Raw genomic sequence first — 122,351 nt, forward strand, 5'->3', positions numbered from 1 at the left:
TTCTAAAGAACAAATTTCAGCGTTAGATTTTCTAATGACAAACCTTCAGCACGGGCCGAACCCCCCTTGAAATTATTTTTTAATGACAAAATTTCATTAAATTCTTTTTAAAGACAAAATTTTAATATAAATTTTTCTAAAGCCAAAATTAAAAAAAAAAATCAATAAAATTTTTCTAAAAACTAAATTATCATGATTTATTAAGGACTAAATTACAGCGTAAAACTTTCTAAAGACAACCTAACCTCGAAATTAATTTTTAAAGCCAAGATTTCAATGAAAATGTTATGCCATCTCAATGCTTTTTGCGACACCACATATTGCCTAAACATTTTTAATGTCTTTTCATTATGTTTATGTCCCAAGCAATATTTTCACAAACTGTTGTCTTGAGATCAATTTGAATAAATATTTTTAAAGCGATTTTTTTTTATATTTTCGTGATTTCCGAACATCTTCCAGCCCGAGATCATGAACAAAGATTTCTATTCAAAGAATAGCATAGAAAAGAACTTATAAAAGTTTGAGCAAGTGTGTGTAATAATTCAAAACACTTTGGTTGGTTAATGGATCGCTGGATTTCTGTTACACCATGTAACTCATCAGCACCTTTGCCAAATTGATTAAGGTGCTCTGCATACCCAACGACTATTGAGTACGGTGTAGAGCACGCTTTTGGTTTGAAACAGGGCTCAATAAGTCCTCTAACTCTTCTTAGCGCAGCAAGAGAGAAGAAAGTCTTTCTTTCCACTATTCCGATATAAACTAATCATCAATGCTAAGAACAACAAACACATCAACATTGGCAAACTCAAAAGCGTGCTCTACATTGTACTACCTTAAGTATTATGAACGAAAAACTTTAATGAAATTCGACTGATAACACAACACTTTTATTAAAATTTTATCATAAATAAAGGGAATGTCCTAATGAAAAAAATCAGAAAGTCTTTAATCTGCAAAAATAATTGTAATAAGTATTAATTTTCTCTGTGAAACACCAACTCACCTTAAGGGAGGATATGTGTTAAAATAATATTAGTCATCAGACTTTTATCTATGAGAGCAAGTTTATATTACACTTACGTTTGCCGCTAGGGGGTCATTTGACATCAATTTGTAGGCAAAGAAAGAAAAACGTTTACAACTGCAATAACATAGAAATCTCTCTCGAGTTTCTGATTTTTTGGTTCTTATTTTTTCTCCAATAAATTGGGAAAACTTCAGGACTTATGAAGACATAATGGAAATTATAGTCATATACGAAAATTGTTGGGTGCAATTTTTACCGGACATCTTTTCCATCAAACCCGGATTTCAATCGATTTTAATAAAGTTCAAGAAGAAATTAGTGACATCATTTCATTATATTTTCACAGTAAGAGAAGAATTTTGGCAATTTTGAAAAAATGTGCACAGTCCCGCCCCTCCCTCAAAATAAAATCCTGGCTATGTCCCTGGCTCTGATGTATATCCTTCATCCTTTATGGCCCTTTAAGCCTGTAGTAGCCACAATTTGGGTCCAATCATTGAAAAAATTAGAATATTTTGTTTGTTTCTCTTTCGAGACGAGCTGAATGATCGAAGATGCAAATGGAAAAGGAAAGCCAAAGGTAGCAACACACACCTACCACTATGAGACGCCTTTCGCCTTTGGTTAAAAGACTTTTCAACCATATTAGGTGTGATGGCTTCAAGGACCGTGCGTTGGTATGTAGTATTTAAATCGTATTAATTGCGAAAACGCATCTATGATACAATTACCACATTAACCAAGCTCGACAATCCTGCTTATTAGATGTACTTTTTCCAATGCATTTATTTTTGTGTAATGGCAGACATTCTGTCTGTGGTAAATTACACTTTCTTCCGTACAACACATAATTTAGTTCATCTGTTGGAAGTTGTATTGATGACTTCGAACGCTAAGACAACGGCAATTGCTCTCGCCGTTGCTCCGTGGTCCCAGGTTCGAATCCTGGCCGGGCTCTGACCAATTTTTAATTTTTCAAGTTTTTTGCCTGTTAGGGTGTAATCACCAAATTTCACAATTTTTGTTTGTTTCTCTTTCGAGACGAGCTGAATGATCGAAGATGCAAATGGAAAAGGAAAGCCAAATGTAGCAACACACACATCAACCACTATGTGACGCGTTTCGTCTTTCGTTAGAAGACTTTTCAACCATATTAGGTGTGATGGCTTCAAGGGTATGTTGTATTTAAATCGTATTAATTGCGAAAACGCATCTATGATACAATTACCACATTATCCAATATGGCTCTTTAAGGCTGAAGTAGCCATAATTGAGGTCCTAACGTAAGAAAATCTTACAAGATTCTATTCAATATTTCAATAGGTATGCAAATTTAAGGGCTGACTAGATTTCAATATAGGTTCCATGTATTAGAAGTAGTACGGTGGTGAAGGACATTACATAGGCGACTGCGCCCGACTTTTGTCTTTCTTTACTTTTTTTATATAAATAAAAAATTCCTTCTACATCATTTGAACCTTTGACAAATTTTTCACGTCAAATTTTAAATTATTTCTATCTATACTCTATTATTTTCCACTTTTAATGTTCAAATACCAATACATCAAAGATAAGCTAAATAGTCATGTTATAATTTCATTGTCAAATCTTTATATCTTTCATATTAATAAAAAAAAATGTTTACAAGGAACTGAAGATAATAACATTTACCGTCATACCTTCATTCATGCATCCCCTCCCCAAACACGTTTTTTACGACTTTGGATTAACCTTTTTTATGTATAGAAATGTTTATAACGTTTAAATAGCTGTTGTTTTATTTTTCATCATCGTTTAAGCTCTGTTTGTTACAATTAAAAAAATTGCAATCTTTTCGTAATACCATTTAATAAACTGTAAAAACAATGTTACTTAAACCACCATCAAAGTAGACACAGCTAGCTCGTCAGCCAATTCACTTCCATCCAAAAAAAAAAAAAAACTTAACGCTCCAATCGAAGAAATAAAGCAACTTATACGACCATTTTGGATTTGATGGAAACATGGAAAATCTTTTCCTTTGCAAAATGTTGTGACTAATGATGGCAAAAACGCTACACCACCCCCTCCTCAACTTCTTTAGTGCTTTTAGACTAAAACGCAAACGGTTACTTTGTGTTAACCTGCGCACATGCTCTGTTATTAATCATCACTCATTCTCATCTACGAACCATGTGGCTGGCTGCATGTTAGCGATCTGATAGCCAGAGCCAACTTAGTAACAGGTACCATCTGTTTCCATGGCACATGGTCACCACTTCCGAAACTGGCATAATAGTTGTTGCCCTGTCTAGTGTGTCCATAGCCGGCTTTGGCTATGCCGCAATGCGGCAAGAAGTCTAAAATCGAAGCGAAACGAAACGAATCATACAAATCGTATAATTTCCTTTCTCTTTTAACACAAGCTTCAAATCACTTTTCAAAGTAATCATCATGGTACGCTTCACTTCAAAGAGCGTTTAAGGTTTTCAATATTTTTCCATCCGATGGAAAAACATGCAAAATTGAAAATACAAAAATTAGTTTAAAATAAAAATAGTTTAAAAGTAAGAAAAAATCTTATATATAAAAATCAATTTGTGTTTGTTTGTTTGTGTGTTCCTTATGGACTCAAAAACAGCTTAACCGATTTTCTTGAAGTTTTCACAGATGGTGCATAATGATCCCGTGGTGAAAATAGGGTACTACATTTTTTGATATCTTCCGGGGGGGTGCTGACCCTCCCCCTTACCCCAATTTTCAGAAACGCCAGATCTCTCAGATGGGTGGTGCGATTTAAGCGAAATTGTGTGTGCTCTCTTATACTTAATTTACATTAATTGGCTATGACAGAATATTTGTTCCACTAGTCGAACGTAGAATAGCGTTCCAAGCGCCACGATCTGCTGCGCTCATTCTAAAATCTCTGACACCAAGTTTTGAGCGCAGCCGTTGTATTTTGATGCGTGTAACTATGTTATTGTCGTCATACAGCTCACACAGCTCGTGGTTCATACGTCGCCTATATTCTCCATTAACGCAAACTGGTCCATATATTTTACGAAGAATCTTTCTCTCAAATACTCCAAGCACTGCCTCATCTGCTTTCACAAGTACCCATGCTTCAGAACCATATAACAACACGGGTAGTATCAGTATAGTGTAATCTTCGTCTGTCGAGAGGTGGCCTTGTTTATAAACTGCTTACTTAGTCCAAAGTAGCAGCTGTTTGCCAGTATTATCCTTCGCTTTATCTCAAAACTGGTGTCATTCGTTTCGGTTACGGCGGTGCCGAGGTAGATAAAGTTACTGATTGTCTCAAAGTTGTGATTCCCAACTTTCTCCATCTTCTTTATTTGCTCGGTTGTGCAAGGCTTTTTGGGAGTTGAAACCATCCATTTCGTCTTATCTCCATTTACTGCCAGACCCATCTTCTCTGACTCTCTTTCGATTCTTTCAAAGGCTGCAGTTACTACTTCCGGTGACCGACCTATGATATCGATGTCGTCGGCATAGGCGAGTAGCATGTGTTCTCTTGTGATTAGTGTGCCATATCTATTCACATCTGCATCTCGTATAATCTTCTCCAGCAGGATATTAAAGAGATCACACGATAGCCTGTCTCCTTGTCTGAAACCTCGTTTGGCATTAAATGGTTGGGAGAGATTCCTTGCTATTCTTACTGAGGAACTCGTCTCAGCAAGTGTCATCCTGCAGAGTCTTATTAATTTTGCAGGGATACCAAACTCAGGCATGGCTTGAAATACCTATGAACGTAAAGGAGTATCGAAAGCGTCTTTGTAGTCAACAAAAAGATGGTAGGTGTTGATTTGTCCTCAGGTCTTTTCTAGGATTTGGCGCAGTGTGAATTTACAGTGGATTTACAAGATCTAAAGCCGCATTGATAGAGCCCAATTATCTCAATGACTTTGGGTTTTAATCTTGGCACATTTCGCCTTGTCTCCTTTCTTGTGTACGGGTACATAGTATGTTGAGGTTCCAATAATCGGGTGTGCGTTCTTCTAGCCAGATTGCGCAGAAAAGCTGTTGCATACGCCTTATCAGCTTGTCGCCGCCGATCTTAAATAGTTTAGCGGGTAACCCGTCGACTCTTGCTGCCTTGTTGTTTTTTTGTCGAGTCACTGCTACCTGGACCTCATTCTGAATAGGAGGTAAACATTCTATACCATCATCATTGATTGGTTTTACGGTATCCTCTTGTCCGCCAACGTCGGACACTAGCATATGAGTAAAATGTTCTTTCCATATCCTCAGCATGTTATCTGTGTCCGTTACCTGATTTCCTTCTTTGTCTCTGCAGGAGGATGTGCCTACACCAAAGCCATCGGTTTGATGTTTAATTCTTTGGCAAAATTTCCGGACTTCATTCTGACTCCTGTACATCTCAATTCGCTCACACTCACGCCTTTCCATTGAATTTTTCTTTCTGCAATATAGACTTTTTCCTCTCTCCTTTTCTCTCGATACCCCTGCTTTATCTGGCGCGTTGCTACTGATTGCAGGGTTGCACTATATGCCGCATTCTTGGCTTCAGTCGCATCTCGACACTCTTGGTCGTGCCATGGGTTTCTTGGAGGAGGCTTCCGGTACCCAAGTACGGATTTTGAGGTATTTTCCATGGAGTGATCTGCCAAATTGACTTCTTGAGCTCTTGGAAGCCGCAATTTTTGTCCGATTTGGCTGAAATTTTGCAGATAGCATTCTGTTATGACTTCCTCCTATGGTGGAGGGTATAAAAATGAACATCGAACCACAAATGTCTTCGTAAATTGCAAAATACAAAGCCAATCTCGGCCAAAATTCAAACAAATAAAAATAAAAACTCGTGTATCCCCAAAACCAGGGGAGATATTGTACACCTCAAGTGGACATTTTTGTAGGGATTTGTGAGCACTATCCAGCAAAAAAAAAATTGGCAGCCAGAACAAGAGGCGCCCAAACCACCAAGGGCGTTGAAATTTTTCACACTATCTCGTTAACAACCTAGTTTTCTAACCACTTCAAATTTCAAAGAGATGTCTCTACCCGTTCTCACACGGTATATCTTATACTAATTTTTTTCGATTTTCTCCCACTGTAGGAAGGCATACTAATATCTGGGCTTCAGTGGCCTCCTTCAGAGGTGACATCATAACAAATTTGTCTTAAAAAAAATTTCATTATAATATGGTCTTAAAAGATTTTTTTTAATGTGTTTTTCTTGAATATTTCACTTTTATCAGGCTTCGATGAAATTTATTAGATTTCTCCTTTGGGGAAAAGGGTTAAACTAAACATTTTTTGACTTTTGTTTGCACTGAGAATTTATTTTTTAAAAATCATAAAAATCAATCTGTGCGCAATTTGTATCTATCGTAAAATGTTCTCAACTATGGCATAAAAAATCATTGACCACTCAACATCGCCGAAGGCATTAAAGGCGATCTTGTAGTAACCATCCTGTATATGGTGGGGAAATCCCTCTTGGGTAAAAACACAATTGTCCAATGTGTAATTTCTCTTCTCTAAAGGTGGCACAAAATCCCCCTTGAATACCGGCAAATTCGAACAATCCTTTAGTGTTTCCATCAATGCATTCTTATAGAAATTGTTCATAAACTCAAAAATATGCTGCCTCTGTATAGAGAAGGGTATGGGCTTATAATCCCCGTTTATGCTGTCACTTCGGTACGTTTTTACTTCTATCTATTATAATATGAGAGATAAAAAATTAAAAAAAAAATCAACAGAACGAGATCCTATTTACCTCATTGGAGTCACCTTCTACTACGTCATAATTGAGAAACATCGTTCCTGCGCAAGCGTAAACTCCACGACTGGCTCTAGTCGCATTCAGTTCATAGAACAGCACTAAGTCGGTATCAGAGGAATAACTATCCATTGAGATCAGCTCGTATTCCCAAGTATGCTAAAATTATTAAGAAAATGATTCGAATCCTTTCCAATATAGTGATGTAACCATTTAGTTACCTGGCCATAACGGGATAATCCCATGCCAATACAAAAATTAAGTATCAAAACTTCAATTTGAACATTTCTGGGTAGATTCATTTCAACAATTGAATTTTTAAATTTCAATATTCTTTGAAATGAGTTTGAGTTGTGAAAGTACTGAACATTGAAAATTTTGAATTTATACCAGTTGGCAATTTCTAATTTGTTAAAATCATGATATCCATACATCGAGGCAATTAATAACACGTTGTATTGAATTAAATTCCATTACAAGCATGTACATGAATTTTTCTAATATTTGATTACAATCAAACTATCAACAATTGGATTAGAAAACAAAGCAAATGATGATTTAAACAAGTAACCAATGTATTTAATTTCGTCGGTAAAAACTTTGTATATGACAGCCATGTTCATCAAAATTAGTTCCGATCTGGATATTAACATATACAGGCGAGCTAAGTTCAGCCACTCCGTATCTTATGTGCCCTACACCATGCATCGCATTTGTCAAGTTTTTTGCACGATTTATCTTAATAGGCAGATGGGCAAAAAATATATAAGAACTAGCCTACTAGACCATATTCTAAACTACTTCCTAATATCTTTCATTGGAGTCCAATATTATCCCGATCGGTCCACATTTATTTTTGTTTGATGCTTTTGGGGTAAGGGGGAGAGTCCGCCCCCTTTCGATATCAACAAATTCCTATAGCATATCGCTCCTTCCAGACCATATTCGTAATCTACTCCCTAAATCCTTTCATTAGAGTCCCATATTGCCGTCCCATATGCCTATTTGAGGGGTTTTGGTTCGGGGCGGCCCCCTAGGTACCTGGACCTAATATGTTATAATCAAATAAATACCCTACTCTTGAACACCCTTTATTTGAGTCCCATATTGTCCCGATCGATTCACTTTTATTTTTGCGTTATGTATTGTATTTGGGTTAAGGGGAAGAGTCCGCCCCCTTACGATATCAACGTTTTTGCTTTTTGGGTAAAGGGGAGACTCCGCCCTCTTACGATATCAACAAATTCCTATAGCCTTTTGCTCCTTCCCGACCATATTCGTAATTTATTGCCTAATACCTTTCATTTGAGTCCCATATTATCCCGATCGGTCCACTTTTATTTTTGCGTGATGCTTTAGGTTAAGGAGGGAGTCCGCCCTCTTTCGATATCAACAAATTTCTATAGCCTATTGCTTCTTTCAGACCATATTCGTAATCTGCTCCCTAAATCCTTTCATAAGAGTCCAATATTGTCAATATCGTCCCATATGCCCATTTGAGGGTGTTTTGGTTCGGGGCGGCCCCCTAGGTACCTGTGCCTAATATGTTATTATCAAATTAATACCCTACTCTTGAATACCCTTTATATGAGCCCCATATTGTCCCGATCGATTCACTTTTATATTTGGGTTAAGGGGAAGAGTCCGCCCCCTTACGATATCAACTTTTTTGCTTTTTGGGTAAAGGGGAGACTCCGCCCTCTTACGATATCAACAAATTCCTATAGCCTTTTGCTCCTTCCAGACCATATTCGTAATTTATTGCCGAATACCTTTCATTTGATTCCCACATTGTCCGCGATCGGCACACTTTCATTTTTGCGTGATGTATTTGGGGTAAGGGGAAGAGTCCGCCCCCTTACGATATCAACAAACTCCTATAGCCTATTGCTCCTTTCAAACCATATTCGTAATCTACTCCCTAAATCCTTTCATTAGTGTCCTATATTGTCAATCTCGTCCCATATGCCCATTTGAGGGGGTTTGGGTTCGGGGCGGACCCCTAGGTACCTGGACCCAATATATTATTATCAAATTAATACCCTACTCTCGAATACCCTTTATTTGAGTCCTATATTGTCCCGATCGATTCACTTTTATTTTTGCGCGGTGCTTTTGGGGTAAAGGGGAGAGTCCGCCCCCTTGCGATATCAACAAATTCCTATAGCCTATTGCTCCTTCCAGACCATATTCGTAATTTATTGCCTAATACCTTTCATTTGATTCCCATATTGTCCGCGATCGGTCCACTTTCATTTTTGCGTGATGTATTTGGGGTAAGGGGAAGAGTCCGCCCCCTTACGATATCAACAAACTCCTATAGCATATTGCTCCATATTCGTAATCTACTCCTTAATACCTTTCATTTGAGTCCTATATTGTCGTTATCGTTCAATATGCCTATTTGAGGAGGTTTTGTGGTCGGGCGGCTCCCTACGTATCTGAACCCAGTTTTTAATATCATACTGTCCCGATCCGTAAGGGGGAGGGTCCGCCCCATTCTGATATCAAAAAATTGTATAGCCTATAATTACCTCCAGACCATACTGCACAATCTGCGAAAGATCTCAAGAAAATTGCTTCAGCCATTTTTGAGTCTATTAGGAACAAACAAACAGACAGACAAACACACTTTGGGTTTAGCTAGACAGGGATTGCTCCGCTACGCTGCGCCTTTTTTCACACACTTATTTTATCTGAGCCCCATAGTGGCACGGTCAGGAAATAAGTTCTGTTTGGGGGTGCTGGTACGGCCTATCAAATATTTAGTCCCAATATTGATATCATATTGGTGCACTACTCCAACCTTTTATTTGAGCCTTATACTGCTATGGTCGGTAAATATGTCCGATATGGAGGTATTTTTGGGAGTGAAGCGGAAGCGGTTTATGGAGAGTTTGTGAGATGAGTCGTCCCTGAAACACTTGGTCATAAAACAAATATCAAATTTGAGTCACTTTTTGCCATAATCCACAAATATGTGCAGTTTGGGGGTATGTAGGGTGGGGCGGCCACCCACGCATTAAAAAATATCAGCATCATGCTCTACTCTTAAATATCTTTTATTTTCGCCCCAATTGCCATTAGTTTAGGGGTGTTTATGGGGTGAGACGACCCCCAAACACTTGGCCTCAAAATTTAATATAAAATTTTTTTTCCGCTCTCAAATACCTTTCATTTTAGCCCCCTATTGCAATAGTCAACAAATGTGTCCGGTTTGGGTGTGGGTCCTAAAAACTATCAACATTGTGATCCACTCTCTTTGAGTTCAAAATTGTCACGGTAAGCAAATACGTCCTATTTGGGTGCTGCTATGGGGGTGGGGCGTCCCCAGACAGTTGTTCCTGAATGTTGGTGTCAGATTCGTGTTCTTTTCTAAAATAGCTTTTATTTGAGCCCCATATTGAATTCGTCCTATGTGGGTGGTGTTATGGGGGTGGGGTGGCCCCATAGACACTTTTCCCGAATGTTGATGTCAGATTCGCGCTCTACTCTCAAAGACCTCTCATTTAAGTTCTATATTGCCACGGTCTGTAAATTTGTCCTCTTTTGGGGGTTTTGTTGGAGGGGCGACACTTGGTCCCGCATTTGGATATCAGATTCGTATTCTACTCTCAAGTATCTTTTATTTGAGCCCCATATTGCCAAGGTAGATAAAAATGTCAGATTTAGGGGTGTTTTGGTGGCTGGGGTGGTCCCCCAAATAATTAGTCCCATAATTGGATATTGGATACGTTTTCCACTCTTAGCTATCTTTGCCACCAAACACTTGGTCCCGCATTTGGATATCAGATTAGTACTCTACTCACGAATTTCTTTTATTTGAGCCCCATATTGCCATGGTCGATAAATATGTCCGATTTAGCGGTGTTTTGGGGGCTGGGGTTGTCTCCCAAATACTTGACCCCATAATTGAATATCGGATACCACCCTTAACATGTTCGTCTATGACGCTGAACGCCAGGGTTCGAATCCTGGCGAGACCATCAAAAAAAAATTTTTTCTGCGGTGGTTATTCCCTCCTAATGCTGCGAACATTTTTGAGGTACTATGGCGTGTAAAACTTCTCTCCAAAGAGGTGTCGCACTGCGGCACGCCGTTCGGACTCGGCTATAAAAAGGAGGCCCCGTACCATTGAGCTTAAAATTGAATCGCGCTGCACTCATTGGTATGTGAGAAGTTTGCCCCTGTTCCTTACTGGAATGTTCATGGGCAAAATTTGTTTGTAATTTGTATAAGAGGGCCTCCAAAATTTCGCTTAAATCGGGGAGATTTTGTCAAAATTTTTTATCTAAAAATTTTATTTTGTTTCATTCATTTCATTTCTGTCATTTGATGAGCAAATTTCCTTACCATTTGCTTAACCAAATTCTATTTGAAATTGGCAAAACTTTAAGTAACCACTTTTTGATTTCTATTTTCATACAGGTGTCAACCAATAAAGCGAAAACAAAGCAATTGGTCAATGCCTTTGCAAACATGTGGATTTAAGCCCAAACAAACAAAAAATTGAAAATTAATACAAAGTCTATGGTCTATAATCTAGAAAAATGATGTTACGCATGAGAATGATAAGCAAAATAGAGCAGATACAGCACTGAACTCAAACTCAACATAGTCACATCTTTAATCTCATATTACAAAAGGATTTCGAATATAAAGGTTTAACATAATCCATGTACTATCCATGGAATCACTTGCTTAAGAAATTTTCCAACGATAGGCCACATCAACCCTTTCCCCAGACCCTTTATAAACTATTTAGCTGCCAATAAGAACAGTGGCCAAACATATGCCACAAGTCATAGACGAAGGAAGCACTAAGTTAAGGCATGCAAAGACCAGTCAATCGATACAAAACGATGCCAAAGAAGAGGAAAGAAAGAAATCGACAAGCAAAGAAGAAATACAAATCAAATCATTTGGCGTAAATATTTAAAAATAAAGAATGGGGCGACATTGATTGACACAATCGAGCGTAAAATTGCCGCAAATAATGCATCACACAAAAATAGTTTCGATCGTAAATCAAATCACTTAAAAAAGTGACCAAAGCAACTGATGGGACGGACAAACACACGTACAGAGACCATCCAGCCCACGACTAAATCAACTAAGCGCACCATCACAACCGATCATCGGGCCACCAGTATTTTTTCGATGAGAGGTCGAATGACAAAAATCGAATGTCTGGCATCGACTATGTCCAATCGCATCGTAGTGAAGACAATCAAATGAAATTGGATTTTTAGTTTGTTTTTTTTATTCTACAATTGACAAAATGGCAACAGATTTGCTTCAGTTTTATTGTACTTTTTAAATGATTGTCCGCATTCTGTTTAACTTTTGAGGGTGCCGTTTTTTTGTTAGTCAAATTTTTATTATTTGCAAATGATTAGTGGAATTCCGATGAAATTAATTAAACGTTTTTTTTTTATTTTTATCTCTTTGGATTATTGATAGACGATTGATTTTATGCTGAATTTCTATGTTATATGCTTGTTTAGAGTAAAGTTTTTGTTGGCCACACAAATTCAAATTCAATAAAATCATTCCCTAAAACTTAATGTCCAAGAAATTTTCTCTAAATTCTAAATAATTGTCATTTTTCAAAATATTAATTTTCCAAGAAATTTTCCCTAAATTCATATTTCGGGGGCTTGGAAACCACGTAACCGTTCTGATTGGTTTTAACTTGGCAAAATCTAGGCTTATCTCGGTCTTTCTTCATCCCAAAGGTGGATACAAACTTCCCCGCGGTGTCAAATGGGTAGCTACCTTTAACATTCATTAAAGAAAGTGAGCTAAAAGGTGCCACGAGTTCACCTATAAAACGATAAAAAGTTGGGTTGGGGCGTCGGTTAGTAGCTCATTCTTTGAAAAGAAAGAAAAAGATTAAAAATGGATCCCACTATATTGACGACTGCCGGACACGTGATTTGCATATCTACTTCTGGAATGTCCGCACTCTTCATAGAGAGGGCGCAGTATAAGCACTAGCGGATGTATTGAAGATGGCTTTGGTGCAGGCACATCCTCCTGCAGAGACAAAGAAGGAAATCTGGTAACAGACACAGTTAGCATACTGAGGATATGCAAAGAACATTTTACCCAACTGCTAGAGTCCGTCAAAGGCCACCGTAGCCCAGAGGTTAGCATGTCCGCCTATGACGCTGAAAGCCTGGGTTCGAATCCTGGCAAGCCCATCAGAAAACATTTTCAGCAGTGGTTTTCCCCTCCTAATGCTGGCAACATTTGTGAGGTACTATGCCATGCAAAACTTCTCTCCAAAGAGGTGTCGCACTGCGGCACGCCGTTCGGACTCGGCTATAAAAAGGAGGTCCCTTATTATTGAGCTTAAACTTGAATCGGACTGCACTGATTGATATGTGAGAAGTTTGCCCCTGTTCCTTAGTGGAATGTTCATGGGCAAAATTTGCAATTTTTTTTATTTGCTAGAGTCCGTCCTTGGCGGCGAAGAGGATACCGCAGAACAAATCAATGATGATGGTATAGAATGTTTACCTCCTAGTCAGAATGAGGTCCAAGTAGCAGTGACCCGACTAAAAAACAACAAGGCAGCAGGAGCCGACGGGTTACCCGCTAAAGTATCTAAGACCGGAGGCGACACGCTGCTAAGGCGTATGCATCAGCTTATATGGCTAGAAAAACGCATACTCGATGATTGGAACCTCAGCATACTATGTCCCGTACACAAGAAAGGAGACAAAACGGAATGTGTCAACTACAGAGGAATAAGTCTCCTCCCCATCGCATACAAGATACTCTCGAGCGTACTGTGTGAAAGATTTAAACCTAAAGTCGATGAGATAATTGGGCCCTATCAACGCAGCTTTAGACCTGGTAAATCCACCCAAGACCAGATATTCACACTGCGCCAAATCCTGGAAAAGACCCGAGAAAGACAAATCAACACTTACCATCTCTTTGTTGACTACAAAGACGCTTTCGATAGTCCTATACGTTCAAAGGTATTTCAAGCCATGAGTTTGGTATCCCTGCAAAATTAATAAGACTCTGCAGAATGGCACTTGCTGATACGAGTTCCTCAGTAAGAATAGAAAATAATCTCTCGCAATCATTTAATACCAAACGAGGTTCTAGACAAGGAGACAGCCTATCGTGTGATCTCTTTGAAATCCTGCTGGAGAAGATTATACGAGATGTAAATAGATGTGAATAGATATGGCACACTAATCGCAACAGAACACATGCTACTCGCCTATGCCGACGACATCGACATCGTAGGGCGGTCAACGGAAGTAGTTACTGCAGCCTTTGAAAGAATCGAAAGAGAGTCAGTGAAAATGGGTCTGGCAGTAAATAGAGATAAGACGAGACGGATTCAACTCCCAAAGCGCCTTGTACAACCGAGCAAATAAAGAAAGATTCTTCGTAAAACATATGGATCAGTTTGCGTTAATGGAGAATATAGGCGACGTATGAACCACGAGCTGTATGAGTTGTAGGACGACGATAGCATAGTTACACGCATTAAAATACAACGGCTGCGTTGGCTAGGTCATGTTGTCAGAATGGATGAAGAAGCTCCAGCAAAGAAGTCTTTTGAAGGCAAACACGTCCGCACACGCAAACCGGGAAAACCAAAAGCCTGATGGAAAGATCAAGTGGTGGGAGACTTTGTGTCAGAGATTTTAGAATAAACGCAGAAGATCGAGGCGCTTGGAACTCTATTATACGTTCGGCTAGTGGAACAATGTTCTGCCATAGCCAATTAAAGTAAAGTAAGGATATATTGGAGAAATACTTTCGCAACAGAACACATGCTACAAAATTTCCTAGATATTATTTTTTTTTTTGAAATTTAAGAAAATTTCTTAAAATTTAGAGAAAATATCTTTGAAATTACATAACTTTTTAAGAATTTTTTTTTTGGAAATTTCTAAGCGAGTTTCTCTAATTTCCGAATTTTTATTCCCATATGATGGGGATATTCTAATTTAGTCATTCCGTTTGTAACAACTCGAAATATTCGTCTCAGACCCCATAAAGTATATATATTATTGATCGTCTCGACACTCTGAGTCGATCTAGGCATGTCTATCCTTCCGTCCGTCTATCGAAATCACGACAGCGGTCGAACGCGTAAAGCTAGCTGCTTGAAATTTTGCACAGATACTTAATATCAATGTAGGTCGTTAGGGATTGCAAATGGGCCTTATCGGTTCAGATTTAGATATAGCTCCCATATAAACCGATCTCCATATTTGACTTTTTGAGCCTTTAAAAGCCGCAATATTTGTCCGATTTGGCTGCAATTTTGGACGTAGTGTTCCGTTATGACTTCCAACAACTGTGCTAAGTACGGTCCGAATCGGTCTATAACCTGATATAGCTCTCTTAAAACCCGATCTCCTTATTTGAGCCCTTGAAAGCCACAATTTTTGTCGAATTTGGCTGAAATTTTGTATGTGGTGTTCTGTTATGACTTCCAACAACTGTGCTAAGTACGGTCCAAATCGGTCTATAACGTGATATAGCTCCCATGTAAAACGGTCTCTCCGTCATCCGTGTTCGGTTCCTAGAAGATTCAATATTTATTTGCTGGTTTGACAGAAATTTTGTATGTAGAATAAGATTATGTCCTGCAACTAAATTTATTTTGTATAAATTTTTAGCAGAATCCATGGTGGTGGGTTCCCAAAATTCGGACCGACCGAACTTAGCACGCTTTCACTTGTTGTTTATAAATTCTTAGAAAATGTTTCTAATTTTTGGAATTTTTTTCCTAATTTCTAAAAAATATTCTATAATTTCTTAGAAGTTTTCTCTAAGACAAAGACAAGACTATGATGCAAAAAGTACTCGAACGCTGTCCTGATGTTGCAGTGACCATTCAGATCACATATCAGCAAAGGTCGTAGTTCTTTTGCCCCATGACAAGAGACTTCTTGTTTTGAGAAATAGTCGGTTATAATCCTTAGTCTTCCTGCAACCCTCAGCGTCAACACACTTCTTAACAAGAAGTTAGCACAGGAAAGGGTTAACTGATTCAATAACACGGTTGGTACCCATCAGCGACTTATTCCTGGCTAACTCATCGACCACCTGGTTCTTCGCCTGAAAGACTTCTCCATGATTCAATGAAAGTCTTTGCATGCCCTTTTCACTCTTTGCATGACTTGCTGACTTTAGAAAAAAGAGAGAGCTGCGATCTAGGTGACCTCCAGATCACAGCTGGCACACTCCACTGACTGTGTCGAATACATGACTCATCGGCATGACTACTAGGCAAATTCCCAATGTGTGGGTATTTCTTAGGTATTCACCAAATAAATACCCACCCATTATGGACTCAAAAATCCGAATCGGTAGAGATGGGCGATGGGTAAATACCCAAAAAGATTTTACCCGGTATATTGGGTAAATACCCGGATATTTACCCATTTATACTCAAAAGCTGGGTATTTATAATTCTGCAGATATCTTGGGTATAAAAACATTTTGCAAAAAAAGTTTGATGATTTCGTATTCTTTGTATATAAACCTGATCTTCTAATCTCATTAAATCGGATTTTAGTTCTATACAGCCGCTATATAGACCGATCTCCAGACTTAAAGTCTTGAGGCAATAAATTGGTCATTTTACATCCGATTTCGATGACATTTAGCACAGTGAATTCTGGTAGACCCCTACGCATTCCTTTGAAGTGTGATTCAGATCGAACTATATTTGGATATAGCTGCCCTACAGGCCCGATCTCCCGATATAGGGTATTGAGATCCATTTATTACCCGAATTCAATGAAATTTGGCACAATGTGTTCTGGTAGACCCTTACATATTCCTGTCAAATGTGATCCAGATCAGACCATAGTTGGATATAGTTGTCATTTAGACCGATCTCCCGATATAGAGTTTTAAGCCCATAAAAGGAGCATTTTTCATCCTTTTTCGATGAAATTTGCCACAGTGAGTTTTGGTACCTCTCTAAACCCTTTTGTTGAATATCGTCCCGATCGGATCATATTTGAATATAGCTGCCATATAAACCGATCTCCCGATATAGAGTATTGGGCCCATAAAAGGAGCCTTTTTCATCCGATTTTGATGAAATTTTAAACAGTGCGTTTTGATAGACCTCTACACCTTTGTGCTGAACATCGCCCACATCGAACCTTATTTGGATGTAGCTGCCATGTAGACCGATATCCCGATAAGAGTATTGAGCCCATAAAAGGAGCATTTTTCATCCGATTTTGATTAAATTTGAAACAGTGCATTTTGATAGAACTTTACATCTTGTGACGAACGGACCATATTTGGATATACCTGCCATAAAGACCATTTCCCCAATATAGAGTATTAAGTCCATGAAAGGAGCATTTTTTTATCCGTATTGAGAAGGATCACAGATGTTTGGCACTATGTAGGTTCGAAATGGGGCTCGAATCCGGGAATAGTTCACTGGCTATACAGGAGCGTGATTAGACCAATACTTACTTACGCCTCAGATGTTTGGTGGACTGCTTTGGAGAACAAGTGCAACATAAGGACCATACAACAGGTTCAAAGAACATGCTGTCTTGGCGTAGGCTAAGCGATGAGAACCACGCCCTCTAGGACACTGGAGACTATTCTAGATATCCGACCCATTGACATACAGATTAAGTGCGAGGCAGCCACTCCAGCTATGAGACTTAAGGCGATGGGAGAATGGATTGAGGATGGGAGCAACTCATACCTTAGAGGTATACATAACTTATTATCGCCGCTTGTAAGGGCTCAAGAAGTCAAATCGAGAGATTGGTTTATATGGCAGCTATAACGGGTTATAGACCGATTTGTACCGTACTTGGCACAACTGTTGGAAGTCATAACGGAAGACTTTGTGAAAATTTTCAACCAAATCGGACAAAAATTGCGGCTACTAGGGGTTCAAGAAGTCAAATCGGGAGATCGGTTCATATGGGAGCTATATCAAAATCTGAACCGATATGGCCCATTTGCAATCTCCAACGACGTACATCAAAACTAAGTATCTGTGCAAATTTTCAAGTAGCTAGCTTTACGCGTTCGACCGCTATCATGATTTCGACAGACGGACGGACGGACATGGCTAGATCGAGTCTGAACGTCGAGACGATCAAGAATATATATACTTTATGGGGTCTTAGACGAATATTTCGAGGTGTTATACCAACCATGGTGGTGGGTATAAAAAAATTTATTTGTTTGCAGAGCTGCATTTTTAATGCGTTTTTGATGAACACACATAGTTAAAATTTGTTTAACTTTTGCACGTTGATTTTGTGGGATTTGTTACCACAGTTGCATTTTTAATGCGCGCGCGCATGATTGTAACTCCTCCTTTAATGCTAAATTGGAAGGTCGAGAAACATTTTAAACTTAGTAATGATGGAGCCATCGGTGATATGTACATGAAGGGGTCAACTTTAAAAATTTCTGATAATTTTTATGTTGTAAATTAGTATAAAATATTATTTATATATATTTATTTATAAACATTGTTTTTATGAAATATATTAAATATATAAGTATATTATTTTATGCCATTCGTTCGTTCGTTCGACGAACAGAACAGTTTATTAAAAACTCTAGCACACTTTTAGGCATTTTTAAAAATCACAATAACATCTGTAATATCGAAGACACAAACCAATCACAATGGGTTAATACAAAGTGATGTATTTAAAAAACAAAATAATAAGTTACTGATTTCATTGGAATTCATTATTTTTGCTGTATAGCTGGTACTATGTTCGTTTTTTTACAATTGAAAACACACTTTTTTCGCGTTTACTTTTTTGGAAACACTGCAAAAACCTGAACATAGTACTTTATTAAAATTGCAACGATCTCCGCTTGAGATCCTAACAATTAAGAAAATGGTGGAATGGCTAAGATATAATGTCATTTCGACGATCCGCATAAATATCTTCTCAGACAGCCAGGCAGCCATTAAATCCCTGGAGAACGTATTTCTGAACACAAAAACCGCCCTCGACTGTCGCAGATCTCTCAAAGAGATGGCTCAAAATTCACCTGTTATGGGTGCCGGGACAAGGAGATATCCCAGGGAACTGTAAAACGGACGAGCTTGCGAGAGTAGGGACTATCCTACATATTCCAGGAATACTGGAATCTGTGGGTTTGCCTCTAGCGACATTTAAGCTAATTTTTCAGGACAAGGACCGAAGGTCAACGGATGATAGATGGTCTCAAAGAGGGTGCTGTGAGCATTCCCAAACTATGTGGCCTAATCTAGACTTGAATAGGTCTACCGCTTCGCTGTCATTGGCTAGAACAGACGTCTTAGTCATTGTGTCCGTCATGGCAGGTCACTGTCTTATCGAAAAACATGCTGACACACTGAAGGTTGACAGCAACGACTTTTGCAGAAACTGTGAGCACATCGAAGAAGAGAATATAGAACACCTTCTGTGGGTGTGTTCCGTACCCCGTTTACACTGCTCTTTAAATCCGGATTTAATAGCTCGATCATTTGTTTTTCCTTTATAAAATCAGCTGACGAGAGCCTTAAATACGGATTTAATGAGCAGTGTAAACGGGGTGAAAGTTTTTGCTTTCAAATCTCTTAAAGTACGTTTATATTAGCCACTGAATCCGGTTTTATGGTTTTCCGTGTTTAATGTGCTGAATCCTGTGTTTATTGGCAGGTTTTACCACACAAAAATAAACCCCATTTTTGCAGGATTTATTTTTAAATCCCAAATAAACCCGATTTCATGGCTTAATTATTGATGTAAGTACCAAAATATGAAACTATTTTCAATAATTGTGTATGGATGTGTGTGTTATACACATTCATCTATACGCATGTACGCTTGTGTATGTCACTTACCCAAACTCACCAAAAACGAAGTGTAAACGGACAGGATTTGTTTTTTGATTTAGTTAAATCCAGTTCATAAAAATGTCAATGTAAACGTACTAATATATAAAAAAGTGGCATAAACCTTGTTTAGAGTGCTCATTAAATCCGGATTTAAGGTTGTCGTCAGCTGATTTTATAAAGGGAAAAAAGGTGATCGAGCCATTAAATCCGGATTTAAAGAACAGTGTAAACGGGGTTTTAGAATATAAAAAAAATTATAAAATATTAGTGTACTCACCATCTTTCTGTTTAAAATTAATGATTGGTTTAACCCTGGAAAAGAAAAAAAAGATTTTAATTTTATGGCTGGTACTGTGTTCGCTTTTCGCAAAATTGCTTTCGTGATTATTGTTATTTTTTTTATATAAAAGTACGTGTAAACGGTGTAGCAGTGTAAAAGAGGTTTAACATTGGCCACTAAATCCGAATTTATGGCCTTTTCGAGATTTAAGTGCTAAATTCTATGCTTTTTTGCAGGTTTTACCATACAAAAATAATTCCAATTTTTGCAGGATTTATTTTTAAATCCGATTTAAACCGATTTCAGGGTTGAATAGTTGATAAAAGTACCAAAATATGCAACTGTTTTCAAGAATTGTATACGGTAGAGTGTGATATGGATTCATGTATTCGCATGTACTCTTGTGTATGTCACTCGAATCCCAAGGCAAGGCTAGGAGGAGAGCTTCTTTGTCTCCTGATGGAGATCCTACCAGTGCGAAAACATAACTACAGGCTCTCTAAGCAATAGCTTTTGGGCTGTTATCGCTGAGACCATCCAAATCATTATCTTGTGTATAGATATCCACTGACAAGAAGCCTTAAAGTATATAAGATATAGAGCGAGAAGTTCAGCGCTGCAAGAGAGAATCTCTAGATCAAGCAGGTCTAGACAACATTCATGCAGCCACGGTAGCAGATGCGGTAAATGACTACCGGGTGAATATAGTCCTTGGAGAACGACCGCCTCCCATTGCACCCGAAGAAATTGACCTCCTCCGGCAAACCAGAGTAGTTCTGGCTCAATTACGTTCCGGCAGGATGCAGCCGCCTCAACTCCTACAGAGCAAGGATTGATGCCGACGTGCAAGATGTATGCCCCGATTGTTTAACTGCCCTGCCAGAACCACTCGACTCAGAACCTGATCCCAGTGGACGCACCCCATCTTAGTCGCAGAGTTCCTGGGTCTTGACACTCAACAGAATCAAGCAGACGAAAGATAAAACACAATAAACTGCTACAACAACAACTTAAATCCCCAAAACGCAATGTAAACGGACAGGATTTGTTTCAGGATTTAGTTAAATCCAGATTAAAAAAATTTCAATGTAAACGTGGTATAATATATTTTAAAGCAAAAAATTCTAATTTCATTCACAATGAGTACGTTTTTCTACTACCAAAAAAAACAACTATGAACCATTTGCAAAGAAACAGCTGTTGAATGTTTTCACATGTCATTACTCCCTAAACACAACAAATATTCAATAATTTTTGATGAAATAAAACACATTTCTAAATAATTGCTGAAACGGTACCTGGCCATTGTGTGTAACTTTCTAAATGGCCATAAATGTGCAACAATCCTTGCCACCGAGTCAAGAGCACATTAAGTGGTGGTTGGAGGAACAACAAGAATGTGGCCAGCGGCTCTAACCCGCCTGCTCAAAAGAAGATTACCCCACATAATATTGGTTGTATTATTTTTTGTTTATGTTATAACAAAACTTCTAGAAAGGGTAGGTATACGCGAAATTTTATAAAAATTACCTAATAAATAAAACACCTACTTTTTCACAGAATTCCCATGGACATATCTTGGAATCAGATGATTTTACTGCGGAACGTACCAAGCCTTTAATATGGCGTACCAATGAAGAACATTTGCTCTCCTTAAATGAAGAAACTCTTACCAACCGTCCCGATATTGAATGTCGCAATTCTGTACAAGGCCCCTACCTTATAGTTGATGAGCGAGGATTTGTTTGTGATGAGTTTTATATGCTTGAAAATGGTTGCTGTGATGTCAAACATTATGCTACCAAATATTACACTTGCGAATCCTGTGATCCTGCCACTCACTGTTGCGGTATCTATGAATACTGTGTATCCTGCTGCCTGCATCCTGAAAAACGTACCATACTTGAGCTAGCACTGGAGGTAATCAAGGGACGTCAAGCAATGGTTTATGCCCAGGTGGAAGATCAATATGAATTATGTATGATGAAGTGTCGCACAAATTCACATTCAGTGGAACATGAGAATCGTTATCGTGACCCACAGCATCGTTTTTGTTATGGGCCCACATATGCCCATGAATCGCAAATCGAAGTCTCGGCCATGGGTTCATGATGCAATTAGTGAATAGTACATGCATACACACACATAGTGTTCCTTTTGCTAGTTCAAATAGGGAAAAATTGACTGTGCATTAAAATGCATTTAGAATTAAGATAACCTAGATTTTAAGGTCATAGGTACAATAGAATATTTTCGTAATAAGCTTTCTACATTGCCTAGCCGGCATAGATATAGAAATTAAGGCAATAATAAATGATAGATTTTATACATGATTTTGAACGTTCTACTCAGATATAATACTGACAACATTTCACAAAGCCGGCAGATCTGGGTTACGCAGCTTTAGTTATTAAAATGGCTGACTACCTCAAATATCGTCAGCAAGGGGTCATTGATCTGATCTTCACGCCAGGATTAACATCTTCACTGGCAAGCTGAAGAAGTTCCCCGTTAGGTTCTCATTTCTTTGAGAACTTGACTGTATGCATTAAAGGATGTAAACATGGCCTCCGTAGTTACGAATGCCATCCGCGTCGCCAAATCATCCAAGGCGTTGGGCCACGATGAAATCCTGAAGAATCTGAATCTACCTGGAGTCGAGTACCTTACAACTGTCCTTAACCCATCTTTGAACACTCTTATAGCTCCCGATGTCTGGAAAATGGGCGGAGTGATCCCGCTACTGAAGCTTTAAAAGGACCCGAGTAAGGGGGAGTCGTACAGACCAATTTCCCTTCAATCACCAGTAGCCAAGACGATTGAGGGTATTCTCCTCTCAAGCCTTGTTGGAAAATTTTCTTTTCGCCGAGCATCAGCATGGATTTCGACTGCATAGCACAACAACTGCTTTGCATGCCATCACCGTGGCTTCAATCAGTCCAGGCCATGTGATAGGACGGTCCTCTTAGCACTGGGCCTATCGAAGGCATTCGACACGGTCACCCATGCCAAGCTATTTGAGGACACCGCCAATACGTCTCTCTAGCCCGGCCTGAAACGCTGGGTCGTGAATTATCTGTGTCATTTGTGGAATTTAGGGAAGTCGAAGCACCGTAGAGTTAAACATGAAGTTCCCCAAGGCGGGGAGATATCTCCGGTACTGTTTAACCTCTACCTATCTTCCATTCTACCCCCTCCAGACGGAATAGAGATCATATGCTGACAATTGTACGATCATGGGATCAGGCGCCCACCCATCTGTGATAGGTTGTACCGAACATGCCTCTTATTTCGCTGCAAGAGATCTGAAGATGTTTGCCACCAAATCTTTAGCCACATTATTCACTACAAATACGCGTGAAGTCAATAATAGGCTGAATGAGAAATGATTCCGATCATCATGTGTCGCAAAATACTTGGCGTCACATTTAGAAACTCCAACATATTCTCTCCTCATGCCACAGCAATTTGCGATAACGTCAAAAGTAGAAACAAGGTCCTCACCTCACTTGCCGGAAGCACTTTAGGTGCTAACAAAGAAACATTGTTGACCACGTACAAAGCAATTAGCCGATCTGTGGTAAGTTATGCAGCGTTAGTGTGGTGTCGTCAGCTCTGCCACGCAGTGGAATATTATTAAGATCTGTCAGAATGCCGCTCTCCAAGCTACGACGGGCTGTCTCCTCAGTTCTTATGTGGACCACCACCATCAGGAGGCACAGATCCTACCCATGCTGTCTAAGCATTACCTTCTGGGCTGCTATCGCAGAGACCATCCAGATCATCATCTTGTGGATAGGTATCCACCGCCCAGAAGCTGCAAGAGAGAACCTAGTCTATAAAACATTCATGCAAACGGTAGCAGATGCGTTGAATAGCTACCGGGTGAAAGTGGTCCATGTAGAGCGACCGCCTCACATTTCACCTGAAGTAATTGACCTCCTCCGGCAAACCAGAGTAGTTCTAGCTCAATTACGATTCGGTAGATGCTGCCGACGTGCAAATTTCCATCCTCGTCGCAGAGTTCCTGGACCTGAATACTCAATCGAGCCAAGCAGACAGACGATAGAACACAACACACTGATACAACAACAACTATTCATAAATAGATTAACTTCCGCGCTTTCAAAAAATATATCAAACTAAAGCCGCGATTACACTAGAGCCCTTGATACAATTAGAAGGTAAAGTCATAAGCCCAGCTGATCAAATTTTAAAATTGCAGAGTTGTATCCAAATTCCACTAGAACGTTAAATACTTTGTTTGGATTTTAAAGGTTTTTTTAAATTTTTTACCTTTTCTACATTTTTATCGTTATTTACACGTTTATAATCATAACCCTTTTGATCTTGTGGCTGCTACACATTATAATGCAAATAAAAACTAGAATAGCAATTTGACAGTGTACAGAAGTTTGACAGCCTAGTGGGAATTTGCGCCACCATCACCAAGATATACTCATTTACAGACAATGGCAGTTGCCCAACAACAAAATATTGAGTGCACTATATATCAAAATCAGTGATTAGTGCAATTCTGATTTTGAGTATGTTACTAGTTCGCGCCATTTTTCGTTGTTTGTGCGTATGGTTCGTAACTATAATACACACACACACACACAAGCAAAACTTATTGACAGATAGTGTACTCGCAAGAAAAAATTGTACTCAGCTGTTTTCGGTACTCTACCTGGTAATTATGTCATGGTTGTATCGTTGATTTCGTTGTTATTAGGCTTATGACTTTACCTTCTAATTGTACCAAGTTCCCACTCTTCTGTTAAACTTATGTACACTGTCAAACTGATATTCTAGTTTTTATTTGCATTACCACGTGCAGCAGTCAAAAATTAAGAGATATGTGATTGCTAACGTATAAATTATAAATTAAAACATTAAAAGTGTGAAAAATAATCAAAATTTTGAAAAAACTTTAAAATCTATACAAACTATTTGAGATAGGAGGGTATTTGGATACAACTCTGAAATTGGAAAATTTTATCAGCTGGGTTTATGATGTAGCTTTTTAAATCTTTCTAGTCCTCTTGATTTCGAATAATCTCCAAAACACGTTTACACTACGATTAAAGTGTTTGTCCTTGTCAACAGGAACGCTCTTGCTTCAAATCGAATCAAATAAGTAGATTTGCTCAAACCCCGTTTACACTGCTAATTAAATTCTGATTTTATGGAGGGGTTTTCCCTTCATAAAACCGGATGATTGAGCCATTAAATCCGGATTTATAGAGCAGTGTAAACGGGGTTTAACCCTGAAAATGTATGGGAAACCTCGTTGCAAAACACGAAATTTCCGAAATCTAATCGTAAATCTAGATTTACTCCAAGTGTAATATCTTGTTTTCATAATTTTTTTCTCCAATCAATTTTTTTCCGATCATAGATTTTTAAACTTGCTGATATCATTGATATTTGTGTAGTGTATCAAAAATAATCCCACATAATACTATTTCCATCACTGACATGAGTATGAAATTCGGGATTTGGGCGGCATCTAATTTTCCATCTCTGGCATGAAAACAAAACAATAACAAATTAAACATGCAGTCCCACAAAGGCCCCAACGCAATAAACCCCTAAGCTGAAAATTAAATAAAGACCCAAAATGGGGGCTTTATTTCATAATGAAAAAAAGCCCCAAAAGCGGGGCTTTATTTCATTATGAAATAAGGCTGCAACGAAATTAAAAGAAATACCCAATTTAGAATGAAATAAGCCCCCAAAATTTGGGGCATTATTTCATGTGAAATGAGTACAATTTTTTCTCACGAAGTGCACTGTGTGTACATTCTAATGTCCGTTAAATCTTTCGAAATTTACAGCTTTTTCTTTTTAATTTTAAATTTAGGTTTGGGGCTTTGTTTCATCTCAAGTTAGCAGCCGGCCAGCTTTGACGGTATTAAGATGACAGTTTTTTGTTTGAATTCTCTTTGTTGTTATCTTCTTTCTTGCATATTCTCTGCTCATGTACACACACGCACACAAATTTCTTTATGTGTGGCAAAACGTCGATCAGCTTGATGGCGGATTACACCTTATGATTTGTGGTTGTTGTATAAATGATACCAACTTTAATTGTTTCGCCATGGTTTAGACTGCTTTTTAAATCCGGATTTAATGGCTCGATCATCTGTTTTCCCTCTATAAAATCAGCTGACGAAAGCCTTAAATCCGGATTTAAAGAGCAGTGTAAACGGAGTTTACTTTTAAAAATGAAACAAACCCCCAAAAAACGAAATAAAGCCGCAATTATCATTGTTTTTGTTTTTTTTTGTATAAAAGTTTGGGGCCTAATTTAATTTTCTGTTTGGGGCTTTATTTCATTGGGGCCTTATTTCATACCGCCGCCCCACAGAGATATGAATTAAAACCAAAATAAATACAAGGAAAAAAACAGGCACAAAGTTACCAACAAGCAAACAGCAATAGTGGATGGAGATAGAGCGATAAATGCTTAAGAACTTTAGAACTCGCTTATATCAGAAAGAAGAAACAAAGAATCAAAGTTAGCAGAGGAGATCCAATTCAAAGGTGTCATCTCTAAATACTTTCCTGCAATGTCTATACAACCCATACTATTGATACATGGAGGAGCCGGCTTTATTACCGATGCCCGAGTCCCTGGAAAATTGGAAGGTATGAAGAAAGCCCTACGCTCAGCCATAGACCATTTAGTGCCACCTAATGCTAAAGAAAATGGAAATGCTTTGGATGCCGTTGAGGCCGCTGTACGAGCGATGGAATGTGATGAGAACTTTAATGCTGGCTATGGTTCTTGTTTGAATTTGGATGGCAAAGCAGAAGTTGAGGCCAGCATCATGGAGGGTGAGAAGTTAAGAGCTGGCTGTGTTACCTTACTCCGTGATATACTGCATCCTATATCGGTGGCCCGTTATGTGATGCAAAAAACTCCCCATACCTTTTTGGGTGGACCAGCGGCACAAAAATTTGCTTTGGTACATGGATTTGAGCAAATGGCAGGTGAGGTTGAGTGAAAAACAAGTAAAAACTCGCTTCGTTCGGCCGAGCCGAATTTGGGAACCCGACAACAAATATTCTAATAAAAAATTTACGCAAATGAACATAGTTGGTGGTCACCCCATGTGTACTTTACGTACAAAATTCTGCAAATATCGGGAGATCGGTTTATATCAGATTATAATCCTGTTGGACCAAACTTGGCACTGATGTTGAAAGACAAAAGAATAGATGAATTGGATGCCAATTTCGGCTTGCAAAATGTAAATTGCAAATGCAAATTTTGCCCACGAACATTCCACTAAGGAACGGGTGCAAACGGCTTGCAGGATGTCAAATTGGCAGATCAGGTTATGTAGAAGTTATGTTAGGTAATAGATCGATTTGGACCATTACTTAATAACAGGACAATGGAAAAATTTCAGCAAAATCAGGCAAAAGTTGAAGATTATTGTGAACGTAGAAGGCTAATCGGGGTATATGCTTAAGCGTAGGAAGGTCTCTGAGGGATTTTTAGTTTTAGAATTTCAAAAATTCCAATGTTTTCAATAAAATATGCTAATTTTATTGATAGTTGAAGGGCTAATGTATATATGGCATTTGGATGTTAAAAGACATAACAGAACATGGTTTTAGACCGATTTGCACAATAATTACAACGGATGTTTAAAAAACACTACTTACAAAATTTTAGACAAGTTTGATAACATTTGCGGATTTCAAGGAGTTCATAATACTAAATTTGAAGATCGGTTTATTTGGAAGCTATGTTAGGTTATAGGCCGATTTGCACTATACTTACCACAGATATTGGAAGTCATTATATAGGAAGGTTAGGTAAGAGGGCAGTTCGTTACAGACTCACTTAGACAATTTTAAGTCCATGCCACAGTAGCGACAGACCAAGGCCTCTGCTAAGAATCGAATTTTTAATCAATAGAAAATTTGTTAAAAATTTTTTATTTATAGAAATTTTGTAAAATGTTGCTAGTTAGAGACAATTTTGTCAAATTTGTTTAAAATTTCCCATTTTTTGGATATTCATTTCTTTACATTCCCCTGCTTAACTCCATTTCAGATGGCTCTCTGGTCACAGATGATGCTCGACGTGCTTTGCAAGAATTTAAAGATCGCCAGGCCAAAGGTTTGGATACCCTATTTGCCCGTACCGAGTTAGATGCCCAGCAAAACAAAGACAGTGTGGGAGAATCTGGCAGCACAGTAGGTGCTGTAGCCATCGATGCAAAAGGAAATATAGCAGTAGCCACCTCAACGGGTGGTATTACGGGAAAACTAACGGGGCGTATTGGTGACACTCCCCTACTGGGTTGTGGTACCTATGCCGATAATCATGTTGGTGGTGTATCTACCACTGGCCATGGGGAGACCATAATGCGTTTTAATTTGGCTCAAAAAATATTGGCAAAAATTCAATATGAAAATAAGAGTGCTCAACAGGCCACTATGGAGGCCTGCAAGGAGATGACGGAACGTTTAACGGGTACTGGTGGTGCTATTACCATTGATGCCAAAGGCAATATTGGTATCTATTGGACATCGTTGCGAATGGCTTATGCCTACATAAAGGGCAGTAAATTGGTCTATGGAATAAATCATGGTGAAGAATTTGATGAGAAGTTGTAGATACGAGTGAAATTAAATTTATATATACAGTTGTGTTCAACATAATAGGAGTACATCCTCTATAAAACAAAATTTACTTTTTTTGTAAAAATACATATTATTATAATTTCTTTTATGTAAGATTAATTACTAATCGATTTTCTAAATTGTATACCAAAAAATTATTTAATTAAAGCTGCAATAAATTAAAATGTTTCATTAATTTATTTTCATTATTCCCCAAAATTCGCTGTCCAAAAAAGCAAATGGAATGAAAAAGTCGAAGTTTTCTGTGCCTAGAGTAATAACCTATTTTTGATGTCTTTGGTATATCTATCAATAAGATCCTGGCAACTCTTTACAGGATGATTCTGGGATAGCTTTAAACAGATTTTGTGCCCGGCGTTACGTACTGCGATCCATAGTTCTTCCCAACTTGGCATTGGAACTATACCGTTTCAGAAAAAGCTCTCCCGGCACGGGATGGCTGGAACATTGAGGTCCGATCTGTATGGTGCTCATTGCTGCGACGAGATGCTTAACTGGGTGCTACCGGGCGCGTCCACAGGTTGCGGATAGTGGAATAGTCCATACGGAGTAGCTGCAACGGCAGTCGCAGACAATCAGCGGTATCGACAGGAGAGTCTCAGTGAGAGGCCGGACGGCACCGGCTCTTGCACAATGTCATGGCCGGTACGCAGTTTTGTTGGTGACAAACAATGAACCAACGCTGATATTTTTAAAAATCGCATTGTTGTTTTTTTTATTAGAACGGCGCTTTATTCCTTTTGACAAAAAAATTAAGAAATCAGTACCACTTGTACGGAATGTCTATCTTAATAATCAAAAATCTAACATCTTAATGCCGTAAAACCTTGCCGGCTGTTAACAGTTGTTCGCGTGAGACCACCTTGCGTTTTTAGTCGTCGAAGCTAAATATTGTTTAACTTTGCGCAGAGCTGCATTTGTAATGCAAATTAAAAGTTGTTTAACTTTTTCGTGTTGCTCGCGCATTCTGTTTTGGCCTAAAGTTTTGTGAACGTGTGCTTGAAATTTATTTTTTGACAGTCTTTGTTTGCTGCGCGCCCTCATTGAGGTAAAACCCTTAGTGCGCATTTCCGTTACCAACATTTTGTTTCATTCAGCTTTGGTCCAAATTATCAATTTACTCTGCATCACCCTGCAACATTAGCAAACATTCAGTTTTGTTAGAAAATTGCCGGGAAATGTCAAACATTAGTGCAAATATCAGAATAAATGAAAGAAAATTGAAAAATTAAACAATAGTTCGAAGTTTAATGTTATGATAATTGTATCAGAAAAAGCATAAGCATGAACAATGTTTGTGAGTGACAGTGCACTAGTGAGTATGGCCATGCAACATTGCAGCATGCAATGGTAGAGCCAAGTGTTTGTAAGCATGTGCAGACGTATACAATGCATCGGGAACTTCACAGGTTAGTGTGATTTTTCAGTTTTAATCTTTAAAGACAAATGCCAGGACTTTGAGAAACCACGTGTTACATAGCCAGTCCTTATTGCAAGTCAAGATTATTAATTCTGGGCAATTGAATAAAATATACTTACCTGGCCAGACCAGAAAAAGATTTTTTCGGCGGTAGTTTCCTCCTCCTAATACTGGCAATATTTGTGAGCTTCTATGCCATGTAAAACTTCTCTCCAAAGAGGTGTCGCACTGCGGCACGGCGTTCGAGCTCGACAATCGAAAGGAGGCCCCTTATCATCATTGATATGTGCGAACTTTGCCCCTCTTCCTTAGTGGAGTGTTCATGGGCAAAATTTCCAATATGTACCTATGTATGTTCTATATGCTCTTTTGATGAAACTTCTACGCACTATAAGAAATATATCTAATGAATGTAATAAAGTCTCAAAAGTTTCACAATATTTGAAAAAAAAGGGTATGTGGTCCGACGTCATTAAAATATGAACTTGGTCATTAACAGTTTTGCGCACTGCTATGAAGTACGGTGGTTTTAACCGGCAGGGGATGGCTATAAGCATCACAAGCTGGAACTTTGAGTTCGCTGTGTGCTGTTATTGTAAGCATAGGTTGGTAGTCCTGGCGTGGTCCATCGTATATAGTAAAGACCTCTGGTAATATTTGTTCTGCTGACGTAACAATAATTTTCTTGCTACTTGCACTTGAAAATTTTGCAACAAGGCTTGGGGAGACGTATTACCTGTGGTGTCATAAGCTACAGGCAAGAAAAGGATCATTCGTCTGTAGTTTTCCCCCACTCGGTCTTAATAGCGGGATCACTTTGACCATATTCCATAAACAGGTTACAAACTCAGGTACTTGACTGCCAGTTTAACCATGTTCTTCAACATCAGCATAGAGATTTTGTCAGTGCCCAGCGCGTTGGCTGAGTTGGCGATGGGGATAAAGTTCTCTCATCTCCTGGGAGACAACAAATGCTTTGAATGCTCACAAAGTAACGCAATTGAGATATCTGGTTAATAGATGCAATTCAGGTTCATATTTCAAAATGTGAAGCCATCACTGTGTCCTGCTAAAGGCATGCCTTTCTGGTCGTTATATGGAAAATGGCGCAATAACTCCTAAAGATCAAAGGCTCCTTGTACCGGACCTATTTCAGCTGCACACCAGGTAATAAATGTCAGGATTATAACTCAGGAACCGTAGTTGCCAGCAGTTTCCCTTGTAGACTCTTGGAGATTGAGATCTTTGACATATGGACAAAGCACGATGTGAAATGAGAGAGAGAGAGATGAAAGAAAGAGAGAGGGAGAGAGTAAAACAAAATGCACACGCACTCATTATACAATAGAAAAACGGATTGTCTCATCGATTTAGTTCCGGCTCATCAGTCACTTTAGGTCCTTACAATCCAATCCATGAAAAGAGGGTTAAATGTCTGTAGACAGCTTAGAGAAGAAACGAGGTGTTCGCTCATAATGCTACGCTTTCTCCACACCAACGCGAACATTGGCACAGCAGATTCCTGACCGTTTTCAACTACTGCTCATCTCTAGGAAAATCGGCGTACTCGTCCCCAAGAACCTCGGGACTTTACCACTCTGCAGCACGCAAAGCCAGCCCATGCCTGGTCGGCGCTTTCGCAGTAGTAGGCATCCATCATCACAGAGAGCACAGGAAGGGTTGCTCACCATCGCTGTAGCTCTCGTAGAAAAAATCCTTGATCCAAACCTGGAGAGTGCGTCAACCCATAACCCCTTGGTGGCCCGGGACACAGCAAAATCTGACAGCATGTACTAAACGACAAGACGCTCTTTGCAGCGTCGGACAAGCATCGAATTCCGAATTCCGGGTCATGTAAGGTCGCCCGACTGCCGCCTGACTGTCCATGTTTTTTGTGACTGTCTGACCGTGACCTTAGGGCCCACTAGGTCGCCGTCGTCCATCGTTCTCTTGTAGCGCAGAACCTCACGCTCTAGACCGTGAAGATCTGACCTTAAAGTTTCTGGGCGGTGGTTACCTGTGTACAAGAATATGATTTGGATGGTCCCTACGATAACAGCCGCATGTCATCAATGTGTGGCCTGCTGCCATAATTGTACAATCGTCCGCATATGATATGATCTCTATGCCGTCTGGAAGTGGTGGAATATAGGATAGGTAGAGCTAAAACAGTTCCGGAGATATCACCACGCCTTGGGGAACTCCCTGTTTCACTCGACTACTGTTTCGAATTCTCATCCCTTAATTCCACAAATAACTGGCGAACACACAGATAATTTGCGAGCCAGCGTTTCAGGCCTGGCTGGATGGACGTGTCGGCGACATCCTCAAATGGGCTGATTGAAGCCATCGCAAATTTGGACGGTGATAGCCTGCAAAGCAGTCATCGAAATCCATGCTGATGCACGGCGAATGGAAATTCTCCAACGAGGTGCGGGAGGAGTAGTCCCTCAAGCGCTTTGGGTACAGGTGATTGAAGGGAGATCGGACTGTACGGACTCACCGCACTTCCCCATTCTCGGGTCCTTTCCAGCGAAATATCTCTGCCCATCTTCCAGACATCGAGTACTATAAGACTGTTCAAAGACAGGTTGAGAACTGTTGTAAGGTACTATACTCCAGGTAGATTAAGACTCTTCAGCATCAGTGTAGTGATTCCGTCAGTACCCAACGCCTATGATGACTTGGCGCCACGGATGATATTTGTAACTTCGTTCACTGTAAATTGTGATGGCTGTCCATCGACTCGGAGACGACGAATTGCACACCTCCTGCTAACGCATATCTTCGGCTCAGTCACAATAACGTCACCAAAAGTGCCTGAGGTCGTGGCATTCCTTCATTTCATTTCATTTCATTTATTAACCAAATATGTAATATAAAGCCAATAAGGCCCATAAAATAATTACATACAAACATTTCAGTAACCTGAGTATAACAGATAATTAAATTCATTTCTTAACATAATGAGGTACTTTATTATATTTACCTAATATTTGGCTCCCCAGCCATTAAAAATAAAGAATATAAAAGAAATCCAAATGGAAGAGAGCGATAAATAGAAAGTGGTCCAACAAAGTGCACAAGAATTAAAAATAGCGCAGCTATTTTTAAAAATAGTGCAGCTTTGAAAATCCGATGTAAGAATAGAACAAGGAGAAAAAATTAACCATCAGCAAAAGAGTTATAAAAATCAAAAAGTTTTAAACGGAAAACGTTGTTGGAATGGGAAAAGATGCGTAATTCATGAGGCAGTCGGTTCCAGCATCTTGCTACTCTAACAGCATATGATCTCGCATATATGTTTCTTCTAATTCTAGGAATAAATAATTGCGGGTTTCTAGTAGACCGAGAGAATACAAAAATCCTCCTTAGAGGAACAGGTCTTCCGGGGTTCGAGAGTTACTTAACCGTAGACCACAGCTTGTCTAAATCGGTACCTAAGTTACATTGCTCCAAGTGTTCCAGTCCCAAATTTCACCTATGTTCGTCGATTACCCTGATACCAGATTGATTTCTCTAATTCTGGGGTTAGTGGGGTCCTTTCAACGAATCCCATCACGCTCGTCTGCTAATACCACTGCCTGTGCCAGGAAAATTCGAACTTGGTGTATTCGACGGGCTGGTATAAAACGAGAGGCTGCTTTAATGATGTCTCGGAATTTCCTCTCGGCAACTAGCACATTCGAAGCGAATCAATCGGCCTTCTTCTGATTGATAAACGTCCGGCGCTCAGAGGTTATGGAATCGAGTGGTCGGTTGATAGTGAAATGAAGACTTGCCTGGATACGCCACTCAGGAGATCCATTGTATACAATGGAAATGTCTGGCGAGCTGCTGTAATTTCTCGTAATTCTAATGGGGGCAACCTCATTCATCGTGCAAAACGTGGAGCCTTCAATCTGCTCTTACCTAGGGGAGAATGCTTTTTCGACATTTTCATGATTATTTTCACCAGGATAGTAAACATTTCCTGCTATTCGACAAAATTTAATGAGAGGATCCAGGTTTTGCACTTTGCATTTTTCTTAAAAATTTATTGTTACAAAAATTCCTCCATAAACGCCTTTCTTTTCCCACTTTAGAGACCGAAAATTTTGCATGGGCCTACGTCTTTAATGGAGTCAGATTTCATTCCTGTAATGTGCAATTTTAAATTCTTTTGAAAGTTTAACTTTTAAATGTTTGCACCTATTTTTTTGTGAAACTTTATAGGATGGTATAAAATCACTAAAAAGTGTTTCCAGGACAGAATCCTTTTTTCATCGGCTTTCCTTTCGATTTAGCAAGATCTTGCAATGACCCCTTTCGAATATATTTCGCATCAATGCATCAAGTGTCTTAAGTACCTCAAGTATCTTAGATCCTCATTAAAACTTTCGAGAGATCCATTGAGCTTTTCCCGTTTCTCGATTAAGTTTTAATTTTCCAAATTTATTTTAGTCAGTATTTTTTATCAGTTTGTCATAGTCCGTCCAGCTCGCCTAATCAACGAAAATATCTTTTATACAGCAAATATAGAAAAAAATTTTGAGGTTATTTATGTTTTACGAAATTTTTTTAATATTGTTCTTTTTATAATTTTACAAAAAACTATAAGTAAAACTATTACAGTAATAAAATCGTATGGGGTAGAGTAAAAAACAAATCACAAATACAGTATTTCAAGTCCTTAAAATTAAACGTCCCTGAATAGTTACTACACTGACAAAAAACGGGCATAACACATCAAATTAGTGTACCAATAACTTAAAATACATTGTACAGCATAATTTTACATCATATTTACAGAGCATTTACATATGTATGCTTTGGAACATGCACACATAGAAATAAGTAGTTAACTAACGAATTTAATACCGATTATTTTTCTTTACTTTTTTACAAAAATGGCAAGTGGGCGTTTTTCATCAATGTTGCATTTTATTGACTGCAAATATAGTTATGGTACTACCAACCCTTCGGCGATCATAAAAAGGTTCGGGTACTCCAGTGCGAACACCAATGGCTGTTAAGGCAGCAAAGCCACTGCCTTCTGGTGAAACGTTGAGAACATGACCAGCTTTAGATAGATAATCACGAATATCGATAGGTACTTCGGCTTCAGCATCAACTCTCATAGGTACGAGTTGGTGATGTAAACGCCAATCATTGACAGACTCTTCTAGGCGTTCGTTGAATATTAGATATTTGATTATAGTCTAAAGCAACAACAAAAGTAAAAATAAATAAGAAGAAAAAAATTGCCAACCGTCAATAGATACTACCTGGGCTACCGAAGTAGTGATTTTAGTGCCTCCTGCAGCGCCAACCAACATACGCACATTACCATCATTATCCAAAATAATTGCTGGACACATTGAAGACATGGGACGTTTGCCAGGTCTTATGTAATTAGCTGGAGATGCGGGAACTCCAAAAGAGTTTACTAAACCGGGTGTTGAAAAATCATCCATTTCATCATTCAATATAATGCCAGTACGTCTAGAGCGTACTTTTGAGCCAAAGTAGTTGTTTACAGTGCTGGTGACTGTAATGGCATCGCCATTGGCAGCCAGTACTGCCATGTTAGCCGTACCATGGTCTTCTTCAATTGTGAAATTGGCGCCATAATAGGATAAATCTTCAAAAGTTTTATTATCGAAAATAAGATGGCGGGTTTCTGCGGCGAATTCATCGCTAGTTAGTTTCTCAAAAGTTTCCTTAATGATATCATACATCTCCGGGTCATTTTCCATATCACCCAAGTTTGTACGACGACCATAGGCATGTTTATAAGTTTCCATAACACGTTGCCAGTACACAGGACGATCTGTGGTATACAATTCACTCATTACATTTAAAATGTAAGCCAGCAATACACCGCTGGAGGGCAGAGGTGTGGTATACAAAGTATAGCCTCCGGTGACGTTAGCTACCACGTGGTTGGTATCCTCCCATTTAACCCTGTTGAGGAAAACATTTTATAAAAAGACTATATAATGCTTTAAGATTATTTTAATTACTTGTAATTCTTTAAATCCTGTTCCGTTATTAGGCCTCCCATTGCCTGTATATCCTCAGCAAACATTTTGCCTGTCTCACCACCATCGTACATTTCTCCAACTCCATTTTGAGCAATTCTTTCCAAAGTATCACCCAAGGCCAAACGTTTCATGTATTCACCTTCTTGGTAGAGGCTGCCATCTTCCTTGACAAATATTTCTGCCATAGATGGTTCATTTCTTATTTGCTCCTCTTTAGAACGTAATGCTGATGCCAAGTACTTGGATACCCAGTGACCTTCACGGCAAAGTTTAATAGTAGGCTCAAAAAGTACGGCCCATGGCAAACGGCCATAGCGTTGATGCATTTCCCAATAACCAAGAATTTCTCCTGGGACCGCTCCGGCTTTCGCACCTTCAAGTAAAAAAGGTAAAAAAAATCAATAATTTTTTTGGCTTATATAAAATAGTTCGCAATTTTTGATGATATTATAAAAATATTGATAAAATTGTAATCCTTTGGACCTAACACCAATTAAATATGCTTTTTTTTATATATGGACTGAAGTCTCCGATTTTTATAGCCATCATCGTTTGTAAGAACTTGTTATTCCTAACATCTTCTTGATTTTCCGAACACAAAGTCGAAGAGTCTAGTTACCTCGTACTGAGACATACTTGAGTTAGGATTTGCAGGTTACATCGAGAAAGTCCAGATTTATAGCGGCGCTTTGGAAACCTCTGAATAGACATTAGACTCATGGATACGAAATACTCGGTCGTTAGAGGAACTACTTGTTTTTGACATGAAGACACTAGGTACATTGACAGCGGTCCGAGCAATGTGCTAAAAGCTATATGAGGGCACGCATGCGGATCCCACATAGTTTTTACTGTAGGTTAGGTTAGGTTTATGTGCTAGTCTGCTATCACATAGACGTTTTCGTCCATTTTGATAACACAGAAACAGAAGAAGGAAGGTGCCTTCTAGTTCCTACAGTTGAACCATCCAGGTCGCTTTAAAAAGCACAAATGTTCACATCGACTAAATCAGACAAGTTCTCAAAGAACTTGTTTGATTCAGAAGAACAAATGGAACTCCTTCTGACTACCAGTGCGGTACATATTCAGCAAATGTTCTACATTCTCAACTTCTTCGCCGACCTCACAGCTCATGCAGAAGTCGTTACCTGAAACCTTCAGTCTGTCAACATTTTTGCCGATCAGACAGTGATCTGTCAAGACGGACAAAAGTATTGAGACGTCTGTTGCGGCCAGCGACAGCAAAGCGGTAGATCTCTTCAAGTCTAGATTGGACCGCATAATTTTGGAGTGCTCACAACCCGCACTTTGTGACCATTTTTAACCAGTTTTTGAATTCAGAAATATGTTTCCCAGAGATTTAATAGCTGCCAGCTGTCGGAGAAGATATTAACGCCAATATATCTTAGCCATTCTGCCATATTTATAATAGGAAGGATCTCTGCTTAATACACACTGCAGTGGTCGGGTAACCTTCTCGATATGTATTGGGTTGCCCAAAAAGTAATTGCGGATTTTTCATATAGTCGGCGTTGACAAATTTTTTCACATCTTGTGACTTTGTAATTGCATTCTTTCTTCTGTCAGTTATCAGCTGTTACTTTTAGCTTGCTTTAGAAAAAAAGTGTAAAAAAGTATATTTGATTAAAGTTCATTCTAAATTTTATTAAAAATGCATTTACTTTCTTTTAAAAAATCCGCAATTACTTTTTGGGCAACCCAATATATACCAAATCCCAATTGGTCGTCTAGTTTAGAACCATCCGTCTGTGTTACTTCTATTCCCAGGGGTATCGTAGTTCCAATTGGTTCTACCAGAAATTATGATACAGTACTTTTTATCAAAAAGCGGTTCATGCAATGTGTTATCCACACTGCCTGAAACATCGGGATAACAGTGTTCGTAGCCGCCACATGACCAAAGAGAAAGCTCTTTTAGCCACAGCAGTGTTCGCAGCAATTTGTCTAGCTACAATTTAGGTGCCTGATGGTGTCGTTCTCAGTGCGGCCGGTATTTGAGAACATAGTATAGAGATGGTCAGTCCGGAGGTAAAGTGGCAAACTGTATTTGGTTGCCGGATTATCTATACATTGTGGACTGCATGGTAATAATTGATAATTTCGATGATAAATCGGGATCTTTCTCCATATCGTGAAAGAGGTATTGGCATAGCATGTGCTCCAAAATCTCATCGCCCTAACCACATACCGCGCATACACCCACCTTGGGGACTCCCTGTTTCACCCTACGGTGTTTCGATGTTTCTTATCCCTAAATTTCACTAATGAGTGGCGATCACACAGATAATTCCCTACCTAGCGCTTCAGGCCTGGTTGGAAGAACGTATTGGCGAAGTCTTCAAATAGTTTGGCATGGTGACCGTATAGAATGCTTTCGATAGGTCCAGTGTCACCAGGACATGGCCTGGGCTGATTGAAGCCACGGCAAATGTGTACGTTGATGAAAGACAAAGCTCTTGTTGTACTGTGCAGTCTTCGAAATCCATGCTGATGTTCGACGAATGGAAATTCTCCAACGAGACTCGGGGGAGTAGCTCCTTAAGAGTCACGGTTTCGGTAAGAGAAGGGAGATCCTCTGTACGACTCCCCCTTGCTCGGGTCCATTCCAGGCTTCAGCAGCGGGATCACTGCCCATCTTCCATCGAGTACTATAAGTGTGTTCAGAGACAGGTTGAGGACAGTAGTATGGTATTCAACTCCAGGTATATCCAGGTTCTGAGATTCCGTCGGGGCCCAACGTCTTGAACGATTTGGCGCCACCGATGACATTAGTAACTTCGTCCATGGCAAATGGCGATGGCTGTCCATCGGCTTAGAGACGACTGGAGACGAATGGCTCTCTTCCTTGCCTTGTCACTCTCTGGATGCTAAATAAATTGACGGTTGAATAACCTGGTACATAACTTCGGGTCAGTCACAGTCACGTTGCCAAAAGTGACTGAGGTTCTGTCACCCCTTCTTCCGGGGTTCGAGAGTGACTTTACAGTAGATTACAGCTTATCTAAACCGGTACCTGGGTCACATTGCTCCAAGTGTTCGGGGTTATTGACCAACCGCAAGCGAGCGGTTGGTGCGTTAATGATATCTAGGCAAAGAGGGGGTGTCAGTTCACCGAAGCGACGTTTAGTGTACTCACCAATCGGCCTTCTGATTGATAAACGTCCGGAGTTCAGACGTTATGAGGTCGGTTCCCGGCAATATTGAGGCTGTGGTGTTGCTGCTGCGTATATTGTCGCACAGCAGAAGGCGGAGGAGTCACATAGTCCGACGACCAGGATGCCGAAGACGACAACGACTACTGGTATCTATGTTCGCACAACACCTTGCAGCATTTTCTGTTGGACTATATTCCCGTAATGACGTAAGGCCAGGGCAAAATCGGAAATGCACCCACTCCATGCACTGATTAAATCTCACCGACCGTTGATGGAGTCGGTTCTGGCAAACCGAACAGAACCAGGCTTGCGGAAAAGGCATTCCGGGATGTGCCTCTTTCATTATGAACTACTGGTGTCTATGTTCGCACAACACCTTGCAGCATTTTCTGTTGGACTATATTCCCGTAATGACGTAAGGCCAGGGCAAAATCGGAAATGCACCCACTCCATGCACGGATTACATCTCATCGACCGTTGATGGAGGCGGTTCTGGCAAACCGAACAGAACTAGGCTTGCGGAAAAGGCATTCCGGGATGTGCCTCTTTCATTATGAAAAAATTATACAAAAAAAAAATCGGATTTCAATGTCAACAAGTAAAAGCGTGCTAAGTTAGGCGGTGGCTTCGAGAATTTTTTATGTTGAAATCTGGTATGTTTTTGCCACGGCGAAATCTAGTAGCCTCAATCCATTATCGAACGTTATTTCGTGGAGGTTAAATGTTCCGACTGTTGGATCTAAGACATCTCCGTATTAACGATTTTAATATCATGCGCGGGGCAGCGGTCGCTCGCTCGCTCGTAGAAAATATCCTTGGCCTGCTCGTCTTTGTCTTCCGTCGGGGCACAGGCACAATTAAGGCTGATGTTGAAAAATTTGGCTTTTATACGGATTGTGGCTAGCCTCTCATCCACCGGAGTAAAGCTGGAGACAAGGTGTTTCAGACTCCGACCAACCACAAATCCATCATCGTTCTTTTTTCGTTTGCGTGAATTGTGAACTTTAGCGAAGTCCGATAACAAAAATTGAATTAGCACTGTATCAATTTTATGGACAAATTGTTTGTTCCTTTCGATTAAGTGTATACTTCAACAGCAGCTATATCGATTGCCTTTAAAAAACTGCAATATATTGTATCAAGAGCTTAAACTTTTTTAATCTCTTTATAAAGTGCATCGATTGAAGTGCAACTTATAATTAAAAATAAATTAATTTCCTGTATGATATATAACTGTGCCTCATTTATCAAAATCAACACTTATTGTATGAATTGTGAAGGCATGTTCTTTTTATACCCTGCACCATAGAAAGGGGGAAATATCGGTTGTAACATCGCGACATATTGATCGGCGTCCCTATGAAGTATATATAAATTTTTGATCGTATTTTCATCCTATGTCGATCTAGCCATGTTCGTCCGTCCGTCGTTGGAAATCACGATAACGGTCGAACGGGTGAAACTAGCTACTTGAAATTTTGCGCACAAACTTTTTATTGATGTAGGTCGCTGGAGATTGTAAATGGGCCATATACAGCCCCCATATAAACCGATCTCCTGATTGTAGTTTTTGAACGCCTTGAGAGTTTAATACATAACGGGCTTGACTGATATTTCGCACAATGGCTTCTACCGTGATCTACAACATTTGTGCTAAGTGTGGGCTGAATCGTTCTATAACCTGGAGCCGCTAGAGAACCCAAAACTTAACCGATTTAGCTGAAATTTCGTACAATGGCTTCTACTATGATCTCCAACATTTTTGCTAAGTATGGTCTGAATGAGTTCATAACTTGACATAGTTCCCATATATCCTATTTCTCGTATTTCGACAAATGCGGAACTAATTCTTATCTTAAGGCTCGCTAGAGAAACTCACTTATTTGAAAAAACTCCCCAGCGGTGAGTTGTACGGGGTGGGGATCGAGAGAGTGGTAAGTCCTCAAGTTTGTTTTTCTCTCCAGACAGTTGCCATTATGCTTTGGTCTAGGGAGCAGCGGGCCTTCGCCGTCGAGAGCTTCTATTCTAACGGTCGCTTGTTGCTACGCAACTTGCTGTTTTTATTGACCTTTCGAATAACTAAGTTTCTCTTGACAAATGCAATCCATGGCGGAGATTAAATAAGATTCGGCCCGGCCGAACTTGGCACGCCTTAACTAGTTTTTGGTAAACTGTTTATAAAATTATAAAAAAATTGTTCTTCGCACACTTACCCGTAACTGAAGTTTGATTCACAAACATATCCTTAAAGGCAGCAGCAGGTGCCGATTCACGAGCGATAAGTGTTTCGATTTTACGTTTCGATTTGGTATAAATAGTAGCCACAAAACCTCCACCAATACCCATGCTATGGGTTAAGATGACACCCTCACAAAGCAGAGTGGCAATGGCAGCATCCACAGCGGTACCACCATCGGTAAGCATTTTTCTAAAAAAAAGAGGAAGAAATCGAATGGTTTTAACATTTTTGGAATTTTTCTTTTGTCCTGATTCACAATAAGCGATTTTTCTCTGTTTATAGGAAAAAGAGAGTGGGAAAGAGAAAGAGAGAGAGAGGGAGAAAGGAGAGAGAGAGGGAGGGGAAAGAGAGAGAGAGAGAAGGGGAAAAGAGAGTGTGATAGAGGGAGAAAGAGGGGCAGTATTGCCGTTTTGGGCTTTTTCTATCAATGTTGGTAGGATTTAGTTTAAATTTTAAGGGTTTGGTCGAATGGATGGCCCATTTCGATTTGATAGAGTGTATGCATGTATGGGAGGCCACCGTAGCGCAGAGGTTAGCATGACCGCCTATGGCGCTGAACGCCCGGGTTAGAATCCAGGCAAGACGATCAGAGAAAAATTTCATCTGTGGTAATCAGGCTACGGTCTTCAAAAATTTCGATATTGAGCTCAAATTTGGCACAGGTACATATTTTTTTCCATTCCCAGGTAAAGTTCTTGAATGGACCAAATCTGAATATATTTGGAAGTAGCTGCCATAAAGATCGATCTACCGATTTAGGGTCTTAACCCTATAACAGTCGCTTTAATCGTCCTATTTCGCTTATATATGGAACAATGAGTTGCAATAGGCTCTCCAGATATTCGGACCGAATATGGTCAATATCAAACTATATTTAAATATAGCGGTCATATAAACCGATCTGCTGATTTGAGGTTTTTAACCTATTGAAAGAGCATATTTTACCGGATTTTTTAATTTTGGTACAGTGAATTGCCTTATGCCCCTTGATACATGAGTTGAGTATGGGCGAGATCGGGTCATTTTTGTATATAAAGGGTGATTTTTTTGAGGTTAGGATTTTCATGCATTAGTATTTGACAGATCACGTGGGATTTCAGACATGGTGTCAAAGAGAAAGATGCTCAGTATGCTTTGACATTTCATCATGAATAGACTTACTAACGAGCAACGCTTGCAAATCATTGAATTTTATTACCAAAATCAGTGTTCGGTTCGAAATGTGTTCATTCACCGTTCAGCGATGAGGCTCATTTCTGGTTGAATGGCTACGTAAATAAGCAAAATTGCCGCATTTGGAGTGAAGAGCAACCAGAAGCCGTTCAAGAACTGCCCATGCATCCCGAAAAATGCACTGTTTGGTGTGGTTTGTACGCTGGTGGAATCATTGGACCGTATTTTTTCAAAGATGCTGTTGGACGCAACGTTACGGTGAATGAACACATTTCGAACCGAACACTGATTTTGGTAATAAAATTCAATGATTTGCAAGCGTTGCTCGTTAGTAAGTCTATTCATGATGAAATGTCAAAGCATACTGAGCATCTTTCTCTTTGACACCATGTCTGAAATCCCACGTGATCTGTCAAATACTAATGCATGAAAATCCTAACCTCAAAAAAATCACCCTTTATATGATATTAACACCAATCTCTCAATTCTTCTTGAGCCTATAGAATATGCATTTTTAACCGATTTAATTGGAATGTGGAAGAGTGAATTTTATTGGACCTATCGATAACCGTGCCGAGTATGATCGGATCGTACTGGGGTATAGATGATTTAGGGTCTTGAGCCCATAGAAGGCGCATTTTTACCCGTTTTCGCCCACAAAAGTATGTTGTATTAGACCCTATTAGGGCCATGGGCTCATAAAAACCTCTGTTATTACCCGAAATTGAATAAAAAAAAATAGATTAGTGGTGCCCTCAACATCCTTGCCTGATAGAGATCATTATCCCGGAATAAATCTTATGGTATTCTTAAACGTTAACAACATTTGGATAAAATGTGTTTATAAAACGGTTTTACTTGTTATACCCACCACCATAGGATGGGGTTATACTAACCTACTCATTCCTTTTGTAACCCCTCGAGAAATAGATCTGCGACCCCATAAAGTATATATATACTTGATCGACTGGACATTTTGAGTCGATTTAGCAGTGTTTGTCCTTCAGGCCGTCCAAATCACGATAACGGTCGAACGCATAAAGCTAGCCACTTGAAATTTTGCACAGACATATCGTATTGATGTAGGTCGTTGGGGATTGCAAATGGGCCATATCGGTTCAGATTTGAATAAAGCTCCCATATAACCTAATCTCCTTTGACATATTTATCCCCTAGAAGTCGTATTTGTTATTCGATTGGAACGATGAAATTTTGCACGTAGTGTTCTGTTACTACTTCCAATAACCGTGCCAAGTACGTTTGAAATCGGTCTATAACCTGATAAAGCTCCCATATAACCCGATCTCCCGATTTGAGAACTTGAGCCCCTGGAAGTCGAAATTTTTTTCCGATTTGGCTAATATTTTGCATGTAATGTTCTGTTACGACCTCCAACAACTGTGTCAGTTACGGTTGAAATCGGTCTATAACCTGATATAGCTCCCATTTACACCGATCTCTCCATTTCAGGCTTGGATCCCCTGGAAGCACCGATTTTTGTCCGATTGGTCTAAAATTTTGCTCGTAGTGTTCTGTTACAACTTTCAACAACTGTTCCAAATCGGTCTTTAACTTCATGTAGCTCCCATATTAACCTATCTCTCGATTAAACTTGAACGGTTCCTAGAAGCTTTCATTTTTGTCTGGTTTGGCAGAAAGTTCTGCCTTTCAACTAATTTTAGAGAAAGGTAGAGAGTAGAAAAGAGAGAGAGAGAGGGGGGGGGGGGGGGGCAGAGATGGGAAAGAAGGGAGAGAGAGAGAGGGAAAAGATAGAGTGAGAGGGGGAAAAAAGAGAAAGGAGGAAAGAAGAGCTTGAGAGGTAAACCCGTGTGAGAGAGAGAGGAAGGAAGAAATAGGGGGAGAGAGATGGCAAAGGGACAGACAGACAGACGGACATAGCTAAATCGAATCAGAAAGTGATTCTGAGTCGATCGGTATACTTATCAATGGGTCTATCTCTCTTCCTTTTGGGTGTTACAAAGAAATGCACTACCCTGTACCACAGCAGTGGTGTAGGGCATAAAAATTAAACAGCTTTTCCTCTCTTGTCTAGCGTAAAATAAGAATAAAGCCAAGTTTTTAAACTGAAAATTGAAAAATGTTGCGTACACTCATGCGTTTGTTGATTCACTGCTTTCTCAACAACGACTGAATCCTGGAGCAGTGGTGCCCGAAATGAAAATGGGATAGTGACAGAGCAACTAAAAATGCACAACAAGAAATTCTGTGACAGCATTCATTCACACGTAGGGGTGTGTGTTTTTTTCTCATGCTTTGTAAAAAGATTTGATTGAAAAGTAAATAATAATAAAAATGTTTTGGAACGCCTTTTTTAACAATATAAAAATTTAAAGCTCTTGCTACTTCCTTCTTTAATTTTGTTTTTTTTTCCTTTATTTCCTTATTTTCTATTTTGTTTATCCATTCTTAAAATTTTCTTAAATGAGTTACTTCCTTTTCATCGAAAAGGTTTTCTTTTTCCTTAGAAAATAAGTTATTAATTTCGCAATGAAATATAAAACGTTTTTTAACAAAAAAAAGCCAATGCACGTCTCTCAAAGCATTCTCAATCCAAAATATGAACACTTCATATTAACGATAAGAACTAACCTGAAATAATTATTTGAAAGCAACAGGTTATTTCGCTGAGTGTTTTTGCAAAAATTATGCGTACACCCAAGCGCATATTCATTCGTTGCTGTCTGAACAACGACTGAAATAAAGAGCATAAGCGTACGTATGAATTAAGCATGAACTGTATCGCAAAGAAAATATTCATAGTGGGCACCACTGTGCTAGAGAATAAGGTTACGTATGAACTGAGCATCAATGCTGCGCAAAGCAGAGGTGCACAAAATGAATGTAAGATTGTATGCGTGTGTTACTCTCTTAATATGGTTGAGAATTAAATAATTTTACAGAACCAATGACCCTTTTTATAAATCAACATACTATTAGAAAACTAAATAACTTTTCCTTTCTTGACTAGCGTTAAATCAGAATAAAACATAGTTGCTGCCTCAACAACGACTGAAGCCAAGAGAATAAGAATACGTGTGAATTGAGCATCAACGCTAGCGTAAAGAAAATGTTAGTTTTGTGCACACCTGCCGTGAAAAAATTTTATTATTTGCACCCCTGAAACGGAGAGAAATTGAGAAAATAGAGAGCAAGTGAGAAAAGAGAGTGGGGGAGAAACGTAACTGCAATAAAAAGGGAAACCATTCCCTAGCCCTTACTCTCCTCCTTCTTTTCTTTTAACTAAGATTTATCGCGGGAAAAATTGCCTAGGACTTGAGAATCAGGAAGTTATAAAAACTTCCAATAAATTTAAAAATTATTTTTTTTATTGCGATTTATACTTACCCGCCAATTTCGGCACATCCTCTACCATTGGACACTACGGCACCTGTGATAGTTGGTTCGTTATCTGATTTCAGGCCAAATACCAGACCCAGTGTTAAGGCCAAAATTGCAAGGGCAATAATTGATGCCCATATGACAACTGTTTTATTTATAACGATTCTGTAAAGAAAAGATAAGGAAATGTTCAATCAAACAAAACGAATCTAAATATTTATAAAGGCGTTGCGTTCGATTATATTGACTGTTATAACCTTCACAGTAAATCTTTGCAATAATATGTATAACAATTGTATTCCCTAACGTCATTGCAGTGAAATCGAAGACAACTTTTTATGAAAATCTAATCTTCGAAAATTTTTGGCAGAAACTTAACGACAAATGTTTTGAAAATTTTCCCAAGAGGTCTAATATCAAAATCGAGTTTTCGTTTTTTAATGACAAGTCTGTCCATAAATAATTTATATTCTCCGCCCAGAAAAAAGGCTGAAGGATCCTCGAAAATGTCCGTATTTTCTTTCCGCATTGTTTGTTTTTATACACTACACCACTACTGTGGTACAGGGTATTATAACTTAGTGCATTTGTTTGTTACACCCAGAAGGAAGAAAGATAGACCCATTGATAAGTATACCGATCGACTCAGAATCACTTTCTAATTCGATTCGTCTGTCCATGTTAATTTGTGTACAAACTACAGGTCGCAATTTTCATCCAATCGTCTTCAAATTTGGTGTGGTGTGTGTTTGGTGTGTGTATTGAAATTGGAAAAAATCGGTTCAGATTTGGATATAGCTTCCATATATATGTTCGTCCGATTTGCAGTAATAACCCAATAAAATGGTCATTTGTTAACCGATTCTCGCGAAATTTGGGAGGAAGGATTTTCTTATGACTCCCGACATTACTGGTCAATTTAATAGAAATCGGTTCAGATTTAGATATAGCTCTTATATATATATATACATCGCCCGATTTTTACTTCTATGGTCACTGCAAGAGCAAACCTCTCGAAAGTTTGTACAACGCTTTCCCCGGCGACTACCACAATATCTAAGAAGTTTGCTCCAAATCGGTTCAAATGTAGCTCCCATATATATGTTCGTCAAATTTGGACTTATATTGAACATAAAGTGCTCATTTGTTAACCGATTTTCTCCAAATTTGAATTTAATCGAAATCAGTTCAGTGTTTTATATAGCTGCCATATATGTATTTCGACCGATTTTCACTTCTGGGTTCACTGCAAGCGCATTATTGACCAATATTGCCAAAATTGGCTATCGAATGTTGAAAATTTTTATAGCTACAAAAATCGAACAAAAAATTTTCTCAAAATTCTTAGTGAGTGCTTCAGACTTGGGGATACCGTTTCAGTATCTTGTTGCATAATGGTTTCTATATTAAAATAAAAGCATTGCAAATTCGGCCGGGCCGAATCCTATATACCCTCCACCATGCATCGTCGAGTTCTTTGCCCGCTATCTTCTCATAGGCAAACAAAGGATAATGGATACAAATTGCCATGCTATTGGAGCTAATTCAGTTATTGACCGACTTTGACCATACTTGGATGTTGGAGGCCATAGTAGAAGTCATTGTGCAAAATTTGAGCCAATTCGGAAAAGAATTACCACTATAGGGCTCAAGAAGTATAATAGGGAGATCGGTTTATATGGGAGCTATATCAGGTTATTGACCGATTGGGACCGTACTTAACACTGTTGTTGGAAGTCATAACAAAACACCCCATGCAAAATTTCAGCCAAATCGGACAAAAAATATGGCTTGTAAGGACTCAAGAAGACAAATCAGGAGATCGGTTTATATGGGAGCTATATATCAGGTTATTGACCGATTTGAACCTTACTTAACACAGTTGATGAAAGTCATAACAGAACACCAGATCCAAAATTTCATCCAAATCGAACAAAAATTGCGGCTTTCAGGGACTCAAGAAGTCAAAGCGGGAAATCGGTTTATATGGGAGTTTTAAGAGGTTATAGACCGATTTAGACCGTGTTTGTCGCAGTAGTTGGAATTCATAACAAAACAATGCATGCAAAATTTTAGCCAAATTGGACAAAAATTTGCGGCTTCCATGGGCTCAAGAAGTCAAATCGGGAGATCGGTTTATATGGGAGCTATATCTAAATCTGAACCGATATGGTCCATTTGTAATCTCCAACGACCTATTTTGATATTAAGTTGCTATATTAAGCTCTACGCGTCCGACCTCTATTATGATTTCGACAGACGGACGGACGGACATGGTTATATCGACTCAGAACGTCGAGACGATCAAGAATATATAAACTTTATGGGGTCTTAGAAGAATATTTCGAGGTGTTACAAACGGAATGACTAGATTAACATACCCCCATCCTATGGCGGTATATAAAGAAATTTTGTTATAAATTCTTTCCAAAATAAAAATATTTTTTTTAAATCGTTATGACCACCACCATAGGATGGGGGTATACTAATCTAGTCATTCCGTTTGTAACACCTTAAATTATTGATTTGCGACCCCATAAATTATTTATATTCTGGATCGTCTCGACATTTGATCTAGTTATGTCTGCCGGTCCGTTCGTCTGTCGAAATCACGACACGAGGTGTTACAAACGGAATGACTAGATTAACATACCCCCATCCTATGGCGGTGGGTATATAATGAAAATTTTTTATAATTTGTTTTTTTCAAAAGTTAATTTTTTTTATATTTTCTTAATTTTTTTCAATTGTCATGTCCACCGCCATAGGATGGGGTATACTAATCTATTCATTCCATTTGTAACACATTAAATTATTGATCTGCGACCCCATAAATTATTTATATTTTTGATCGTCTCGACATTCGATCTAGTTATGTCCGCCGGTCCGTCCGTCTGTCGAAATCACTATAGCGGTCGAACGCGTAAAGCTAGCCGCTTGACATTTTGCACAGATACTTCTGATTGATGCAGGTCGTTGGAGATTGAAAATTGGCCATATCGGTTCAGATTTAGATATAGCCATTATATAAACCAATCCCGATCTGGCTTCTTGAGTCGCTAGAAGCCTCAATTTTCATCCGATTTGGCTGAAATTTGGAACAAAGAAATACGACTTTCAACATCCATGCCAAGCATGATCAAAATCAGTCTATTAACAGATGTAGCCCCCGTATAAACCCATCCCCGGATTTGACTTCATGAGTCCTTAGAGGCGTAAATTTTCATCAGATTTGGCTGAAATTTGGAAAAAAAAGACTTGTCTTACGATTTACAACATCCATGCGAAGCATGATCCGAATAAACCCATCCCCGGATTTGGCTGAAATCTGGAACGAGGGCTTGAGTTATGACTTCCAACATCCATGCTATTTATGATCCGAATTGGTCTGTAAACAGATAAAGGCATCATTTTAACCGATTTGACTTCTTCAGCCCTTAGAAGCCTACATTTTTTTACTTATTTAGCTGAAATTTGGCCCAAAACTCTATCATGTGACTTACAACATTAGTGCTAAGTTTTTTCCGATTCGATTATATGAATTATATGACTCCTTGAGACCAAAATAATTCAAATACAAACTCAGTTAATAACGGAACATTTTTAGCGGAATCCATGGTGGTCGGTACCCAAGATTCCACCCGGCCAAACTTAGCACGCTTTTGATTGTTTTTTTTAGTGTTTCGTTAACGAGATTAGAAAAATTTATAATGGCAATAGAAATGCTCTTTATAATGAGTGTATGAAATTTCATCAAAATCGGACAAGGGAAGCGAGGTTAAGGCGTTAATGGGTTGTTTCAAGTCTGGTATCGTATCGCCACATAAGTATCGGAATCTGTTAGCCCCCATTTCCCTCCTTGCAAAAAACGAAATTATACCTCTTTAAATGTTTATTTCCCTATAATTATGGCAAACATTGCCTATTGTAGACTTCCATATTGATAAGCTTTGCGTGATGATCGTTATCCGCGACAAAAATACTCGACATCATAAATACCTGATACAAGACTACAACAAAAGCAACCAGAAAATAAGAATAAACCTGCTGTTGACAATATGAAACAGCAAAAATGTATGAATATATGATGAATTCATAAATATGTATGATAATCTTTTCTTTTCGTTTTGTTTCGATTTTCGCAGGGGATTTCTCTAATGTACATTCTAAAAGGTTCAACGATCCATTATCCATTTCGTCAGTTAGTATATTTGGAAATTATATAAACAAAAAATTTGTGTCATGAGAGTGGGAAAATATATACCACTATACAGAAATGATAGGAATTTTAATTTTGTCCATGCGTGAACTGATTAGAGCAAACTGCCGTTGACTGGGTTTTGCCCATTGCAATGAGATCTTTGAAGTTAAATTTAAGCAAAAACTTTTGGTATGGTTTAAGCATCGCGTGTATGGTATGACAAGAGATGCCAATTCTTTTTCTATTTTTATTTCATTCAAAACATTCTCATTCAAACAAAGTTTCGGAATATAATCATAGTCTTCAACAGGGCGAAAGCCACAAGAGCTAAGGGCTGACCTAAGACAACATAAGGTCGGGCTCAGGAGAAAAGAATACCGGATAGAATTCCGCAGCTCCGTGGAGGATACATCCAGGAAGATTCTGTCCTCGAGACCTATTACGGTGGGGTGTATTCAGAAGTCAGAAAATGTAAGGACAATGTCTAGTGAGGAAACACTAGAACTACTCGTTGATACGCATTTCCCGGGATACCACTGGCATGCATTCGTTATTGTCTGCGCCGAAAATCCTTTGGGCGATAAGAAGTTTCGACTCCATTTACATTGTCAGATAGACTGGTTCCTTCGCTTAGGGGGATTAACTCTGCTTGTATCAGCATGTCATATATTCTTGTGGAATAGAGGGGCACAAAGGTAATTTTCATTCCGAAGGCAGGAAAACTTTACCACACGCAGGCGAAAGATCTTCATTCTATTAGTCTGTCATCCTTTATGCTAAAGAGGTTGATAGAAACATATCTTAGGGTAAAGATGCTTGGAGATTGGCTTGTCTCGGCAGCAGTATGCATAACAGCCCTTCACGACCTAGTCGGCTACATAGAGGGTTCTCTCGCTGTCAGTAATATGCAATGGTAGCATTTCTGGACAATGAAGTTGCTTTCAATAATGTAAAACCGACGTCAATCATGAAGGAGCTGGAGTTTCTAGGCATCAACATTATCGTAAGTAGGCAAGGGCAAAAACGGCAAGAGAGCCAGTTGGGGGATAAGAGCGCGCGTCATGCACTGCTTATATACTGCAGTTCTTAGACCCATAATGCTATATGGTTTTGTGGTCTGGTGGACGGCGCTTCAAAAGTCCACTTAGTGTTCAATACTCACCCGGATCCAAAGGATGGCTTGTTTGTGCATTACAGCCGAACTGAGGACGACAGCATATAATGAATTTAATGCTACATCTATGGTCTCTGGACATTGTAGCTAGACAAATTGCTTTCTCTTTGGTCATGTGGTGGCTACGGCCAATGTGATATGTGATACAATGTCCGATGATCCAGGCACTGTGGATTACACCCTGTCTGAGCTGGATTACACCCTGGACCCGGTACGGGATAACTGCGAGTACCACACAGTCTGGAACTTTGAGCTCCGATTTGTGTGGTGTTCATTGTTATCACGAGTACTTTGGTGCGAGCTTCCGGGCGAGTCCACAGGTTGGGGATAGTGGAATGCTCCATACGGAGTATCTGCAATGCAATGGTGTTATCCTTGATACAATGTCCGATGTTCCAGGCACTGTGGATTATACCCTGTCTGAGCTGGATTACACCCTGGACCCGGCACAGGATAACTATGAACACCACACAGGAGACAACATTCTTATAAAATTTTAAAATATCCATTTATGCTCACATTGTTACATCTTGTATTGTTTTTTTTTTGCTTTATAATATTTACAATTATTTACATGAATTACAAGGTTTTTATTGTTATTACCCAATCCATTCGCCTTTTTTATCACCCGTCATCACCTCTAACCAGTTTTCATTGCACACCTGAACCAAAAGCCAACAATTAGAAAAAATCTCCTCTTACCTTGTTCCCCTAAATCTCATAGGAAACAGTCGCATCTTTACACTCATGGTAAAAATTGTATTTTATGAACTCTCTTTTGTATTATCAGTTACGATCTCTTTTAACTGTAAATAAATGAAGATCCATGTCGATGTGATAGAACAATATTTGCCTTTCGATAAGATTGTGTTGTGACGGTGGGAGTACGGCCAGTGTCAATAAATCAAAATTAGTTTATTGATGTTTGTTTACTCATAAAGTTATATGACAACTGTCGACTCCTAAAGTTGTTTGATAGCCTTAATAAAGGGCCATAATTAATTGAAACCTATGATATGTTATCTGCAATCTTTACATAGGTTTTTACAAATTAGAAATTATGTATGGTATGTTTTATTTATTATGTGTGTGTAGCATCATTGAATTGTTTTATGAGACTAAACTGTGAAATTTTGATGGTACACAAGTCTCAAATATTTCTCAAATTGACGTTGTGTACTTGAGCGAAGGTCTTTTGTTATCAGTACAATAATTTTTGCTGCTTTCTAATTTGGAGAATATTGAAGAGGGTATTATTTTTTGTTAGTAAGAAATAAAATTGACGGCTGGGTTGGTTATTCCCCATTATTCGTTAATCGAAAAAACTAATCACAAAATGAGAAAATATTTTACACACATCTCTTAAGCCTTTGTTGCTGTTAATAATAGAAATAACTAATTCTAAGGGGAAACCCCACATGTATGAAAAGAAAGAGATGAAGAATTTGCAAATTTGCTGATGAACCTTCCATTAAGGAACAACAACTAAAATGTTGTGATTCTTCCAATAATTGTTGTTTTGACAAGCACTAAAATATTTTGCACACTCGAGGTGATATATTTTCATTGCCCATGGGTCATACCCTGAACCTTACAGGAACCCCAAATCTGCATATTAATAGAAAACACTTCAGTATTTACCCAAAAAAAAAGAAATATTTGCAGTAATTTTTGATTTAGAAACGCTATGCATCATTCAATGCATTTGTAGGTCAATTTGTGTTAGTGTTTCAAAAATCGCATTTTTATATTCAATTCGTCTGTCCTTTAATAAACACCAGCGAATGGGTTTACCCTTGGTTCCTGAGAGAGTCAAATATAAACAACACCAAACTGTCATGTAGCACGGCTGGGAACATATTGCACACAAACGAAAGTACTTATCAGAGGGCAATCCCCCTCTCCCCATCCTACCAAAAACAAATTAAAATCCTACCAAAAACAAATTAAAAGCAACAAAAAGGTCTTTGGTTGTTGTTGTTATAGCAATGTGTTATACACTGAGGCCTCAGATTGGGATAGACACAGGAAGGACCTGCGGATATTTAATTATGTGCTATCCCAAGTGGTACCTTTGAAAAATGAATTTAAAAGTAGATATTTAACGCAAAAAAATAAATAGTGTGGATCTGAACGGGACCCGTAGCCCTGAATGTCTTGATCACCAGCTTAAAAATACTTAAAAAACAATCAATTTTACGATGTAGCTAAGCGCACCAGCTAGAATTACATAAAATCGGATAGATTAGAGATCCTTATATTCATGATTATTTTTGTGTTTTAAAGAAGAAGTGATACCAAATAAAATTCGCCACATATATGTATGTGCAATAAACTTAAACGTAATACTAGTTTTTTTTACGGTGAATATAGCACTACTTAAAAATCGTTTTTATACTCTCCACCATACTAATTTCGTCATTCTGTTTGTAACACCTCGAAATATGCGTCTAAGACCCCATAAAGTATATATATATTCTTGATCGTTATGACATTTTAAGTCGATCTAGCCCTGTCCGTCGAAAGCACGCTAACTTTTGAAGAAGTAAAGCTAGGCGCTTGAAATTTTGTACTAATACTTTTTATTAGTGTAGGTCGGTTGGTATTGTAAATGGACCAAATTGGTCCATGTTTTCATATAGCTGTCATATAAACCGATCTTGGGTCTTGACTTCTTGAGTCTCTATAGGGCGCAATTCTCATTCGATTTGACTAAATATTTTGCACGTATCACTTCAAATAATTGTGCTAAGTAAAGTCTAAATCAGTCCATAACCTGATATAGCTGCCATATAAACCGATCTTGGGTCTTGACTTCCTGACCTTTTAGAGGTCGCAATTCTCTCCGATTTGGCTGAGATTTTGCATGAGGTCTTTTGTTATGACTTCCAACAACTGACGCAAATTGGTACATATCAGCCGATCTGGGATCTTTTTGAGTCTCTAGAGAACGCAATTCTCATCCGATTTGGCAGAAATTTTGTACAACGGCTTCTCCCATGACCTTCAACATCATGTCCAATATGGTCTGAATCGATCTATAGTTTATTTTTAGTATTTTGGCTGCCATGACTTCATTTGTGGCTAAGATATAGCTAGACATACCTTAAATTATTGGAAACATTTTAAACCTTAATTCAAGTTCAAAAAAGTGAAAAAATCCCCGAGAAAAATTTTTTTTTAGTGTGAAACTCTTGAAATGTTTTAAAAAAATGGCCATAATGATCTTACGATAACGGGGTGGTTTGAAACAAATTGGTATTTAAAACTTTTCTTAATACCTCCGCTTTATGAAGATGAAAATAAATGATAATGCGTTGATGGCCAAAGTTTGCGAAACGTTTTTTCTAAAAATTTTGAAAATTTTTGACAAAAAAAAATTTTTTTCTTATTGAAAACCAATGACATTTTTAAACCGCTGAATATATAGACATGATTCTGTTTTTATTCTGTGCATACATATACGAGCCCAATTAAAAATTGATGGAGTTATTATAAAAATTTTAAAAAAGGAGTAAAAATTTGATATATTAAAATTAAATAATACATATCTCATTAGCGGTACACGATGGCATAAAACATTGTTCATGTTTTTTTAGAGCTTGTCAAGCTCTTTTTCCAGAGTCCTAAATCATTTAAATCGATTAAGTAGATCATAAGTTATTGCTTCCAGAAAGTTTGAGAAGTTAAAATTGGTCAATTTTGACACCATGTATTAGAGATATGGACCTACAACAGCACTTTCCTGAAAGCCTACGCCCTCCTCTACAATGTCTAGAACGTTATGAACCGCTTTAATCAACAGATAAAGAGTTGTAGACCTATTTCCAATTTTTTTTGGCGTTTGGCCCACTGTTTGGCGCTGTTTGTTCTTAGACAATTTTATTTGTTTACCTTTAACCGCGCAAATTATAAGCAAGTAGTTGGCTAATATTGAAAAATTGTAAAAATAAGAGTTTTATTAAAAACAACAACATTTAAATGCATCATAAACAATACAAAAAAAATCGAGATATAATTGGATCTCACCATATCAACTTTGTTTACTCAGGGACCTTTAATAAACACACACAATGGAGTTTACGCAGAGGGGCTTCCTTAATGAGAGAGAGAGACCAAAATTGTCGGTCGTCTACCTCTGGCTAGCAATTACTAGCAAAATAACATACCATGACAATGTATTGGTGCCACATAAATCACACCTTCATATTCAATTCAGCGGCCCTTTAATAAACACCCACGGTGGGTTCATACAGACAGAGAGGCCTTCGTTGTTGAGAGAGTCAAATTAAAGAGAAGAGAATATTTATATTTGGTGTTGGAAATAGGAGTAAAATCTCAAGAGACCGACGCATTAGGAGGCATTTTCGAAGCACTGGCTTGGATATAAGAATTTTTTGAAGCCCACCCAAGTAATTAAGAGATTAATGTATGGGTATAAAGAGGCTGGCTGTTATTTGCATAATTCATATCATATTTATTCATGAAAATTAGAATAATATGTTATTATTCTATGCAAATATAATAAATTACTTAATCTTTTTTTTTGAACTGTGTAAATTGTGTGAGGGTATGTTATTGAAGCGACTAGCAAACATTACTCATATGATAACAGCTTATTAGGAAACATGTTGCACTATGACGCTGTTGTGACAACTAAGATTAGAGAGAAGAGAGTTTACCTCTAATAATTAAGCTTAATAGCTGCGAATGTCATTGTATTAAGTTGAATTCACTCCCTAAAGTCATCTTCCCATTTATAAGCAGTTAATGAATTCAACTTTAAATTAATAACTCACAATCAATCATTTTAATATTTAATAGCCTTAAGTCAACCCAAAAATAATATAAAAAAATTAAATTATAATTTCTTTTGGCATTTTCATAAATTTAATTTCTTTCCAATTAATAATAATGACAGTATTGACAACCCATAAACAGAAATTAAATTGAATTCATGTATGCATGTAAAATGTAATTTGTAAAAATAAATACATATTTGAGTGTTTTTGGCCAAAAAACAAACATTATGATTAATCGAGGCATTGGAAACTAATGTCGGCCTTTGAAAGTAAGTTAAGAATGTATTTTTTTTTGTTTGGCGACACCTTCAGCTTTTTTTTATTTGCCACCGCTTGTAACAGGTATTTCTGCTTAGTCGTTTGCAATAAATTTCAAATTAAACGGCATTGTTGCGATCGTCAACGAGCTTAGTTTTAAAACGTGACCGAAATAACGAAAAAATATCCATATACTTGTATACGGAAAGCAAGTGTCGTAATTCTGCCGTTAATTGAACTTTAAATATGGATGTGTTTACTCTCAACATATGGCCCCTCCATATAACAAACAAAATGTTGATGATGACATTGATGTTCTTTTATATACGAAGTAACGCAGGAGAAAAGAATTATAAGTACATGACAATAAGGGTATTATCTTAAAAAAATTTAAAACTACAGTAAATGTAAAAAAAAAAAAATAAAAAATGACAAAATTTGCATGAAACTTTCTTCAAAGACAAAATGTGAATGAAATTTTCTCTAAAGAGTTAAATTTCATGTAATTTTCTTTAAAGAGGATATCGTAAAAAACTTTTATTTTGTGAGCGCAAAATTTTTATAAAATTTTCTATATTGACAAAATTTAAAAAAAAAATGTTTATTACGAAATTTTCATGAAAGTTTCTGTGGGCCATATTTCTCGGAAATTTCCATGAATTTTCAAGTATTTTTCTCTTAAGACAACATATTTATGAAAATTCTTCCAAGACAAAATTTTTAGGAAATACTTTCAAAACAAAATATTTTTAAGAAAAAAAAAAAATAAAAATCGGTTTCAATCACAAAATTAATGGATACAATTAACTTTTCAATCAAAACAGCTTCAACCACGAAAATAATAATATCCATCACAGTTTTTGGAAAAGACGATTAAAAAAATTGCAAATTCAATTAGAAAATTATTGAAATTTCCAATTAATTCTTTAATCGATCCAATTAAAATATGATTGAATTAAAATTTTCAATTAATTTTTTAATTGGTCCAGTTAAAAAAATTATTGAAATTTTCGAAATATCCAATTAATTTGGATCAATTAAAAATTTTGTTGAAAATATTCAAATATTAAAATTTTTGGGAAAGCGACCTGTATAGGACGAGCCTCGATGCAACATGGTTCACATATGTAAAACACGAATTCAATCCCAATGCAGCCGGTTGTACGTACCGGATGGACCCGATGAAGTCCTTCATCGGCAAGGGCTGCCGCCTCAGTGTACAACACATTGCTACAAGAACAACAACAACAACGAATTTGAGATTTACGTTTGGGTCCATGATCACTCCTTAGAAACAATTACCTCCAGGGGTTTTTTCCAAAAATGAAGCGGAAAATATTTTTTTTCGAATTATAAAAGAAAGAGTGGTGAGGCAGTAACTTTATGGATTAAATGCCTTGGGGAAGTAACCCCAATAGAAAAACCATTTATCTAAAATATGTTATAATTAGAACGATACTTAAGAAGCCGTTATGCCATTTTTTATGCATATTTTGATCAATTATAAGTTTAGAATTGCGTTTAGAAATTTATCTATAACCTGATATATCAAAAAGTCAAATCGGACCTCCCGATTTGACTTTTTGAGCCTTTACAAGCCGCAATTTTTGGCCGATTTGGTTGAAATTGTTCATTTGGTGTTCCGTTATGACTTCCAACAACTGTGCCAAGCACGGTTCGAATCGGCATATAACCTGAAATAGATCCCATATAAACCGCTCTCCCGATTTGACTTCTTGAGTTCTTGCAGGCCGCAATTTTTGTCCGATTTGGCTGAAATTTTGCATGTGGTATTCCGTTATGACTTCCAACAACTGTGCCAAGTACGGTCCGAATCACTATATAACCTAATATAGCTCCCATATAAACCGATCTCCCGATTTGATTTATTGAGCCCTTTAAAGCAGCAATTTTCATCTGATTTGGCTAAAATTTTGCTCATAGTGTTCTGTTATGACTTCCAACAACTGTACTTAATTTTTGTCCGATTTTGCTGAAATTGAGCATGTAGTGTTTTGTTCCAACAACTGTGCCAAGTACGGTCCAAGTCTGTCTATAACCTGACATAGCTTCCATATTTTAGCAGAATCCATAGTGTTGGGTTTCCAAGATTCGGCTGAACTTAGCACGCTTTTACTTCTTTATTCTATGTTTGTAATCGACTGCCGAATATTTTTCATTTGAGTCCCATATTGACATAAATGTCGAATATATCTGTTTAGAGGAGCGGCCTGCTGGGCCTCAAAAACGCCTTCCAAATATTTTTGTTAAAATTGGATGTCGATTCACAGTTGTGCAAATAAAACTATAGAAGTGAGACCAACTTTAACGTATTCTTCTGGGTTTTAGCTTCCTCTGGATACCAACTTTTCCAAAATCCGTCCTAAATTCCCTGAGGTTGATTAACTTAAAATTTTTGTTTCAATTTTACCCAATCCTGGTTCATGTCTCGGCTAAAATAACTTTAACTAACCACTTTAACTTCATACCCTTAATTCTAACTACTATATTTAAAAGTACACAAAACTAAAATATGGAATTAGGATAATTTAGAAATTAAATTTAAAAATGTATATATTAGAAATTAAAAATTAAGAAAAAAAAAACTAAAAAGTTTTAAAATTAAAAGTTAAAAATATAATAACTATTAACGGTTGTCAAACTATAGAAAGTGCTAGCCCTGTCCATTCGTCTGTCCTTAGGTAATTTGAGATTTTAATGCAGAAATATTTATCAGCCAGACACAATGTTTAGGTAGAGATTCTTGAGACATGTTTTCTTTTATCTATAACCACCCTAATACACATTTATGAATGCATTTTGAATGTCAGCAATAAATCGTGCATTCTTATAATTTAAAAAATGAAATTTTTTCATTACATCCGAACTTTTGTAAATTTCATTGAATGGGGCTTTTATTCAGTGTCTAAGATAACTTTGGTGCACTTGAGTATTTTTCAACAATGAAAGAAAATTGGCTACAATTTAGGGAAGATCAAATACAGTGGCTCATATAGAACGAATTTAAGGGTGTCAATTCTTTTAAGTAATATTTTTGAACAAATGCAGGAAGAGGGTCAAACTTTTACATATCACTGGATGCTGTTCAATTCAAGTTTTAAGCTCAATGCTTTGGCTTCCTTTTTATAGCCGCGTGGCGCAGAGCGACACCTTACTGAAGAGAAGATTTTACATGGTATGGTACCTAACATGGTACCAGCATTTGAAGGGGATAACAATCGTTGAAAATATTTTCTTATTTTCTCGCCAGGATTATTTTTTTTTTTTTTTTTGTCATATATAAAAATCTTTTAATAATTGTTTTTTTTTCTTTTTGATCATTAATAACTAGGAAAAATTATATCAAAAACGGAAACGCACTACAAATACTGGCATAAAGTTTGCACCAATGGCGTACGGGCAATTCGTTTTCAAATAACCTTGTTTTTTATTTGTGCCAAAATGACGTTCGTTTGATATACCATTCAAATCAGAAGGTAATTTGCTTTGTTTTCCTTTTATGATAAGCTTTTATTTTAGTCTAAAGCAATTATCGAAATAATAGAGGTAGCAATTAAACAGGAAATTTTTGGATCGAATACTAAACATTTATTTTTTATTTTCGTTATCTGTTACGAGTGCAGTGATACTGCAAAACATATCAATTAGGGCATTGTTGTTGGCAAGACCAATGTAAAATGCCTACGGAAAGAATCAATGTTAAACTGCAAATCTCAAATATAAATCATTTGATAAGACATTTCTAACTGGATTTAATTATTTGGGTTGGAAGAATTCAAATATTGGCCAAATTTCGATGCGAGTGTGTTTTGTTTAATTTGTATACCTTCCATCATGAGATGGTGTATACAAACTTCGTCATTCCGTTAAAAAAACCCAAAATATAGGTCCAATACCCCATAAGGAACTCTAACCACTTGATCATCATGACATTGTAGGTCGATCCAGCAATGTCCGTCTGTCTGTCCGTTGATCTTTCGAAGGAATAGAGCCAGGCTCTTGAAATTTTGCACAAGCATTTCGCAGCTTTCATCCCGATTCTCCCCCTTTACTTAAACACCATATATAGCTCCCATATAAACCTATCTGACGAGAGATCTTAATTTGATCTCTCAAATATCAGTTGAAAATATGACCCAATTTGCTCCATAACCTGATGTAGATTCAAATCAGGTTTTCCAATAGGTGCGGTTATTACTCCGCCCCATGCCACAACTAATATACACCTAAGCCAGTAATCGGCTTGTTGTGCGCTCTAAACACTAAAAAGTAACCTCGAAAAAAAATTCTTTGTTAGAAATTCCGTGCTAATTACAAAATTTTAAATTGTTATCCAAACCACGGCTCTAAGTTGGTAAATGTCTGGTATTGTGTCCCCACCTATGCGTCGGTACCTGGTACCGTACTAGCAGCGAAAGCCGGGTAATGACAAAGAAAATGCTCCAACAACTCACCATCTTCTCCGCATCCACTATACATGCTATCACTTAACGCACCGATTTTGCATAAGTGAGCTCGTAGTCCTTTGTGTCCCTTTATGATATTTTAAAAAAGTGAATAAAAAACTTGGCAAACGCTATTCACGGTGGGGGGTACATAAGATTTGGCCCGGCCGAACTTATTACGCTTTTACTTGTTAGTGCTATATTCGTAATCTACTCCCGGAGTTCTATAAAGTCGTGTCCACTTTTATTTTTGAGAGTTTCGTTTGGGGTAAAGGGGAGGGTCCGCCCCCCTTCCGATATCAACGATATCAACAAATGATATAGCCTATTCTTCCTTCCAGATTATATTCGTAATCTTCTCCCGAATATCGTTCATTTAAGTTCCATATTTTCATCATCAGCCTATTGAGTCGGGTCTAGTGGGGTCGAGGCGGCCCCCTAGGTACCTGAACCCATATTTGTAATACCAAATTCGTACTTTACTCCGGAATACCTTTCATTTGAATTCCATATTGTCCCAATCGGTCTACTTTTATTTTTTGGTGGTGCTTTTGTGCTAAGGGGAGGTTCCGCCCCTTCCCCCCTTCCAGCCCATATTCGTTATCTACTCCCGAATACCTTTCATTTGAATCGTTTTAATGTAATGATTATGCAATATGCCCATATGGGCGGCCCCATAGGTACTTGAATTCAAGTATTATTATAAATACTTTTCATTTTAATCCCATAATGTTCCGATCGGTCTAGTTTTATTTTTGAGCGATGGTTGATTGTTAAATGCTAAGACCTGTCGATATTCCTTTTGTAAATATACCTACACTGAAAAAAAGTTTTTCCAAAATTTTAGTTTTTTCCCTATTTGTAGGATTTTAGCAATGAAAACGAGCCAAAGAACAAAAACTTGCAAATGCAATTTTTATACCAATGGGATTATATTAATTTTTTCCGTTCCGTTTGCAACACATCGATATATATATATATATCGGACTATATATTGATATAGCCCCCATATAGACCGATCCTCCGATTTAAGGCCCAGGCCCATAAAAGCAACATTTATTATCCAATTTCGCTGAAATTTGGGACAGTAAGTTATGTAAGGCCCTTCGAAATCCTTCTTCAAGATCGGTCTATATTTGGATATAGCTGTCATATAGACCGCTATATATACTAATACTAATTTCGTCATTCCGTTTGTAACACCTCGAAATATTCGTCTAAGACCCCATAAAGTATTTATATATATTCTTGATCGTCATAACATTTTAACTCGATCTAGCCATGTCTGTCTGCTTGTCTGTCGAAAGCACGCTAACTTTTGAAGGAGTAGAGCTAGGCTCTTGAAATTTTGCACAAATACGCTTTATTAGAGTAGGTCTGTAGGGATTGTAAATGGCCCAAATCGGTCAATGTTTTGATATAGCTGCCCTATAAACAGAACTTGGGTCTTGACTTACTGGGTCTCTAGAGGGCGCAATTCTCATCCCATTTGACTGACATTTTGCACGTGGTGTTTTGATATCACTTCCAATGACTGTGGTAAGTATGGTTCAAATCGGGCATTACCTGATATCGCTGCCATAAGATCTGGGATCTTGACTTCTTAAACCTTTGCAAATGCAAATTTGCCCATAAACAATCCATTACGGAACATGGAACATCACATATCAATGAGTGCTGTCCGATTACAGATTTTTTAAGCTCAATGATAAGGGGCCTCCTTTTTATAGGCCGAGTCCAAAGGGCGTGCCATAGTGCGACACCTCTTTGGAGAGAAGTTTTACATTGCGTAGTACCTCACAAATGTTGCCAGCATTGGGAAGGGAAAACCACCGCTGAACATTTTTTCTGATGGTCTCGCCAGGATTCGAACCCAGGCGTTCAGCGTCATAGGTGGACATGCTAACCTCTACGCTACGGTAGCCTCCTTGAGCCTTTACAGAGCGCAATTCTCATCCGATTTGGCTGAATTTTTGTACAACGGCTTATCCCATGACCTTCAACCAATGTGTCCAATATGCTCTGAATCGATCTATAGCTTAATACAGCTTCCATATAAACCGATCTCCAGATTTTGCTTCTTGGGCCCCTATAAAGCGCAATTCTATCCGAATGGACTGAAATATTGCACAATGACTTATACAATGTTCAGCATTGAATTCATTTGTGGTCCGAATCGGACTATAACTTTATATAAGTCCAATAGAATAACAGCTCCTATTCATTATTCTTTGTTTGCCTAAAAAGACATACCGCGCAAAGAAATCGACAAATGTGACCCATGGTGAAGAGTTTATAAATTCGGCCAGGTCGAACTTAGCACGTTCTTACTTATTTTAACCGTAGCATCAAAAATTTAAATTGTAAGGCTACTTGGCCTCTCTAACTATGGTTCACTGTGCCTTGTACCAAGGTCAATTTCCTAAATTTCAACGATATTTTGATCTTAATTTTAGATTTTTGTCTTTAATAACAAGACGCAAAGTTACCGATTTATTAACCTGCCATTTAAAATAAAAAAAAAATCCTAATATAAAGGAAAACCATTTTCACCAAAGGGAATGTTTTCTTAAAAAGTTGGAAAATTAATGATTTTTCAAAAAAGTTTGCTAATCTATAACAATAAAGTTTGCAAAACCAGGTCAAAAATTTTTTCATTGTACCATACTATAGAAAACTTAGTTATGCTTAGATATCATATATGTCGAAATTAGCTTATAAAGATATAATAAACGCGTCTTCCCAAATAATAAGTAAGTTGGCTTAGAAATAGACCTCTATTATTATCTATTACTCTGTCCTTTTACTTAAAATCCCATTAAAGGGTGTTCCCCTTATTCTTATTTTTTCAACACATTTTTAGCTAAAGGGTTAACGTATAATTAATTTTTCCGTCAACCAATAACTCATAAAAAGGAAATACCGATAAAAGTAACATATTATTAATTAATTTCAAACTTGTGTCATTGTAGTATTAACAAAAAAAGGAGGGGGAAATTATACGATAATTTGAGCGAAAAGAAAAAAAATCAAATTGACTCTCTGGCAGATTTTACGTTGGCACATTTGAACAATGCACTTGTCAATACAGCTACCTATGAGAAGTTTTTTTTTTTTTAATAGACAAACAGACAGTTGACGCACGGTGAGTTGGTCAGTTACCCAGAAACTTTAAACACCACAACAATAAAGAGAAATCAACAATACATAAAAAAACAAATACCACGAGGTTTTTTCCACTTAAACATTTCAAATATAAAGGCAAAAAAAAAAATATTAAGAATTGTTAATTATGAATAATGCAATAAAAATATTACATTGAGTATCTGTAGGTCGATGTCAAACAAAAACCAAAGACCGGGCCGAATGTTATATATCCTATACCATAGATCGCTTTTGCCAAATTCTTTGCGCGATATCTCTTTACGAAATAAGATAAGAACTCAGCCAAATAAGATAATAACTGCGCCCTCTAGGTGCTCAAGGCTCAAGAAGTAAAATCGGGAGATCTCTTTGTATGGAAGCTTATCAGGTTTTGTACCGATTCAGGCCATACTCAGTATGTATATTAGAGTTCATAAGAGGTCGTTGAGCAAAATTTCAGCCAAATCGAATAAGAATTGCTCTCTCTCTAGAGGCTCAAGAAGTGTAATCTGGAGATCGGTTTATATATATATATCAGGTTAAAGACCGATTTGAACCATACTCGGCACAGTTGTTGGAAGTCAAAGTTATTTGTTGGAAGTTATTTGTCTAATAGAAAATGGTTTGTTCTAATAAGAGAGGAAAAAAGCCGTATAGACCGCTCTCCCTACTCTCACCAGTAGTCAAAACGTCTCGTTGGCGAATTTCCATTCGCCGGGTATCAGCATGGATTTCGAAGACTCTATAACACAACAAATGCTCTGCATGCCATCACCGCACACATTTGCCGTGTCTTCAATCTGCCCAGGCCATTTGATAGGACGGTCCTCGTGGCACTGGACCTATCGAAGGCATTCGACACGGTTGGAAGTTATTTGTCTAATAGAAAATGGTTGCAAATAGGATAGGAGTGATGCAGAGCTTTGCCAGTGAATTGTGGGGGTGTAAGAGGGAATCGTACAGACCGCTCTCCCTACTCTCACCTGTAGCCAAGACGCCTCGTTGACGAATTTCCATTCGCCGAGCTTTAGCCAAGACTCCTTAGCACAAAAACTGCTTTGAATGGCATCACCTTTGCCGTAGCTTCAATCAGCCCAGGCCATGTGATAGTACGGTCCTCTGGACCTATAGTACAGTGACAGTGGACCTATCGAAGACATTCGACAAGGTCAGCTATGCCAAACTATTTGAGGACATCGCCAATGCGTCCCACCAGTCAGGCCTGAAACTCTTCGTCGCGAATTATCTGTGTGGTCGCCAGTCATTGGTGGAATTTGAGGATAAGATATCGAAACACAGTAGAGTGAAACAGGGAGTTCCCCAAGGCGGGGTGTTACCTCCGGCACATATTTAGCCTCTACCTATCCTCCATTACAACGCCTTCAGACGGCATAGAGATCGTATCATATGCGGACGAATGATAGGTTAAACGTGTACCTCAACGAGCTTGCCCCTTATTACGCTGCAAGAAAAGATATCTGCCACCAAATCTTCAGCCACATTGTTCACTACAAATAAGCGTGAAGTCAATAATAAGCTGAATGTGATGATCGATGGAGAAATGATTCCGACCATCAAGTGTCCCAAAATATTTGGCGTCACATTTGAAAGCTCTTACACATTCTCACCACAGGCCAAAGCAATTTGCGATAAAGTCAAAAGTAGAAACATGGTTCTCAACTCACTTGCCGACAGCACTTGGGGTGCCGACATAGAAACCTTGCTGACTACGTACAAAGCAATTGGCCGGTCTGTGGTAAGTTATACAGCGCCAGTGTGGTCTCGTCAGCTTTGTGAAATTAAACTCCCCCGGCAAGCCAGAGTAGTTTCGGCTCAATTACGATTCGGCAGACGCAGCCGCCTCAGTTCCTAGAGAGCAAGGATTGATGCCAACGTGCAGGATGTTTGTCCCTATAGTGACCAGGGACCACACGTCACCTGTTTAACTGCCCAGCCAGACCCACTCGTCTCAGACCCAGATCCCTCTGGACGCACCCTATCATAGTTGCAGAGTTCCTGGATCTGGAAACTCAACAGAATCAAGCAGACGAAAGATAGAACACAACACACTGCTATATCAACAATAACAACAAGTAAATTTTGGAGTTCCTCACGGTAGTACTTTAGGTCCACTTTTGTTCATAATCTACAAATGAAAATTTGCCCATGAACATTCCATTAAGAAACTGGGGCTAACTTCTCACAAATCAATAAGTGCTGTCCGATTCAAAAGCTCAAAGATAAGACACCTCCTTTTTATGACTGAGTCCAAACGGCGTACCGCAGAGCGACACCCCTTTGGGGAGAAGTTTTTACATGTTACAATGTACAATACCTCACAAACGTCGCCAGCATTGGGAGGGGATAACTACCGCTGAAAAATTTTCTGATGGTTCTGCCAGGATTCGAACCCTTAATGATATAAATAATCTCGGCCTAGATGGATCTATTGTAATGTTTGCGGATGACATATCGGTTTTCTATCCTTAGAAATCGGATGATGCTCTTAGGATAAAGATGGAGAAAGATTCATTGTTAATATGTAAAGTAGCAAGGCTCAACGGTTTAGTATTAAATCAAAATAAGACGAAGTTAATACGGTTTCGTCCTTTTTCTCTATCTATGAATACAGACTTTGGGAAATTTTTATATGCGAATGTCATCGGCTAAAATTAGAATAAAATAATTTTTACAAATAAAAAGGCATTAAGTTCGGCCGGGCCGAACATTGGATACCCACCACCTCGGGTATATATTTAAACCACCTCTCGTCATAATCCAGTGAAAAATGCAGAATTTATACACCCATAGCAGCTTTCTTTCAAATATGGTCCGATTCGGCCCAAATTCGGCACGAACATTGTTCAATTTTGTGGAACAAAATATTGGTATTTTTGGCTGCTATATCCAAATATAGACCGATCTAAGCCATAAAGGACACGGATGTCGAAAAACCTAATATAAGACACGCTGTAAAATTACGGCGAAATCGGATAATAAATGCATCTTTTATGGGGCCAAGACTTTAAATCGAGAGATCGGTCTATATGGCAGCTAAATCCAGATCTGGACCGATCTGGGCCAACTTAAAAAAGGATGTCGAGAGGCATAACGCAACTCACTGTCCCAAATTTCGGCGATATCGGGCAATAAATACGCCTTTCGTGAGCCCAAGACCTTAAATCGAGAGATGGCAGCTATATCCAAATCTGGGCCAAATTGAAGAAGTGTAAAGTGGCCTGACACAACTCACTGTTTCAGCAAAATCGGATAGTAAATGTGATTTTAACGGGCCCAAGACCTTAAATCGGCAGATCGGTCTATATGGGGGCTATATCATGATATAGTCCGATATGGCCCATCTTAGAACTTAACCTTCCTATGGACATAAAAAGACAGACAGACAAACGGACATGGCTAGATCGTCTTAGATTGTTATGAAGATCAAGAATATACAACTTTATAGGGCCAGAAATGGTCATTTCGTTGTGATACAAACGGCATGACGAAATTAGTATACCCCCTGCCTATGGTGTAGGATATGAAACAAAACAAGGCTTCGTAATCCCAAAGCTATTAAAAACCCATAAACTTTCATTCTATTGGCTGTGAGTATAGAAATATTGTACTTAGAATGCTGGTGTTTTATGATAAAAACAATTTTTTCTTTTTTTACAAAACACAACAATTATTTTTATAGTCTGATTCACTTGTATAAAGGCATTTAAAATATAATAATAGAACCATTTAAATTTAATTTCGTCTCAATATAATAGTACCACGGTTTTGTTTTTAATAGCAGATAACACAAGCTTATGCACTCTCCATTTCTTTACCTAACATCTTGAATGGCGTTTTGCGAATTAGGAAATCAGATCGGGGTATCAGTTTTTTTGTGGCCACTATGTCTGACTATGACATAGTGGCCACTATGACACTATGTTGGATAAAATGCAAGCCTCTAGAGGCTCAAGAAGTCAAATGAAAAGGTGTGTGCTATAAATGTGAGCTATATATGTTTATGGGCTTAATTGATGCAGATATTATAGGGTTTAAAGTCTACTTCACGTAGCTTATTTGAGCACAGTAGGTGAAACATTTAAACCCCTGCGGATTCAAAAAGTCTAAATATGAACTTTTATGCCATACCTGTAAGTCTCATCTCATATGGTTTTAAAAAAAATTTTTTTGACGACACCACCCTAAAAATATTTAAAAGAGAATGGCCCTTAATTTGATGTATGACACGGGCAAAGCGCTTTAGCCGTTTCAGAGATATGGATCGCCGAAGTCCCCAAAGTCACCAAACAGCGAAGAAATCGGGATTTTTAAAGCTTTGAGGCCCCAGCAGCACGTGTTAACACCTCCCATTTGTGCTTAAATTTTCGTATTTATAAAATCTTACAAAATGAAACATTTTAGGGGGGTGACGCCAAAAAAAGTCGACATCCATTTTTTTCCTTTGACATAACACCACCCTAATATACATAAATGAGGCTGCAAATGCAAATTTGACCATGAACATTCCTTTAAAGAACAAGGGCTGGAAGGTGTAACCATCGCTAAAATTTTTATCTGATGTTCTCGCCAGTACTCGAACCACAAATAACATGGACAGACAGCGATACTGCGTCTATCTCGTTTTCTTCTGGGTGATTCAAACACCGGCCATCGTAGCACAGAGGTTAGCATATCCGCCTATGACGCTGAACGCCTGGGTTCGAGTCCTGGTGAGAACATCGGAAAATTTTTTCAGCGGTGGTTATCCCCTCCTAATGTTGGGAAAATTTGTAAGATAATATGCCACGTAAAAACGTCTCCCCAAAGAGGTGTCGCACAGCGGCTCGCTGTTCGGACTCGGAAGGGGGCCCCTTATAATTGAGCCACAAATTTAAATCGGAGAGCACTCTTTTATATTTGAGAAATTTGCCCCTGTTTCCTGGGCAAATTTGCAATTGTGATTCCATCAAATGCAAACGAATCATTTTTTTTGTAATATAGCGTATTTTGCTGTAAACAAAATATTTTTGGCTTAAAAACCTTTTTGAAAGTTTGCGTAATAGAGTCATAATTTACAACAGACGCGGTTCCTAAAAATTTTGCCATAAACAAAGTGATTTTTACATCAAAAGGTGAAAAATGTATGACTTACATTCAGCAAGGGAGAGAAATATTACTCGATTACTACAAAAATAGCATTTTCCCAATAAAATTGATTTTTTTGTCTCAAAGATACTCCAAGCGTTTTATATGGTTTGCGTTAAGGATAGAGCGGAACTAACTTTGTATACGCTTTAGACCTTATAAAGCATTTTTTTTGATCGTAATGACATTCTACAAACCATTTTCGTCTGTCTCTCGAATACTAGATTACCTTAGAATGAGTAAAGCCACACGAAAAGTAGTTCATTAGCCATAAACGAACTTTTCGGCAAGTAAACTTCTTTTATGAAAAAAGTTGGGACTTTGTTTACAATAAAATTGGAAGAATTTGTAACGAAAATTCCGTTAAGGCGCAAAATATTGTCAAATAATCTACGCGCAGTAGAAATTCTTGTCGCCTTCAGGCTGGCGCCGTTTGGTTTTTTGTTTGTTGTGTTTTAACTAATTTTTAACTTGAAAACATGCACACACGATCGCATACCTCCCAATGACAAATGCTGGCAGACTAAGCTTTACCCAGAATATAAATTGTCATAATAAAAACTAGCTCACCCAAGTACGCTCCACTGTCCGTTCTACAATACGTACACAGCATAATTTACTTATATTTATAACATAAACTTCAAGGTCTCATGGCTGCAAATATACTCCACATTGTTGGCTTACACCACTTGACACTTGCTTCCAGTTGAATGCAGTGCATATTTCAAAAAGTTAAGATTGTGCAGCCGTACAGGCACTTAACTCAAACAGTTTTTTTTTTTTTTTTGCTTTTCATTTATTATTTGTAGGATTCGTACCCCTCTTCTTTTATTTATGCCTCATACGGTTATTATCTTGAAACTTGAATTTATGTAGCCATTTCAGGTGATTACCATACTCATTGTTTAGAGTTTGTACATGTGGTCGAAACAAATTTCTACCCTACTGTCATATACCCTTCATTTGAACATCATGTTATCATTATTAGGCTACATGTAAGCCTAGGTATAGGACGGACTCTCAGTCACTTGTTAAATGTTTGAATGTTACGATCGTATTCGACCCCTAAAACCCTTTCATTTAGATCCAGATTTTTTTAAAGCGGCAACATGTCCTTCCGAGCTCATTTGGAGACCCTTGAGATAGCTGGGCAAAAAATTTCTATGTCAAATTTTGCCACCATATTGTCATAGTAAGGCTACATGCTCGTTGGTGCCTTTTAAGTTGAAACTCTCTGAAAGTTGAATCCATATTTCAAAGTAATGTTCGTACACTACATGTAAACACCTCATTGTAGTGAAAGGTGGGTGTTTTAAGGATGACTCCCAAACACTTGACGTCATATTACCAGTTCGCGCTACATAAAGTGCACTATTTTCAAGGCATGATCATTTAGAACTATCTGAATATTGCAAGTAAATCTAAAACTATACGAACATAGAAACATACAAAAAGAAACATATAATTTTTATGCCTTAAAAGATATGAGGCCCATCTATTGTAAGCAAAAATACTGCACCCCCTTTCCTTTACTAATTTTAACTACCCCCCAACTATGTCATTCATCAAGTATATAGTGTGACCTCTTTTAGCATACTCTCTCTCTCTCTCTCTCTCTTTTGCTCACTCACACAAACCAGTCACCTCTCGTACTCTCACCACCTATGGCTTTGAATTCACACAAATAACGGATGCTAAAGTAAAAAGCAAAAACAACTTGCTGTGCTTCTGCTCCTTCTTTTACTGAAAACTAATTCCTCTTTTTCACGGATTTTCTCTTCGGAAAATTAATTTTTATATACATTATACACATGCCTGGAAAAATATCTTTCGATTGATACCAATTTCATTAAAATCCATTCAGTCGTTCGGACGTAATATGTATCACAAATTCGCCTTCCTATTGCAGTTATAAAATTGTTCGTCTTTTTGTGCAAGCTCACATAACATATATAACAAACAACAACAACAAAACTGCAAATACCTCGCATTGGGATTGATTGACCCATATGTCAAGTAGGGCCACGCACCTGACACCCCCACAACACCCTCACCTAAATAGCGATACTCTTACTCTGGCCATAGGTGGGGGTATTAGTGGTGAGAGTAAGAGAAAGCCTTAAAGAAAGCCCTGACATGTTTTTTTTATTTTCATATATATTCGTCACTTCTATGGAAAAATATATTTCGATTGATGCCAATTTCATTAAAATCCATTTAGGCGTTTGACCGAAATATGTACCACAAAATCTCATTTATTAAACCCTTGGTTTAATAATATTTATTAGTCTTTTTAGATACATTCCCTCCCAAATGGAAGAGATACAAGATATTAGCAAACCAACTCATCTTTTCGCGTAAAAAATCTTCTTTTGCTGGAAACAACGCATTTTTGGCTTTAAAGAAGCTTTGCATTGTTGCGCAAAAGAGCCATCCGTTACCCCAAACGAAGTGTGGCAAATACACGACTAACATTTAATGGTGGAGGAAAATGTTGCACAGTGATTTTAAAGAGATAAAACAAATTTGTTTGTCACAAAGATATTGCAAACGTTTTATTCTTTTGCGTGTAGCCGTTCTAATTTTTTTACAAATATTTTTTTAAAGTAGGTGCGTTAGAATTGTAAATTGGCCAAATAGCGCCCAGTTTTAACACTGCTCCCAAATAAACCGCTCTCCCTATTAGGGCTCTCAATAGAGGGCGTAATTATTATCTCCTAAAGGGTGATTTTTTAAAAGCTATAGGAGAGTTAAAGAAAAACACATACAATTCAGACAAATGCATGAAATCATTATTTGAATCGATTGAAGATTATTTCATGCAATTGTTGACTGTGACTGAGCCACAAATGGTCCATCCGCTTAGTCCAATTTTGGCACGAATAAATGCTTCAATGTTGTCTTCCAATGTGTCAATTTCAATTTTTTAAGGACACTTATTCGCAATATTCAAAAAGAATTACAAAGATATCTCTATTCGTTGTTTCTTAGAATTTTTTCATCTCTAACACCTCAGCTCTAACCGTTTCAAATTTCAAAGAGATATATCTACCCGTTCTCACACGGCACATCTTTAATTAGTTTTTTTTTCGATTTTCTCCCACTGTGCGTCGTCGATCTCGCAACGAAATAGTTCAGCAATTCATAATTTACTTGTTCTGATACACTGACTTGCCTGTTGAGCAGACAGCTGACAAGACCAGGTACTACCCTACATATTCTACAGAACTTATTTTTGTTCGATAAAAACCGTAGGATGACAACTTATTACATTTTAAAGACTTTGAAGGATTAGTTTGTCCGAACTAAACTTATAATGGCCGATCGCTTTGATGGCTTTAGCTGATGAGCTAGAACAGAAATATTATTCATCGTATACGTCTTGATAGTTCACTGTCTGATTGGGAACTTTGTCAGCAACGATTTCTACAAATCCTAAGATACAGACACTAAAATCCTAAAGGCACTTTTTTTGTGGGAAAAGTCCTTTTTGTTTGAACTGTTATTTTTTTGCAATTTTTATAAAATATTTTTTTTTATTCAGCCAAACTTCCGTTTTGATTTTATGAACATCTCTAAATGTTTATATTAACAAAAACTTTGATTTATTTTTATGGTATTTTGGAAATGTGGCTTATAACTTGTTGCCCTTATTTTACAATGTAGGATGTATTTTACTATAATATATCATGTTCCCCAATTTATTGAACTTTGATTTAGAAGAGCGGGGGATAATGACAACACATTTGTTATTTACTCCCATATTTGGGTTCTTGAACAGGCTTTCTCTTTTTCACATTGATTTACATAAACAACACACAAAAATAATATTTTATTTTGTTAAGCGTTTCTTAAAAGTTTTTATTTAACTTTCACTTACTTCATTTTTAAGAACTTTATTCAAAAAAGTATATCCTTTTTTGTTTTACGGAAAGATTCGTTAATCCTTTTGTTTTTCTTTTATATTTTTGGGGAAATTTTAAAACAGCTCCCGTTTATCTTTATTCATATGCACTCACAAAGCGCGCATCCCCCACGCACAGTCTCTGTTTAATCACTATGATCACCGCACGCCGCCTGATTGCCGATATCCGGATTAATGTTTTCGCCGTTAAAAAAACACAACCCTCACTCTACGAATGTAATCGCCTAACTAACATCCAAAGTGGCACATTTACAGGTTAATGAGGTTTTGTTACCCGCGCATGTAGCCGTGTTAGTTGTTGTGTTCTTCTTCGCTCCACTCTCAAGTCCCGACTCAACTCGCTATACCAAACAACAGCAACCTTTTATTATTGTTGTTGTGTGTTGGTGGGTTAAACGTTGTTGCTGTGTTTATTTTTGTTTATGTTATAATTTTACGATATCACAATTACCTTTAGCGCCAAGCAAGGGAGAACTGGTGTGAGGGGTATAGAAAAGAAACCCGTGTTAAAGAGAAAACTCTCACCGGCACTATCGCCGCCACTGCCATTGGCATTAACATCGTAACCGCCACATAGCTAGCCATCGACAATTTACTTTAATCTGGGAGATCGTAAAATGATAGTGACACTCGTCACTAAAACCAATCAGCCAAAACAACACTTAACAGTTCTAAGCTTATCGTTTACTATTAGCGCAGTTAATTAGTGTTACCAGATTGGATGTTTAACATTATTTTTGTAGTCGATTCGATTTCTGATTAACACTATTTTATTAATAAAATTTCAAAGTAAAGATTTTCTGTTCTAAGTTCGTACAATTAATCATTGCCAATTGTCTGATAAATGTTTACAACGAATCGTTATTTGTATCGTAGTTAGTAATCAAATATCTTTGTTCCAACAATAAATAGGATCTGAACTACGCCAATTAAAACGAATAGATATTGCATTTATCAGCAATGTAAATGCAAATTGAAATTTTCCCACAAACATCAGATTATAGAGCATCGAGAGCTATGAGGGCTGGACAAGTGGACAATTATAAAATACGTTATTTTTATAGCCGAGTATGAATGGCGTGCCGCAGAGCGTTCTCTATCCCTTACATTAATTTTTCAAAATGCTAAATCTCGGAGATGGGCGTTTTATGTGAAATTTAGATATTTAAATTTGGGCTTTGATATCTAAGTTTGGAGTCTAAAAACTTGGGGTGACGTTCCAATCTTAAACCCCCAAACTGACATGTTGACCGATCGGAACAATAAGGGAATTATCTGCGCAGACGATGTCATAATACTTCTAAGAGGCAAGGATCCGAATAAGATATGCAGAAAGGCCGAAAGGGTCTTGCCGAAGGCACAAGACTAGGCTAGACATAGCTGTCTCAATGTTAACCCAGAGAAGAGTGAAATCTGCCTGTTTACGTTTTCTCAACAGAACGGTTTTGATATCTGACAAGGTTAAATACTTAGAGGCGTTCTTAGAATGGAAACTGAATTGGCAGTGTCACATTAAGGAGCGTACCAAGAAGGATCAAAGATGTTGGGCACTATGTAAGCGGACCGTAGGCTCGAAATGGAGCCTGAATCCGAAGATAGATCACTGGCTCTACAGAAGAGTGATTAGACCAATACTTACTTACGCCTCAGTAGTTTGGTGAACTGAGATGGAGAAAAGTGCAACGTAAGGATGATACAACAGGTTCAGAATACATGTTGTTGTTGTTGGCATAGGAGTCATGAGGACCTCGCCCACTGGGGAACTGAAGACTATACTAGATATTCGACCCATAGACATACAGATTAAATGTGAGGCAGCCACTGCGGCTATGAAACTTAAGGCGATGGGAGAATGGTTTGAGGATGGGAGCAGCTCATACCATCGCGGTATAATCAAGGCGACGATAGGAAACCTGGAAGGAAGGGAAGAGGTTTCCGATCGGATACCTGAGATGAACCTTGAAGTCGAGTCCAAAGCACTGCTGCCATCGGCACAGTCTTGTATTGACGGTACCCTAGTATTGCCATCTGAAAGATCATGTTACACGGATTGATCAAAGCTAGAGGACAGAGTGGGCCGGGGGGCCCAGAAACTGAGATCTGTTTTAGCATGACCATAATAGGGTCCTGCAGGCGAAGATCCGGACGATCACTGAATGCGTGAAGTGGTGTGGTGCTAACGCGAGGATGTCGGGTATGAACCCTTTACGGATAGTAAAATTGCCATAAGGGCAATAACAACCAGGGCGGTAAGGTCACGAACAGTCTTGGAGTGTAAGAAGGAGATTAACGCCTTCTCTGTGGATGGCACTTGGGTGCCAGGCCATTGCAGAGTAAAGTTGAATGAAAGCGCCAACGATTTGGCGGTGAAGGCCAGAGGACTGCCGTCAATAAACTTGGTTAACCCAAAGCCTTTCAGGTCGACGCAGTCCGATTTAAGGGAGTGGGCTACGAATGCGAATGCAACATTATGGAGCAGCGAAACGGTCGGTAGGACGGCGAAAATCCTATGGGGGGATCCAGACCGTGAGAAGACGAGGCTATTACAGAAAGGAAGTAAGAAGGAGGTCAGTATAGATATTGGTATTATAACGGTGCGGCAAGTGATAGAATTGTAGCATTTCCTATGTCATTGCCCGGCTTTCGCGTCTAACAGATACCGGCACTTAGGTGGAGACACAAAACCAGACATGAACCCACTTAGGGGCGTGGCATGGAAAACAATTAAGGATTTTGTAAGTAGCACCGAATTCCTAACTTAGGTTTTCTTCTTCAAAGTTAATTTTTTAGTATTTAGAGCTTACAACCATCCGATTACTGGCTTAGGTGTATGTCCACAGTGGCATGGGGTGGATTAAAACCTAGTTTCCAGAGAAATTTACTGCTATGTATATTTCTTTTGTAGATTTTTTTAAGAAAATTTGCTGGAAATTTTTGTTTTAAAGAATTTTTTTTTTAAATGTTCGGTCAGAGAAAATTTCATTTTCACATTTTATACACTAGATGTAAAAATAGAAAACATTTTTTAAAGAAACATAAGAAATCATATGGAAACTTGGTATTAGTTCTGAAAACTCTGAACCATTCTTTGATGGCCATTAAATTTAATGTTTTTCTGCGTTGTGGTTAGATTTCATTGTTCATACAACTATGCAGGATGTGCATGAAATACATTTAATAGTCATGCCCTTTTCAATATTTAAGTATTTGCATTGGTGTTCTAAAGAAAACTATATAGCAATGAAATGAACTGAATATAAATATCAATAAAAACCATTCGTCAACGTTTTACTGCATAACATACGTTGCACATGTTGACATGAAACAAAATATTGTGTTCTTTTTGGTAGCTATATCCAAATACAGACCGATCTGAACCATATACAACACGGATGTCGAAAAGCCTAACATAAGCCACTGTGTCAAATTTCGACGAAATCGCATAATAAAACGCCTTTTATCGGCCCAAGACCTTAAATCGAGTGACCGGTCTATATGGCAGCTTTATTCAAATCTGGACCGATCTGAGCCAAATTCAAGAAGGATGTCGAGTGGCCTAACACAACTCACTGTCCCAAATTTTGGCGACATCGGACAATAAATGCGCCGTTTACGAGAGATCGGTCTACAATATATGGCAGTTATATCCAAATCTGGAGCGATCTGAGCCAAATTGAAGAAGGATGTCGAAGGGCCTTACACAACTCACTATCCCAAATAACGACGAAATCGAACTGTAAAAGCGCCTTCTATGAGCCTAAGACCTTGAATCGAGAGACCGAGAGCTATATCCAAATCTGGACCGATCTGGGCCGAATTTCAAATATATATCGAGGGGCCTTACACAACTCACTGTCGCAAATTTCGGCAACATCGGACAATAAATGCTCCTTTTATGGGGCCAAGACTTTTAATCGATAGATCGGTCTACATGGCAGTTATATCCAAATCTGGACTGATATAGGGCAAATTGAAGAAGGATGTCGAGTGGCCTAACACAATTCCCTGTTCCAAATTTCGGCGACATCGGACAATAAATGCGCGTTTATGGGCCCAAAACCTTAAATCCAGAGATCAGTTCCATTTGGCAGCTGTATCCAAATCTGGTCCGATCTAGGCCAAACAGAATAGGGATGTCGAGTGGCCAAACGCAACTCACTCTCCCAAATTTTGGCTAAATCGGACAATAAATGTGGCTTTTTGGGCTTAAGACATTAAATCGGTGGATCGGTCGCTATGGGGGCTATATCAAGATATAGTCCGACAAAGCCCATCTTCGAACTTAACCTGACTATGAACAAAAAAATAATCAGTGCAAAGTTCCAGTTTAATATCTCCATTTTTAAAGACTGTAGCGTGATTTCAACAGACAGACGGACATGGCTTGATCGTCTTAAATTTTTACGACGATCAAAAATATATGTACTTCATATATACTTGGAAATGGATATGTCGTTGGGTTGCAAACGGAATGACAAAATTATTATACCCTCTCCTTCGGTGGTGGGTATAATATTCGATGAAAAAATATTTTAAGATTCTCCCTATATTACAAAATTCTGAAAATAAAAAAAAAATGGAAGAGAGAGATAAGTACCCTGAAGACCCCAAACCTCAAATGCCTGACGAGCTTCTGCCAATGGCGAAACGACGTATTGTTGATCTGTGCCGTATTGTTGATCTGTGGTATCCATCATTAGCTCAACTCGAAGGAGAAAAAACAACATAAATGGAAATTGCAAATTTTGCCCATGAACATTCCACTAAGGAACAGGGGCAAACTTCTCACATATCAATGAGTGCAATCCGATTCAAGTTTTAAACTCAATGATAAGGGCCTCCTTTTTATAACCGAGTCCGAACGGCGTGCCACTGTGCGACACCTTTTTGGAGAGAAGTTTTACATGGCACAGTACCTTATAAATGTTGCCAGCATTAGGAGGATAAAACCACGGCTGAAATTTTTTTCTGATGGTCTCGCCAGGATTCTGCGTTCCTGATTTCTCTGCGCTCCTGATTTAAAATTAGTTAAAAAACAAGCCTTTTGTTTTTCACATATTATCCTCCGACCTTCCAATATAAACTAAAATCTCTATGGCGGAAATCAATTGAATTATGCTAAAATGATAATAACACAATATTTGGTATGCTTATCTGTCCCATTATCTTGGCTGTATTTCATTGTTTGGAATTGAAGGCAATGAAATCATTTTATAATTTGACACTTATCAAACTCAACTCAAAAATGTTGTTTTCCTCACTTAAGAACAATTGTATCTTCTTGTCGATCTTTATTGCGAATATTATTGGTGGCCAATAAAGATACCATCCAATTGGATTAGCATTTTATTTTTCTCTGAAATGAAGTCAGGACTTCCCAACATGGAGTGGCGTTTAAGCCATTTTTCCAAAAAAGAACTTTGTTTTTGTTTATGTTGAGAACTACTATGAAGGGATTGCTAAAACATATTTTATGAAATTTCGTTAACGACTTCAAGATAAACATCTAAATCTAATCAAAGTGATAGATTTATGACTGGATATCTGATTTCTGAATTTCGCACCTACAAACGAGCACTTGAAATTGAAACTTTTTTATATGAAACATTTCGTGAAAATTGATTATCATAGAAAAATGCGGCGATTTTTATAACCTACACCACTACTGTGGTACAGGGTATTACAACTTAGCGCATTTGTTTGTTACACCCAGAAGGAGAAGAGAGCTAAACCCATTGATAAGTATACCGATCAACTCAGAATCACTTTCTGATTCGATTTAGCTATGTCCGTCTGTCTGTCTGTCCATGTTAATTTATGAACAAAGTACATGTCGCAATTTTCATCTAATTATCTTCAAATTTGGCACCGGCATTTTTTATAGCTAAGAGACGAAACCTATTAAAATTGGAAACATCGGTTCAAATTTGGATGTAGCTATAATTTGGTCATTTGTTAAACGATTCTCTCGAAATTTGGCAAGAAGGGTGTTCTTATGACTTCCGGTGAATTTCATAAAAATACTGGTGAATTTCATAGAAATCAGTTCAGATTTGGATATAGCTCTCATATATTTTAGAATGTTTACTCGATTAATCGTTTTTCGATTAATCGATTATTTGAGACCTTTCAAATAATCGAAGAATTGAAAATTATGCATTTTCAAATAAGCGAATAATTTAGATCGGTTAATCGATTGATTGTTCGAATGTTAAAAAAGCTTAAAAACATTTGAATTGCGTCATTTGTCTGCATTTTTTCGATCATTTGGGCCCTACCTGACCAAATTTCATTCGATTGCTTTAGTTTAAAAAGGAAGATCAAATAATTTGGATCCATTTGCCCTATTTACAATTCAATTTGACATACAGATATGAGAAACATTTGAAGGATAAGATCTCAAAAAATAGACCAAAGTATATAATTTCGATTAATCGGTTAATCGATTAATCGACAACCTCTTTCGGTCATGTTCGATTAATCGTTGAACCTGGATTTTCAAATCAACAATTATGCGATTAATCAACAAGCGTGCTAAGTTCGGCCGGGCAAAATAAATTTTGTTGTAGGGGATAATTTTATTCTACATACGAAACGTCTGTCAAACCAGCAAAAATTAAAGCTTCTAGAACCCGAACAAGGATGATCTAGAGATCGGTTTACATGGGAGCTATATCAGGTTATAGACTGATTTTGGCCGTATTTGGCACAGTGGTTGGAAGTCCTAACAACAAAAATACAAATGCAAATATTGCCAATGAACATTCCACTCAGGAAGAGAGGCAAACTTCTCACATATCAATGAGTGCAGTCCGATTGAAGTTTAAGCTAATTGAGTCCGATTGAAGTTTAAGCCCTTGTTATAGCCGAGTCCAAACGGCGTGCCGCTGTGCGCAGTTTTTACTTGGCATAGTACCAAATGACACCAGCATTAGGAGGGGAAAACTGCCGCTGAAAAATTGTTTTTCTGATGGTCCCGCCAGGATTCGAACCCAAGCGTTCAACGTCATATGCGGACATGGTAACCTCTGCGCTACGGTGGCCTCCAGAACATCGCATGCAAAATTTCAGCCTAATCGGACAAAAATTGCGGCTTCCAGGGTCTCAAGAAGTCAAATCAGGAGATTGGTTTATATGGGAACTATATCAGGTTAAAGACCGATTACTTAGCACAGTTGATTGAAGTCATAACAGAACAGAATTGTGGCTTCCAGGCGCTCAAGAAATCAAATCGGTTCATATGGGATCTATATCAGCTTAAAGACCGATTTGGACCTTACTTGGTGCGATTATTGGAAGTCATAACAGAATAATTCATGCAAAATTTCAGCCAAAGATTGTGGCTTCCGGGGATTCAAGAAGTCAAATCGGGAGATCGGTTTATATGGAATCTATATCTAAATCTGAACCGATATGGCCCATTTGCAATCCCCAACGACCTACATCGTGAGCGAAGTTGCGAATGTCATCCGTGGCGCCAAATCATCCAAGTCGTTGGGCCCCGACGGAATCTCTACATTGATGTTGAAGAATCTGGATTCGCCTGGAGTTGAGTACCTTACAACTGTCCTCAACCTGTCTTTGAACACTCTTATAGTTTCCGATGCCTGGAAAAAGGGCAGAGTGATACCGCTACTGAAGCCTGGAAAGGACCCGAGTTTGGGGGAGTTGTAGAGACCGATCTCCTTTCTTTCACCAGTAGCAAAGACGCCTGAGGCATTATTTCTCCCGAGCTTAGTAGGAGAATTTCCATTCGAGCATCAACATGGATTTCGAAGACTGCATAGCAGAACAACAGCTTTGCATGCCATCATCGCTCACATTTGTCGTGGCTTTAATCAGCCCAGGCCATGTGATAGGACGGTACACGTGGCACTGGACCTATCGAAGGCATTTGACGCGGTCAGCCATGCCAAACTATTTGAGGACATCGCCAACACGTCCCTCCACTCAGGCCTGAAGCGCTGGGACGCGAATTATCTGTATGGTCCTCCATTCCACCCCCTCCAGACGGCATAGAGATCGCATCATATGCGGACGATTATACGATCATGTCATCACGCCCCCCACCCACTGTTGACATCTTCGATAGGTTGAACGTCTACCTCAACGAAATTGCCTCATATTTCGCTGCAAGAAATCTGAAGATATCTGCCACCAAATCTTCAGCCACATTGTTCACTACAAATACGCGTGAGGTGTATACCGAGCTGACTGTGATGGTCGATGGAGAAATGATTCCGACCATCAAGTGTCCCAAAATACTTGGCGTCACATTTGACAGCTCTTACACATTCTCCCCACATGCCACAGCAATTTGCGATAAAGTCAAAAGTAGAAACAAGGTCACTTGTCGGCAGCACCTGGGGTGCAGAGAAAGAAACCTTGTTGAACCCGTACAAAGCAATTGGCTCGTCTGTGGTAAGTTATGCAGTGCCAGTGTAATCTCGTCAGCTTTGTGACTCGCAGTGGAATAATACTCAGATCTGTCAGAATGCCAACCTCCGAACTGCGACGGTCTGTCTCCTCAGTTCTCACGTGGACCACCTCCATCAGGAGACAAAGATCCTACCTTTTGGGCTGTTATCGCAGTGACCATCCAAATTATCATCTTGTGGATATGTATTCACCGCACATAAGCCTTAAGGTAGATCTACATGATCTAGAGTTTCAGGTTCAGCTCTACAAGAGAGAACCTCTGGATCAAGCGGCATATCAAGCAGGTCTAGACAATATTCATGCAGATACGGTAGCAGATGTGGTATATAGCTACCGGGTGAACGTAGTCCTTGGAGAACGACCGCCTCCCATTGCACCTGAAGAAATTGACCTCCTCCGGCAAACCAGAGTAGTTCTGGCTCAATTACGATCAGGCAGATGCAGCCGCTTCATCTCCTATAGAGCAAGGATTGAAGCCGCCATACAAGATTTATGTCCCGATTGTAACCAGGGACCACACGATACACGTCATCTGTTTAACTGCCCAGCCAGACCCACTTGACTCAGACCCAGGCGCACCCCATCTTAGTCGCAGATTTGCTAGGTCTTGACACTCAACAGAATCAAGCAGACGAAAGATAGAACACAATAAACTGCTACAACAACAACAACAACCTACATCGATGTTTAGTATATGTGCAAATTTTCAAGCGACTTTAACCGTTCGACCTCTATCGTGATTTCGACAGACGGACGGACATAGCTAGATCGACTAAGAACGATCAAGAATATATATTCTTTATGGGGTCTTGGACGAATATTTCGCGGTGTTACAAACGGAATATCGCCCGATTTTCACTTCCAGAGCCACTGCAAGCGCATGTATTTACCAATCTTTCCAAAATTTGGCACAACGCTTTCCTTGACAACTACCACAATATCGAAGATGTTTGGTCGGCATCGGTTCAGATTTAGATGTAGCTCCCATATATGTGTTGTGTTCGTCCGATTTTGAGTAATATTGCAATAATGGGGTCATTTGCTTACCGATTCTTTCGAAATTTGACAGGAAGGATGTTGTCATGACTCTTGATATTACTGATGAATTTCATATGAATCGATTTAGATTTAGATATATTTTTTATATATATATATATATATATACAGTGGTCAAAAAAAGTATTCATCATTCAATGTTTTTTTTTTAATAAGTCTACAAAAGACAATTGGAATAAAAACATATTAAACTAATGATGCAGTAGTGCTTGTGTGATATATATGTACACAATTTCATTGTTTTTAAAGAAAAAAATAGTATTTATTGGAACAAAAAGGGCCATTTTACAGCTGAACACAAAAAATTAAACAAAAAAAGTATTCATCATTGCAAAAAAACAAAAAAATAAATAACATAATTTAAAAAAATTAATACTTTGTTATTCGACCACCGCGTCTTATAACTTCTTTTAAACGGTTTGACATCGATTGGACTAATTTAGCGGTTATATTTTGGTCTATATTAGTCCATTCCTCCATTATCACCTGTTGCATTTGACTCTTGCTCGAAAAATTGCGCGTTCTCAATTTGCGTTCGAGATGTTCCCAAAGATGTTCAATTGGGTTCAAGTCGGGACTTTGAGGAGGAGTTTTAATGACTTTGGGGCAGTTATACAGCATCCACATCTTGGTATTTAAAGCGGAATGTTTGGGGTCATTATCTTGATAATATTGAAAGTTATTACCAAGCCCAAGTTTTACAGCACTATCTTTTAAATTCCTCTTTAAAATATCAATGTAATACTTATGATCCATTACTCCATTAATAATTTCAAGATTTCCCGCTCCTGAAGCCGCCATACACCCCCAAACCATTAAACCACCTCCACCATGTTTTACAGTAGCAACTGTGTTTCGTTCTTCAAGCTCTGTATTTGGTTTTCTGTACACTATGACCTTTCCATCGCACCCAAAAAGATTAAACTTGCTCTCGTCTGCAAAAATGACTGTTTTCCAAAATGATTCGGGCTGTTTTACATACATTTTTGCGAAGTTTAGCCTTTTCACTCGGTTTATTTTATTTATAAAGGGCTTCTTACGTGCAGTTCTTCCTCTGTAACTATGCCTTTTGAGTGTATTTCGAATTGTTTGTGCAGTAACTTCCTTCCCTAAATATTCCATAGTGTTTTTACGAAGAATGGTCGTATTTGTCTTCGGAGTTTTCTGAACTTGCCGCACTAGCCAACGCACATCTCCAACTGAAAGTGCTTTTGGTCGACCAGATCTTGGTTTATTGTCAACAGTTTTCGTTTCTGTCCACTTTCTCATGATGGATTGTATAGTAGATCGTGGTCTATTTAATATTTCACTGATAGTTTTTTGAGTTAAACCATTCCTGTGGTGTTTTATTATCAAAACTTTTACCTCATCAGAAACCTCGTTTTGCTTACGACCCATTTTGACAAACACTATATTTTCAATGAAATTAAATATTTGCTGTCAAGGGCAAAGCCTCCTTTACTAAATAAAACAGAAAAGGGGGATTCCCAAATAATATTTGAATTTGACTTTGATGATAGCACATCAATGATGAATACTTTTTTTGTTCTGTTTTTGGTGTTATTATATAAAATTGCATTTTTTGCGCTAATTAAATTTATTTTTTGAATTTATTTTAAAACATATTACGAAAAATAAACTATTGCATAAAACTGCATTATTTGTTTACTTTAAATTTTCTTCAATTACCCAAAATAAGTGAATTTATTATCAATTTTGCTAATGATGAATACTTTTTTTGACCGCTGTATATATAATTTACCTGATTTTCACTTCTAAAAAATCTCTAAAGACAGCCGAACCTCGAGATTATTTTTTAAAACCAAAATTCAAATTTTGCACAAACATTTTTTAAGTCTTTTTATTGTGCTTATCTGTCCCATACAACATTTACCTTAAACTTTTTCTATAGACCAATTTCAATAAATATTTTTAAAGACAAAATTTTAACCCATTACGTCTGATCCTCGACTCCATTGTCCGATTTTGATGAAATTTTATCTCCATAAGTAAAAGAGACGCATGATTGGCTGACTGACTGAGCAACGCCCAGCCCAAACGGCTAAAGCTAGAGTCATAAAATTTGGCACGAATATAGGTCTTGGGTCGTAGGCGTGCGATAAGACGGGGTTTTGTGATATTTGTACGTTTAGGTACTAAAAAGTACGAAATGGTGACTTGTTACACAGCGCGAACGGGCTAAAATTATGATTAAACAGCGTCTCGAAAAAATTAGATTTGGTGACAAAAATGTTCCAAAAAATAGTATCGGAAGTGGGAAAAATGGTACGTTTAGTACCGTAATTGGTACTTTTTGGTACCTTGTTTGTTAATTGAGCTAAAGCTTTGAATTTTGCAATTTAAATACACTATGTCAACCCTAATTGGGATGCCAAAAGAGTTTTTGGGTACGAATAGGTGAACTTTGCATAGGGGGAACGGGTAGAGCTAGAACTTCGAAATTTGGCTTAAGTGATTGTTATTGCGAAATAAAGGGGGTAGATAGAAAAAATATGGAAAATAGTAATGGAAACGGAAGATTTTGTTGATATTCGCTCATTTTGGTACTAAAACGTACAGTATGGCACCTTCTTTATTGATTGAACGACAGCTCTGAAATTTGGAATACAGTTACATCAGTTACATCTATGTACAGAGCGACTTTTTTTGATATTCATTTATTTTGGTACTAAAATGAACAAAGTGGAACTTTATTTACAGACTGAGCTACACCCGTGAAATTAGGGATACAGATTCGTCTTGGTAGTATGTAACGGATGACTAGAAAAATTTTTGAAATTTTTACATTTAGTTACTAAAAAGTATTTAAATGTTTTTTTATATACGGATTGAGCTAAAGATCTCAAGATTGCGATATAGTTACACCTTGACAGTATTTATCGGCCAAGTAGGGTTTTTTTTTTTTTTAATTTCGGTACATTTAGGCGCTAAAACTTTTAAAATGTATTTTCTTTATGGATAAAGCTAAAGCTATTAAAACTGCGATGCAGTTACACCTTGAAATTGGGTGGTCCAACGGGGGTCATGTGCTAGTATATTCATAATTTAGAAAACTTTTTCAAGTATTTTGACTTTATACTAAAAAAAAAATTTTATTTCCTAAGCCCCTACAATAAAACAAAAACATTTCTTAATATTTTATGATCATTTAGCGAAGAAAGCTGGTTTTAATGATTTTGGCATAAAATAGAACCTGCTGTCAAAGGAAGTAGGATTATTGCCATAAATCTTTTTTTTTATAGAAACCATCCAACGAATTCCAGAAATCTCACTTCTTAGAATTTTGAGAAATTGCTTGCTTGATATTTGGAACATAAAAATTGGTGACTTTGACAAGCCAATTTTCTCCTAAAACATGACGGGAAAAATTTTTGTAACTGGTTTCAGTTGTCTACTTTACTCCAGTCCGAATTTCATTACGATCCCTCTTTCCTAACTGGAACTACAATTTTTAGAATTTTTCTAAGGCAGCTCTATTCTTGGGTATTTTTCGTCGTTAATGCGAACCTAGGCACACGGAGCAGCAGCAAGAGCCGTTGCCATTGTGTAGCGTTTCAAGCCATCAATACAACCTCCAGAAGATATTTGCACTGTGTTGGCAATCAGTGCACAACTCAACTTTGAATTTATGACCAAGTGTCACCGCCGATGCGTCAAATCCTGCGCCCAATTTTCAAAAAAAGGGTTATCTACCAATTTCACAGTAACAAGAATTTTGGCAATTTTCTATTTAAAAAAAAAAAAAATGTGGGGTGCTCCCCCCCCCCCCCCAAGTAAAATATTGGCTACGTCCTTGGCTGCCATATATATGTTCGTCCGACTTCAATAATGGGTTCATTTATCAACCAATAGGCACAAAATTTGGCATATGGTATACAAATCTCTTATGGCAATACAAATTTTTGTAAAATTTTATCGAAATCGTTTCAGATTTCTATTTAGCTCCCTTTTACTTGTATACCGCCCTATTTGCACACATAGATCCGTATTTATTACAGTTTTGAAGACATTTGCTCGAAATTTGATACGGATTGTTTTATAATCCATCTGAAAACCTCCACCGAAGCCCACGAAATCAGGTTCAGAAAAAGATTTAGGTCCCAATTTCCACTTCTAGGACAGGTAAAGGGCCTTTCCTTACTTGTTTTTTATAAAAATTGTTTATCAAAAATGTTTTTTAATTTGTTTTAAAGCGTGACGTGTGGAATTCCTTTCACCTGTGCACAAACTTTATTTATAAAATGACGTTTCTTTCATTCGAAAAACTACAAAACAGGAAACTGTAGCCAAGATCCAGTGCTCCAAAAACCAAAGTATACACATTTTAAAGCTCTTTAATTTTAATCCAGATTTTTATTGAAATTGATAATAAAAAAATTATAAGCGCGACGGTAGCAATATTTTTTGCTTCCGCAATTTATTTATATTTCCGACAAACAATAAAAAATCAAAGTACCACAAAAACAGCCAAGTAACAGATTTTTATGGCTGTGAAAACAAAAAGGATATAACTCAAAAATTAAATATTTAACAAATAGCTGCCTTTGAGGAAATCTACAGACCCCATAAGTAATTGGAAATCCTGAAAATGACATGATTAAATTTTTGCACCATACCCTTTTTTGAAAAATGTAAAAATTATTATAATTTTATTTACTTCTATGATTTATTTCATTATCGTCTTATAACACTTTTGCTCTCAATGCATGTACATGTTGTATGCATGTATGCATTTTTAAATTCAATTGTTACACTTTTATATTGTCAAATGGAATTATTTCGAGTGACAATCCAGTTTTTTGTTTAGCTTAAAATGTTAAAAAAAATTGTAATAAGGTATTTTCTGGATCAAATTTTGCAGTTTTGAACACCTGGTCAACTCGGCTCAGCTCATTTGTTGGGATGCACAACAACAGCACTGCCCACACGACGACGATCACAAACCGGATGTGGGACATGAGTCTTCAGTCCAATGGCCGTTAGGGCAGAATAAGCCTTGTCTTGAGGTAAGTAATTGATATCGTGACCTACTTTAATTAGATAATCCTCGGTGCTATCGGGCACTTCAGGTTCTACATCCACACGCATGGGAGCCAATTGATGATGGATACGACCAGAGTTTAGGGAAACATCAATGGGTTCATTGAAAACGAAGTAGCGTAGAATTGTCTGAAAAATTAATGAACATTTAGAAATCACAAAGGAAAAACTAAGGAAATAAAAAATCAAAAATATTTCAAAATGAAATACGGCCGGGCCGAACTTTGGATATCCATCATCTCGGATATACACATTAACCTCATCACGTCAAGTCCGGTGGATGAAAGTTTGTGTTGAGTGCTAGACCAGTTGTTGTGGTGGCCATTGGTTATTTAAAGGCGCCCATAATTCGCCTTGCCATATCGAGCATCATAGGCTCTCAGTATTTGTGCAAGAGCCGATACCGCCCGGCCTCTCACTGAGACTCTTCGGTCGATACCGCTGATTGTCCGCAGCTACTCTGTATGGAACATTCCACTATCCGCAATCTGTGGACGCGTCCGGTAGCTTGAAGCTAAGCTTCTTGTGACAGCAATGAACAACACACAGATTTGACCCCAATATTCAAGCCTGTGTGGTGCCCACAGATATCCCGTGCGCGACAGATATCCCGTGAACACCTAGAGCGGATAACAAATTTTAATCTCAAGTTTGGTGACAAATTTTAATCAGTGCGACCACTGAAAGTGAAATATTTAGGTGCTACTTTGAGAAGTGATTGCAGTCACCAGTGCTGGCCAAAATTTTTGTGTTAAGGTGCTTCGAAAAGGCAACAGTGCTGAGCAAGAGAAGGCAACAGTGCTGTGCAAGAGAAGGTAGCAGTGCTGAGCAAAAGTCACATTGCTTACCTGTATCTTTGAGAACCGCATTGTACGCCGTAAATTGGTAGAATTCATAAATTATTTTCGTCGCTTGCAATGGTGGACGTGAGGAATCCGTTGCAACAGCCGAAATTCTTGTAGATCGACCCCAACTGGTTCTGGGTGTAAAGGAAAAATCAACCTCTTGAGCAAGACTCATCAATGATGCCGATTGCTTCAGTCTCTGGTGGTAAACCCCACAGAGGAGGAGAAAACTGACCTGAATGTACCCTCCGATACTAGTTCGTGGACGTTAGGAATCCTTGCAGCAGCCGAAATTCCTGTAGATCAAACCTAACTTGTTCTGGGTTTAAAGGAAATCAACCTCTTGAACTAAACTTATCAATGATGCCGAGTGCTTCAGGCTCTGGTGGTAAAAAGAAGCCGGATGGCAACAATTCAGAGAATAAAACTGACCTGAATGTACCCTCCGATATTAGTTGTATATCTTAGGCGAAATTATCCCGAACGTAGAAGGAAAGGAGGAAGAGGCATAAGCAATGATTCCGATGACGCTTACGACAGCATGAGCTTGAAATTGGCCAATGATAGTTTGGCTGATCAAGAGCGCCTTGCTCAGCCTGCAGCGGATGAGGATTCAGGTACTCACAATTACCATTCAGAAGCTCACGGAGGAGTTGTCATTGCTACGAAATTCACTCTCAAGTGGTGGAAATAATGATAATGCTGCCTGGGTAACCGAAGACATAGGTATGGCGATTGATGATGATGGTCTTGCCTTAGCCGGAGAAGGCATGGAGAAAAAGATGAGCCGCCGAATAGGGCATCTACTTTTGCTGACGTGTCAACTACTGCAGCACCACTGACAACATCTGCGTGGACACCATCCGCGAGGATATCATCTGCAGCAGATGAGTGCCGACAGCAAATTCAGGTACTCACAACTATTATTCAGAAGCTCTCGGGGGAGTTGTCTTTGCTACGAAATTCACTCTCTAGTGGTGGAAATAATGATAATGCTGCCTGGGTAACCGAAAACCCAGGTATGGCGATTGATGATGATGATCTTGCCTTAGCCGAAGCAGGCATGGAGAAAAAGGTGGCCCGCCGCCTAGATCATCTACTTCTGCTGAAGTGTCAACTATTGCTGCACCACTGACACCATCTGCGTGGACTTCATCGGCGAGGAAATCATCTACTAAAACATCATCTGGGTGGACCAGAGAGACACAATCTAATAATCTAGGGGCCATACCGAAGGCTCCACAGGCTGCTGGAGAGACGACTGGTGTCAAGAGTAACTCCGGCAAACATCTTCCAGGATTTACTCAGTTCAACGTGGGTGTGAGAGAGGCAACGACACTACTTCTGCGCCCCTTGAAGAGGGAAGACTTCGACATCCTATTGACTGATAAGTCCTCGATTTCAATCAGGCTGAGGGGTTCTGAGAATTTTGCGAAGATTAAGGGTCTAATTGGGGAGCACAGGTATGAGATTCATACACAAACTAATAGGGAACTGCTTCCCTACTCTGTCCTTGTTATTGGACTTTCTAGTGAGTTTTCGAAGGAGGAGGTTTATAAGTTTTCCACTTCACTCGATTTCAAAGTTGTATTTCTTGATGCGACGAATGTTTCGCCTCATAAATGACTGGTTCGTTGGGGTGGGAACATCGTTATTGACAGGTTATATAGGGTTGATCTCTTTCTTCACTGTAGAGTGAAGATGTGAAAGGCAAGAGACCGGGCCGGGCAAGTTTGAGCTGCCTTCGAAGGAGAATGAACCTTTTGGGGGCCAGGAAAAGTCCGTCTAGGCAGGGGAAAGCCAGCTTCGGCGTGCTAATTGTGATGTGGCTGGTCATACGGCAAGCTCTCGCTTCTGTCCCATGCGCTTGGCTTTGCTGGCGAGAGTTGTTGGGAGAAAGCAAGAGGCATATGAAAAATATGCCTCTTTTCTTTTTGGGGCGTTTGGGGGGTTTGTTACATATGACAGCTATATTAAAATATAGACCGATTTAGATAATATTTAACATTGATGTTGGAGAGACTAATACAGATAACTGTGCCATATTTAAGCAAAATCGGGTAATAAATGCGCCTCTTATTGGTCCAAGACCCTAAATACGCTTTTAATGTACCCAAGACCTTAAATCGGTATATATGGCAAAAATAGACCGATCCGGGACATATTGAACAATAATGTTAGACAGCCTAATACAGCTCACTGTGCCAAATTTCAGCTATTTACCAAAAATGGACCGATCTAGACCATATTGAACAGGGACGTTGGAGAGCCGAATACAGATCACTTTGGCATATTTCCACTTTTGGGTCCAATCGGGAAATCGGTATATATATTAGCTTTATTCAAATATAGACCGATCTAGACCATATTAAACATGGATGTTAGAGTGCCTTACACAGCTCATTGTGCCAAATTTCAGCAAAATCAACCAACCAAAATCAAAAAACCAACAACTTTAAATGGGACATCGGTCTATATGGGGCTATATCAAGATATAATCCGATAAACTTATCGTGCCTAAGAAAAAAAAAAGAGAATCTGTGCAAAGTTTCAGCTCAGTATCTCCATTTTTAAAAAGTGCATGTAGCCACCGTAGCGCAGACGTTAGCATGTCCGCCTATGGCGCTAAACGCCTGGGTTCAAATCCTGGCGAGAAAATCAGAAAAAATTTTCATCGGTGGTTTTCCCCTCCCAATGCTGGGAACTTTTGTGAGGTACTATGCCAACTAGGTGTCGGACTCGGCTATAAAAAGGAGGCCTTAAACTTGAATTGGACTGCACTCATTGATAAATGAGAAGGTAGCCCCTGTTCCTTAGTACAATGTTCATGGTCAAAATTTGCATTTGCCTGATTTCAACGATAGATGGTCAGTTCTAATTTTTCAAAATTTTTCATACCTGTGCCACTGAAGTTGTAATTCTTGAGCCACCAGCTCCTCCCACCAATAGCTTGACATGTCCATGTTTGTCCAAAACAATACTGGGACAAGTCGAAGACATAGGCCGTTTGCCTGGCTTAATGTAATTGGCAGGTGATGCTGGAATGCCGTAACCATTAACGACGCCAGGTGTGGAGAAATCATCCATTTGATCGTTTAAGATAATACCAGTTTGACGGGAACGAACCTTGGCACCCAAACTGAAAAATTAAGATAGAGAAAAATTAAAATAGAGAAATAAAATTCGGACACAAAGGAAATGTTTGACAAAAAAAATAGAAAATTAGGACAAAACTTTATTTCTATAGAAAATTTGATCAAAACTTTATTTCTATAGAAAATTTTGTTAAAATTTTATTTCTGCAGAAAATTTTGTTAAAATTTTATTTCTACAGAAAATTTTGTTAAAATTTTATTTTCTTAAGAAAATTTTGTTAAAATTTTATTTTCTTAAGAAAATTTTGTTAAAATTTTATTTTCTTAAGAAAATTTTGTTAAAATTTTATTTTTATTTTTATAAAAAATTTTAACATAATATTTGTTGTAAAAACTTTTAAAAAATTTTTCTAACTTCTTTTTTCATTAAATTTTATACTATTTCTATATAAACCAATATTATGACAAACATTCTATTCTTTCAAAATCACTACTCACTGTCCATTTATGGTACTAGTCACCGAAATGGCATCACCATTTGGTGCCAACACCACCAAATTTGCTGTTCCATGATCTTCCACATTTGAGAAATTAGCTCCATAATAGGCGAAATCTGTGAAGGTAACATCGTCCTTAATCAATTTACGAATTTCTGCAGCAAACGAGGTACTGGTGAGTTGATCATAAACCTCTTTCACTTGGGGCTCATAGTGGATGTCACCCAAATTGGTGCGATGGCCATAGGCATGCTTGAAAGTCTCGATGACACGCTGCCAATAGACATCATGATGATGGGTGTACAAGGGTTCCATGACATTCAGCATAAAGGCCAAAACGGCGCCACTGGTGGGCAAGGGGGTGGTATACAGAGAATAGCCGCCTGTAAAGTGGGCCACAATTGGTTCCTCCCAGCGAATGCTGAAAGCCCAAGGAAGTTAAAATTACCTTCATTTGTTATTTATTACCAACTAAATCTTACTCATATTTCATTAGATCTTCCTCGGTTATAATGCCACCCATTTCTTGAATATCTTCCACCAATTTCTTGCCAACACGTCCACCACGATACATAACCTCTGGTCCCTCAGTGGCCACAATACGCAAAGTCTCACCCAATTGTGGACGATACATGGTCTCACCCTCCTTGTACAGTTCATTGGTGTATTTATTGATGAAAATCTCAGCCATTGAGGGTTCTTTGCGAATTCGATCTCCATTCAAATTGAGAACATTAGCCAAATAGCGTGAGACCTTGTGTCCCTTTACACACAAATCAATGGTGGGCTCAAAGAGTCTTTGCCATGGCAATATACCATATTTCTCATGAAGTTTCCAATAGCCATAGATCTCACTGGGAATGGCAGCTGAAATGGCCCCCGTAATCTCTTTGCCAATGAACATATCTTGATGGGCAGCAGCTGGGGCGGTTTCACGTGCTATCACCGACACCATGCGTCCTGTAGCTTTGGTGTATATGGTCGCCACAAACCCACCTCCAACACCCAGACTGTGTGGTAACATGACACCCTCACACAATAAAGTGGCTATGGCAGCATCAATGGCAGAACCTCCCTCTTTTAGCATTTCTCTGAAAATTTCAAGGTATATTGTAATAAAATCCAACATATAAGAAATTTGACGAAGTTTGGCATCTTACCCTCCAATATCTGCACATCCTTCTCCGTTGGAAGCCACAGCTCCTACACCCAGTTCATTATCGTCATCTTTGGACTTAAGTCCAAATACCAGACCTAGTGTTATGGCTACAGCTGCCAAAGCCAAGAAGATCCATAATACTGCGTATTTCTTACAGCACCCACTAAAAAAGGTCACATAAAATTATAAAATTGCTATAAATCAAGCGGGAAGCTTATAAAACACGGGCAGAAGCATCATCGCTGTTGCTTAAAGACTAATTCGTGGATAAATTTGAAATGAAGTCATTTTTGTATGATTCAAAAGGATTTGTGTATTTTTTTTATAAATTTTTATTTTTCCATTGCTTTGGCATCATCAGTGTATCTGCTACCACGTTTGAAATCAGTATTTAAACGTTTTTTTTTTTTTGTTATCTCCGAGAGAGTGTCAATAACATTCTTGAAGTCATGGTCTAGTGTAAAACAAAGGTCTGCACAAGAACATTCATTTCTGCTTTCGAGATACACTAACAACCATAGAGCATTTCATGAACTGAACTCTTCGTTTTGTAAGAGACAATTGAGAACTGAGTTAAAAAGATAACAAGACACATAGACAACGAGATGATTGAATGCAAAAAGAGAGATTGAGATTCAGCACAAAGTATACTTCAGACAAAGTATTTTTCTTGTCGTCTGTTTTCGTAGTACGAAATTCGTACGAAGGCAACGCCAGCATAGCTAAACACACACACATGCATAGGTTTTTTTTGTATGAGACAGACACAACAACGATTTGTGTGATCAGTTCATCTTTTGAAAATGACAGCGAGACGCTTTTATATGACTCAGTGTGCAGCGAGTTATTTCTCATATCTCACTGTAGCGGCGATTAATTCGAGACAAAAATACTTCCAACCACTGAATGGGGGTTGTTTCTTTAAAATGACCTACACAACAGCAACTTGTGCGTTTTAGTCTGTCTTCAGTGTCACGCTCTTCAGTAGACTTGTAATACAACAACATGTGGGTTCAGCGTTCACGAGTTCAGTAAAAACGGTCACCAATGAATGATCTTGTGCAAGCCTCTTATGTAATGTTTTCCCTTTAGAAATAAATATATGACGTTGAAGTTTTTCCCATCAATGTATTCTTTGTCAGATATGCCAGAGTCTTACGCAATACGCCTAAGCTAAACAGAAACAATTAATTTGACGAATTTTTCATGTAGCTCACAAAATTTCTATCGATACTATTGGCATCTCAGTACTATAATCCACCTTATACTTGAATTTGGATTGGTAGCCCATTCCGTCAAAACTATAAAAGCTAGAAACTGAATGCCCTTGCCCCTAACCGCCCTACCTCTAAGTATCGCCTAAACTCTGTGAGGTCAACTATAGGTTTTCGATCGGCCGGGCCAAACTTTAGATGCCCACCACCACGAATACTTATACAATCAGCATTTCATCAAAATCTGTTGAAATATGATTCATTATGAACCCATAGTAGCTATATCGAAATATGATCTGTTTTGAACCAAATTCACCACAAATCACTTTTCAAAAATCCAATGAAATCGGGTAATAGATGGCTCTTATAAGGTTTCAAGACCGTAAAGCGCGCGATATATTGGGTTGCCCAAAAAGTAATTGCGGATTTTTTAAAAGAAAGTAAATGCATTTTTAATAAAGCTTAGAATGAACTTTAATCAAATATACTTTTTTTACACTTTTTTTCTAAAGCAAGCTAAAAGTAACAGCTGATAACTGACAGAAGAAAGAATGCAATTACAGAGTCACAAGCTGTGAAAAAATTTGTCAACGCCGACTATATGAAAAATCCGCAATTACTTTTTGGGCAACCCAATATATATAGAAGCAGCTATATCCAAACAAGGAGGCCATAGCAGCGCAGAGGTTAGCATGTCCGCCGATATGACGCCGAACGCTTGGGTTTAAATCCCGACGCAAACATCAGAAAAATGGAAGCCCTTATCTTTGAGCTAAAATTTTTATTTGTACTGCACTCATTGGTATGAGAGAAGTATCTCCTGTTCCTTAATGGAATATTAATGGGAAATTTTGTATTTAGTAGATGGGTTTTATATGGGTTCGAGACCATAAACCGCGAGATCGATGTATATGGTAAGAGTATCTAAATATGATTCTATCTATATATCCAAAATGGTCTGATCTAAACCATATTCGGCTCGTACGTCAAAGAGCAAAACACAACTCCTTGTGTCAACTTTCAGCGAAATCGAGCATGAAAAGCGGTTTTTGCGGTTTGGACCCAAGATTTTAAATAAGGAGATCGCTTGATAGACGGATTTGTACCATACTCCGTTGGATTTCGGGGATTTTAGAAATTTATTAACGCTCTCTTACTCAAATCATCGAGCTGTCACTGTCAATTTATTCAATAAACTAAAAGTACATGAACGAACAACGTTTGCAAATCATAAAACTTTACCACCGAAATTTATAGTCGATGACCGCTACTTTAAGAGCGTTAGGTTGAAAAGAGGGTGCGAATATTAATCCGCCCCTTGCCACTATGGACATACACCTAAGCCAGTCAATCCCATGGCAACCGGTTGTACGTACCGGATTGACCCGATGGAGTTCTCCATCGGCAAGGGCTTCCGCCTCAGTGTACAACACACTGCTACAACAACAACAACCTAAGCCTGTAATCGGCTTGTTGTGCGCTCTAAATATTAACAAGTAAAAGAGTGCTAAGTGCGGCCGGGCCGAATTTTGGGAACCCAGCACCATTGATTCTGCTAAAATATGGGAGCTATATTTGGTTATGTACCGATTTGGACCGTACTCGGCATTGTTGTTGAGAGTCATAACAGAACACTATATGCAAAATTTCAGCCAAATCGGATAAAAATTGCGGATTGTAAGGGCTCAAGAAGTCAAATCGGGAGATCGGTTTATATGGGAGCTATATCAGGTTCTTGACTGATTTGGACCGTACTTAACACAGTTGTTGGAAGTCATAACAGAATACTATGTGCACAATTTCAGCCGAATTGAACGAAAATTGTGGCTTCCATGGGCTCAAGAAGTCAAATCGGGAAATCGGTTTATATGGGAGCTACATCAGGTTCTTGACCGATTTGGACCGTATTTGGCACAGTTGTTGGGAGCTATATCCAAATCTGAACCAATATGACCCATTTGCAATCCCCAGTTACCTACATCAATATAAAGTATCTGTGCAAAATTTCAAGCGGCTAGCTCTACGCGTTCGACTGCTATCGTGATTTCGACAGACGGACGGACGGACATGGCTTGTTCGAATCAAAATTTCGAGACGATCAAGAATATATATATTTTTTGGGGTCTTAGACGAATATTTCGAGGTGTTAGAAACGAAATGACTAGATTAGTATACCTCCATCTTATTGTGGTGAGTATAATAAAAGTGGACTGATCGGGACAATATGGGATTCAAATGAAAGGTATTAGAGATTAGAATACGAATATGGTATTAAAAATTAGGTTCAAGTAACTGGGGGGACGTCCCAACTCCACAACCCCCTAAAATAGGTAATTGGACGATCATGACAATATGGGACTCAAACGAAAGGTATTCGGGAATAGATTGCGGATATGGGCAGGAGAGAGGGATAGGTTTTATAGTTTGTTCATATGGGAAGGGGGCGGACTCTTCCCCGTTACCCCAAAATCAAAAGTGGAACGATAATCATAATATGGATATCAAATGAAAGGTATTGAAGAGTAGAATGCGAATATGGTATTAAAAATTGGGTCCAAGTACCCGGGAAGCTTAACCCCCAAACTCCTTCAAGCAGACAAATTGAATGTTCATATCCATATGGGGCTCAAATGGTAGGTATTCGGGAGTAGATCAGGAATCTGGCATACAAAATCAGATGGAAGTATAGGGGGTCACACCAACCCCCGAAAAGACTCCAAATGGGCATATTAACCAATTCTACCTATATGCGACTCGGTTTGTTTGTTTGTTCCGTAGACTTAAAAACGGCTGAACCAATTTTCCTAAAATTTTCACAGATTATTTGGTTGGTCTGGAAGAAGACATAGGCTAAACAATTTGTTGATATCGGATGGCGGCGGACCCTCTCACATACCGCAAAAACACCAGCCAAAATCAAAATTGACCGATAGGCACAATATGGGTATCAAATAAAGGGTATTAGAGACTAGAAAACAAATATTGTATTAAAATTTTGGGGCTGCCGCAGCGGGACGCTCCAACCCCAAAACCTATCTAAACAGATATATTCGACGTTCATGTCAATATGGGACTCAAATAAAAAGTATTTGACAGTAGATTACAAATATGGAATATAATATTAGGTCAAGTAATGGGAGGTCGCTGTACCCTCAAATACCCCAAAATGGGCAAATTAACCGACCATAGCTATATGGGACTCAAACGAAAGGTATGTGGGAGTAGATTACGAATATGACAACAAAATTTGGGTTCAGGTCTAGGTGGCGCTTTTTCTTCTAAAAATACATCAAATAGGTTGATTGACCCATTATGAAAATAATGAGCTTAAATGAAAGAAATTTGAGAGTAGAAAACGAATTTGATATCCAATTTTGGAGCCAAGTGTTTGGGCATACACCTTAAAGCACCCCATAAACTGAACTTCATTTCCGACTATGGCAATATGGAGCTCAAATCAACGGTATGGAAAGTCCTGAATTCGGTCCATATTTTTTGACATTAATTCGGCAGCTATAGACCAAATTTTCCTGAAGTTTTGCATATTGATTTTTTTTTCACTTTAGATTAGAATGAATTAATGCAGAGATCTCGAGGAGGATATATACAATTTTTTGCGGCCGAACTTAACTCGTTTTACTTGTTGCACATTGTGGAGTTGATTATTTGAAAGTTTAAAATTTTTTTTGGTAAAGTATTGGTTATTTTTCATTTTCAAAACATTTCACAAAAGCTTGCGTCCGTATTGCTGTTGATATTCTATTCTGCTTTCTGGAATTGACGCGGAAATCTTTAATTGTTCCTCGAGCGGAATTTGACAGTTATTTTTTGTTTTTATTTTCATACCAAAAGACGTTTTTTTATCTGCACTTGTGGTTTTATTATTTTTTCGCAAGTAAATTAAATAACAAAAAGAAAAACCGAACCATTGAAACCAATAAAACAAAAAGGCGTTGCCACTAAAATTTCTTTTTGCCATTTTCCTCACTATAAACAGAGAACTACTTTTGCACCTATTTTCCTCCAGCGTTTCGCCGACGTTTTTTTTTATATGGAGTTTGACAGCATTCCGCTGAAAAGCTGAACAGAATTCTCAGCAAGAAATTTTCTATTCACATTTCCCGGATTCATTTTGATTGGCATTTAAGCGAAATGTAGCAATTTTTAAGTACACTGAAATTATTTTATAGTGTTAAGGATCAAAATAATAAAGACAAATGATACTTTTAGCACTTCATTTCACACATTCTTGTAATTTTTTTTAGCACTAGGATAATATTTTGTACCCTTGTCAAGTTTTTTTTCATACTTTTAGTATAATTTGTTTTATTCTTGGTTATTTGTTTTTTAATCCTTATAACTTTTAAGTTTATTTTATTTGTTTCATATCCCTTTCAAGGTTTTTTTGTCACTTACGCCATTTTTGCAAAATCAAGATATCACTTAAAAAGTACCCAATAGAGAAAGGTTACTCCTATTTTCGGATACTAATTTACACTTAAATATGGCGTTGGTATCGGAAAGTGGTATGCTTTGGTCAACACCTTTTGCCACTGGCTATCGACAATGAAATGAAAAGTTCAATTTTTTACACATCATTTTATTTGAAAGTTCACTTTTTAGATAAAGTCTAAAATAGATTAACTCTTATATTTGTTATTGTTTTTGCAGGTACAGACAATAGAATATTGATAAAATTATTAGTTTGACCATATTTTAAATTAGAGAATTATCTTTTATATTAGCCGAATTTAGCCAAAATCAGTGTAGCCTCTTTTTCACAATGGTATACGTTTTATACTGAGAAAACTAGTCTACAGTTTTTCGGATAATAATTTTTAAACCGTTTTGCATCTAAATATTGGCCTTAGTTCTTATTCTTTATTGCAAATGTAGCCACGAACATTCCATTAAGGAATAGGAGTAAACTTCTTACTTATCAATGAGTGCTGTCAGATTCAAGTTCAAGGTACTTTTTATTGCCGAGTTGGAACGGCGTGCCGCAATTGAGAGAAGTTTTTACCTAACATAGTACCTCACTAATGTCGCCAGCATTAGGAGGGAATAATCAACGGTAAAAATTGTTTCTTATGTTCTCGCCAGGATTCGAACCCAGGCGTTCAGCGTCATAGGTAGACAGTCTAGCCTCTGCGTTATGATAGACTCCTATTTTTTATTTTATTTATTTTTATTTATTTTATTTATTTATTTTATTTATTATTACCAATACTAAAGATAGAATCTTATATAATAGTATTGGTGTACAATGTGGTAAATATATAATTGGTTAACAATACGATTTGAAATGAAGGTAAAATATAATAATAATAACAAAGTATAAAAGAAATGATGAGGTAAATTTTGAGTAAAAGAGATTAAACAAATAAGTGATATTAATTTACAATCTATTTTTCAGACATACAACTATAATTTTAATTTGGTTTGCATTATGTTAATAAAATTTAGTTTGAATTTAAATGAGTATGTAATAATGACTTAAACTGCCGTATGTTGCTGATAGTTTGAATTGTTGGTGGTAGTTGGTTCCAAATGCGGATCGAATTGATAAAAAAGTGATTCTCAGATAGTTGTCTATTATGCCGTATCTGTATGATTCGGTTTCCCCGGTTAGAACTGAAAAAAGTTAATCGAGCAAGAAGATAACTAGGAGCTTGCTTGGTAATTATCTTATGTAGCATTGTAATCACTCTGAAACTTAGTAGATTTTCCAATGAAAGCCCAAAAATTTGTCTGGAAAATTCAGATATTCTGTCGCGTCTTCCTCTCCCAAAAACATATCTCGCAATATTGTTGAATGTTACATTTAATCTTCTCATCGAGGCACTGTCAGTTTTGGCAAAAAGTTCGCAACCATATAAAAGCGTAGGTATTAGGTAGGTCTTAGCAAGTGTCATTCGAATATGAAAAGGAGTGAAAAAATGCGAATGCCACAGATTCCTCAGCATTCCGTATACTCTACCGGTGGAGATGTTAACATGATTCGTCCACGTCAAGTGTTTATTAAATGTAATGCCAAGGTTCCTGGCTGATTCTACTACTTCAATATTAGATCCGCCTAATACTAGTGGATTATTAACAACTGGATTTAGGGCGCGTTTATGGACAATCAAACATTTAGATTTCCGAGAGTTGATGCTTAGACCATTGGCCCTAGCCATTTATTACCTATTTATTACCAAAGCATTTTATGTCGATCTACCCTGTTCGCCTTTCTGTTTGTCCCTTCAGCTGTCTATCCTCCATCCGTTTCTCAATCACAGAATAACTTAGGAACGAGCTAAGCTTACCGCTTGAAACTTTAAACAAATACTTCTTATTGATGAAGGTCGTTTGGTATTGTAAATAGTTCACGTCATATGAACTCTTCTACCGATTTGACTTCTTGTTCCACACAATGGCTTCTACTAAGGCTTTCAACTACCAGTATGGACAATGGACATTGGACATAGTCCAAGGCCGTCTAATACCTGATAGGAAGGGTGATATTTTATGAGCTAAGTTTTCCGGGTGGTTAATATTTGCGTCCAAACGTAAAATCTGGAAAAGTGTTCAGCAGACTCTGCCATTTCATTATAAAAATAATCACAAACGAGCAAAGACTACAAAACGTGGAAACTTATTATCGATATTCTTGCTCTGTGACAACAGTTTGATAGTTTGATGATGAGGCAAATTTCTGGATATATAGATACATAATCAAACAAAACAGTCGCATCTATGGTGAAGAACAACCACCTGCCGTACAAGAATTACCAATGCATCCCAAATTAGATCGTACAAATGGACCTGTAAAAAATAAAAGTAAAAGCCTGCAAATTTCGGCTGGACTAAATTTTGGGAAATTTTATAGAAAATTATCTTAGTTGAAGGCCATAGTTGTATCTTGAGCCTAGTACTGACTTCAACTTTTCGCCCAAACAACTGTCAAAACTCATTATAAACAAGTAAAAAGGCATTAAGTTCGGCCGGGCCGAAGTCACTGTTGATTTTGTATTTCAAATTTCAACAAAATCGGATGATATATAAAGCTTTTATGAGCTTCAGACCCTTAATCGGCACATCGGTCTATATGACAGCTATATCTAAATACAGTCCGATTTTTTACCATATAGCGGGTGGCCTAAAACTAGTTACTGTTTCAAATTTCAACGAAATCGAATAAAAAATAAAGCTTTTATTCGCTTCAGACCCATTATCGGAAGATCGGTCTGTAGGGCAGTTATATCTAAATATAGTCCGAACCGAACAATATTTGGGACGGAAGTCGGGAGACCTAACACTACCCACTGTTTAAAATTTCAGCAAAATCGAGTAATTAATAGAGCTTTCATGGGCTTCAGACCCTTAATTGGGAGATCGGTCTATATGGCAGCTATATCTAAATATAGTCCGATCTGTACCATATTTGGGTCCTATATTAAGAGGCGTTAAACTACTCAATGTTACAAATTTAAGCGAAATCGGTTAAAAAATAAATCTTTTATGGGCTTTAGACTCTTTATCTGGAAATCGGTCTATATGGCAGCTATATCCGATTTGATCCATATTTAGATCGGATGTTAGGAGGCTTAAAATAACCCTCTGTATCCAATTTCAGCGAAATCGGGTAATAAATTAAGCTTTTATGGGCTTCAGACCCTTTGTCGGCAGATCGGTATATATGGCAGCTATATATAAATATAGTCCGATATGGACTATATTTGGGTCGGATGTCACGAGGCCTAATACTACTCACTGTTTCCAATTTCAGCGAAATCGGATGTAAAATTAAGCATTTATGGGCATTAGACCCTTATCGGCAGATCGGTCTATATGGCAGCTGTATCCAAATATGGTCTGATTTGGCCCGCTCAAGAACTTAACTATAGTGCATCAAAAAGACGTATCTGTGCCAAATTTCAGCTAAATATTTCAATTTTTTAAGGCCCTAGAATGATTACAACAGACTGACGGACAGACGGATAGACGGACAGACACACGGACATCGTTAAATCGTCTTAGAATTTTATAATGATGCGAAATATATATACTTTGTAGGGTCGGAAATTGATATTTCGATGTGTTGCAAACGGAATGACTTAATGAGCATGCCCCTATCCTACGCTGGTGAGTATAAAAATGGTGACGAAGAAAATGCGAACACATTCTGTAAAAGCTGTACTGAGTTCAATGATCAAAATAGTAGGGACATGTCGCTGCGTCAGTATACATTTGTAAAAAGCTTACGAAATGGGCATCAACCAACGCTGCCTTAATGCTGTTGTCTTTGTTGTGTGTTTTTGTTTGTCTCCTGGTGAAGAAAAGAGTCCGTCGGATTTGAACTCAACGTGGGGGCTATATTAGGTTATAAACCGATGTGGACCGTATGTGACACTGTTGTTTGAAGTCATAACAGAATTTCAACCAAATCGCATAACAAATTCCGGCTTACATAGGCCCAAGATGTAAAATCGGTTGATCAGGTATAAACCAATTTGGATTTAACCGTTGACGACTGTTTGAAGTCGCAACAGAACCCTCAGTGAAAATTTTTAGTCCAGTCCGATAATATAGGGTTTTGAAACAGGGACGCTACAAAAGTAGACCGATAGGGACAGCAAATGACGCCATATTTTTTGCGGCTCTTTTGATATTTCTCTTCAGTTAGGTTTACCATTTCATGATGGAAAAATATACGAGCCGACAACGAGTCGAAATAATTAAAATTTACTACAGAAATTCGGAGTCAGTTGCCTCAACGTTAAGAGCGCTACGATAAGGCTGATTTCTGACTGAATACCTTCGTCAATAAGCAAAATATGCTTTATTAGTCAGACAGCAATCCACACGTACTACATGAGTCATCATTGCATCCCGAAAAAATCACGGTTTGGTACAGTTTATGAGCCGGCGGCGTCATTGGGCCGTACTTCTTCCATGATGATCAAGATCGGCACGGTACTGTACATCGGAATCGCTACCGTTCAATAAAAACAAAATACTTTGGGCGCCAATTGGATGATATGGACTTGGAGGACATGTGGTCCCAACAGGACGTCGCCACAATCCACACAGTGAATGTCACAATCAATTTGTTGGAAACCAAGTTTGGAAAACGTGTTATCTCACGAAATTGTCCAATCGATTGGCCGCCTTGTTCGTGCGATTTGACGCCTTAAGACAATTTCTTGTAAGTCTACGTCAAGTCTTTGGTCTATGCCACCAATCCAGCGACGATTGATGAACTTCGTACAAATATCGAATGTGAAATTGCGTCAAGTCTTTGGTCTATGCCAACAAGCTAGCGACGATGCATGAACTTCGTACGAATATCGAACGTGAAATTTCAGCAGTATCGTCCGATTTATGCTTGAAAACTGTCGAAAATTGGGTTTTGGACTTTTCTACCGGAGTTTTGCAAGCGTACACGTTTGTTAAAAGTCAAAGGAGAAGTTGTTCAAAATTTTAACCTAATCGGAAAAGAATAACGCCCTCAAGAGGCTTAAGAAGTATAATTAGAAGATCAGTTTATATGGGAGTTTTATCAAATTATGTACCGATATGGCCCATTTACAATCCCAACTGACCTACACTAATAGGATGTATTTGTGCAAAATTTCAAGCACATAGTTCTACTCCTTCGAAAGTTAGCGTACCTTCCACAGACGGACAGACAGACGGTCTGACAGACAGATGGATAGACAGAAAGCCGGACGGACATGGGTAGATCGACTTAAAAAGTCATGGCGATCAAAAATATTTTTACTTTATAAGATCTTACATAAATATTTCGATGTGAATACAACGGAGTGACGTGAAGTTAGTATCAGGTCTGCGGAGTCTAGCTCTCGACTCAGACCCCGGGTGGAAGTCTAAACCGGAGTATTAAGCCTATGGTTGAGGATATAAAAAACTCGCAAAAAAGTACCTCACATATAAACCTTTCTTTCGTTTTGAGTTGCTGAGATCCCGGAGAGTGCAAATTTTTATATCCAGATAGGAGGTATTACCGTTTGTAAATCCTCCAAATTTTGATCTGCAACCCCATAAAGTAAATATTTTCTTGATCGTCTTGACATTCTGAGTCGATCTGTGGAAATCACGACAGCGGTCGAACGCGAAAAGCTCACCGGTATCACTTGTTTTTGTATCGACTAAGATTTTTAGTTTCAGTTTATAAATCTAAATCGTGCAAAGAACTTGACAAGTGCGTTTTTTTTTGTATATCAACCATTTATTTTTCTGTTAAATAGTGTAATGTTTGTTGACTTCTTGCGGTTTTTGCCAAAGGTCTTCGAATTACGTTTTTGCCTATCAGTTATAAAGCCCCCCGTTCACTAGATTACCCTTATCATAATTAAAAGTAAAGACCATTTTCATATGGATGGATATATGTCTACTTAATTTATCCAATTTGCTTAGGGAGATAACACATTTTTAGTTTTACTTAATATATGATTCATGCCACTACTATTCCGTATATTTTCTGAGGCCACTTTTATGATTTTGTGAGGCAATGGGTTTTTTCGCAGATGCGAACTTTGGTATGGTACGCTTACGTATATTAACTGTTATTCGATTAGCCAGTAGCGATTAATTTGCTGAAACTCCCAATCACCTCAGTATAACCAAAACAAGAAACTGAGAGCTAAAACCGACCCCTGCGATACTTTCAAGAAATTTCTGACTCTCTCTAGAGGAGTCATTGTCGAATATAACATTAGATACAGTATATTTGGCTTATAATCCACACCACATATAGTAGATTTTAAGATATTGTCCCGTATTATTCGTTTTCGAGGCGAATATTATCATTTTACACCTAATTCGTTTCTAACATAGTCCATTAGCATAGTCCATTTGTGTTTATAAGCCATAAACATAATTTTTGCCACACTAAGTGCACACCCACACTATGCTGCAAACTATGAGAGAGAACGGTAGTCATTCACTCTCTATCTGAAATTTAATTATTCGTGTGGCCTTACGTTTGAGTGAGAGTGAGTGGGAGAAAATGTGGCCAGATCTACTGAAAAAAAAAAACATAAATTTGATGAAGAAAATCGCCAAACAGTGAGAGTGAGTGAGAGAAAATGTGGCCAGATCTACAGTTTAAAAAAAACGTACATTTGATGAAGGAAATCGTCAAATACGTAAAAAAAACAGAAAAGTAGTCCTCACTAATCAGAGCAGTTGGCACAATGTGTAAAAAAAATAAAGTAATAAAAGCGAAAGCCTGGTGTTAAAAAAAAAATTAAAAATAATGCACATTCAGAGGCTGCCTTTCGACTATGCAACACCGCCTCCCACGTCGGAGCTGCAAAACAAACGAGAAACGAGGAACTAATAGTGTGTGATGCGAACTCTCACCACATCTCGTGGGGTAGTGCCAACACTAATAAGCGAGGCCAAGCCCTGTCAGAGTTCTTGAATACTAACGACCTAATAACACTTAATATTGGTAACGCCGCTACATTTTTTAATATGATTAGGGAGGAGGTTTTGGGTGTGACAATATGTTCGGAAAATCTAATTGGTGATGTTCAGGCTTGGAGAGTCTCCATGGAACACTCTTTCTCCGACCATCGCTAAATTAGTTTTCGGATTGCACGGCCAGCGCCCATGCCCATGAACATTCCACAAAGGAACAGGGGGGCAAACTTCTTACATATCAATCAGTGCAGTCCGATTCAAGTTTAAGTTCAATCTCCTCCTTCTTATAGTCGAGTCCGAACGACGTGCCACAGTGCGCCACCTCTTTTGGAGAGAATTTTTTACATGGTATAGTACCATGTACAAATGTTGCCAGTATTAGGAGGGGAAAACCACCATTGAAAATTTTTTTCTGATGGACCTAGCCAGGATTCGAATCCAGGCGTTTAGCGTCATAGGCGGACATGCTTACCTCTGCGCTACGGTAGCCTCCACCGAATCCTATACGCTTTCGGAATAAGTTGAAACCCAATTGGAAAAAATTCGGAAGACTACTCAGAAGAAGACTTAGATTGTCCAAGCATAGAAGACATTGACATTGGCATTATCAAAAGGATTACGACTGCTCTGGTGGGGTCTTTCGAAGATAGTTATTCTCTTGGGAAAAGGAAAGCAGCCCCAGCCAAAACCCTGGATGGCCGGGGATATTCGCAATATTTGAAAAGAGGTCCGTTGTCATTTTAACAGAGCACGTCGTAAAAAAGCCAAAGTAGGGATATGTATTACTCAGAGCTCAAGGAACACAATAAAATTACCAGATCGGAAAAATGTGCCTGCTGGAAGCTATTCTGCGAACAGGTCGATAGCTTTAATAACGCCGCCAAGATGAAAAATTTTCTCTCAAAAACCCATGCCCATACTGAAATGTTAGTAGGCGACATGGGAGTGAGAGCAGAGAAACGGAGAACAGTCGTGAACAATCAACGGTATCGAGCGTTGATTCTCAGTGAGAAGTCGGGTGGCAACGGCTTTAGAATACCTTTGTGCAAGATTGTGAACAATTCGGAGAGCTTTGTTTTGCGATCGTCGCAAGAACTGCAAGCGTATATCATAGGCAAATAGTTGTAATGGTTATGTATAAGGACATTATATAGCAATTATTTGGTTTCCTTATCGAATTTATTCTTAAATTAATAAAGGAAGCCAAACGCTGAAGCTACTTTTGACTTTAAATATTGCATGTATGTGAATTCCAAGAGAGTTTGCTCTCAACATATATATTCCTGAATATTTTAAACAAGTGCTCTCAATTACATTTTTCCCACAAATAGAAACATTGAAAACATTAATTCCACTAACAAGGGGCCCAAAACGCACGATCCTAGTTTTCTCAAAACCAATCCATTTATTCTTGCAAGGTCATGAATGGCATTGGCTTACTTTACTTTAATTGGCTATGACAGAATATTTGTTCCACTAGCCGAACGTAGAATAGCGTTCCAAGCGCCTCGATCTTCTACGCTCATTCTAAAATCTCTGATACCAAGTTTCAAGGTGTCTACCACCACGTGATCTTTCCATCGGGCTTTTGGTCTTCCCGGTTTGAGTGTACCACCGTGTTTGCCTTCAAAAGACTTCTTTGCTAGAGCTTTTCCATCCATTCTGACAACACGGTAGGTCGCAACGCAGCCGTTGTATTTTGCTATCGTCGTCATACAGCTCGTGGTTCATACGTCGCCTATATTCTCCATTTTCGCAAACGAGTCCATATACTTTACGAAGAATCTTTCTCTCAAATATTCCAAGCAATGCCTCATCTGCTTTTACATGTACCTGTGCTTCAGAACCATACAACAACACGGGTAGTATCAGTGGCTTGTATAGTGTAATATTCGTCTGTCGAGAGGTACCGACAGTACCTAATCAGAGTAAAAACTGAAATCGCCGGAGCTGGTTTTCCACTTCCTTGAGTGCAGATTTAGTGACTCGTACGATAGAAAATGTTTGCAGGGTTAGGTTCTGTACTTACCCTTGTAAAGAAATAAATATCCTTATTTTTTACAATTAATAATAATAAATTTTATTGTTGAGATGATATCTGTATATAATTTTTTCTTATAAATGTTTTTGTTTTTTTTTTTTGTATTGATTTTTTTTAAACTAATTTTGTAATTTTTTTTTACTACATTTTATGTATAAATAAGTAGAGCAATATTGAATGTATGTATAATTTATATATGTGTATATGTATGTATATTTTTTAGTTTTTTTTTCTTTAATGGTTGTTTTGTATTTTTTTTTTTAAATTAAAATTTTATTTTAATGTCACAGAAGCCAGTATAAAAAATATTTATATTTTTTTTTTCTTCAAGTTATTGTTAAATGTTTTGTTTTTATATGTATGTATATATAAATCGTATTACAGTTTGTTTACTATTTTATAAGTTTTTACTTGTTGGAAATATCTGATAAGTTTGGTAAAAAAAAAAACAAAGTTATATAAAATCAAAAAACAATTAATTAAATGTAATTGGTTTAGTACAAAATAATTTAAGCACCTTGGGAGGTTTTTTTTTTGTTTGTATTTATTTTTCTTTTAAAGGGATGTGTTTGGGAAATAAAGGTGTTTTTGCTTTCTTATAAAAAAGTTATTTTATAAAAAAAAAATTGTAGTTTGGTTTTGGTATCTAGGTTTTGTTAATTTTTTTGTGGTTTTGGAATGAAGTCTTGGTTTTTTTTATTTTTTGAGGGACATATGAAAGATGATAACATAAAAATGAGTAGCAAAAGCGTTGGGTTTTTCTTTAACTTATTTAATTTATAATTTTAACTAATATAATTTCATAAACAAATATTAAACAAAATAATGGATAATGCTATCAACATATGTGTGTATGTATGTATGCATGTGGTGTTTTATTTGGGTTTTAAATTTCTGTCTAGGTTTTTATTTTTGTTTTTTTATTATTTTAATTTCAATGATTGTGGTTTTTCTTAATGATGGGTTGTTTGTAGTAATACATAAAATTTGTTTTATTAAAATTATAAATTATTTTTAACATAAACTATTTTTTATAAAACAAAAAAATCGTCTAATTATCACTGCTTTTAGCTGAGGTTTAATTAAATTTTCTTCATTTTTTGTTTTAGGTATTTCTCTCATTTTTTTTTTTTGTTTGAAATAGAAAAAATTTCCGATTTTTTCTTTATATGTAAATACTTAATGTGTTCGCTTTTTAATGGAGGTTTTCCGTTATGTTTTTGTTTTTATTTCATTTTTTTAAGAAAGCACCTAATTGTTTTCTTCTTCCTGTGTTGTTGTTGTAGAATCGTTTAAAAAACAAACGATAAAATTTAATAGATTTGGGTTTTGTGTAGTACATTATTTTAACTGTAAAGAAATTACAATAAAAAGGCAATTGTGGGAATTGTATCGTTTACAAAAAAAAAATTAAAGTGGAAAATTATTTTAAGTTGTTTTGTGTCTAAAATAATCCAAAATGTAATTAACTAGGAAATATTAAAAAAATAGTTAGAAAAAGAAAATTTAAAGAAAAAAAAAAAAACATAAAAATTCAACAAAAAAAAAGAATAAAAAAAATTCCAAAAAAAAAGTTAAAAAAATTAAAAAAACAATAAAAAAAATCACAAAGAAAAACATAAAAAAATATTAAAAAAAAATAAAAAAAATTAAAAAAAAAAATAAAAACAAAACAAAATTTAGAACAATTGAAACATAAATAAAACAACAAAACTAAAGACGAAAAATAACTAAAAAAATTATAGAAGTAGAACATTTTTTTGCAATAAGAAAATATTTAAATTAAAAATAAAGACATGAAATAAAAAAGAAATATAAAAAAATTTAAAGAAAATATGTGTTTAAATTTTGAGCAAATTAAAGAGAAAAGATTAGTGGTATTTTTCATATATTAACAAAATGCAAATTAAAAGTTGTATAAAAATTGAAAAAAAAAGAAATTTATAATAAAAAAATTGAAACGAAATATTAAAAATATATATAAAAACATAAATTAAAAAAAAAATTAAATAAAATTAGAATAAAAAATAAAATAAAAAATAAAATAAAATACAAAAAAATAAAAAATAAATACTAAAAAAAATAGAAATTAAAAAGGAACAACATAAAAATAAAAATTTTTAAATTTTAATTTTCAAAATAAAAATAAAAAAATGTCTTTAAATTAAAAGACATAAAAAGATAAAATTTGGGGATTTTTTGCATAACGTGATTTTTTGTATAAAATTAAATACAAAATAAAAATGAAAAAATAATAAAAAGGATAAAATAAAATATATTAAATTAAAAAAAAAATACAGAAAATTAAACAAGTAAAACGTGCTTAGTTCGGCCGGGCCGAATCTTATAAACCCTCCACCATGGATCGCATTTGTCAAGTTCTTTTCTCGGCACCTCTTCTTAGGCAAAAAAGGATATAAGAAAATATCGCTCTAATAGCAGAGCAATTAGAGCGATATCAAGATATGGTCCGGTTTGGACCACAATTAAATTATATGTTGGAGACCTGTGTAAAATGTCAGCCAATTCGAATAAGAATTGTGACCCTTGGGGGCTCAAGAAGTAAAATAGAGAGATCAATTTATGTGGGAGCTGTATCGGGCTATAGACCGATTCAGACCATAATAAACACGTATGTTGATGGTCATGAGAGGATCCGTCGTACAAAATTTCAAGCAAATCGGATAATAATTGCGACCTCTAAAGGCTCAAGAAGTCAAGATCCTAGATCGGTTTATATGGCAGCTATATCAGGTTATGAACTGATTTGGACCTTATTTGACACAGTTGTTGAAAGTAAGAATAAAAAACGTCATGCAAAATTTCAGCCAAATCGGATAGGAATTGTGCCCTCTAGAAGCTCAAGAAGTCAAGTCCCCAGATCTGTTTATATGACAGCTATATAAGGATATGAACCGATTTGAACCTTGTTTGACACAGTTGTGGGATATCAACACAAAATACTTTGTGCAAAAAAATCGGATAAGAATTGCGCCCTCTAGAGGCTCAAGAAGTCAAGACCCAAGATCGGTTTATATGGCTGCTATATCAAAACATGGACCGATATGGCCCATTTACAATACCAACCGACCTACACTAATAAGAAGTATTTGTGCAAAATTTCAAGCGGCTAGCTTTACTCCTTCGGAAGCTAGCGTGCTTTCGACAGACAGACGGACCGACGGACGGACATGGCTAGATCGACATAAAATGTCGCGACGATCAAGGATATATATACTTTATGGGGTCTCAGACGCTTATTTCGAGTAGTTACAAACAGAATGACGAAATTAGTATACCCCCATCCTATGGTGGAGAGTATAAAAATATAAATTAAAAAAATATATATTAATTAAAAAATGTTTAGTTTATGTATTTTCTTATAAAAAAATTTTCCTACAAATTGAAAAAAAAAATAAATATTAACAAAAATATAAATTAATGTTTAAAAAAATAAATAAATAAAAAAAACACAAATTAAATGTTGTATAAAAATTTTTAAATTAAAAAAATAAGGTAATTTAAATTAATTTTGTGCATAAATTAAAAAAATTATAATAAAAAAAAAATAAAAAAAGTACAAACAAAAAAATAAAAAATAAAAGTTAAAAAAAAGAAGACAAATTAAAAATAAATATTTCAAAAGATTTTTAAAAATAAAAAAAATAAAAAATAGGATTTTTTTATAATAAGTAACTGTAAACTTAAAATTGTATAAAAAAAAAAGAAATTTTATTTTTTTTATTTAATTATTTCTAAAAAAATGTTTAGTTTATATTTTTTAAAGCACAAAAATGCCTTTCACTTTTTTTAAATTTTTTAATTGTATTTATTTTTTCATTTTCAAATTTTTTTTTAATAAATATTAGTTTTTCTTTAAATTTTTATAAAATTTTTATTATTTTCTATTTATTTAATTTTTTTTACTTTTTTTTATTATTTTATTTTTTTACAAAATGTTAAGTTTATAATTTTTATTAAACAAAACAAAAAACCTGAAAATCAAAAAATTCGGCACATTTTTTTTTTATAATTTAAAGTTTATATTTTTTTTTTTATTTTACTTTTTTTGTTTTATTTTTTTTAATATTTTTGTTTAAAATTTTACATTTTCAATCCTCTATACTTGTCTTCTAGTTCATTTTTTAATAAATATGTTCAGAAAAAAGTATAAAAACTTTTACGATTTTTTTTGTTTTTTTCTAATTATTAAGTTTTTTATTTATCAAATATAAATAAAAAAATTTAAAAAAAAAAATAAATATATATATAAATTAAAGTATTTATTTATTAAGCGTAGCGCACCGGGCCAGCTTTTTATAATAAAAATCTGAACTAGAAAACAAATATAGAAATATAAATGAATTAAATTGGTTAAAAATATAGAATTTTTAACAAAAAAAAAAAACAAAAAAAAAATAAGAATTAAAACAAACAAAAATTTCGAAAAAAAAAATTAGAAACAAAAAAAAATTAAACAATAAAAATATAATAAAATCATAAATTACAAAAAAAATAAAAAAGGAGGAAATATTGTTTTATAATAAAAAAATAAATAAACTTAATATTTTATAAAAAAAAAATAAATATTTAAAAAATGTATTAATTAAAAAATTTTAAGAAAAATGTAAAGGAATTTTTGTATAATAAATAAATATAAACTAAATTTTTTGTAGAACAAAAAATATAAAAAAAAAATTAATAAAAAAACTAAAAAAGTATGGAAATTGTTTTAATAAAAACATGAAACAGAAATTTAATAAACTTGAAAATAAAAAGTATAAAGAAATTAAAAATATGTATAAAAAATTAAAAAAAAAATAGGAATAAAAGAATTCAATATTTAAAATTGTTAGAATTTTCTTTTTATAACCTATAAAATATATTGAAAATTTTTAAATAATTAAAAAAAATTAAATAAAATAGAAATTTAAATAAATAGAAATTTAAATAAATAAGAAAAAATAATAATTAAAAAAATTAAATGTTTTATAAATTGAAAAAAAAAATTGTTGATTTTTATGCAGCTATATGTAGTGTTTTGTTTTTTTAATTTTACCCTTTTTTCATATATATATCAAAATATTTATATATATTTTTTATATGTATATATTTCTTGTTTTTTGTTTTTGGGTTTAAAATGCCTCGTTGGCATTTTAGCGAAATATCCCAAACCCATGGTTTTTAATCATTAATATTTATTTTTTCTTCATTAGATTTCTTAGATTTACATAAGATAGCATAGTTAGAAAGATTTACATAAGTATATGTAATAATCAAAATAAAAAAATAAAATTTTGAAGTATAAGAACATGTGGTCAAAAAATAATTTATATTATTTTTACTATTATATATATATATTTTTTTTTTTCAATTTAAAATTTTCAGAAAAGGAAGACAATTTTTTAACTAAACTAAAAAAAAAAATATAATCTGGGTAAGGCAAATTGCTGCAAATAAAAATATACATACATGGAGAGAGATAGATAGATTCTTTGAATAGAAGTATTGAATTGAATTTTATAGTCCAAGCGGGATAATATGCTGCATTATCCCGAAATCTTCAGAATTCCTCACGACTCAACGATGTTCCTTCAGGAAATGAGAGGAAGAGAGAGAAAAAGCATCGGCGTATAATATTTGTCATATGTCAAGTTTGTTCAACTTATAGAAGAAATGGTCAGTCCGAAGACAGTGTTAAAGATGAAAATCTTTTCATGGATGCTGGATGGCCATATTGTCATCCAGAAGATAGACAAACTGTTTGCTGGCGGCAAGAGGTCACTGAGCAATATGACAGTAATCATAACTCGACACTGTATGATACACTCACTGAGCACTTGCCTTGTTCGTATCCTGGCCTGTAGGGAGATGTGGTTTTTCTTCGAAAGGTGTTCTGAAGTTCATTGCCAGACATTAAAAGAAAAATAATTTCAATAACATTTTCTCCGAGTCAAAATTTAGGAAAATTTTATGTAAAAACATATATGGGAGCTATATCCAAATCTGAACCGATTTTTTCCAATTTCAATAGGCTTCGTCTCTAGGCCCAAAAACATGCCTGTACCAAATTTTAAGGAGATCGGATGAAAACTGCGACCTGTACTTTGTACACAAATTAACATGGACAGACGGACATAGCTAAATCGAATCAGAAAGTGATTCTGAGGCGATCGCTATACTTAACAATGGGTCTTTCTCTCTTACTTTTGCGTGTTACAAACAAATTCACAAAGTTATAATACCCTGTACCACAGTAGTGGTGTAGGGTATACAAATTGTAGTGCATATATTTTTCTGTTTTAAAAACTTAATTTGCAGCGTTTTGTCTTAGTCTTAAACAATTTTTTTTTAATATAAATTTTATGAAAAAAATTAGATTATGTAGAACTCAAGAATATTTTGCACATTTATTTTCTTTTATGGTCCATACTAAAAGACATTAGACGATGGCTTAGATAATTACAATGATGACTGGTGACAACGACATTGAAATGAAGCATTTTACAATCAAGATTGCATTTTATGGGAGGCTAATAACCAATGTTTTTTTTTTCTAAATATATATGTAAGAGATCATTTTCAGCATAATATGGATAATAATAAAAAATAAATCATCAGCAAATGCAATTCAAAGCGAATCAATGATTGCTGGAAAATCCCAAAATGTACTTTATTTAAGAAATAAGTTTGATGTTGGTTTCCATGATGTTGTTTTTCATGAGAAAATTTTACGGCTTCTAAGGACTCGCTTAGAAAATTCAAGACCTTCACCCGTAGGAAACATAAAAAACGTTTTTGGCACCTAGGTGATTTTAGAGCGGCAGTCTATTTTCTAAACAAACCCACTTTGACTATTTTAATCCGTTTTGATACCACAGTAGCGACAAACCAAAGCATCTGGCAAAAATAGAACTCACGACCCACAGTGGGAGAAAATCGAAAAAAAACTAGTAAAAAATATGTCGCGTGAGAACGCGTGAGAAAGATGTCTCTTTGAAATGGTTAGAGCTGAGGTGTTAACTAGATCGTGTGCAAAATACCAATCCCAAAAGGCGCCCAAAACCTCGGTATTTCGAAAAATTGTTCGGTCTGCCAAATTTTCATTTATGATCCGATTTTCAAAATTAAAAATAAATTCTGCCCGAATTATTTTACAAAAATCTTCAAAATACCCCTTTCGAGCAAAGATGGTTTCAAAATCGGCATTGCAGATTAAAGTCCGATTTTCAAAAACGAAAAACTAAATCTGCCCGATTTTTTTACCAAAAATCCCATAATACCCTTATTTGAGCAAAGATGGTTTCAAAATCGGCATTTTTAGTAACTTTGTTGTGGAGGCTACAAATATTGTTAGGTGCAAAAAAAATCGCATTAGTTAAGGGACATATGGATTAAAAAAAAACAAGTGTCCAATTGAGGGATCTGGGCTTTGGAAATTTTAAACTTGAGAAATTTTTCCAATTTAACAAAAAACCTATTTTGAAGTAAATATATCACCCATTTAAATTTACATATCTTGTTCAAATTTCACTTAAAATGCATCGTCAATATGTTCTCTTCACCACCAGAAAAGAAAAAATTAAGGTATCGAAGAAAGTTTTTCAATAAAGACTAATCAATGAAAATACTTTTTTGACCAAAAAATGCTAAAAATACACTTTTTCACATTTTTTTGACTTTTAAACTGTACAACTTTTAACTGAATAATCAGATGTGGAAACTTGTCGCATTGTAAATTTTGTCACGAATACCTTCGCAAATTATAATATACGAAACAGATCTCAATCAAAATTGAAGTCGAATATCTCTGAAACCAGTGGAGATATTGTAGACCTCAAGCGGACTTTTTTGTAGCGATTTTTGACTATTATCTAGTAAAAAAATGTGAAAATCAAACCATAAATGAAGATTTGGCAGCCCGCAAAATTTTTCGAAATACCGAGGTGACCAACTTTAGGGGCCTGCTAAAAGGCGCCCGGTCTGTAGGTAGATATGGTTTTTCACTGATCTGACTGATATTGCAACTGTATCTCTGAAAGGTCTACTCAAGTTAATTGCTAGACATTGAAAGAAAAATAATTTCAATGACAATTTCTCCAAGCCAAAATTTGGGAATATTTTTTATAAAGAAAATATTCGGCAAATTTTTGAATTTGACTTTGCATACGATCTCGTTAAAACCCCAGCTTTAACCTTTCTAATTTCAAAGAGATATCTCTACCCGTTTTCACTCGGCATATTTTTTACAAGTTTTTTTTTTGATTTTCTTCAACTGCACACAATCTCGTTAAAACCCCAGCTCTAACAATTTCTAATTTCTCTACCCGTTTCCACACGGCATATTTAAGTTTTTTGATTTCTTTTCTTTAGAAAGGATATCATAGTTTTAAAATTTGTTTTGTTTTGTTCATATCCACATTATGCTGAAAAATTTTGTATATATTTTAAATATATATCATTATTTATGTATATATATTTATTTATGTGTATATATACAATTAAGTATAAAAATATATGTTATGTTATGTATGTATACATGTTAAGCCTTCTCATAGATCTTTGATATCATTATGATTTATGTATGTATGTATGTTTTTCAATTTCTTTTTAAATATTTTTTTTTAACGAATTTTCTTTTGTGGATAAAATCTTTTCTTTTAAAAACAATTATGCCATAAAAAATAGTAAAAAATACCATACGCAATTAGTCTCGTTTGTCTTTGTTCTTTGTGTTGTTGTATGATTTGTTGTTACAGAAACCTAATTGAATCAGAAGCATAATACATTTATATTATTAAACGGCCAAGGGTTTTATAAAGGCGAGTTTGTGGTACATATTACAGCCAAACAGCTGAATGATTTTAATGAAATTGGCATCAATATTATTTAAAACAATTTTCCTTAGTTGAAAAACCTCTGAAAATGTGGAATTAATTTTCAATTAAAGAAGAAGACGCAAAAACACAGCATATTGTTGTTGTTTTTTAATTGAAGCATCCGTTATATGTGTGAATGCAATGTCATGTTGTGAGAACATGAGATGAGTGAGAGTAAGAGATGCAACTGGTATATGTGCAAGAAAGAGAGTATCACTATTTAGGTGAGGGTGTGGGTGTGATGTGCGTAGTCGGCGTTGGTGTGTGTCGCATTTACTTTTTTGTTGTTGTTTGTATATCTACTGCGAGTTTACACAACAAGACAAAAAAAATCTTATAATTACGGTACAGGTCATATGCAAAATTTAGTGTGTGAGTGGGTTTCACTTATTGTATTTAAACATGAAATTGAAAATTAAAAAAATAGCCATAAATTAGCTAAACATAGAAGTGAAAATTAAAAAAATTGCCAGTTATTAACAAATTGACTCAGTCACTTATTGTGTGGCACTCAATGAACGAAATAGTTTGGATTGTGAGAAGGAGATTAACGCCTTCTCTGAGGATGGCACAATAGGCATCGTTTGCGTGCCGGGCCATAACGGAGTAAGGGGAATGAAAGGGCAGATTCACCGGTGAAGGCCAGATGACTGTTGTCAATTAACTTGGTTAACCCGATGCCTTTCGGGTCGACGCAGTCCGAGTTAAGGGAGTGGGCGACGAATACGCAGGCAACACTGTGGAACAGCGAAACAGTCGGTAGGACGGCGAACATGCTATGGGGTAATCCGGATCGTGAGAGGACGAGGCTATTACTGAAAGGCAATAAGAATCAAGTCAATACAGCTTTGGTATCATAATGGGACGCATAGGACTACGAGATCAAATGCAAACTTTAGCAAATTTTGCCCATGAATATTCCACTAAGAAGCAGTGGCAAACTTCTCACCTATCAATGAGTGCAGGCCGATTTAAGTTTAGGCTCAATGATAAAGGCCTTCCTTTTTATAGCCGAGTCCGAACGGCGTGCCGCAGTGCTACACCTCTTTAAAGAGAAAAGTTTTACATGGCATAGTACCTTACAAATGTTGCCAGCATTAGGAGGGGCTGAAAAACCGCTGAAAATTTTTCCTGATTGTCTCGCCAGGATTCGAACCCAGGCGTTCAGCGTCATAGGCGGACATGATAACCTCTGCGCTACGGTGGCCTCCAGCATGTGGGGAAGATGATGAGACGTTGGAGCATTTCCTATGTCATTGCCCGGCTTTCGCGGCTAAAAGACACCGTTACTTAATGTGGACACAATACCAGACATGAACCAACTTAGGGGCGTGACATAGAAAACAATCAGAGACTTTGTAAATAGTACCGAATTCCTAAATTAGATCTTCTTTTTCGAGTTAACTTTTTTAGTATTTAAGGCGCACAACAAGCCGATTACTGGCATGGCATGGGCCGATTAATAACCCCACCCACTTTTCAACCTAACCAAACCTAGGGAAAGTGTTTTACATAAAGTGGTGGGCCCATAACTTTACAATGAAAAAAAATTAATTTCTCTTTGTTTGTTTGTCCATATAGAACCAATAAGAACGCAACCGATTTTCTTAAAATGTTCGCAGTAAAAAATCATTCTGTTATAAGAAAATTGGATATGTGGGAGGTTGCTTCGCTTTGGGATTTTTAGATATAATGCGACGAAAGGCGCAATCATTGCAATTTGGTATCTCAAATGGAAGATATAACGAATTTGACATTGAAATACGGCGTCAAATGGTTGGGTGTCATCCCAACCTCTAAAATTCCCGAACATGACATGATGACACTCAAATGCGAGTAAAAAAAACGATATAGCGAAATTATTGTGTATCAGGAATAGAAAATTCAGTATTTTTTTAAGTACTTTTTTAACCCGAAGAGCCGTAGAAGACCGTAGTACCCCCGCGACGGATGTAGTACCTTTAGCTCGACTATGTGCCGAATTCGAATGGCGAGTTGCATAGCGATACCACTTCGTATATATACTTGGCTAGATACGTCACAAAAATGCTAACCTCTGCGCAACGGCGGCTGCCTTCGTCTTCGGTTAGGGTTATATATAAATGACACTAAAAAAAGTTTGGTCTGAGTACCAAAACTCTTTCTTTACTTAAATTTCCATCATACATAGTGTAATCTGTAATTTGTATGACAGAGCCAAAACTCCAATATTATTGAACCTTTAAGCAAAACCTAAAGTATTATTTCGGTCCAAAAATTACCTTTTTATTGGGTTGCCCAAAAAGTAATTGCTGATTTTTCATATAGTCGGCGTTGACAAATTTTAAGCAAATTTTAATCATTAATCGAATTGGATCGTCATGTAACTGAGCGGGAGATAGGAGAGAAGTTAAATATACCAAAATCAACCGATCATTATCACATAAAAAAGACTGGTGAAAAAGATTGATATTTGGGTACCACATGTATTGAAAGAAATTCATTTAACAAGAGGCCAGAAGTTTTATGAGCGTGGAATACTAAATTTGCCAGGAAGATGGCAAAAGGTTATCGAACAAAATGGCAATTATATATTTGATTAAAGTTCATTCTAAGTTCTATTAAAAATGCATTTACTTTCTTTTAAAAAATCCGCAATTACTTTTTGGGCAACCCAATAGTACCATTTTAAAATTTGTATTATCCATCCCTGTTGTGAATTCTGTAAGCTATCAATTAATATTTAGATTAAAAATCGGTCAGCCTGCGTAAAAAATCATAAAATAAAAAAGTTTGTACATCGAATATCTCCACAATTGTTAGAGATTGGTGGTACAAAAAATCATGTGATTTATAGAGCTTGAAATTCACATTCCAACAAATGAAGAAATTTTGGAAATCGAGCCTGCGTATTTCGGTCTAAAAATTACCTTTTTAGTACCATTTTAAAATTTGTATTTTCCATCCCTGTTGTGAATTCTGTAAGCTATCAATCAATATTTAGATTAAAAATCGTTCAGCCTCCGTAAAAAATCAAAAAAAAAGTTTTTACATCGAATATCTCCACAATTGTTAGAGATTGGTGGTACAGAAAAGCATGTGATTTATAGAGCTTGAATAGCACATTCCAACAAATGAAGGAATTTTGGAAATCGAACCACAAATGAACATTTCGTAGCGCAAACGAAAATTGGTTGGAGATGACTTAATCAGAGGTGCCATAAATAGGGCCCTGAAATTTTCCACATCGTCTAACAAACACCTCTGCTCCATGCATTTCAAATTTCATAAAAATATCTCAATTCATTAAAAAATGGTGTTTATTTTCAAAATGTGTTAACTCCCATCAGAAAAAATAAAAAGTTGTTTATGAAATAGCCTTAATTAATTGATATTGAAAAAAAATCCCTTTCCCTATACTTAATTATAATAATAGTTATCCAAAATTAGAAAATTGTAACTTTCAATCTCTTAAGAGATATCGTTATAACATCATAAAAGTGTTTTACAAAATCCATTCTAAATTAAGCTTCTGATTCAATAAAGCTTCGTAACGTTTAGAACGCAATGGTACTCTAAAATATTTCGTCTTAAAAAAATGTATAGTTTTGCTATAAAGTACATGTATCACTCACTCTTAGTCATTGAAGATATTAACTACTCACTCGACTCAATTATGTTACTTGATTCAGCCATGGCTCTAATTAACACACTCCCGCAGACACTCACTCACTTATGGTTATTGTAATTAGTACTCTGATTACCGCTATTACTACTCATTTCATGTTTCTGATGTATATGTGCATGCTGATCAGAATGCTGAGGTGTGGTCTCCATATGCTGATGTTGTTGTTGTTGCTGCTGCTGCTGCTGTTGTTGTTGATGGTTATCAGAATGCTTTTGTTGCTTTTGCTGCTGATGATGATGATGGTTATTGTTATTGAATATATTTCTATACAAACGATTGAAATAGAAATTTCTACTCATTACTGTTGTCCTTACCAATGAAGGATTTTTCAGTAATTCTCACAAGGATCCTCCACTACCAATGCTGCTGTTGCCATCGTAATCATCATCATTGTCGTCATCATCTTCGCCATCCTCCTCATCATCATCACCATCATTGTTACCCCTACGTCCTTCACGACGTCGCTGATAACCCGGTCTCTGGTGATGATCATTGTTCGATGATGTAGAAGAAGTAGAATTATGACCTTTTGACAGCACCTCAACTGTTTTGGACTTTTTATTATCCTCACCGCCACTTGAAGATGAGGACAAGGTCTTGGCTTTAGTTCCCGTTGTGCCCATGGTATGGGAGAAATGCATTAAATTTGTATCTATGCACCCATTTAAACTAATCGGTGGTGTTGTGGTCGTCAAGGGTGCAGTTTCGCAAGAGAAGCGACTTGTGTTGCTTAAGCTACTTGTACTCAACTGATCATCGAAAATATCGATATTTACAATTGTGGCTGATTCCTCACTAACAACAGTGTTGCCACATGTTGTTTCACTCGATCTTGTCATGTCGGGCAGGCCAAAACAATTATCCACTGCGTTATGGGTCAAATATTGTATGGGATCGGTATTGTTTTTTTGCTGGTGCCGTTGATCATAGATGGCATTGTTGTGCGTATCATTGTTCTCATATTCTTGAGATGTTAAAGTTAGATCCTGTGACATTTGTCGGTAGGCTTTTTTATCCCCAAGTTTTTTCTTTAAAGACATAGAAGTTGTTGTGTTGCTATCGTGATTGGAGTTTGTCATATCAGTCGTCGATTTTTTATTGTTTAATTTATTTTTAAATTTATCCATACCATCGATATTATCTATACCCTGATCTGTATGGAATTGATAGCCTGGAATAGAAGTGTAGGGAAAAATATTAAAAAAAAATAATATTTAATAACAAAATTAAATTAAACTAGCAATGGGTAACCATTTGAAAAAAAAACAAAATTATAGAACTGCGATTTTCCCAAAAAAGTGGTAGAAAATCAACCTTTCCCAAAGGAAAGGGTACTACACTTTGCTAGTAGAGGGGGTGCTAAAACTACCTTTACCCTAAAGAACAGGGTACCAAAATTACCCTTTCCAAAAGGACAGGAACTACAACTAATCTTTCCAAAAGTACAGGGTACTAAAACTACCCTTTCCCAAAGGACAGGGTACTAAAACTACCCTTTCCCAAAGAACTGAGTACTAGAACTACTCTTTCCCAAAAGACAGGGTACTTAAACTACCCTTCCCCAAAGAACCGGGTACTATTGGGTTGCCCAAAAAGTAATTGCGGATTTTTCATATAGTCGGTGTTGACAAATTTTTTCACAGCTTGTGACTCTGTAATTGCATTCTTTCTTCTGTCCGTTATCAGCTGTTACTTTTAGCTTGCTTTAGAAAAAAAATGTAAAAAAGGTATATTTGATTAAAGTTCATTCTAAGTTTTATTAAAAATGCATTTACTTTCTTTTAAAAAATCCGCAATTACTTTTTGGGCAACCCAATACAACTACCCTTTCCCAAAAGACAGGGTACTAAAACTGCCCTTTCCCA

General features: G+C 37.1%; 6 protein-coding genes across 8 annotated transcripts; 2 read left to right on the forward strand and 4 right to left on the reverse strand.

The window, feature by feature from the left end:
* Positions 1-6,320: 6,320 nt before the first annotated feature.
* On the reverse strand, positions 6,321-24,021 carry LOC106086218 (uncharacterized). Of its 3 annotated transcripts, XM_059367018.1 has the most exons (4): positions 23,807-24,021; positions 23,429-23,741; positions 6,780-6,941; positions 6,321-6,718 (listed from the first exon to the last, which is right to left on the reverse strand). In XM_059367018.1, the coding sequence occupies exons 3-4, from the start codon at positions 6,912-6,914 to the stop codon at positions 6,383-6,385; spliced, it is 471 nt and encodes a 156-aa protein (XP_059223001.1). In that variant the 5' UTR covers positions 6,915-6,941; positions 23,429-23,741; positions 23,807-24,021; the 3' UTR covers positions 6,321-6,382. The 3 variants fall into 3 exon arrangements, with proteins under 3 accessions (XP_059223001.1, XP_059223002.1, XP_013106246.2); XM_059367019.1 differs by having other exon boundaries at positions 23,429-24,021; XM_013250792.2 differs by lacking the exons at positions 23,429-23,741; positions 23,807-24,021 and adding an exon at positions 7,004-7,252.
* On the forward strand, positions 21,134-22,257 carry LOC106086216 (SREBP regulating gene protein). The gene is made up of 2 exons (XM_013250790.2): positions 21,134-21,423; positions 21,485-22,257. Exons 1-2 carry the CDS (start codon positions 21,322-21,324, stop codon positions 22,034-22,036), a joined length of 654 nt encoding a protein of 217 aa, XP_013106244.2. The 5' UTR covers positions 21,134-21,321; the 3' UTR covers positions 22,037-22,257.
* Positions 24,022-26,299: 2,278 nt separating the features above from the next.
* On the forward strand, positions 26,300-28,766 carry LOC106086217 (probable isoaspartyl peptidase/L-asparaginase CG7860). The gene is made up of 2 exons (XM_013250791.2): positions 26,300-26,923; positions 27,999-28,766. The coding sequence occupies exons 1-2, from the start codon at positions 26,500-26,502 to the stop codon at positions 28,562-28,564; spliced, it is 990 nt and encodes a 329-aa protein (XP_013106245.2). The 5' UTR covers positions 26,300-26,499; the 3' UTR covers positions 28,565-28,766.
* A 5,773-nt stretch (positions 28,767-34,539) lies between these two features.
* On the reverse strand, positions 34,540-73,504 carry LOC106086220 (glutathione hydrolase 1 proenzyme). Its single transcript, XM_013250798.2, has 6 exons — positions 73,056-73,504; positions 45,992-46,150; positions 41,427-41,641; positions 36,017-36,410; positions 35,279-35,957; positions 34,540-35,212 (listed from the first exon to the last, which is right to left on the reverse strand). The coding sequence occupies exons 1-6, from the start codon at positions 73,058-73,060 to the stop codon at positions 34,922-34,924; spliced, it is 1,743 nt and encodes a 580-aa protein (XP_013106252.2). The 5' UTR covers positions 73,061-73,504; the 3' UTR covers positions 34,540-34,921.
* Positions 73,505-87,318: 13,814 nt separating this feature from the next.
* On the reverse strand, positions 87,319-98,887 carry LOC106086221 (glutathione hydrolase 1 proenzyme). The gene is made up of 6 exons (XM_013250800.2): positions 98,883-98,887; positions 93,254-93,415; positions 92,576-93,184; positions 92,095-92,514; positions 91,400-91,640; positions 87,319-87,785 (listed from the first exon to the last, which is right to left on the reverse strand). Exons 1-6 carry the CDS (start codon positions 98,885-98,887, stop codon positions 87,507-87,509), a joined length of 1,716 nt encoding a protein of 571 aa, XP_013106254.1. The 3' UTR covers positions 87,319-87,506.
* Positions 93,343-120,815, reverse strand: LOC106086214 (sex-determining region Y protein-like). Its single transcript, XM_059366298.1, has 2 exons — positions 120,464-120,815; positions 93,343-93,415 (listed from the first exon to the last, which is right to left on the reverse strand). Exon 1 carries the CDS (start codon positions 120,783-120,785, stop codon positions 120,528-120,530), a length of 258 nt encoding a protein of 85 aa, XP_059222281.1. The 5' UTR covers positions 120,786-120,815; the 3' UTR covers positions 93,343-93,415; positions 120,464-120,527.
* Between the last annotated feature and the right edge of the window lie 1,536 nt (positions 120,816-122,351).

This window comes from Stomoxys calcitrans, chromosome 4 (assembly GCF_963082655.1).
Source record: "Stomoxys calcitrans chromosome 4, idStoCalc2.1, whole genome shotgun sequence".
NCBI lineage: Eukaryota > Metazoa > Arthropoda > Insecta > Diptera > Muscidae > Stomoxys > Stomoxys calcitrans.

Bases quoted from the DNA above. Each gene is read 5' to 3' on its own strand.
- LOC106086218 (XM_013250792.2), bottom strand. From the start codon at position 7,216: ATGTATGGATATCATGATTTTAACAAATTAGAAATTGCCAACTGGTAT. The intron at 6,942-7,003 runs GTAACTAAATGG...TAATAATTTTAG, and splicing joins GATTATCCCGTTATGGCCAG to CATACTTGGGAATACGAGCT. The intron at 6,719-6,779 runs GTAAATAGGATC...ATATTATAATAG, and splicing joins TAGAAGGTGACTCCAATGAG to ATAGAAGTAAAAACGTACCG.
- LOC106086214 (XM_059366298.1), bottom strand. From the start codon at position 120,785: ATGAGTAGAAATTTCTATTTCAATCGTTTGTATAGAAATATATTCAAT.
- LOC106086217 (XM_013250791.2), top strand. From the start codon at position 26,500: ATGTCTATACAACCCATACTATTGATACATGGAGGAGCCGGCTTTATT. The intron at 26,924-27,998 runs GTGAGGTTGAGT...ACTCCATTTCAG, and splicing joins TGGATTTGAGCAAATGGCAG to ATGGCTCTCTGGTCACAGAT.
- LOC106086220 (XM_013250798.2), bottom strand. The intron at 35,958-36,016 runs GTAATTAAAATA...TTTCCTCAACAG, and splicing joins CAGGATTTAAAGAATTACAA to GGTTAAATGGGAGGATACCA. The intron at 35,213-35,278 runs GTAGTATCTATT...TTGTTGCTTTAG, and splicing joins TCACTACTTCGGTAGCCCAG to ACTATAATCAAATATCTAAT.
- LOC106086216 (XM_013250790.2), top strand. From the start codon at position 21,322: ATGTGGCCAGCGGCTCTAACCCGCCTGCTCAAAAGAAGATTACCCCAC. The intron at 21,424-21,484 runs GTAGGTATACGC...ACTTTTTCACAG, and splicing joins TAACAAAACTTCTAGAAAGG to AATTCCCATGGACATATCTT.
- LOC106086221 (XM_013250800.2), bottom strand. The intron at 93,185-93,253 runs GTAAGATGCCAA...TGAAATTTTCAG, and splicing joins GGATGTGCAGATATTGGAGG to AGAAATGCTAAAAGAGGGAG. The intron at 92,515-92,575 runs GTAAGATTTAGT...TTGGGCTTTCAG, and splicing joins GAAGATCTAATGAAATATGA to CATTCGCTGGGAGGAACCAA.